The sequence below is a fragment of the Theropithecus gelada genome, chromosome 4 (assembly GCF_003255815.1).
Source record: "Theropithecus gelada isolate Dixy chromosome 4, Tgel_1.0, whole genome shotgun sequence".
Lineage (NCBI taxonomy): Eukaryota > Metazoa > Chordata > Mammalia > Primates > Cercopithecidae > Theropithecus > Theropithecus gelada.
In genome coordinates this window covers 16,728,323-16,829,765 of record NC_037671.1, presented here as the reverse complement: position 1 = coordinate 16,829,765, position 101,443 = coordinate 16,728,323, and the positions used below count along the sequence as shown (strand labels likewise).

General features: G+C 44.0%; 2 protein-coding genes across 3 annotated transcripts in view; both read left to right on the top strand.

Moving 5' to 3' along the window:
* Window positions 1–1,537: 1,537 nt before the first annotated feature.
* MCUR1 (mitochondrial calcium uniporter regulator 1) lies at window positions 1,538–53,873 on the top strand. 2 transcript variants are annotated; one of them, XM_025384327.1, is made up of 9 exons: window positions 1,538–2,107; window positions 9,044–9,163; window positions 13,384–13,487; window positions 14,329–14,430; window positions 15,324–15,365; window positions 16,789–16,860; window positions 21,402–21,455; window positions 23,639–23,753; window positions 24,782–24,858. In XM_025384327.1, the coding sequence occupies exons 1-9, from the start codon at window positions 1,681–1,683 to the stop codon at window positions 24,835–24,837; spliced, it is 1,092 nt and encodes a 363-aa protein (XP_025240112.1). In that variant the 5' UTR covers window positions 1,538–1,680; the 3' UTR covers window positions 24,838–24,858. The 2 variants fall into 2 exon arrangements, with proteins under 2 accessions (XP_025240112.1, XP_025240113.1); XM_025384328.1 differs by lacking the exons at window positions 21,402–21,455; window positions 23,639–23,753; window positions 24,782–24,858 and adding an exon at window positions 53,677–53,873.
* A 47,130-nt stretch (window positions 53,874–101,003) lies between these two features.
* RANBP9 (RAN binding protein 9) overlaps window positions 101,004–101,443 on the top strand; it is a 95,309-nt gene continuing 94,869 nt past the window's right edge. The window contains exon 1 of the mRNA XM_025382402.1: window positions 101,004–101,438. Within this exon, the coding sequence (XP_025238187.1) occupies window positions 101,173–101,438 (266 nt within the window). The 5' untranslated portion in view covers window positions 101,004–101,172. The remainder of the gene's footprint in view (window positions 101,439–101,443) is intronic.

The window sequence follows — 101,443 nt, the reverse complement described above, 5'->3', positions numbered from 1 at the left end:
CCCCCCTTCGCCCCCCCCCCCCCCCCCGGGGGGAAAAAAAAAAGACTCCATCTAAAAAAAAAAAAAAAAAAAAAAAAAAAAGGAAAATAGTTGCCATGGGGTGGTGGTGGATTGTCTGGAAAACTGGCACAAAATAACTTTCTGGAGCAATGAAAATGTTCTAGATCTTGACTGGGTGGTGTATACAACTGCTAAATGTCATCACGTTCAACATATAGGTCTGTGGAATTTATTGTATGCAAATTATACCTCAATTTTTAAAAATTACAAAGGACTAACATTAAAGTTTGGGCCACAGTTTAATTGTTCCTCTAATGTTGTGCACTACTTTTTCCCATTTTTTCCCAATCACAAATTATGATACAATGACTATCTTTTGTGCATATGTGAAATTACCAATATTAAACATTTTGACCCTTAAAAATGACAAGTTTGTATGGTCAAACCTAGTAGATTTTTAATATTTTGGATTATTCCCATTATCCCCATTTTTAGTTAGGTGACTTGAGAAAAGTTTACAAATTTTGTTGATACTCATTGCTAAACTGCTTTTTCTACCCGTTTTATAAATGTATACTCCTTTTACAAAAGTGTCTCTCAGGTTGGTGCAAAAGTAGTTGCAAGTATACTTGCAATGGCAAAAGCGGCAACTACTTTTGCACCAACCTATGACTTGAATCCTGTTTTTTAGTTCTTCAAATTTTGATAGACATTTATCTTTCACATCCACATGCACATTCCTCTCTGCCCAGCACTTTATACATCTCTCATGGCTCATAACACATTCTTCTTCCATCACGTATGTGTACACATATGGCTGTATAGGAAAACAGCTTCTGGAGGATAAGAACAATTTGTTTTGGGGTTTTTTTTTTATTTTTAATAAAATCTCCTAGCTTGATGCCTTATGCATTTCATTTATTCATTCAACTAACATCTTCCAAGTTCACGTAAGGGACCAGTTATCTGTGAATGGTGTAACAGGCCTTCAAAAAGTCCACGAAACTAAACATTATCAGTTTCAAATATACCTGACAGGTCTCATTTTAACAATCATGCCCCACGTTTTAAGTTCCCAGACTGCGACCTTCCCATGTTTTTGGTGCTCTAATCCGGAAACAAAAACTCTGAAAATTTAGTTTTGAATGTATTATGTGAGGGCCTTTTCCTGGGCCCTGCTAATAATTCCTTAAAATGTTCCCCAGAACCACATGTTGGGGAATTTAGGATAATCAGTGAAATCTAGGGCAGCCTGTTGGTCTGGGACTTTTCACAGGACTCTGAAGGGCGCCGGAGTAATTAATTCCTTTATAAGGACAGCAGTGCAGTGAATATGCAAATCGTCGCAGCAACAAGCTCCTTCCAGTTCCGGAGTGCCCGCAGGCTCCTCCCGGTCGCTGCCGTCGCCTAGCGAATGGGGCGGGGGCTCGCACGGTCCCTGCAGCGCCCCGAGACTAGCCACACCAGCTCGGCCCCGCGTCCCAGAGAGCCACCGCAAGCTCCCGCCGCCCCGCCCCGGGCGCGCGTCCCGAGCCCCACCCGCGCGCCCGGCAGGAAAGGGCGGGCCTGCGCTGCCGCCCAAGCTCGCTCCAGCCGTCCGACTCTGGGCTGGGACCGCGCGTGACCGGCGCCGCGAGCGAGAGGCAGGAGCGCGCGCCCGGGCCAGTGAAGGGCTCGGGGATGGACTGCGGCTCGGTCGGCGGCCAGAGGACCCAGCGCCTGCCCGGCCATCGGCGGCTTCTGTTCTTGCCCGCGGGCCTCAGCGGAAGACCGGGAGGCAGCGAAACCTCAGCACGCCGCTGCCTCTCTGCGCTCTGCGACGGTCTGGGGGCGCTGCGCCCTCGCGCCCCGGCGACCCGCGGCTGCGTGTCACGTGCTTCGCCGCTACTCCTCCTCCTGCTAGTGCCCTCCCCGCGCTTGGCCGCCGCAGCCCCGCGCCGGCAGCTCGGGGACTGGGAGCGCTCGCGCCTCGGGTATGCCGCACCCCCGGCCGGGCGCAGCGGCGCATGGAGGTGCCCACCGGGCCTCGGTCCGGGCGTCGCCGCTGCCGCCGGCGCCCTTCCCCAGTGCAAAGGCCCGGCGCCTGCACTTGTTTCCTGCAGGAGAGGTGAGGCCCAGGTGGGAAAGGAGAGGGGGCTAGTCTCGCGGGGCTGGGTGGGGCGGGGACCTCAGCTACAGCCTTCCCGAGGAAAGGCCGGGCAGGCCGGAGGCGGGTCAGCCAAGGGCACCGGCATCTGCCCGGACCGTGGGGCGAAGGTCCGCGCCCGCCTTGCTCGGCCGCGGTGGCGGGGCTTAGCCCAGAAGAGACGAATTCCTGGGAATCCCGGGCGCTAAAGTTGGAGGGAGGTGCGTGCTGGGGCGGGGAGGTGGTGCCCGCCCACTCCTAGGGTCTGCTTCTGGGCACCGCCTTCCAGGCGTTCTGTTTGGCAGGGCGCAGCCTGTTGGCCGCTCAAGGGGAAGGGGTGGGTATGTTTGGGGAGCAAATCTCTGAGAAATGAAGGGATGGCTTTACAGTTTGATTTCAAATTCTGATGGAATCATTAATTCGTGGAGTCCTAGCGTCTACCCTGTCCCTGGCGCTTTTCCAGATGTGTGGGATATGTCAGTCCACAAAATGTTTTCCCTGTGGAGCTTAATTCTGGCGGAGGAGACGCAGTAAATGTGTATGGATATACGTACTCATAATTAATGTATATGTAATTTATACATAATTTTATATATTCATAATTTGATAAATGGTACAGGAAAATTATAGGATAAGGCTTGGGAAGTGGAATGGGTCTCCAGTCGTGAATTTAAATAGGGTGATCAGAAACGATTTCATTGAGAAGGTAGCATTTAATTAAATAGAGTCGTGTATCCCTTCAGGACAGTCGCCTACTGAGAAATGAGTCATTAGGCGACTTCTTCCTTGTGTGAATATTGTAGGGTGTGCTTACACAAACCTGGATGCTACAGCCTACTACACAGCTAGACTAGCAGGTAGAGCCTAGTGCTCCTAGGCTATAAACCTGAACAGCATGTTACTGTACTGAATACTAGAGGCAGTCTGAACACAATCGTATTTGCGCATCTAAATATAGAAAAGGTACAGTAAAAATATGTATTATAGTCTCATAGACCACTGTCGTGTGTGCCCCTCTGTCCTGGGCTGAAAGGTAGTTGTGGGGCGCATGACTATTTAAAAAGGAGGTGAGAGAGATCACTGCCCTGGAGATGAGGGAAGTAAACAAGATCAACTTATTAGATAGCATATTGTTGAATAAAGAAAAAAATCATTTCGAATAATCAACAGACTTGGCAAAATTATCACTTTGGGCAGTCTATACATGTTCATTAGTAGCCATCACTAACCACACATTTTTCCTATTCAACAGATAGGCCCAGCAAATGTTGACTATATCTAAAATTTAAGAATATCATTGGCTGGGGTAAAAACTGATTAGTAGAGCAATAAAGTGAAGGAAACTGTATATACAGAGTGGGCAATGAGTAGTGAACTCGGTGCCACTGTCCTTCAGGAATTAGGAGTCGGAGATGAGTTTGGTCTTAGGTTGTGCCCTTTGTTGTGCTTTTTCTGACAAGCTAGTAATTTCCAATTTGTTTTTCTCTCAATACAAGAGTATGGGGCAAAAAGAGAGTGTTCTTTCTCATGGATTTGCTGACCAATCCGTAAGGTGGTACTGTTGTTTTAGTGTCAGCGATCTCATTCTTCAGTCATCGTAAAACATAAGTATGGACGCATAGAAACAGAAGCAGAGCAGGGACACAGCTAAGGAGGGGTGTATGCTCATTAACCAGCTAATGAGCGTTTCCCAACCACTTGTTTGCTTGGTACCTGAGGTTCTCAATTGGGCTACTTAAGTTGTATTTGGTTTCCACATCCTGTCCAAGGCTAACTTTGGGCCTCTATTGTAATTGTGGGTTTTTAATATCCTCTTGATATGCTGAAAGTCCCTAGAAAGGGGAATTGCATGTTACTCGTTAACACGGCTCAGTTGACTTGCTTCCTTATGATCAGTGAGGACTCTAGGAGTAGGCAGCGCCCTCAGGTACTGCCCTTTGACAGAAGGCAAGAGGGCATATCCTTCCCTCAGCAGGGGTTGGAGTGCCCACTGGCAAGTGGCCAGCCCTTCTGTCGACTTTTCAGAGGCAGGATTTCTTGGAAATAAGCTTGCTGTTTCTGGTTCCAATCTTTCTGAAAAAGAACAACAATAAAAAACGGTAGTATCTAAATTGGCGTTACAAAGTAGTCATGTGATTGTTTTGTTTATGTGGGAGTGGGGATGAAGAGGTTATGTTCTAAATACATGAATGGTTATTTTCTTACTAGAAACAAGGAATTTGGGTCTAGAGTAACCCTGTCACTCTTCACAAGCCATTCCAGACTCAGGTGTTTTCAAGCTTCCTGACACATGGGACAGTCCAATAGAGTTCTAGGGCAGGTGAGGTGGTCCTTAAGAGGTCCCCTAGATAAGTGCTTTCATTCATTCACTCCCACTTTCTCAAGCTAGGTCTCTTCTGTGTTGGGCAGACATCCTGGGTCTCTTCTCATGGAGGCCAGTTTCTGTCTCAGGACTGGAAATAAACTAAAAAAGAGATACCAGATTTAAGTGAGCTCATTTGTGTGAAAAGGGAAGAACTGAGGAGAAAGGAATTCATTTCAAATTTTCCCTCTAGACAGTTTCATAATCCAGATTGTAGAAGTCATTATAGTTCAATTACTATATATATATATACACACACACACACATATATATATTCCTAGCCTGCTGTATGCTAGACCCTTTGCCAGATGCTAAAGATAAAAAATGAGCAAGACTGGCTGCTCCTGGGCAGCTTGGGCAAATAGATAATGCAGATGAGGAAATAAGGTATTAAGTGCTATGATGAGCTATCTGTACTGAACTGAGAACACAGGTATGGGAGCAATAAAGGTTGCTCCCTTAGCTGGGTGGAGGAAGCAGAGAGAACCATAAAATGTAAAAAAGAAAATGCCACATCTGAAACATAATGTATACTCAGTAAATTGGCAATTTAATGAAGAAAAGTAAAAAGAATGCTTAAAGTTTAACAGTTGGGAAAGGGGAGCAAGCCGTGCTTAAGCATGGAATTGCAGGAAATAGAATAGCTTAGGTTGCTAGAAAGAAAGCTGAAAGGATAAGTGTGGTCATAAATAGCAAGGGCTTTGTATGCCAGGTCAAGGACCTCGTGTCATAGCACAGTGGTTCTTCGAATCTAAGGGCCCAGTTTTACCAACAAACACATACAAACACACATAAGTCATTGCACTTTATATTTTGTCAGTCTGCAAATGGTTCTTGATACAGATATGGATTATTGCATTTCTTGCTCTCATCTTGATGCTTACAATGACCACAGTTACTCTCCTCTTCCCAAGTTGTGAGTAGGCTGGGAACGACTTCCATAGGCTGCAGCGAAGTGTCAGATCTGTAGGGTTCAGTTCATATCACATTTTTGTTTACTCTCGATTTTATTGTAGGGTAATCAGGGGCGAAGGACTGACAGTGGAAGCTGATCAGCTGCAGCATCTTTCTGGTCATTCAGAGGCCTGCTGGGGAAACCTTTGACCTTTGAGTTGGCAGGTGACCCTTCTTGCTCCTACCAGCCTTCTACAACACCAGACCTCAGACTGGTGCCAGTTAATGGCAAAATTTGAAAAGTAGTGACAAATATGTAGCAAGATTTTCATATACTAAGTTGATTAAATGGAAGTTCTAGAGATTGTTCATCTTTTTTTTTTCTTTTGGTGTCATAATTTCATTTTTAGTATAATATTTAATAGTAGTAAGCAGCTATATTTAAATGTTCTTTCATGACAATTAAAAATTGGCAACTCAAATATTGTTTTGTTTTGATTTTTATTTTTTATTTTTTATTTTTTTTTGAGATGGAGTTTTGCTCTGTCACCCAGACTGGAGTGCAGTGGTGCAATCTCGGCTCACTATAACCTCCGCCTTTCGGGTTCAAGCAATTCTCTTGCCTCAGCCTCCCGAGTAGCTGGGATTACAGGTGCCCGCCACCACACATGGCTAATTTTTGTATTTTTAGTAGAGATGGGGTTTCACCATCTTGGCCAGGCTGATCTTGAACTCCTGACCTCATGATCCACCTGCCTCAGCCTCCCAAAGTGCTGGGATTAAAATTAAAAAATTTTTAATATTTTTGTTTTAGATACAGGATCTTCGTTTGTCACCCAGGCTGCAGTATAGTGGTGCGATCATAGCTCACTGCAGCCTCAAACTCCTGAGCTCAAGCCATCCTCCTGCCTCAGCCTCCCAAGTAGCTAGGAGTAGCTGAGACTACAGGCACACACCACCACACTCTGCTGATTTTTTTTTTTTTTCTGGAGACGAGGTCTTGCAGTGTTGCCCAGGTTGGTCTCGAACACCTGGCCTCAAGTGATCTTCCGACCTTGGCCTCTGAAAGTATTAGATTTACAACCATGAACTAGTTCACTTGGCCCAATTAAAAAAAAATGATTTTAGGAATTCATAAAATCTAAAAGCCAAGAAACTAAACCATATACTATACCACCTCCGTCAGATGAGTACCTTCAAATAAGAAATTTACAAAATGGATTGGAGCTAGGCTAAATGCACAAAAATTTATAGAAAAGGTAATGTAAAAATTGTTGGAAAATAGCTCTCTAAAGATAGGCTTTTGCAAAGACATTACAAGAAAAGAATGCTATTGACTGATATCTCTTATGATTAAAAATGAGAAAATCCTTAACAAAATACTAGCAATCCAAATCCAGCAACATATAAAAAGTGCAATGTACTTAAAGTCTAATGTACATTAAAGTATAATTTTCCTAAATAAATGGAAAGACATCCATTTTCATTGATCTGAATACTTAATATAAAGGTGGCAGTACTTTTCAAACTGATCTACAAATTTAACACATCCCTATCAAAATCCCAAGTGGTTTTCTTATAGAAATTGACACACAGATCCTAAAATTCATATGGAAATACAAGAAAACAAGAATAACCAAACAACCTTGACAAACAACAAAGTTTAAAACCCACACCTTGGGAGGCTGAGGTCAAGTCTCTAGTGAGCTATGATTGCACCACTGCACTCCAGCCTGGGCAATAGAGCGAGACCCTGCCTTAAAAAAAATCAAGAGCAACAACAACAACAAACACTTTCTGATGTCAAAGTTAAAACAGACTTACAAGTAATCAAGAAATGGTGGCACTGGCATAAGGACAAACATATAGATCAATGCATTAGAGTGGAGAGCCCAGACACAAGGCCTCATGCTTATAGCTCACTGATTTTCAACAAGAGTGACAAGGCGTTTCAGCGGAGGGAATGGTGCTGGGACAACTAGATATCCACATGGAGAAGAATGAAGCTGAACCCACTACCACACACCATTTAAAACACTAATCCAAAATGAATAAAAGACCTAAATGTAAGAGCTAAAACTGTAAAACTCTTAGAAGACATGGGTGTAAATCTTCATGTACTTGGATTTCCTAGTGGTTTCTTACATATATTATCAAAAGCACAAGCAACAAAAGGAAAAACAGATGGGTTGGACTTCATCAAAAGTAAACTTCTGTGCTTCAAAAGACAGTATCAAAAAGTGAAAAGACAACCCACAGAATGGGAGAAAATGTTTTCAAATCATAATCAGATAAGGAGCTTGTATCTAGAATATGTAAAGAACTCTCACAGCTCAGTAATACGAAGACAACCCTATTAAAAATGGGCAAAGGACTTTGCCTTAGTCTGTTCTGTGCTGCTGTAAGGGAATAACACAGACTGGTAATTTATAAAAAAAAAAAAAAAACAAAAAAAACAGATACATTTCTTGCAGTTCTGGAGGCTAGGAAGTTGAAGACTGAGGGGCCCACATCTGGCCAGGCCCTTCTTGCTGCTTCATAACGTGGCGGAAGGCAGAACAGCACACCTATCAGGGAAGGGTGGGAAACTCATTCTTTTATCAGAAACCTACCCCTGAGATAGCAGCATTAATCCATTCATGAACAGAGCCCTCCCGATAGCCTAATCACCTCTTAAAGGACCCACCTCTCAACACTGGTGTATTGGGGATTAAGTTTTCAACACATAAACTTTGGGGAACACGTTCAAACCATAGCTGACTTGAATACACATTTCTCCAAAGAAGATATCCAAATGGCCAGCAAGCCCATAAAAAGATGCTCAACATCATTAGTCATCAGGGAAATGCTAATTAAAACCACAGTGAGATACCACTTGACGCCCAATAGGATAACTATAATTTTTTAAAAACCCAGATAATAGCAAGGATTAGTGAGGATGGGGAGAAGTTGGGACCCATGTGTGCTGCTAGAGGGGGTGTAAAATGGTACAGCTGCTTTGGAAAACAGTCTGGCGGCTGCTGAAACAAACATAGAGTTATCATATGATCCAGCAATTCTACTCCTAAGTATACATTCAAGATCATTGAAAACATAACGTCCATGTAATTCATAATAGCTAAGAAGTAGAAACAACCCAAGCATCCTTCAACTGATAAATGGATAAACAAAATTTAATATAGCTATACAGTGGAGGAGTATTCAACTATACAAAGAAATGAAAGTACTGACGTGCTACAACATGGATGACCCTTGAAAACATGCTAAGAAGCCAGTCACAAAAGACTATATATATTATATGATTCAGTTTCTGTGACATCTCCAGAGTAGATAAACAGAAGAGACAGCAAATAGACCAGTGCTTGTCCTGGGTATGGTTGGGGGCAGTGGAGAAAGGCTGGGGGAATTGGAAGGTGACAGCTAAGGGGTACAGTTTGTCTTGAGAGTAAAAAAAATATTCTAAATTTGATTGTGGGATGCTTGCACAACTCTGTGCCAAAACCTATTGAATTGTATGCTTGAAATTGGGTGAATGGTATATCTCAGTGAAGCTGTTATAAAATACCAGGTAGGCTTTGGGGTATACCTTATTTTCTCAGGATGCTGAGTTGCTTCTGTTTTGCGTTCAGTCTGTTTTGAGCTTACTGTCCTTTCTGCCCTAGAGCTAAGCCTGTCTGCTGGACACCTGCAGCTGGAGCGCAGAAGGAGAGATTTCACCTCTTCTGGCAATAGGAGGCTCTACTTTGACACTCATGCCTTAGTGTGCTTACTGGAAGACAATGGTAATCCTCTCTCATTTGTCATTTAGTGCCTTAGAAAAACACTTTAAATTATGACTTCTCTTATGGTTTCATTTAGTTTCTCATACTTCTCTTTGACTTTTATTTTTTATTTGTATTTAATTTAATTAATTTATTTATTTAGAGACAGGGTCTGGCTCCGTGACCCAGGCTGGATTGCAGTGGCGCAGTCTTGGCCCACTGTAACCTACCTCCCCGGCTCAAGTCATCCTCCCACCTCAGCCTCCCGAGTTGCTGGGACTACAGGCACATACCACCACCCACCACGTCTGGCTGATTTTTATATCTCTTTGACTTTCAAGCCTATGGGTAATCTTTTAATTAATCTCCATTTTTTAAGTCCTCATTTTTTGCTTGAGGACATTTTTGTTTCATCAATACACTGGAGACTTTTCTCACACATTGTCTCTTTGTCAAAGTGAAGTGTATTTCTGTAACATCACCATGGAAGTACAGTGTTATAGGTAAAAATTTAGACACAAGTCAGCAAAGCTGAGGAATGATTCCTATGACAACAGTGTCTGAAGCACAGAAGTGATAGTTTTATTACTGTGCATCTTGTGTGCTTTTTAAAATCCTGTGAAATGGAAATGTTGTCAAGTAGCAGTTCTTGATAATTTCAACTTACTGTTCTTTTTTCTTTTTTCTCCTTTTTTTTTGAGACGGAGTCTTGCCATGTCACCTAGGCTGGAGTGCAATGGCACAGTCTCGGCTCACTGCAACCTCTGTCTCCTGGGTTCAAGCGATTCTCCTGCCTCAGTCTCCTGAGTAGCTGGGATTACAGGCAAGTGCCTCCATGCCCAGCTGATTTTTGTATTTTTAGTAGAGTTGGGGTTTCACCATGTCGGCCAGGCTGGTCTCGAACTCCTGACCTTGTGAGCCACCCGCCTCAGCCTCCCAAAGTGCTGGGATTACAGGCGTGAGCCACCGCGCCTGGTCCTCTTTTTTCTTTTTAATAATCAGGCTAACATTCTCCCTTATTGCTGTTAAGGTAAAAGATTGCTCTGGTATATATGGCGTTCATTGAAAATGCACTTTAGACTTAGAATGTAGGGAAGATTCTCGTACTAAATCATATTTAGACAAATACACTGATTATAATTCTCTATATGGTGACACATTCTCAAAAATCAGAATTTCAAAATAGTGTAAATTATGCTTGTGAAATAAATTTCCCTGTGTTTTTACTTCATTGTATAGTTATTTGTCCAGTTATACATGTTTGTGTCAGAAAAGCTATTCTCTGTAGAGGTGCTTTACATGCCTAAGACAAAGGGATGGAATGAATTATTCTGTGCTTTGTGGGAGAGAGCGGCTCTGGGCTCGAGCCTAACTCTGCAGACTTCTAGTTGCATAGCTTAGGAAGCCTTTCTCCTCTTCTTTGTTTCTATTTGCCCATCTGTAGTATGAGTGTAATAAGAATTCCAAAGATCTTTTTGAATATTAAACAAGATAATATGCATGACTGAACTTTGGAAAAACTGTCATATGCTGTGTAATAATTTTAACTTTTCCTGTCAAACAGTAGGCTTTTTTTCACCAAAACTTCTTTCAGTTCAGAATTTAAAAGAGAAAAGTAGAAGTGAGAGGGGAGCATGTAAAGTTACTCTGATAAGGCCAGGCGAGGTGGCTCATGCCTGTAATCTCAGCACTTTAGGAGGCTGAGGCGGGAGGATCGCTTGAGCCCATGAGTTCAAGGCCAGTCTGTGTAACATAGTGAGAGCCTGTCTGTACCAAAACAAAACAAACAAACAAACAAAATTGATAAGCAGAAGTCTTCCTAATTTTCTTGATTTTAAACCTTAACCCATGATTATTTGCATCTTTCAAGACTGTGGTGTGAGGACCGCACTGCAGTACGTGGTGTGGAGGGGCTATTCAATCCAACATGGATGAGTGGGGCGGGTGTCTGAGATGACTGGCTGAGTAGGAGGCCAGGAAGGACTTTTTAAGGCATATTCTACCCTTTCTTTATCCAGACCTGTGTCTTCAGATTAACAGAATTTCTCATATGCCTGTGATCTCACTGACCCTGGTTCTGTCCTATTCCCTCGTGTCTACAAAAAATTAATTTCTGCCTCATAACTCAGTAGGTTTTCAGATTTCCACTTTTTCTTATCCCTTTCTCCTCCCACAAGTGGTTAGAGTTTGTTTTACAATCAACATAAGTTCTCTTTCTACCTTTATTTTTCTTTTCCTTTTTCTTTTTTTTTGAGACAGAGTCTCACTCTTTCGCCCAGGCTGGACATGCAGTGGTGCAGTCCTGCCTACTGCAACCCCCGCCTCCTGGTTTCAAGCGATCCTCCCACCTCGTCCTCCTGAGTTACTGGGATTACGAGCTTACACCACCACACCTGCATAATTTTTCTGTATTTTTAGTAGAGACAGGGTTTCACCATGTAGGCCAGGCTGGTCTCAAACTGCTGACCTCAAGTGATCCACCCTCCTTGGCCTTCCAAAGTGCTGGGATTACAGGCATGAACCACTGTGTCCAGCCGCCAAAACTAATTATGTTTAAACATGAACTCTTTTTTTTTAAATTAAAAACATTTTTAAATTTTACTTACATTAAAATGGAGATGGGATCTCACTATGTTGCCCATCCTGGTTTTTTAAACTCCTGGGCTCAAAGGTCCTCCTGCCTTGGCCTCCCAAAGTGTTAGGATTACAGGCGTGAGCCACCACACCCAGCCAGTGAACTCTTCTTAATAAAGCTTTAAAATCTACAAAAGTTTAGGTTGAGTTTTTAAAAACTAGGAAGACAGACTAGAAAAAAGAAAACAGATTCAGAGCTAAACAATGTTAACATTTTGGTGGGTAACCTTTTATTTTTTTTTTCCTAGACATGTGCACAACGCACATGTTGAAAAATTAAAGGATTTTGATGAAAGTGATGGCAATAGGTCTTTGGAGGTTTTTTCCTTCTCCTTTAAATCTGTGTCTTTGGTTTTTTTGTTCATTATAGTCCGATGCTTCATCTCATCCAAACAAATTCCATTAATTAAGTACTACTTTATTCTAATACACAATTAATTACAGGAATCAATAGATTCTTCTGAAATTCTTATAGCTAAAGCATTTAATAGAACTGTTTCCCAGGCACTCAGTTTTAAGCATTTAATTAGAATTTATGTGAAATATGAGTTACTATCCAACATTTTTAAAAACAGTACCAAGTACTGGCCAGGCGTGGTGGCTCACACCTGTAATCCCAGCACTTTGGGAGGCCAAGGCGGGCGGATCACCTGAGGTCGGGAGTTCGAGAACAGCCTGACCAACATGGAGAAACCTCATCTCTAATGAAAATACAAAATTAGCTGGGCATGGTGGCACATGCCTCTAATTCCAGCTACTCCGGAGGCTGAGGCAGGAGAATGTCTTGAACCTGGCAGGTGGAGGTTGCTGTGAGCTGAGATCATGCCTTTGCACTCCAGCCTGGGCAACAAGAGCAAAACTCTGTCTCAAAAAAAACAAAAACAAAAACAAAAAAAACAAGTACTGCATTGAATCCTCTATCATTCAATTCAGTATCATATATTGACTACCAAAGAACATATTTTTTCCACTTTGGGTCCCCCAGACTAGTTACTGAAGAGAATTGTGCAGGAAAAATGAAAGAACGGATTTTGTCTTTTAACATTAAGTTAGCCAACAGCTAGATGACTATATAGTCAATGATTTGACTGCCTTATGCTAGACATAAAACCGCTGAGCTTTCCTATTTAAGGAAATTATTTTTTAATAAAGTACACATTACAAAATTAAAGAAATATTGTCCACCATAGAACATCTACATAATGCAGAGAAACATGAAGAAGAAAACAAAAATTACTATGAATCTTTGTTAAATTATAAAACAAGAATTGCATCTGTAATTCTGAGTCTTGCCTTTTTTCACTTGACATTGACTTGCCGGCATTGTCTATGTCATTAAATAGTTTCTGAAAACATGACTTTTGATAGCTAGGAAGGACTTACAAATCAGTCAGCAAAGCCACCGGTACCTGGGGAAGCCAGCTTATGTTTCGTGCTTGCTCTGAGTGACCAGCACGTGGTAGTTGGTGGCCCGGCCCTCCTCCCTGCCTCCTACCACACTGTGCTGTACCCCTGCTCCTGGATTCGGACATTCACATGAATGTGTGCATTTGCTGTGGGCTTTTGTAACTCTGAGCATGATTTTTTTTGCCTGTGTACTTGCTTAGGGTTTGCTACTCAACAAGCAGAAATCATTGTGTCTGCACTGGTCAAGATCCTGGAAGCCAACATGGACGTCGTCTACAAAGATATGGTCACCAAGATGCAGCAGGTTAGCCTTGTCGGGTGGCTTAGCACGTTAGGACTGTGAGGATGGGGTATTGTTTGTAGTAATGTTTGAATGTAATTTTTTAGATAATACCCAGTTGAAAAGTATATAGTAACTTTTACCATGATGAAGAGGCAACAGATTACAGTGGCATAAAAAATACTTACTCAGAGCTATTTAGTCAACGGTTGTAGAATTGTTATGCTTGAAAGCTCACTGTTCAAAATTATTCCAGTGAAATATACTTTAATAAATGGAGACACGGCCTGAATTACAGTATTGTAGCATCATGTTCTCAAGTCTTCAGATCACCACCCTTTTAGCTGTGATTCACTTGGTAACGATAACCAGATATGTGGTTTTTGTCTTTTTTTGTGTGTTTTGTGTTTTCTTTTTGAGACAGGGTCTCACTCTTTCACCCAGGCTGGAGGGCAGTGGTGCAGTCTCAGCTCACTGCAGCCTTGACCTCCTCGGTTCAAACAATCCTCCCAAGTAGCTGGGACTACAGGTGTGCACTGCTACAACTGGCTAATTTTTGTACTTTTTGTAGAGATGGGTTTCACCATGTTGCTTAGGCTGGTCTCAAACTCCTTGGCTCAAGCAATCCTCCTGCCTTGGCGTCCCAAAGTATTGGGATTACAGGTGTGAGCCACCTTGCCTGGCTGGATATGTGGGGGTTTTTTTCCTTTTCCTTTTCCCGTTTTGGAATAAAGGATGACCTTACTGAACCTCTTCTTGTGTCCACATTCTCCTGGTTTCTCAATGAGAAGATAGCACATGGAGATGATAGGAAGTGGACTTTTTAGGGTAGACTAGATTATGTGTTTTGTTTTTCTTTTCCTAGGAAATCACTTTTCAGCAAATAATGTCTCAGATTGCGAATGTGAAAAAGGATATGATTATTTTGGAGAAGAGTGAATTTTCAGCCCTCAGAGCAGAAAATGAGGTAAAACAGCCACTCACACTTAGAAAGTTGATTATATTAAGACATTGAGATAAAATATATACACATAAAAGACCTCACATAAGTGTACATCTCAGTGAATTTTCAAACAGTGTGTATTTCCAGTCAGATCGAGCAGGAAAACTTGACCAGTGTCCCAGAAGTCCTTCTCATGCCTCTCAGTTGCCCCTGCCGCAAAGGAAACTCTGTCCTGGCTGATAACACCACTGACTAGTTTCGCCTGTTCTAGAACCATTTGATGGTATCATGCTGTGTGTCCTGTAGCAAGAGATCATTTTTTTCATTGTCTGTAGTCTTACGTGAATATGCCCCATCATTCTATTGTAATGTAAATTAGAATTATTTCCAGTTTTTGGTTATTTTGAATAATTGCTGCTGCAGAATATCTCTTGCATTCCTTTAAATACAGCATATGGGATCAGCATGTAAATAAGTGCTCTCGCTGCATCTTTTATTTTCAGTCATTTTTAAAGTCCCATAGGGAAGGCCATTTATTGCCTGTTGACCCTAGCCTTGTAAGAAACCTTCTAGCAAAAAGTAAAGTGGTAAAGTTTCAGATTCTCTAGGTTGTCCTTGAAATCAGTTAATTGAGGGTAGAATTGGTTAAAAGATAAACTGAAGGAGATACTAAATAAAGCAGGGTCACTGAAGGCAAATGTGTGTGCCAAACACAACTGAGTTAACTTTACGTAGTCTTCAATATGAATTCAAACTTATTTCAGGATACATGTGTTGTAATGCCATTCTGCAATCAATACGGTGTTCTGAATGGAGGAAAAACTTGAAGAACTTGTGCATAAATACATATTGTAATATTTGTTGATTACTGCATTTTATGTTCTTTCTAAAGACTTATTTTTTTAATGTGTTTTTAGAAAATAAAACTCGAACTACATCAGTTAAAACAACAAGTAATGGTAAGATTCACTTTCCTGTTTGTTGGCTTGTTTGTAATTATTTAAACTTATTAATAAGTATAATATTAGAAATGGATATTTTTGAAACTTAGTTCTATGTGAAATGTTTGTGTAATATGCCTCAAAAGTACACATTGGAAGATTTAGCTAAGAATACAGCCAATGAATGAATTATTGTTGTGTGTAACCATATTCATTAAGAAAATTGTGGCTGGGCACGGTGGCTAATGCCTGTAATCCCAGCACTTTGGGAGGCCGAGGCGAGTGGATCACCTGAGGTCTTGGCCAACATAGTGAAACCCTGTCTCTACTAAAAATACAAAAATTAGCTGGGCATGGTGGCGGGCGCCTGTAATCCCAGCTACTTGGGAGACTGAGGCAGGAGAATCACTTGAACCTGGGAAGTGGAGGTTGCAGTGAGCCAAGATTGCGCCATTGCACTCCAGCCTTGGCAACAAGAACGAAACTCTGTCTCAAAAAAAAAAAAAAAAAGAAAAGAAAAAAAAATTGCGTTCTAGGAGGAATTAAGTCATTTTTAAGTCAAAGTTTTTCTAAAGTAGCTACATGGAAGGAACCCTTAAATTCTCTTAGACTGTCTTTAGAGAAACACACGTGATTTTTAAATGCTTACTGTGCCAGCTATTTGATGTTTTTTTAAATAGCAAAAACATAGATGTTAAAGAAAAAAAAGACTTTGATGTGTATCAGAGAAAAGGCTCTGTGTAAACCAGATTTTAATATTTGGCTGCTTTGAGTCCATCTTTGCTTTCCAAAGTTGTTTAAGATCAGCTTTATTCATAAGTTCCATTCAGAGATTGTATGAGGAGTCTTGAGGTTAAAAGCAGCAACAGGCTGGGCGCGAAGGCTCACGCCAGTAATCCAGCACTTTTGGAGGCCTAGGTGGGTGGACCACAAGGTCAGGAGTTCGACACCAGCCTGACCAACATGGTGAAACCCCATCTCTACTAAAAATATAAAAATTAGCAGGGCGTGGTGGCATGCGCCTGTAATCCCAGCTACTTGGGAGGCTGATGCAGGAGAATTGCTTGAACCCAGGAGGCAGAAGTTACAGTGAGCGGAGATCACGCCATTGCACTCCAGCCTGGATGACAGAGCAAGACTCCATCTCAAAAAAAAAAAAAAAAGGCATCAACAACCCACTCTAGACTGGCATAAGCATAGAAGGGGGTTATTTGTGTCTAACTGGGAAGTCCTGGGATGGGCTTCAGATGTGGCTTGGCCAGAGTTCCCTGATGCCAGGAGACCTAGGTCCATTTCTCTGGAAGCCCCTGGCTCTGTCCTTCCCTGGGCTGCCTCCCCTAGGATAGGGACAGTGGGGGCAGTGGTCCCGCCATCACGTCCTCAGAGAGTTTGGGTTTCTTACTTTGGATTTCTCCTTCTTTGTTGTTTGCCTTCCTTTTAGGATGAAATGATCAAAGTCCGAACAGATACCAAATTAGACTTCAACCTAGAAAAGAGCAGAGTAAAAGAATTGGTACGTTCCTTTACTAAAAATACATTATGAATTAATTTATTTTTGGAGTGGAATGCTTGGTTAAGCCTAAGTTTATATACATGTCATAGGTACTGTTAAATATCTGTTTATCAGTGTTAGGCTGTATTTTCTCCATTACATTCATTTTGGATTTAGATGTAAATTTGATGCTTTCAAAAGTAACATTAAAATTAAAATCCTAGTCAAATTAGTCAATTTGAATCTTTGTTTCAGAAATTATGCATATGTGTTACATAGACATTCATAAAGAAATTAAATGCAATCTTGATCTATTTAATACTGACCTAAATCTTCATAGGTCTTGATCTTGGAAAAGTTAAGTTGATTATCTCAGGCTTGAATAATAGTAAATTATTAATATTAAGTAATATTAAATTATACACTGGAATTCAAGATTAAAACATTTCTGGCTGGGCGCGGTGGCTCACGCCTGTAATCCCAGCACTTTGGGAGGCCAAGATGGGCAGATTACCTGAGGTCAGGAGTTCGAGACCAGCCTGCCTGCCCAACATGGTGAAACCCTGTCTCTACTAAAAATACAAAAAATTAGCCGGGCATAGTGGCGGGCACCTGTAATCCCAGCTACTCAGGAGGCTGAGGCAGGAGAACCTCTTGAACCCAGGAAGCAGAGGTTGCAGTGAGCTGAGATCATGCCACTGCTCTCTAGCCTGGGCGACAAGAGCAAAACTCAGTCTCAAAAAAAAAAAAAAAATTCTATGTTGTATTTTAAATGCAGTGAGAAGTTCGTGAGGGTATTTTGTTTTGTTTTGTTTTGTTTTTGGTGTTTTTGAGACGGAGTCTTACTCTGTTGCTGAGGCTGGAGTACAGTGGCACCATGTCAGCCCACTGAAGCCTCTGTCTCCTGGATTCAAGCAATTCTCCTGCCTCAGCCTCCCGAGTAGCTGGGATTACAGGCACCACCACCCCGCCCGGCTAGTTTTTATATTTTTAGTAGAGACAGGGTTTCACCATGTTGGCCAGGCTGGTCTCAAACTCCTAACCTCAAGTGATCTGCCCACCTTGTCCTCCCAAAGTGCTGGGATTACTGGAGTGAGCCACCGAGCCCGGCCTAAGTGTGTTTTAATAAAGATATGTGTCAGGTTGCCTCTAGTGATTTTTAACCCTGTCTGAATCTTCAGCTGGCTTTTTGCTCGGACTTTATTTGAATTTGGTAATATCGGGTGCCTTTTTTATTCACTGCATAATGAGAAATAGGACAGAGAGCATCTTGCAGCAACACAAAACTGAATACACATGCAGAAACTGAGTACTCACAACTGTTTGTTGTCTTCACATTTTTGACAATTTGCTTTTAATTAAAATGTGCTGTCATAATAAATGAAGCTAATACTGCAACTCAAAAAAGTAACCTACTTGTATTTTGGAACTGCCACTGGATTTCAAGAGTTAATCCGAGCTTCGTTATACAAAACAATTATTAAGGCGGCTGTGTTACCTGTCTTTCTAGTCTTACAACAACATCTCCACCCATAAAGATTAAATCACCTAGTATTACTAAAATAGTTAATGGCTATAGCATGTCACTGCTGTCCAGAAGAGGAGAAACTCTTTTGGTTATCTTTGTCTTTATGGGTTGTGTACTCAAGAAAAACCAGATTCACTTGATGTAGGAAAATGACTGCATGTAGCTAACCAACCTGGGAAAAACGACATAAAGGACATCAGGAAATACAGGGCATGAATGTAGATGAAAGCCAGTGAATTTTTAAAAAATTTTATGTGGAGTCATTTTAATAACATAACTAGGCTGATACATATGTACATTTTTCAATCATGTAACATTTAGATTTTACTCATTTTAAGTCCATGACATCATCCAGCAAACAAAAATTTTCCAGAAAATTTTTTCACAATTATAGTTTTTGTCTTTTAACCAAAATGAAAAAATTTCTGCCGGGCATGGTGGCTCACACCTGTAATCCCAGCACTTTGGGAGGCCGAGGTGGGTGGATCACCTGAGGTCAGGAATTTGAGGCCAGCCTGGCCAACGTGGTGAAACCCTATCTTTACCAAAAATACAAAAATTAGCCCGGCTTGATGGCAGTTGCCTGTAGTCTCAGCTACTCAGGAGACTGAGGCAGAACAGTCATTCGAACCCAGGAGGCAGAGATTGCGGTGAGCTGAGATCACACCACCGCACTCCAGCCTGGGTGACAGAGCAAGACCCTGTCTCAAAAAAAATTTCATTCTTCAAATACTCATATTTTTAAATTATTAGATATATAGAGTAGATCCATTCAGTGTTCTTATAAAATAAGAAAAGTAAAGCTTACAATATTTTGCAGATTTGATAATACAGCACTCAAAATACTTAACCTGATTTTATGTTACTTGAATTTACTAGTTAACTATGCTGATAAATATAATTTACATGTAATTATTTTATCTGGAATGACGATATTGACCTTAATCTCCAGGAAGCAACCAATGCACAGAGTGTCAATTAAATCCTATCCATCATGACAGTAACTTTTTCTACATGACACAAAAGTGTCTTCATGGTATATTTGAACAGTAACGGTGACTATGAATTGTTCTTACAGTCTTTTTTTAGTGTTTCATTATTATTATTTTAATTTCAATAGGTTTTGAGGGAATAGGTGGTGTTTGGTTACATGAAGAAGTTATTTAGAGGTGATTTCTGAGATTTTGGTGGCCCCATCACCCTAGCAGTGTACACTGTACCCAGTGTGTAGTCTTTTGCCCCTCACCCACCTCCCACCCTTTCCCCCCAGTCCTCAAAGTCCGCTGTATCATCCTTTTGCCTTTGCATCCTCATAGCTTAGTTCCCATCAAGCCAGTGAATTTATGTGATTTAGTACCCTAACTGGGAGGTTGTTCTTGGTAATTATAAACTTAGATTACTCTGAAGCACAAGGTAGTAGTAAATTATAAAGTGAGTGTGTTTGTTACATGCATTGGTGAAGGTGAGTTTTTTGGCTCTCATTCTTTTGGTAAAGTTATAATGTTAAATATTACATTGAAAATTAACTATGATGTTTACAGCCAGTTCCAAAAGCAGTATGGCATATAAAGTTTTTGGGCATGGGGACATATAGCTACATAGATGTTATTTTTAAAACCATGGCAGCATCAAGATTTAGGCTTTTCTTTTGTGGGTGAGTCGATGTTGAGTTAATGAAGACAGGTTTAGTGATGCACAAAATCTTGTTCCACGCCGCCCTCTAGTGGTGATCTGATGCATAGGGCTCTCCTGGTCTGAAACCCTGAGGTTTAAAGAGCCTTGTTCTTGGTTTTACAACCTACTCCTTGCCTTAGGGTTTGGGGGTTTTGTGTTTGGTTTTGTTTTTCTCTCTCTCTCTCTTATTTTTTTTTTACTTCTAAGTTCCCAGTAGTCCCAGGAGAACATTTTACAGCTAGAAAGTTTCTATATATTTCAAAGCATTAACTTTTTCTCTGTATAACAAGGTTAATGTAGGTCTTAAAAGTCTTCATTTAAATTACTCATTGTCATTTGCTCAATTAAATCCTGTTGCCCACTACTAAGGAGATAAGTCTGATTTCAATCTTATTGTGTCCAAAACTGCAGTAAATCTTTTCACTGACATTAATAACCAAAGGTGAGATACTTTAACTCTGGGTAGAATTAGTTCCTTTAGTAACACTGGATTATGACTATGCCCAAGTGGGTTTTTTTTATTATTAAAACCAACATGTGCAGGAGGCTAAGGCAGAATTGCTTGAACCCGGGAGGCAGAGGTTGCAGGGAGCCAAGATCAAGCCGCTGCACTGCAGCCTGGGCAATAGAGTGAGACTCCATCTCAAAACAAAAAAACAAACAAAAAAACCCCAACATGTGGTGAGTTAATGTATTAATGTATTTACATTGTGTTTTATAATCACAGCACAATGTCTTTGTCATAGAATAATAATCCTTGCCGCTGTTTTTTCCCCAGCTTCATACTTTTCCTGTCTTTTGTTGAGACTCAAGTAGTGACTTGTTTTGCTACTAGTTATGATGGGATAGCTCCTAAATTGAGTTGAGTCTCCATTTTCAATCCTCTTAAAACCAAAAACCATATGACTCAGCATCCGTGGAAACTGGTCCCCAGAGACTGCTGCTACAACAGTGGGAGGGACCAAAAGCCGTCACAGGAAAGATGCAGGGAGAAGTGATAGGTGACTAAGGAAATCCAGATATTGGAGGAATGAGTAAGTATACATAAGAAACTTTAGCCAGCATGGTAGATCATGCCTATAATCCCAGCACCTTAGGAGGCCGAGGTGGGCAGATTACTCAAGCGTGGAAGTTTGAGACCAGCCTGGGCAATATGGCAAAACCCCATCTCTATGAAAAAAAAAAAAAAAGAAACTTCAAATAACAGATATAAAGAGGCAGGTAGGCTACTTCATCCCAGAGTTGACTTTCTGGTGTTACATATTCTAGGAGTTACTGAGACCAGAATATTTAAGGCACCAGAGAAGGAGAAGAGAGAGGAGTAGATCAGAATCTGACCCATGTTACGTGTTTATTTCAGTATTCATTGAACGAAAAGAAGCTGCTGGAATTGCGAACAGAAATAGTGGCATTGGTAAGAAATGAGGCTTTGATTTTTCTTTATCATTGTATTCATCTTTGCTTCATCCCATGCATGGTTGTTTGTAATGATAATAGGAACTTATATGCAGGTTTACTGTCATGGGAATTTTTTACATTGTGCTAAAATACACACAACATAAAAATTATGATCTTAGGCCAGACGCGGTGGCTCACGCCTGTAATCCCAGCACTTTGGGAGGCCGAGGCGGGCGGATCACGAGGTCAGGAGATCGAGACCATCCTGGCTAACACGGTGAAACCCCGTCTCCACTAAAAATGCAAAAAATTAGCCGGGCGAGGCGGCGGGCGCCTGTAGTCCCAGCTACTCGGGAGGCTGAGGCAGGAGAATGGCGTGAACCCCGGAGGCGGAGCTTGCAGTGAGCCGAGATCGCGCCACTGCACTCCAGCCTGGGCGACTAAGCGAGACTCTGTCTCAAAAAAAAAAAAAATTATGATCTTAACCATTTTTAAGTGTACAGTTCAGTGGTATTAAGTACATTCACATTTTGGGGCAACCATCGCCACTGTCTATCACAGAACTCTTTATTTTGCAAAATTGAAACTCTGCACCCTTTATACATTCCCTTTTCCAACCCCTGGCAACCTCCTTTCTACTGTCTATGAATTTGACTATTCTACATACCTCATATAAATAGAACCATAGTGTTTGTCTTTTTGTGGCTGGCTTATTTCACTTAACACAATGTCCTGAAGGTTCATCCATGTTGTTGCAATGACAGGACTTTCTTCCTTTTTAATGCTGATTAGTATTCCATTATATGTATATACCACATTTTCTTTATTCATCTGTCAAGGGCACTTGTGTTGCTTCCACCTGTTGACTTTTGTGAATAGTGCTGCAGTGGGCATGGGTGCACAGATGTCTGTTGGGACCCCTGCTTTCAGTTCTTTTGGGTATATATGCAGAAGTGGAATGCCACAGGATTTTTTTGCACTTCACAAAATATTTGGTTATCTTAATGGAAGATAGTTATCCTATGAAAGATTTAACTTTCTTAATGAAAGTTTCCTTTTCTTTTCTTCTTTTTTTTTTTGAGATGGGGTCTCGCTCTGTCACCCAGGCTGGAGTGCAGTGGTGCAGTCTCAGCTCCACTGCACCCTCCTTCACCTCAGCCTCTAGAGTAGCTGGGACCACAGGTGCGCACCACCACACCCTGCTTGAAAGTTTGTTTTTCTGAACGAAAGTTTTACTAAGAAAGTTTAAATCTCACTAATTGAAGAATAGTGAGGAATGGAGAAGTCTTATTCTATTTTTAATTTATAGCATATGTTACTCCTTTTCCATGCTGTACGGAACCTGGGGCCTCTGAAATACCCAAGAGGCTTTCATGAGAGAATTCCAGAATCCTGGGATATTTCTCTGGAATAATTTTCTACTCATCCAGGCATTTATTTCTTTCTTTCTCTGCCTGAATTGGTAGATTCCGTTGCTCTAGGAATTTTAGTGAAGTATTCCCACGGTTTTTATGCATTAATGCGGTTATACAACCCCCTATAAGGTCAGCCAAACCCACTGCCTTTGAGGGTTGATTATGTATCCAGTTTAACTGTATTGTATTTGGGGAAGGACACAAATTGGCCCTGGGTAGCCAAGCCTCATAGCAATGAAACACTTGATATTTGAACATGGAAGAAGAAAGTTTTTTAAAAATATGACTAGAAATAGCTCAAGACAAGCACTGCCGCTTTTACATTATCTAAGACTCCATTTCTTGAAAACATTTTTGAGTTTACTGTATATCTTTGACTAAGGAGGATTTAGAAGGATGAGCCGTAGCTGTTGCCTTTGAGAACAGACTGGCCTCATAATGCCACATCATTTATATAGCAACCTAGAGCTTACAAATGCTTTTTCACATAGATTATCGCATTTGATTCTCTAAACAGTCCAGGTAAAGGCAGGGCCACTGGTTTGGTTGTTTCATTTTGTTCTGTTTTCATTTTTTCAAATAAAAGAAAACTAAGGCCTAGAGAGGTTAAGGGTCCTGACGAATGCAGCGTAGCATTAGGATCTTCGCACTGAGACTAAAGCCCAGGCCTCTGTAGTCTTACCCAGGTTTCCCTGTGACTACGCCCCATTGGGAATGAGCTATAGGATGGTGAACAGAGGGGACATGCTGTGGTCTAACGCTGTGACTCTCTTCATTTTAAAAGCATGCCCAGCAAGATCGGGCCCTTACCCAGACAGATAGGAAGATCGAAACTGAGGTTGCTGGCCTCAAAACCATGCTTGAGTCACACAAGCTTGATAATATTAAATATTTAGCAGGTAAGCTATTTTATATCTATTTAAATCAACCGGAAAAGAAAATAAATTTATAAAATAAGTCATTGACAGATACTGCGTTTCATTGATTCCAACACTTTCTGAAATATTTTAACATCTCTGAAATTGGAAACCATCTTACAGTTTCCAGTAGTTGAAGTATCGTACTTTAATTGGCACTTTTTCTTTCTTAGTAGTAAATAAAGTAATTGTGTACTTTATGATTGATAGAATTGGAAATTTGATAAGATACTGTAATCGAAGTATAGTTATTAGGGATTTTAATGAGATTCAAGACAGGAAATATTTTATGGATAAAATGGAAGGTGTTTCAGTTGTAATCTTTCTGCTTCAATTGGCGACACTCCTTTTAAGGAGTTACTTTACTTTTGAGATTTTTGATCCAAAAGAGAGAATGAACATTCATGTACCACCCCGGCACCCAAATTAACCATTATTTCAAGTCAGATTTAGCATCTTGAATTAATGAAGTATTTTAAGGTCACAGCAGTATTTAACAGTGAAGTGTTGTTCTTTATATTAAATTGTGTGTCCCTGTCTATATAGTGCATATACGTAGACCTTGTGACCACAGAATTTTTGTGATTCGAAACGTTTATTGAAAAATTTTCTTAGCCTAGGCAACACAGTGAGACCTAGTCTCTACAAAACAATTTAGCCAGGCATGGTGTCATCCGCCTGTAGCTTCAGCTTCTTGGGAGGCTGAGGCAGGAGGATTGCTTGAGCCCAGGAGTTTGAGGCGCAGTGAGCTGTAATCACACCATTTCATGGTACACACCACCTGGGTGCCAGATGAGACCGCGTCTCTAAAACAAGAAAATAAAATAAGGGGTATGGGATTTGTTTTTCAGTAGGCAGGTGTTTCACGGAATATGGCACATCAGTGAGCAATCTAAGTTTCTAGGTTTTCTTAGTAAATAAGTGAGTAAGTGTGTATTTTCTTTAAAAAAGATGTTCCCTCAAGTAACTTAATAGAACTAATAGTACTCTCAATCGTTTTTTTCTTACAGGGTCTATATTTACATGCCTAACAGTAGCTCTGGGATTTTATCGCCTGTGGATCTAATAAAGTGTCTATTTAAAGAGATTTCTACTGTTTTGCCTTAAGAATACCAGACTGTTGGCCAGGCACGATGGCTTACGCCTGTAATCCCAGCACTTTGGGAGGCCGAGGCGAGTGGATCACCTGAGGTCAGGAGTTCAAGACCAGCCTGGCCAACATGGTGAAACCCGTCTCTACTAAAAATACAAAAATTAGCTGGGTGTGGTGGCACGCCCCTGTAATCCCAGCTACTTGGGAGGCTAAGGCAGGAGAATCACTTGAGCCCGGGAGGTGGAGGCTACAGTGAATTATGGACACTTAACCAAGATAAAGAAGTCAGGTATTCCATAGCCATTCCTTATCTCCTTTCCGCCTAGTTGACTTTCTGACTGATGGCGCACAGCGCGTGGAAGACTCCACTCAGCCAGACCAGGGAGCTTGGTCATGCCTGTGGTTCACACCAACAGCAAACATTGGTGTAATTCTCTACAACTTAAATCTTTGGCATATAGAGGATTTGAGGGTCTCCATGTTCAGGGTACAGTGGCTTTAATAAGTGCTGGAAAATCACTGAAGCTAAACCAAGAGCACCAGATCCTCTTTATCTAAATACCCAGTCTCTAACATGAGGTAGTCCCTGTACCAGAGTATTGTTTCAGCTGTAGGTGGTTGTTATGTTAATAAGACAGCTGTACCTCTACCTTCTTTTCTTTTGATTTCCATTGTCTTGGTAAGTTATTGTTAGGGTTATTTTTAATGTGCCTTCCAGCCAGAAAAATCAGCTGTCTAATGAAGCATTGCAATTGTAATGGGGACTCTTTTACCTCTTATAATGCAAGATTTTCCCTCCTCCCTCCCTCTTCTCCACCTCTTTCCTTCATGGTCTGCGAACTGTAATAATACTGCACTGGTGTTATTACCTCCCTAGAACACCTGCTGATTCTTAGCATGGAACTCTGCTTCAGTTTGCAGGACAACGTCTGCTTCCTTCTGGTCTTCATTTACTTTTTATACAAGGGATGCCCTCAGCTCTCCATGTGTAAGATACCTAGATGATGGATACATATTTCATAAATGAAATTTACGTCATTAATGAATATCCCCCTTCCCACAACCAGCTCAGGCTTTCAAAATTTGAGAATGGTCATGCCACCCAGCATCCTAATCTAGATTGACTAATTCTGGTGTTAAAAACATTCTCATACCTACCTTACCTTTATATTGAAAACAAATTCTAGATACAACTGGGGTTATTCTGGAAAAGCACATTCTCTTCTCTTTTTTTTTTTTGAGACGGAGTCTCGCACTGTCGCAGGGCTGGAGTGCATCGGTGTGATCTCTGCTCACTGCAACCTCCGCTTCCCGGGTTCAAGTGATTCTCCTGCCTCAGCCTCCTGAGTAGCTGGGATTACAGGTGCCCACCACCATGCCTGGCTAATTTTTGTATTTTTTTTTTTTTTTTTTTTCGTGGTTTCACCATGTTGGCCAGGCTGGTCTCTAACTCCTGACCCCGTGATTCGCCCGCCTTGGCCTCCCAAAGTGCTAGGATCACAGGCATGAGCCACTGCCCCGGCCCATTCTCATCTTATTCAAATTACTGGCACATGGGCAACAATAAGCATTTTGGAGACAATGACATTGATAGAACATTTTCTGCCTTTTTCTGCATACACACATATGCACACAGGTATAGTGGAGGAGCCACAGGCAGATTTTTTGATCAGTTTGGTGAATACATTACTCGTTGTCACTGTTCCAATCACATTGGTAAAAACGTAGTTACCTTTTGTCCTTTGGATATCATGTCTAAACTTTGGAAAATATAAATGATTGCCCTTTTAGAGAATGTTTGTGTAGTCCAAAGATTCTGAGCTCCATATGATATGAAAATCAAGTACTTTTGCAAGAGCAATAGCAGTTTCAAAGTGAAATATTATAATTTAGTCTTTTCCGAGTAGATCAAAAATTCTTAACTGATCAATAAAATACGTTATAAATATATTGTCCCCCTTTCAGAGAAGAGTCCCCAGAAGAGACTGCACACTTAGCAATTGCCCTCGTTATCAAAGGCCTAGGTGACTGGCATAAAGGGCCATATGCAATTATGTATCAAGGTAAACATTACCTACCCTTGTGTAGGTTAAAAACTGAAGTGTCCTTGTATCCTGATAAAATATTTTTTAAAATAACATGGTGGGATGACAGTTTTGCGTCTGCTAAAAGTTTTCTCACATGTCATTCTTCCTCATGATAGTGGGCTGCATCATTCTGGCACCTAATTTGGGTGTTCGATTTTCCTGTAGAGTTCTCTGCAGTACAGCATAGCCTCTTTTTGGCCTTGGAAACAGTGAACTCTTTTTTTGATGGTGTGGATTGCATGCATATCTGGAGTGAGGAGGGTTCAGGACTGTTTTCGCTTTATTTGGTCAAATGTATTCTATTTGAAAACCATTTGAGCCCAAAATACAAGTGTGCCCTTCCCACTTCTGGCCCAAGCATCTGTGAGCCGACAAGACGTAATATTAAAACTTCCTGAGCCTGGGCGCGGTGGCTCATGCTTATAATCCCAGCACTTTGCGAGGCCAAGGGAGGCAGATCACCTGAGGACAGGAGTTGGAGACCAGCCTGGCCAACATGATGAAACCCTCTCTCTACTAAAAATATAAAAATTAGCCAGGCGTGGTGGCACACACCTGTAATCCCAGCTTCTTGGGAGGCTGAGGCAGGAGAATCGCATGAACCCAGGAGGCAGAGGTTGCAGTGAGCCAAGATTGCACCACTGCAACGCTCACTGCAACAAGACTCGCACGCAGATGAGATCTGCCTGGGCGACAGAGTAAGACTCTGTCTCAAAATAAAGAAATAAATAAGTAAATAGAACCTGCTGAGCTACCCTGGCTTATAAGGATTCAGATTACTTTAGGAAATTAGGCATTAGCACTAGGAAGAGGGAAGATGGCTGGCAAAACTTCTAGCTAGCAACCTATGTCTAGCACAGCGGGAACTAATCATAGCGAGATCCGGAACACATATCCTTCTAGATGCAGGTGGAGGGAACGACGTCCAATGCCTGAAGCAGCACCTCATGTGGACAGAATGTCTGTATTTCCCTCTCCTGCACGAATCACTCGTCATTCTTAGAGGGCTCCTCTGCGTTCCCCCTTTTCCTCTCTCCCCTCCCCTGCCTTTTATCTTTTCTAAAGAGTCTGAACTCCGATTTCCATGCTCTCCTGCTGCATTAATAAGCAAAACCTGCTTGTGTGTACGATTCTTTACTGGAAACACAACTTTTTGTTTCTGTATTGGTTTTACTGTCATCCAGTTTTCTAGCTTAGTATCTAGCAAAACGAAATCTGAATGTACTCGCTTTTTCCGTTAAGTATGCCAAGCAGCTCAGTTGAAAGGCTTGACTCAAACCAGAAGTCTTGCTGGAATTCGTCTCTGAACACTTGAGAAACAGAAAGCCTGAGCCACAGCAAACATGCCTCTGTGTGCCGGGATAGCCTTTGTCTCCACTTCCATGTGGCTTTTCCCTTTGTAGCTATGCTTAGTGACATAATCTTCCCTCTTCTTTTCTAGCCTCCTCCTTTCAGGCCTGTCTGTTAATTAACCATGTCAGTATTGGCAAGCAATTATCTTCCCCCACCCTAACATGTGATCTTCTAAGAATTTTGCAAAATTCTAAACAACTATAGAGATGTTATAATAGAATTCATGTCTAGAAAACGTTAAGTTCATCAAATTGGTTGTGGCTTTTTTGGCACTAAGGCAAAAACATGTTAACCAGAAATAATTTATTCTTCATGTATGTAAAGTATTTGAGAATGTTTAGCCTTTTATTAGAATTTTATTTGGAAAATATTTATCTTTCTACACATTTTACACTTACATTCCTTCGGTTATAACCCAGTTTCTTAACTGTTTTGTTACTTAAGCAGATATTCAATTATGTTTTATTATCTAATAAAGTGTAAGATTCTTACTATCTAAAATATTTAATTCTGTGTGACTCATACACTTTCCTGATCATTCAACTTGAATATGAAAAGCTAGAATAAGTGTATTGCAACTGTTAATTCCAGCCAATTGTATAATGATAACACTGATGAATTTGTAAGTAAATCTAATACTTGAAAACTTGGGTATACATAGAAAATAAATTTTAATATAATGTACAAAATAAATTTTCATCATTCAAAATAATTTCTTTAGCATGTTCATGTTATGAGTAGTTTTATACAAGCTACTTGTTTGAGGGGAAATGATGAGGTTTAAACACAGCTTTTTAGAAATAGACAATTTTTTCTTTTTTTTTTTGAGATGAGATACTACTCCATTGCCTAGGCTGGATGGAGTGCAGTGGTGCAGTCACTGCTCATGGCAGCCTCGACCTCCCAGGCTCAAGCAATCCTCCCACCTCAGCCTGGGACCCGAGCAGCTGGGACCACGGGCATGCGCCACCACACCCAGCCAATTTTCTTCTATTCTTTGTAGAGATGGTGTCTCACTATGTTGCCCAGGCTGGTCTCAAACTTCTAAGCTGAAGCTATCCTCCTGCCTCAGCCTCCCAAGTGCTGCTACTACAGGCATGAGCCACCGCATCTGGCTGAGAAATACACAATTTTTAAAAATACCTGGCCGGGCACGGTTGGCCTTGTCTGTAATCCCAGTAGTATGGGAGGCCAAGGCGGGTGGGTCACTTGAGCCCTGGAGTTCAAGACCAGCCTGGCCAACCTGGTGAAACCCTGTCTCTACAGAAAATAGAAAAATTAGCTGGATGTGGTGGCACACACCTGTAGTCCCAGCTACTCAGGAGGCTGAGGTGGGAGGATGGCTTGAGCCCAGGTGGTAGAGGCTGCAGTGAGCTGTGGTTGTGCACTCCAGCCTGGGTGACAGAGCCAGACCCTGTCTCAAAATAAAATAAAAATAGCTATAAGGATTCATGGATATCCTAATCAGGCTAGCTTGATCAAAACAAAAAGGAATATCTTTTTTTTTTTTTTTTTTTTTTTTGAGACAGAGTCTCGCTCTGTTGCCCAGGCTGGAATACAGTGGCGCGATCTCGGCTCACTGTAAGCTCCACTTCCTGGGTTCACGCTATTCTCCTGCCTCAGCCTCCCAAGTAGCTGGGACTACAGGCGCATGCTGCCTCGCCTGGCTATTTTTTTGTATTTTTAGTAGAGACAGGGTTTCACTGTGTTAGCCAGGATGGTCTTGATCTCCTGACCTCGTGATCTGCCTGTCTCGGCCTCCCAAAGTGCTGGAATTACAGGCGTGAGCCACCGCGCCTGGCCAAGAATATCCTTTTTTGGCTTATGTTGGGTCAGGAACGACCAAAAAAATGCCATTGTGAGATCTCTCCTCTGCACCTCTTACTTCGCTTTTTCTCTGGAGGGCATAATCCTCCCAGACCTACTTCTTCAAGCACAGAGAGCCTGTGTGTCTGCAGGAAACACCCAGTACATCCCCTTACAGTTTAATGAGTAGCGAGCTCCACCCCGAAAAAGCTTGGGAAGGAAGTATCTAAAGCAAGCAGCTGGGGTCACAGGAAGCAGAAGGGTCCTCAGAGGGATGCATACTTTACCTTTCCCTGAGGACCTGTTGAGCAAATTCCCCACCTCCAAAAAATTGAGCTCTTCTTGGGTCAGCCTGTGCGGGTTGATCTTCAGTGTAATGAATACCTGCTCAGGAGGAAAGGAAAGGAACACCTGGGAAAAGAGGGTAAATGAAACACAGGTCTGGGCACGGTGGCTCACATCTGTAATCCCAGCTCTTTGGGAGGCCAAGGCAGGAGATCACTTGAGGCCAGGAGTTCGAGACTAGCCTGGACCACAAAGCAAAACCCTGCATCTAAAGTGAGTGAATGAATGGTAGCCTGGAAATTAATTTCAGGTACATCTCATTTTCTCCAACCAGAAATCTTGTACCAAAGTTAGAGTCAAACTAGACTTGACGGGGAACTGCAAAGTTTGACGAAGGCAACCAGCAGATCAGGTAGGCAAAGGCGGTAAATGATTTGCAAACTCAACCTTCAAGTTCAAAAATGGTGGGCAATGTGTTCGATTTTAGTCATCCTTCCACATCTCCCCTAGATCCCCATTTCACATCAATGTTAGGGAAACAAACTGAAAACCTTTTCTTTGCCTTGAGTTTTTTATTGCTTTTTCTTTCTTTTTTTTGAGATGGAATTTTTTGCTCTTATTGCCCAGGCTGGAGTAAGGTGTTGCGATCCCAGCTCACTGTAACCTCTGCCTCCCGGCTTCAAGCAATTCTCCTGCCTCAGTCTCCCAAGTAGCTGGGATTACAGGCGCCTGCCACCACACCCGGCTAATTTTTGTATTTTTAGTAGAGACGGGGTTTCACCATTTTGGCCAGACTGGTCATGAACTCCTGACCTCAAGTCATCCACCCACCTCCGCCGCCTAAAGTGCTGGGATTATAGGCAGGAGCCACCACTCAGAGCCATGATTTCTTTTTCTTTTCTTTTGAAACAGAGTCTCGCTCTGTCACCCAGGCTGGAGTAGAATGGCTTGACTGCAACCTCCGCCTCCTGCATTTAAGTGATTCTCCCGCCTCTGCCCCCTGAGTAGCTGGGATTACAAGTGCCCGCCACCACGACCAACTAATTTTTTTGTATTTTTAGTAAAGACAGGGGTTTCACCATGTTGGCCAGGCTGGTCTCAAACTCCTGACCTCAGGTGATCTCACCTCCAGGCCTCCCAAAGTGCTGGGATTACAGGCATGAGCCACCATGCCTGGCTGATTTCTTTAAGAAAATTGTCTTAAAGGCATTTTCTAGAAACAGCTTTCTCTCTGGCATTCCACAGCAGAACTTCACCAGTTGTTCTGCTGCCCATCTTGTCTCCACCTTAATTCGGCAGCTTCTGTAGGAGGTTCTTGCCAAGGACCCAAAGCGGGTGCCCTTCAGGACACTGAAGAGCGGCTGGGGTGGCCACTGCCAGCCACCAAGGTGTAAGCATCAGCATCCTTAAGTAAAGATCAGTGAAATTTTGGTCTTTGTTTACATATCACAAATATGCAGATAAGTATTTTTAAGCAACACCTTCTCCAAGGAGTAGTTGAAACATGTAGGTGTTTTATAAGGTCCCAACTTGCCCTTTCAGTTTAAAGTAATTTATTTTTTTTTTTTTTTTCACATACTCGATGTTTCGGTAAACTCTGATTAGTTTCCATGATCTGAAGGTTCAGGTCAGCTTCATGTTAAAGCCAGGAAGCGGCACTCCCAGTTTCAGCTTAGTGTGGCATTTCTGCAGTTAACGTCTTACAACAAAGGTTTTAAAAATACTTCCTACTCCGCCACCTCAGGCTCAACAGGCTCATTCATTCCCCCAGGGGAAAAGACACAGTTGCTTCATAGCATCTTGTCCCCTGTGGCAGGAAAGTTTCCTAACACAGAAGTATTTTGTTACTATTTGTCGTTTACATTTGTATAGTATTTTAGGGAGTGCATAAACCTCACAGCCTTCTGAGGGGCGCGTAATAGGCAGTGTCACTCTCTAACCTCAGTAATCTGTGTGAGGTGCAGTGGCTTACGCCTGTAATCCCAGCACTTTGGGAGGTCGAGGTGGGCAGATCACATGGTCAGGAGTTCAAGACCAGCCTGGCCAACACAGTGAAACCCTGTCTCTACCAAAAAAATATAAAAAATAAGCCAGGCATGGTGGTGGGTGTCTGTAATCCCAGCTACTCAGGAGGCTGAGGCAGGAGAATTGCTTGAACCCGGGAGGTGGAGGTTGCAGTGAGCCGATTATGCCATTGTACTCCAGCCTGGGCAATAGTGTGAGACTCTGTCTCAAAAAAAAAAAAAAAAAAAAAAAAATTGAATACACTATAGACTTCGTGAGGAAAAGATGGAGGCCTGGAGAATCAACACAGTGACCCCATGAAAACACTTACATATATTTTGTTGACATTTGTATCCCATGATGCTCTCAACTGCAGTTAGTATAAAATGAGCAGTGGCTTACACCTAAGGACTTCTGTTTCTTAAGTCTAAAATGGGTGATCCTCAGGGTTGGATTGGCAGCTCAACAGTGCCTACAAGGATTGGAGCTCCTTTCATCTTTCCATTCTTACCTTCCTACATATGTCATCTTTGAGCTTCAGGCTGGGGGTTTATCTGATCTCAAGGGGGCTGCCACCTCTCCAGGCATCACATCCTCACATGATAGCACCCAGAGGAGGGTGCTATCAAGAAGGGAGGGAGGTGTGAAAGGGCCCTTCTCATGTGTCTCTCTCTCCTTTAAATCAGGGAGAAAGATATTTTCCAGAATCTTCCTTGCCACAGAAACCCCCACGTGTCTCATAGACCAGGATTGGGTCACACAGACTGGTTGCAAAATAGAATTTTAGCTTTTTCCACTTCTCTCGTAGGAGGTGGACAAGGGAGAAGAAAGTTGGAAGTGGTTTTTGGATTGGCATTCATCAGCATTGGTTAGTGTTCACGAAAATAAAACACAGGCTGCACACTAAAGAGAACCATACAGCGAGTGTTAAGTTGCCATCGCTTAGTAGCTGGAAATACTGCAGAATGTCCCCTCCTTTGATTTCCAGTGTCATGTGGTAATTTCAGTTCATTGTGTTTCACATAATTTTACCAGCTCTCTACCGAATCTTAAATTACTTTTTTTTTTAAATGTTATGACTAGTTTCTAGGATCCCACTATAATTCTGGATTAACTCAGATGCTTGAGGGGAAAAAAAAAAAGTTAACCAAAAAATCCATGGCTGGCGCAGTGGCTCACGACTGTAATCCCAGCACTTTGGGAGGCCAAGGTGCGTGGATCACCTGAGGTCAGGAGTTCGACACCAGCCTGTTCAACATGGAGAAACTCCGTCTCTACTAAAAATACAAAAATTAGCCAGGCGTGGTAGTGTGCACCTGTAATCCCAGCTACTTGGTGGGGGCTGAGGCAAAAGAATCACTTGAAGCCAGGGGGCGGAGGTTACAGTGAGCCGAGATCGTGCCACTGCATTCCAGGCTGGGCGAAAGAGCAAGACTCTATCTCAAAAATAAAAAAAATAAAAATCCACGTAGGCTGGGCGCGGTGGCTCACGCCTATAGCACTTTGGGAGGGCCAAGGTGCTCAGGAGTTTTGCTCAGGAGTTTGAGACCAGCCTGGGCAACATGGTGAAACACTGTCTCTACACAATAAACAAAAATTAGCCAGGTATGGTGGCATACACCTATAGTCCCAGCTACTCAGGAGGCTGAGGTGGGAGGATCACTTGAGCCTGGGAGGTCAAGGCTGCAATGAGCCATGATTGTGCCACTGCACTCCAACCTGGATGACAGAGTGAAACCCTCTCTCAAAAAAAAAAAAAAAAAAGAATCCATGTACACATTTGGGCATTTCTCAAAACTCACTGATTTATATGAAGGGACTTCAAAAAGTTTTGTGGAAAAATGGAATTAGAAGATAAAAATTAAAAGTATAAACTTTATTTCTCAATATAAGCTTCATCAAGGTCAACAGTCTTGTAAGCAATGATACCAGCCATGTAGTCCATCCTTAAGGAACTGAGGGTCCTGGGAACTTAACCATATCAATGCAGTCTTTTTTATACTATTAACTGAAGAAAATTGGGTGCCCTTTACAGGTTTTTTTGTTTGTTTGTTTGTTTGTTTGTTTATTTGTTTTTGAGACAGGGATTTGCCCCTTTGCCCAGGCTAGAGTGCAGTGGCACAATCTCAGCTCACTGCAGCCTCTGCCTTCCAGGCTCAAGCCATCCTCCCACCTCAGCCTCCGAGGTGGCTGAGACTACAGGCGTGCCACCACACCCGGCTAATTTTTGTATTTTTGGTACAGATGGGATTTTGTCATGTTGCCCAGGCTGGTCTCAAATTCCTGAGCTCAAGCAATCCTCCTGCCTTGGCCTCCCAAAAGCAATTACAGGAGTGAGCCACTGTGCCCAGCTTATTTTCTTTTTTAAAAAAATTAATTAATATTTTCATTTAAAATAAATTGAGACAGGGTCTTGCTTTCTTGGCCAGGTTAGTCTTGAACTCCTGGCCTCAAGTAATCCTCCCGCCTCAGCCTCCTAAAGTTTTAGGATTTACAGGAGTGAGCTACTGTGTCCAGCCTCTGTTTTGTTTTTTTTGTTTTTTTGGATTTTTTGAGACATGGTCTAGCTCTGTCACCCAGGCTGGAGTGCAGTGTTGAGATTTTGGCTCACTGCAGCCTCGACCTTCTTAGCTCAAGCGATCCTCCCATATCAGCCTCCTGAGTAGCTGGGACTACAGGTATGCACCACCATGCCTGGCTAATTTTTTAATTTTTTTTTTTTCTTTTTGAGGCAGAGTGTCACTCTGTTGCCCAGGCTGGAGTGCAGTAGTACGATCTTGGCTCACTGCAACCTCTGCCTCCTGGGTTCAAGCAGTTCTTCTGCCTTAGCCTCCCAAGTAGCTGGGATTACAGGCACGCACCACCACACCTGGCTAATTTTGTATTTTCAGTAGAGACAAGGTTTCACCATATTGGCCAGGCTGGTCTCAAACTCCTGACCTTGTGATCCACACACCTCAGCCTCCCAAAGTGCTAGGATTACAGGCGTGAGCCACCACACCAGGCATGCCCAGCCTGTTTTCAAACTGATGTAATATCCTTCTTCCTGCCTCAAACTAGGTTCTGTTCAGACATGTTATAACAAGTTAGTGTGTGTTTATGTTGGTGCAAAAACATTTTAAAATCCATACATAAATTTTTTCACAATATGCATTTTGCATGACCTTTTTGAAGTCCCCTTTTCTAGTATTGGCTTTTCCATATTGTTTTAAATAAAAGTAGCATAACCTAGGTACAACTCCTAAGACAGAGCAGGAATCCTTAGAAGCCTACCAACCCCCCCCATAAAATAAAAACGTTTAAAGTATTCAGTTACTTAAAAAAAATTCCAAGCTGGGCGTGGTGGCTCATGCCTGTAATCTCGCACTTTGGGAGGCCGAGGCAAGTGGATCACCTGAGGTCAGGAGTTTGAGACCAGCCTGACCAAGATGGTGAAACCCCGTCTCTACCAGAAATACAAAAATTATCCGGTCGTGGTGGCATGCGCCTGTAGTCCCCGCTACTTGGGAGGCTGAGGCAGAATTGCTTGAACTCGGGTGGCGGAGGTTGCAGTGAGGAAAGATCGAGCCACTGCACTCCAACCTGGGTGACAGAGCAACATGCCTTCTCAAAAAAAAAAAAAAAAAAATTTCCAGGCACCCAACTAGCTCTAAAAATGAACTATAAGCAAGAAATTACTTAAAGAAACAATAGCCAAGAAAGTTAAAGTCGTGAGATATTTGGTTCCCTATAAAAACTAATGATAACGGCCTGGTGCAGGGGCGCATGCCTATAATCCCACCACTTTGGGAGGCCAAAGTGGGTGGATCACCTGAGGTCAGGAGTTTGAGACCAGCCTGACCAATATGGTAAAACCCCGTCTCTACTAAAAATACAAAAATTAGCCAAGCATGGTGGCAGATGCCTGTAAACCCAGCTACTCGGGAGGCTGAGGCAGGAGAATCGCTTGAACCCGGAAGGCAGAGGTTGCAGTGAGCTGAGATCGCACCACTGCACTCTAGCCTGGGTGACAGAGCGAGACTGTCTCAAAACAAAAACAAAAACAAAACAACAAAGAAAAAACTAAAGATAACATCTGAGCATATGTCCCTCAGTTGTTTTTCAGAAACCCAGATCCCCACTGAATGGATCCACTGGCACATAAACCTCAAATAAGGGGAAACTGGGGGCTAAACTCTAACCACTGTTTGTTCTAAATTTCTTCTTCCTGAGCAGCCTACAAAAAGTCACACCCTCGAGCCAGAGCTGCCATTCTTTTTTACTGACCCCAAATATTTAAACAAAGCTCTTTTTTAACCAATTACAAATAAAAAATCTTTAAATCCACCTACGACCTATGGGTCCCCACATCGAGATGTCCTCCTTTATATGAGAAGCCAGCCTGTATCCTCCATATATTAATTTATGACTGCCTATAACCTCTGCCTTCCCGCCTTTAAAAACCCTTATGTGTAAGTCTTGGGTCTTAAGCATGAGCTGCCTGATTCTCCTTGCTTGACACCCTACAGATAAACACCCCCAGATCACCTGAGGTCAGGAGTTTGAGACCAGCCTGGCCAACATGGTGAAACCCTGTCTCTACTAGAAATACAAAAAATTAGCCCGGCGTGGTGGTGCGCGCCTGGAATCCCAGCTACTTGGGTGACTGAGGCAGGAGAATCGCTTGGACCTGGGAGGCGGAGGTTGCAGTGAGCAGAGATCGCGCCATTGCACTCCAGCCTGGGAGACAGCAAAAATCTGTCATAAATAAATAAATAAACACCCCCCGCTTTCTCCCACTACAAGCCTCGATAGAGATATTTGATCTTATTACACCGGGCAAGTAGACCCTAATTCAGCTCAATAACACCCCCTTCCCTTTAAAGGGGGCAGGGGTAGAATTCCAACACCTAAGCTGCTTTTGCTTCAGTTGCCTTAGGGTGGGTGCATGGCAGAAGTATATGCTCCTGCACACCACCCCTCTCCTCTTTCCAGCTTCCTGTTTCCATCTTTTCTGTCACCTACAAGAATAATTCAGATCATATATACTTGGTCTGAAATTTGCATGATTATGGGAAAAGAGTACTAAAATCCATCTATATTTGGTAGAATTCGTGGTTGGTAAGGGATGACTGTGGCTTATTCGTGGTTGGTAAGGGCCCTCCGCCTTATTCATAGGGTGGTAGACCTAGAAGTCATTGTGTCCTCTACTGAAGTTGTGGAATGCTGCAGATTACTTATTTATCCAATTCCTTCATCCAACCTAGGAACAGAAAATACAGCTATGATACAAGTATGCAATTAAACCACGAAGTTGGATACTTATGAAAATAAAAAAGCAGTTGAACTACTCCTGCCCCTTTTAAAGGGAAGGGAGTGTTACCGAGCCGAACTGGGGTCTACTTGCCCAGTGTAGCAAGGTCAAATATCTATATCCAGGCTTGCAGTGGGAGAAAGGGGGGCGTTTATTTGTAGGGTGCCAAGCAAGGAGAATCAGGCAGCTTATGCTTCAGATCTGAGGCTTATAGGTAACGGTTTTTAAGGCAGGGAGGCCGGGGTTATAGGCAGTCATAAATTAATTTTTTGAGCTTTCCCTATTAATATTTATGTGAATGAGCCTGGACAACATGGTGAAACCCCATCTCTAAAAAATACAAAAATTAGCTGGGTGTGATGACGCATGCAGGAGGCTCAGGCAGGAGGATCACTCAAGCCCGGGAGGTCAAGGCTACAGTGAGCTCTGATCATGCCACTGCACTCCAGCCTGGGTGACAGAACAGGACCCTGTCTCAAAACAAACAAAAAAACAGAAGGAAAGAAAAAAGTGTATGTGGGCTGGGCGCAGTGACTCACGCCTATAATCCCGGCACTTTGGGAGGCTGAGGCGGGTGGATCACATGAGGTCAAGAGTTCGAGACTAGCGTGGCCAACATGGTGAAACCCCGTCTCTACTAAAAGTACAAAAATTAGCTGGGCATGATCGTGGATGCCTGTAATCCCAGCTACTTGGAAGGCTAGGGCAGGAGATCGCTTGAACCCGGGAGGTGGAGGTTGCAGTGAGCCAAGGTTGTACCATTGCATTCCAGCCTGGGCAACAAAAACGAAACTCCATCTCAAAAAAAAAAAGAAAAAAAGGAAAAGAAAAAATGTATGTGAATGCCTTTGCTTGGTTGTAAGCACCAGCAAGTGCTAGTAGGCAAGCAGTAGCAAATTTCCAAAGCTTAGAACTCCATTCGAAAACATACAAGATGGAGAAAAATGTACCTATTACCATTTTCCTGAGACTTAACAAAACCATGATTATTTTGTTTTAGCAGCACAATATCTTGTTATGGTTGCTAAAAACCAGTTTTTGCAGGCAGATATTTACCACTATGAATACAATGAGTCAGGAGCCCTGGCCGTAGCTCCCTGCCTTGCCACTTGTTGCACTCTTGGGAAAACCATTTGACCTTGCCAAGCCTGTGTTTTAGTCAGTCCAGGCTGCTATTACAGAATACCATAGACTGGGTGGCTTCAACAACAAACATGTCTCACAATTCTGGAGGCTGGGAAGTCTGAAATCATGGTACTGGATGGCAGGTCTGTTGTCTGGTGAGAGCCCACTTCCTGGTTCACAAATGGCTCTCTTCTTGCTGTGTCCTCACGCAGAGTGGAGAGACGGAGGAAACAAGCTCTCTAGAGTCTCTTCTTTTTTTGTTTTTGAGACGGAGTCTCACTCTGTCGCCCAGGCTATAGTGCAGTGGTGCAATCTCGGCTCACTTATAGCTCTGCCTCCCGGGTTCACGCCATTCTCCTGTCTCAGCCTCCCGAGTAGCTGGGACTACAGGCACCTGCCACCACACCGGGCTAATTTTTTGTATTTTTAGTAGAGACAGGGTTTCACCATGTTAGCCAGGATGGTCTCGATCTCCTGACCTTGTGATCCTCCTGCCTCAGCCTCCCAAAAGTGCCTGGATTACAGGCATGAGCCACCGCGCCCGGCCTAGAGTCTCTTCTTATAAAGGCACTAATCCCATCATAAGGACTCCATGCCTGTGACCATCACACTGGGGAATAGGGTTTCAACACAGGAATTTGGAGGAACACAAATTCAGTCCAGAGCACCTTCGTCCTTACATTTCGAAAACAACAACAACAACAATAATTACAATAGGAATGCTTATAAAGCATTTATTTACTGCATTCCAGTCATAGTTTGTTTTTTGTTTGTTTTTTGTTTTGGTGGGGGATGGGGTCTCCCTCTGTCACCCAGGCTGGAGTGGAGAGATCTCAGGTCACTGCAGCCTCCACCTCTCCCAGGCTCAAGCAATCCTCCCACCTCAGCCTCCCCAGTAGCTGGGACTATAGGCATGTACCACCACACCCAGCGAATTTTTTCTGGTTTTTGGTGGACAAGGAATTTCGCCATGTTGCCGGGGCTGGTCTGAAACTCCTTAGCTCAAGCTATCTGCCTGCCTCCGCCTCTCAAAGTACTGGGATTACAAGCATGAGTCACCACACCCGGCCTCCAGATGTAGTTTTTGTTTGTGTTTGTTTTTCTGAGACAGAGTCTTGCTCTGTCACCCAGACTGGAATGCAGTGGCCGATCTCAGTTCACTGCAATCTCTGCCTCCCGGGTTCAGGCAATTCTTCTACCTCAGCCTCCTGAGTAGCTGGAATTACAGGTGCCTGCCACGATGCCCAGCTAATTTTATTTTATTTTATTTTTTTATTTTTAGTACAGACAGGGTTTCACCGTGTTGGCCAGGCTGGTCTCAAACTACTGATGTTGTGATCCACCTGCCTCTTACCTCCCAAAGTGCTGGGATTACAGGCATGAGCCACTGCACCTGGCCCAGGCATAGTTTTAAAGTCATCACAATCTCATTTAATTGTCATCACATTCCTATGAAGTACCACAGCGATCTCTATTTTGCAGATGAGGATACTGAGGCATAGAAAGTTTAAGTAGACTGGATGAGGTGGCTCACACCTATAATCCCAACATTTTGGGAGGCTGAGGTGGGAGGATCCCTTGATCCCAGAAGTTTGAGACCAGCCTGGGCAACATAGGGAAACTCCATGTCTATTTATTAAAAAAAAAAAAAAAAAAAAAAAAAAAAAGTGGGCTGGGCATGGTGGCTCATGCCTGTAATCCAGTACTTTGGGAGGCTGAGGCAGGTGGATCATCTGAAGTCAGGAGTTCAAGACCAGTCTGGCTAACATGGCAAAACCCTGTCTCTACTAAAAATACAAAAATTAGCCAGGCATAGTGGTATGCACCTTTAATCCCAGCTACTCAGGAGGCTGAGGCAGGAGAATCACCTGAATCCGGGAGGTGGAGGTTGCAATGAGCTGAAATTGTGCCACTGCACTCCAGCCTGGGAGACAGAGTGAGACTTTGGCTCAAAAAAAAAAAAAAAAAAAAAAAAAGTAATAAAGTTGAGGTAACTTGCCCGAGAACACATAGCTAATACATGGTGACTTCAGAGTCGAACCTAAGCATTCTGATTCCAGGGAATAGATACCTTACCAGGGTGATCACATGTGGTAAGGATCAAATGAGGTCAAATACATGAAAATATTTTCTAAACAATAAAACCCTGGCTGGGCGCAGTGACTCGCACCTGTAATCTTGGCACTTTGGGAGGCTGAGGTGGGTGGATCACAGGTCAGGAGTTCAAGACCAACCTGGACAAGATGGTGAAACCCTGTCTCTACTAAAAATTCAAAAAAAATTAGTCGGGCATGGTGGCAGGCCCCTGTAATCTCGCTACTCGGGAGGCTGAGGCAGGAGAACAACCTGAACCTGGGAGGTGGAGGTTGCCATGAGACAAGATCATGCCACTGCACTCCAGCCTAGGCAATGGAGTGAGACTCCATCTCAAAATAAATAAGTAAATAAATAAATAATAAAACCCCATACCTACATATAAAATGTGTAGTCTGCATGCAATAACTGGAATCATTGGCTAGTAATTACTAATAATATTACTTGCCTAACCACCAAACAAGCAAACTTCTGTTAGTACCCTCCCTGGCAACCACCCCAGGGTACTAAGACGAGTTTACTGAGAAAGATGCAGTACTCTAGTAAGAGAACATTCTTCTTTGAGTATCTAGGGCACAGACTGTAGTAGATATTAGAAGAATGTAGATAACCCATGGACATATCTGTGAGCTCTCGAGTGTTACACCACATCAGTCTTTCATACAGATCCCAGAGTGACTGTGAATGTTTACATTTTTATTGGGGAATCGTCATATAAAGGGGCTGAGCCCACTGTTTGGGTATTAGATTCACCCAAAGTTTAGACCTTAAATACTTCTTACTGTTTGATTCAGTACCCTTTTTTCTGAGACCGGGTCTCACTCTTGTCACTCAGGCCAGAGTGCAGTGGTGCAATCTCGGCTCACTGCAACCTCTGCCTCCCATGCTCAAGCCATCCTCCTACCACAGCCCTTCATGTAGCTGGGACTACAGGCATGCACTACCATGTCTGACTAATTTTTGTATTTTTTGTAGATACAGTTTTGCCACATTGCCCAGGCTGGTCTTGAACTCCTGAACTCAAGAAATCCACCCGCCTTGGCCTCCCAAAGTGCTAGGATTACAGGCATGAGCCACCATGCCCAGCCTTCAGTACCCTTCTTTTGTGACATGATCATTAACTGGGATATTTCATTATTTTTATTTTCTTTTTTTGAGATGGAGTTTCGCTCTTTCGCCCAGGCTAGAGTGCAGTGGCACGATCTCTGCTCACTGTAACCTCTGCCTTCCAGTTTCAAGCGATTCTCCTGCCTTAGCCTCCCAAGTAGCTGGGACTACAAGTGACCGCCACCATGCCTGGCTAATTTTTGTATTTTTAGTAGAGACGGGGTTTCACCATGTTGGCCAGGCTGGTCTCGGCCTCCTGAAGTGCTGGGATTACAGGCGAGCCACTTTGCCCGGCCTGGGATATTTCATTCTTTTTTTTTTTTTTTTTTTTTTTTTTTTGAGACGGAGTCTCGCTCTGTAGCCCAGGCTGGAGTGCAGTGGCCGGATCTCAGCTCACTGCAAGCTCCGCCTCCCGGGTTCATGCCATTCTCCGGCCTCAGCCTCCCGAGTAGCTGGGACTACAGGCGCCCGCCATCTCGCCCGGCTATTTTTTGTATTTCTTAGTAGAGACGGGGTTTCACTGTGTTCGCCAGGATGGTCTCGATCTCCTGACCTCGTGATCCGCCCATCTCGGCCTCCCAAAGTGCTGGGATTACAGGCTTGAGCCACCGCGCCCGGCCGATATTTCATTCTTAATCATCCAAGTTGACCATCTGCAACACTTCATGAAGAAGTAAAACGAATTTCAGCAGCTTTTTAAAACTTCCCCAGAAAGTTGGGCTACCCAAATCCTGACCACGCCCTTGTGAGCATTCACATCTCATCCAGCATCTGTGCTTTATTTGCATAAAACCCTTCTTGCTTGCTCTTAGCTATCAATGGAGTCCAGAAGAGTGTCTCCCACTCTTCTCAAGCAAAGCAGGACTTCAGATCCCAAAAAAGCACAGGAATAATGGGGACATTTGCAGGGCACACCATCTTTTCACCTCAACTTCTTGTGAGTTAAAAATGTAATGTATATTTGCCTATGCTGGTGGTGGTGTGTTTCCTTTTTTTTTTTTTTTTTTTGATTTTTGAAACAAGAGTCTTGCTCTGTTGCCTGGGCTGGAGTACAGTGGCGGTCTTGGCTCACTGCAACCTCCACCTCCTGGGTTCAAGCGATTCTCCTGCCCCAGCCTCCAGACTAGCTGGGATTACAGGCATGCACCATCACACCTGGCTAATTTTTGTATTTTTAGTAGTCAGGGGTTTCGCCATGTTGGCCAGGCTCGTCTTGAACTCCTGAGCTCAAGTGATCCACCCGCCTTGGCCTCCCAAAGTGCTGAGATTATAGGCTTGAGCCACCTCACCTGGCCGATGGTGTGTTTCTGTGTGTATGAGACAGTGCCACCAGAATAGGCCAATCCATAGAGATAAAAAGTAGATTTATGGCTGCCTGAAACTGAAGGACTTCGGGCGAAATAGGGACTGTTAATCAGGTAGGATTTGTTTTTGAGGTGATAAAACTGTTCTAAAATCAATCATAGTGATAGTTGCACAGCTCAGTAAATATACTAAAAACCATGACATTGCACATTTTGAATGGGTAAATGGTATGTTGAAATGTCTCAATAAAGCTGACATTAAAAAAATACTTCAGAAAGCGCACCATTCTTTTAAAAAAGAAAAAGAGCAAGTAGTAACACTAAAAGGAACGTCCGAAATCATCTATCCATCTACACCTTCAATATACAGATGAAAAACCCAAGCCAGAGAATGTTGTGCTTCACTGCAGCGCTCACAGACGGTGGCTGGAATGCCCAGCCTGGGGTCCAAATGACACCTTGGTGGATCCCCTTCCATGACTCCTGACTGCTCTCCGTTAGAAGATGCTTTGGTGGTTGTTAAAACCCAAATCACTTTTTATTAGGATTTAGTAGGCTGGGCGCAATGGCTTATGCCTGTAATCCCAGCATTTTGGGAAGCAGAAGCAGGTGGATCACCTGAAGTCAGAAGTTCGAGACCAGTCTGGCCAACGTGGTCAAACCCCGTCTCTACTAAAAACAAACAATTGGTTGATGTGTGGGGGAGGGCACCTGTAATCCCAGCTACTCCGGAGGCTGAGGCAGGAGAAATAATTGAACGTGGCAGGCGGAAGTTGCAGTGAGCAGATTTTGCCATTGTACTCCACCCTTAGCAAGAGCAAAACTTATTCTCAAAAAAAAAAAAAAAAAAAATTAGTGATAACGAAATTCAACAATCTAGTCATCATCCCTACATGTAAAATGTTTAACGAGGGGCAAAGTCTACTTCTGATCAGCACGATGAGAGAAACTGAGATCATACGTTTATAGCCTGGGCAACATAACCACACCCCATCTCTTACATTTTTTTTTTTTTTTAATCAGCCAGGCATGTGGTCCCAGCTACTCAAGAAGCTGACGCAGAATCACTTGAACCTGGGTGTTGGGTGCTGCAATGAGCAGAGATTGCGCCACGACACTCCTGCTTGGGCAGCAAAGCGAGCCACTGTCTTAAAAATAAAAATAATAAAATGCAATCATCCATGTATGAGCTTATCCCCAGCTGTACTGCGGTTCCGAACGCAGGGCAAGGCCTGCTCACTGACTCCTGCGGGTGGCTGGGGTTGGCGGCCGCGCGTGGCGAGCAGGAGCTCCCTGTCCACGGGAAGGCTTCTTCCAGGGAACAACTCTGCATGAGGGCCAGAAGGGGGCGCCCCCAACAGCTTCGTCGCCCCAGTCAGGAGGTTTGGCGCTTGGCCACCCGGGGACCGCAAGACATCCGCGCCAGAGAAAAACCCTGGCAACCTCCTCTCCTCCCCCAAACTCTAGATAGACCCAGACCTGCAAGACAAGTGTGCTCAGAACCCCGCGATTAAAGGGGCCTGCTCGCCTCTCCGCGGACTTGCTGTCGCAGGCCTGGCCCACAAGCCGGTGCGCCGGGTCGTTAAGGGAGCCGTGGGGTGGCCGCAGGCCTTGAGACTACGGCGCCTGGAGATTCTGGTCTAGGCCCTACAAAATCTCCACGACTCTCAGATACCTCATCAGTAAAAACTAAGTGTCCGTAACTGGAGTCTTGCTGACTTCAAAAATGAAGCCGCGAACCCTCACAAAAAGTGTTGTCAGTTCTTAAAGATGGTGTATCCGGAATTTGTTATTTCAGATGTTCAGAAGGATTTGGAGCTTCATTCCTTCTGGTGGCAGCTTCGTGGTATCGCTGTCAGGAGTGAAACTGCAGACCTTCGTGGTGTTACAGCTCTATAAAGGCAGAACGTCTGGAGTTGTTCGTTTTTCTCGGTGGCTTCGTGGTTTCATTGGCTTCAGAAGTGAACCTACAGACCTTCACAGTAAGTTTTAACAGCTTATAAACATAGAGTAACCCCAAAAAATGAGCAACAAGTAAGAGCGATTGCAAAAAGCAAAAGCACAAACCTTCCGCCTTCCGAAACAACACCCGAAAAGACTACTGTAGGCTACCTCCGGCAGCCTGCTTTTATTCCCTTATTTGGCCCCACCCACATCCTGCTGATTGGTCCATTTTACAGAGGGCTGATTGGACCGTTTTGACAGGGTGCTGATTAGTGCATTTACAATCCTCTAGCAAGACTTCAAAATTTCTCCAAGTCCCCACCTGATTAGCTAGATACAGAGTGCTGATGGGTGCACATACAATCCTCTGGCTAGATATTAAAGTTTTCCAAGTCCCCATTCGCCTCAGAAGCCCAGCTGGTTTCACCTAGTGGATCCTGCGCTTGGGCTGCAGGCGGGACTACCCGCCGGTCGCGAGCCGGGCCTGTACTCCTCAGACTTTGGACTGTCGATGGAACCAAGCACCACCGAGCAGGGGGCGGCGCCCATCGGGGAGGCCGCGCGGCAGTCCACCCCAGTGGGGGAGCTCCGATATGGCGGGCTGCAGGTCCCGAGCCTTGCCCCGCGGGGAGACAGCTAAACTCGTCGAGAATTTGAGTGCAGCGCCGGCGGGCCGGCACTGCTGGGGGACCCGGTGCAACCTCCGCAGCTGCTGGCCCAGATTCTAAGTCCCTCACTTCCCTGGGCCACCGGCGCCAGTCGGCCGCTCTGAGTGCGGGGCCCGCCGAGCCCGCCGGAACTCGCGCTGGCTTGGACGCGCGCCGGGCGCAGCCCCGGTTCCCACCAGCGCTTCTCTCTCCACACCTCCCCGCAAAGCAGAGGGAGCCGGCTCCGGCCTCAGGCAGCCCAGAGAGGGGCTCCCACGGTGCGGTGGCGGGCTGAAGGGCTCCTCAACCACCGCCAAAGTGGACGCCGAGGCCAAGGAGGCGCTGAGAGTGAGGGCTGCTAGCACATTGTCACCTCTCATAAGGATGGCGAGCCCAGCGATTCCGCCGTCCTCTGAGCCCCGCAACTCTGATCCCAAGGTGCGTGGAGCCTGGAGCTCGGGGCACGCAGGCTCTGGGACCAGCATCCAGGAGCCCTCATACCAAAGCGCACAAGGACGGGGCCTTTCCGTGAGCAAATTCGCATCTCCCCGCAGCCATTGCAAGCCGCCGAGGCCAGGCGGGGGACTAGCGCCGGTAACCCAAACCCTGGAGGCCGAGGCGGGACGAATATAACTCATTCTCATTCACTCTCAACATTGCCCTGAATTTCCATCTTTCTTTTTTTTTTTTTTCCTTTTATCTTTTTTGAGACAGGTCTCCTGTAGTTCCGGCTGGAGTGCAATGGGGCCATCAAGGCTCACGGCACCCTCAACTTCCTGGACTCAAGCAGTCCTCCTGCTTTGGCCTCCCAAAGTGCTGAGATTACAGGCATGAGTCACTGCGCTCGGCCAATCTTCATTTTTTATCAAAACTGACTTCCTCTGAGGTGTCTGGACCCACCCATTCTTCTCCATGCTTACCCCTTCTAACATGCTGTGTCCTGGCAAGGAGTGTGCCCTCCAGAGCCAGGCTGCCTTGGTTTGAACTCTGTATGACGGTGGGCAGATGACTTAACCTCTCAGTGCCTCAGTCTCCTCCTCAGTGACATAGGGTTAATAGCAGTACCTATCTCATGTGATCCTTAGGAGGATGAAATTAGTTTACAGAGGCCGGGCGATGTGGCTCACGCCTGTAATCCTAGCACATTGGGAGGCCGAGGCGGGCAGATCACCCGAGGTCAGGAGTTTGAGACCAGCCTGGCCAACATAGAAAACACGTCTCTACTAAGAATACAAAAATTAGTCAGACATGGTGGCAGGCACCTGTAGTCCTAGCTACTCAGGAGGCTGAGGCACCAGAATCACTTTAATCTGGGAGATGGAGGTTGCAGTGAGCCGAGATCGGGCCACTGCACTCCAGCCTGGGCAACAGAGCAAGACACTGTCTCAAAAAAAAAAAGAAAAAAGAAAGAAAAGAAATTAGTTCATATAATTAAACCTCATCAGAAGGACTGTCCTCTTACTGGTGTCCCTTCCTAGTACTAAAATAGTGCTCCACACACAGGAATCTGCAATAAATGCTTACTGTCTGCTTCCCTTAGCAATCAATTTCAAGTTAGCACAAAGCCCTTTGTCATATTTTTTAACAAGAATGATCTGCTCTTATTTTAAACTCTTGATCCTCACTGGAGAGAAAGTTGTCCCCTTCCTGTTTGCCTTGTTTCTCCAAAGCCTTTTGTCATGTTTCCCGAGTGTCCTTTAGCTGTGGCCACCCTCAGACCATGGGACTTTCCCGGTTCTAGGCTTCAGATTACAGTTTAAAATTAGCCACATGACTCTCAGAGGGGGGGCACCAGACGAGGCAGGAACGTGGTAGAAGGGATAAAGCAGACCTGCGTTGGAGGCAGCGGTGTAGCAGAACAGAGACACGAGCCCCCGCAAACATTGGCATCCATGGAGGGAGCACACAGCCTTGGGATCCCCAAGGCTATAACAATCCTGACTTTATGCCATGTTACATGTTTTCGGGCAAGGTCTGCTGCTGCTACAATTCAAGCTGCATTGACAACTAGAATCTTCCGGATTGTTTCTTTTGTGATTATAAAGTGTCTTTGGAGTAGAGTGGTGTGGGTGGATGCAGTTTATAGAACTACTTGGACCAATCAGCCTCCTCCTCAAAGGAACACTGGTTTTCCACTTTTCCAGTGTTGGTCTTGCAAAACAACATATTATGTCAATCTGTTTTGGGGAAAAGGAAAAGAGAAAGGACGTCATTTGATTTAAGGACATAAATACCAGAGCCTGGGGCCGGCCCAGAAAAGACTTCAGCAGGAGTGATTTGTCTTGTATGCATCCTCCCTCCTTTCTCCCAACCTTTTTCTCCTTCCGTGGTATCCCTTATTCTGTCTGATGCCCACTGCCCACCTGTATTCTTAGTACCCTAACCCACCAAAACCCTCTAGTTTGCAGAAAGGAACAAATCTCTCCACTGATGGCTTCATTATAAAAGTGCGATTTAACAACAGAGACCTGGGTTCAAATCCTAGTGTGAGCTGGGCGCAGTGGCTCATGCCTGTAATCCCAGCACTTTGGGAGGCTGAGGTGGGAGGATCACTTGAGGTCAGGAGTTCCAGACTAGCCTGGCCAACATGGTGAAACCCTGTCTCTACTAAAAATACAAAAAATTAGCCGGGTGTGGTGGTGTGCACCTGTAGTCCCAGCTGCTCAGGTGGCTGAAGCGGAAGAATCACTTTAACCCAGGAGGTGGAGGTTGCAGTGAGTCGAGATCATGCCACTGCACTGCAGCCTGGGCGACAGCGCGAGACTCTGTCTCAAAAAAAGAAAAAAAAAGAATCCTAGCGCATCTGTTTCCTAGTTGTCTGAACTAACCTCTTCTGTGTAAAAGTAGGGATTATAATGCTTACTGTCTCTGGTAGTGTGCTTTCAGCGGCAACTAATGGAAAAGCCAACTCAAATGAGTTTAACCAAAAAGGAAATGTATTGACCTATGTAACTGGAAGTTCAAAGATGGGACAGGCTGATTGAACCCTGGTGTCAGGGACCTAGGTTCTCATTCTGCATCTCTGCTTTCCATCCTCAGTGTCAGCTGCCTTTTAAGTCTGGCTCCTTTCATAGTCAATATGGCTGCCACAAAGACACAGGGCCACTCCCTCAACCACAAACAAATAACTGACATCAAGGGAATGCTATGTGCTGATTGGCTTGAGCCTGGATTCCTAAGTCAATCACGAGTAAGAAATAAAAATGAAATTCCAAGCCCCTAACTGACTGAACAGACCCCTTCTTGGCCAAGGGAACCTTGCAAGTTGAATTCACAGCCATGAGGGGATGGGAGATTGGACATGCCTCATTATACCCCTCTCATAAAAGCTATTAGGTTTTCTTCCCTCAGGGCTAAACAGAAACCAGCCCTTTCAAAAGACTACTAGTTTATCTTCCCAGGTACAGAACAAAGACACCTTCACCCCTCCTCAGACATCATTTTCCTCTATTCCCTTTTTCTTCAAATGTTCACCGTATCTTAGGAAAAATGAGCACCAACTAAAGTCTCACAAGTATGTAATCATTTATCTCATGCCCCGCCCCCCTTTCTTCAGGAAAATGTATAAATGCTAAACCTCCTGAGACCCTCTTTGGAAAAAACAGCCACAGATGCTTCTGTGACTCACCTTTTTCCTGGGCACTCCCCTTTAAGCTGGCTTGCTAAATCGTGATGATTCGAGACTTATGCCACCATCACTCATTTTGGTTGTCACTAGCAAGGAGGGATAGGATTACCGTGACTGGTACAGACACCTGTGGTTCCCAAACATGAGCATGCATCAGAATAACCTGAAGGACATACCAGACCCCACAGATGACTGGGCCTCAGCCAATTTTTTTTTTTTTTTTGAGGCAGAGTCTTGCTCTTCACCTAGGCTGCAGTGCAGTGGCATGATCTTGGCTCACTGCAACCTCCACCTCCCAGGTTCAAGCCATTCTCCTGCCTCAGCCTCCGGAGTAGCTGGGATTACAGGTGCATGCCACCATGCCTGGCTATTTTTTCTTTTTGTATTTTTTTTAGTAGAGATGGGGTTTCACCGTGTTAGCCAGGATGATCTCGATCTCCTGATCTTGTGATCTGCCAGCCTCGACCTCCCAAAGTGCTGGGATTACAGGCGTGAGCCACCGTGCCCAGCCGGCCGGAGTTTTGAATTCAGTAGGTCCAGAGAAGTGCCTGAGAATTTGCCTAATAAGTTCTCAGGTGACAATGATGCCACCACACTTTGAGAGCTACTAGCACAAACTAATCAGGGGAACCTGTAAACTGGGGTCAGTTCCTCAAATGGCACAGTGAGGAAGCTGTAAAATTGATGTTGGAGAGTTAATTGTGAGCTTCAAAACCTTGTAGCAGGCCAGGCATGGTGGCTTACGCCTGTAATCCCAGCACACTGGGAGGCCAAGGCAGGCAGATCACTTGAGGTCAGGAGTTCAAGACCAGTCTGGCCAACATGGTGAAACCCTGGCTCTACTAAAAATACAAAAAAAAAAAAAAAAATTAGCCAGGTATGGCAGTGCACACCTGTAATCCCAGCTACTCGGGAGGCCAAGGCAGGATAATCGCTTAAACTAGGGAGGCAGAGGTTGCAGTGAGCCGAGATCATGCCACTATGCTCTAGCCTGGGAAACACAGCAAGACTCCGTCTCAAAAACAAAACAAAAAAAAAAAAAAAACAAACCCAAAAAACAAAAAAACAGGCCGGACAAGGTGGCTCACACCTGTAATCCCAGCACTTTGGGAGGCCAAGGCTGGCAGATCATGAGGTCAGGAATTCCAGACCAGCCTTTCCAACATGGTGAAACCCCGTCTCGACTAAAAATACAAAAATTAGCTGGACATGGTGGCGTGCACCTGTATTGAGGCAGGAGAATTGCTTGAACCCAGGAGGCAGACGTTGCAGTAAGCAGAGATTGTGCCACTGTACTCCACATGGGTGACAGAGCAAGACTATGTCTTGGAAAACAAAACAACAACAAAAACCTTGTAGGGTAAATATGGGATTGTTTCAGTTGCATATTGCTGTGTAACAAAATATCCCCCAACTTAGTGACTTAAAATAGCAATTTGTTACTATTCTGATGATTCTGTGTGTTGGCTGGGCCCAGTTGGGCTGTTTTCACTTGGGGTCTCATGTGCAGCTATATTCAGAAGTTGCGTTGGCCCCAAACCATCCACAAGCTACAAGGAGCTGGATGTCCAAGGTGGCTTCTACATTCACACATCTGGCTGGAATAGCTGAGGGCTGGCCAGGCATCTCTTTCTCCACTCAGCTACTCCACATGGCTAGCTTGGGCTTCCTTACAACATGGTGGTTTCAGAATAACTGGATTTTGTATATGGCAGTTGACTTTCTCAGAATGAGCATCCTAAGGGGCCAAGGCAGAAGCTGTAAGGCCTGATTTAGTCTTAGAAAGGCCACACGGCACCACTTCTGCCCTATTCTGTTGGTTACAAAAGAGTCACAGAGCCCACCCGGATTGAAGGGAAAGCCCTCACAGAAGGGCATGAATATGCAGAGGCAAGGGCTATGGGGAGCCATCTTGGAGACTAGCTTCCACGGGGCTTAAAGGAGATCATTCATGTGGAGTCCTGAGTAAGAATGAAAGTTACGCATTTACCACAAGTGCGTGCTCAGGAAATTAGCATTATTATTATTGCTGTTCTTTTCAGGGGAGTTTACCTATTACACTTTATCTGTTATTGAGGAATTTAAGGTTTTCTCAACCAGAAAAGGATTTTTCGGCACTAGCCAGAAGGTGAGGCAGTATTTTCTTAAGAGTGATCTTGGCCAGGCGCGCGTGGCTCAAGCCTGTAATCCCAGCACTTTGGGAGGCCGAGGCAGGTCGATCACGAGGTCGGGAGATCGAGACTATCCTGGCTAACATGGTGAAACCCCGTCTCTACTAAAAATACAAAAAACTAGCCGGGCGTGGTGGCGGGCGCCTGTAGTCCCAGCTACTTGGGAGGCTGAGGCGGGAGAATGGCGTGAACCCAGGAGGCGGAGCTTGCAGTGAGCCGAGATCAGGCCACTGCACTCCAGCCTGGGAGAGACAGCGAGACTCCGTCTCAAAAAAAAAGAGTGATCTTGTCAGTGTCCTCAAAACTGTATAAACAACTATTTCTTTGGCCTGGAGTAAGACCTGTACTTTCAAGTATATCAGCCTATGCAGTGGAAATGTTTCTTTTCTATTGGTTTCCATGTGGCTCCTATATTAGAATTTGGCTTTTGATGAGACATTTTTATTCAGACTCTTGTAGATGAAATAATTTTACTAATAATTATGGCAGTGCTTTTAATACTGCTATATTATTACTTAGTACTTAGATAAGCACATCAGTACTTAGATAAAAGATAGTTCTCAAATGTCCTGTTGCATATTTCAGTTCTAGAAAATCTCTAGAACAACAATTTATTAGGACACTATCACTCCCATTCAGCCATCTCTATTCTGAGAACAAATATACCTTGCAAATTTGAATAATATCATGTATCACTTAGTTTCAGAATGGCCTCATAGATAGAACGCTTTTTCTTAATTTATTTCTGCCAAATGTGTGTGTGTGTGTGTCTTAGCTTTATTCCTACTGGTGGTTTTTATTTTCCTTTCCCTTAGAGTGTGAGAGAGAGTTGGTTTTTTAGTTAACCTCGTGATCAAGAAAAACTTGAGGGGCTTTCCATTTCTGCATATTGTTGGGGGTGGGGGAGGAGCAGGTGTAAGCTATAAGAAAAATCTGCTGGTCCAGAGGGAAAAAAACAAGGAGCGCCTGAGGAACCAGGGTGTTCTGTCTGTTCGCTAACGTACCCATGCAGCCCTGCCAAGCTCTGATCTGTTTAGACTTGAGCTTCAAGGGGAAGATTGCACAAAGGCAAGTTCCTGGGATTTGTTCTGCAGTCTGAGTAGGCTGGGGTGTTCTCACTGAGCTATTTCTGTATAAAAAGCTGTCTGGAACCATCTGAGAAGCCACTAACCACTGCGGTTTACTGGAATATGCCTTCTATTCACTCTCTGTTGCATCATTTCCCCTCCATTTTATGCTCAAAAGAACGACTGTGTGTGTCCATGTATACGTCCGTGTGCGTGTGAGTTCCAGAGTTGCGTTGCCATGGAGTTATTTGGAAAAGGCATCTTGTGAACCACTTGAACTGAACATACAAAAATGCATCTCAAAAAATCAAAGCTCCTCTTATATGCAGACTCTTTCTGGAAGGATACACAAAAAAATTCATAACAGTAGTTGCCTCGGGGGATGGGAACCGCAGGGGGGCAATGCTGTGAGGGGGGTATACTCTTCACTGTGCACTGTTTAATTTTTTTTATCATGATCATGTAATAGATTTTTAAAAAATGAAAACTGGGCCGGGCGTGGTGGCTCACGCCTGTAATCCCAGCACTTTGGGGGGTGAGGCAGGCGGATCACCTGAGGTCAGGAGTTCAAGACCAGCCTGAGCAACATGGTGAAACCCCGTCTCTATTAAAAATACAAAAGTTAGCCAGGCCTGGTGTCGGGCGCCTGTAATCCCAGCTACTTGGGAGGCTGAGACAGGAGAATCGCTTGAATCCAGGAGGCGGAGGTTGCAGTAAGCTGAGATCACGCCCATTGCACTCCAGCCTGGGAACAAGAGTGAAGCTCTGTCTCAAAAAAACAGAAAGAAAACTGATGCTTCAATACTAAGGAAAACTGATGCTTAAATACTAAGGCTCCTCTTGGGAAGTATTCCCTGACTCAGATATCCCTCTTGACTCCTGCACCCAGCTCCCCAGGAGGAAATTGGGAATCTCTGAACAATCCATGGGCTGAATACAAAGGAATCTGCCTGGCTTCTTGGATGCACACTTCATACCCTCAAGGACAGCCCTATCTATTGGAATGCACAAAGTATGTGGAAAAGAGATACCATGTGTTGTCGGATTCAATTTTGCTCCTAACATAGTGTGGATTAAAGAGTAATCAATAATGACTTTAAGCACATTCTTTCTGGCAGTATCACAGAGAAAATGCAGCTGGTAGTGAATGTACCAGCCTGCTGACTGCAGGGAGCTAAACATGTACATCACATCTCCAGATGCCTGACACTACCTGCCAAGCCAACATGAAACACTCACCCAGCTTGGACCAGGAAGTTTCCTACTTGGTCACGTAGGAAAAGACTAAACACATTCATAACATGTCTATACATGTTTTGATTCTCCAAGAGATGATGGCTCAGGCTTCAGAAAGAGTGGTGACCTTATTGTAAGTTTCTGTATTCTCTTTGCTGAGCTGATGGCCCACTTCCAGACCAAGAGCACAAATTACAAATGAACGCCCCCAACAGCAGTTCCTTTTCCATCTTTACTAGACAGGGAATCCACTAAAATAAAGACTGTCAATGCAGCATCTCTCATTGACACTCTATTCATTGTGGGCTAACTGGATTGTACTGGACAGAGTTCTATTCATTGGAAATCATTAGCCAACTCCAGAGGGAGGAAAACGGAATAAAAAGGAAAAACATTGCCCATCACAAAAATAACTCAAGAATTGTGCAATCTGCCAACATTGGTCATCTGTGTTGAACTTGCTTTCAGCACTCTGCTAAGTGTACTGTACCACACCCTACCTCTGAAGCGATTACTCCCTTCCTTTTGAATAGCAAAGTAATGGGAACTGGAAAAGCTTCTGTGAATTTGGCAAGGTTTAGTATAAATGTTTCCATTAAATCTGGGCAAGGCGTGGATGGGGGAGGGAAACCCATCCACTGATCATGCTTTTATACTACCTCTTGGTTGAAGGTTACCTTTCAGAGGTCAAGCCAAGCTTTTCCCATCCTTAAGATCATGCCTAGACCTAGTATACTTGGCTGACAATATGATTTTGCTGTATGGCTTATTATATTGTTCACATATGTTTGGAATTATCTTGGAACTTCATGTCATACTGAAAGGTTTCCCACAGCAAATTCTTTTGCACATAGAGCTACCTAGTCTCAGAGTTTCTTCCTAAGGACATCGCACTTTTCCATTTAACACAACAGGGCAGGTGCTTCAGAGGATTTCAGTTCAGTCAGGAGAAATTTACTGACTGTTTTCATACGTGTTCATGTCTTGTTGCACAGCCACTCTGCGAGGCTGATATCATTGTCTTAGCTTTACCAGGGAGTAAACCATTGCTCAGGGAAGCGAGTGACCTGCCAAGGCTGCCCCACTGGTACATGACAGAGCTGGGACTCACACCCAGGTTGTTGGGGCTCTTATGGGAGCTTCCTCTGCTGTAGCAATGACCTCTTTGATGCTGAAGGTCAAGGTGTGGCTCACAGTTTGGACAGGATTTTAGGGAGCCTGGCCAGACCCTGGAGGCACATTGATAAGAATGGGGACTTGGAGTAGGAGTTTCGGTAATCCACCACACAAGTGCACCTGGAACCTGAGAGGTGGGGTTCCTCCAGCCTAAGGGCAGGTACGTAGGGACTAAGCCACAGGGCAGGATTTAAAACTCTAGAAAGACTGAGGAAGAAACAGGCGGGCCTTTAGTTGTGGAGGATATAAAGGAAGCCATGGCGGCATTGACACAGAATCAAAGGTATCAAAGGGGTCAAGATGAAAAGCCTCAAGACAAAACTTTCATCACAGGGGCTATGGTGGTGAGCCAATTACTGGAATCAGGTCACAGCAAGACCAGCACCAGCCTGACTTGGTACTAAGCCTCTACTATGTGGCAGGCACTATTCTAGTTATTATGGAAATAGCCATGAACAAAGTAAATCAAGTCTCTGCCTTTGTAAAACTGGAGTATAGTGAGAGAAGATGAATAAACAAGGAAATATGTATCTAATGAGGTTAAATACTATAGAAAAAAAAGCTGCCTAATGGAGTTCGTTGTGCTGGTGACGGTGGTGGTGTTTGCTATTTTACATAAGGTAGTCAGGGAAGGTCACGGGCCATGGGACATTTGAACAGAGACTTGAAGGGAGAGGGTGAACTTCCCGAATACCTGGGAGAAGAGTTTTGCAGGCAGAAGGAACAGTCACTGCAGAAGCTTTGAGATCACGGGCACTTGGGGTGTTTGGTATAGCAAAGAGATCAGGTTCACAGGTCAGGGAAAGCATTGTTTGAGATGATGGCTGGCACACATATGATGCTTACTAGGAAATGCTCTTGGGATCAAACCATGGAAGGGAAAGAGGGGAAGAAAGCAAGACTGGGCAGAGGGAGATGAACTGTGATGCAGTCCCAACCAAAGCCCCAGACAACCCCTTGGGGATGTTGAAGATAGGATGGCCCTTCAGAGCTGCTCTGAGCTGGGGAGAGGGGACAGGCCCTTGTACCTCCAAACCATTCAGCCACTGGATGCTGGCTACATTGAGAAGGGAGTGAGATGGGGTATGAGGGGGACAGTGCTCCCCAGCCAAGGCCACCTCAGCATCCAACGTGTGGCAGCCAGGAGCACACCTCAGCTCCTGAAGGACGCTCTAGGCAGCACCTGCTGGTGGGATTGGAGCTTGAGCCAGGGGGGCAGGGACAGAAGATGAGCTCAGGGAGGTGTCCAGGAGCCAGACTGGGGGAGCCACTGTGGGCCATGGTAAAGACATGGGCTTCTCTTCCTCCTGAGGTGGGGAGCCATCGAAGGGTTTGAGAGAGGAATGCTAAAGTCTGGCTTCTGGGTTAACCTGATCACGCTGGCAGCTGTGTGGAATAGACTGCAGATGGGCGAGCCGGAAGCAGGCAGGCTCACTAGGGGGTGCCTGTAGTCCTCCAGGAAAAAGGAGACCACTGTGGTGCTGGTGGCGGGTATGAACACTTGTTGGATTCTGGATATATTTTGAAGACAGAGCTGACAGGATTTGCTGATGAATTGGATGTGGAGTGTGAGAAAGAGGAAAAAACGAGGACAACACCAGTGTCTCTCTGGAGTAACTAAAAGGCTGGTGTCACCATTTACTGGCATGAGGAAGCTTGTGTATAGGTTTCCTATTGCCGCCATAACCAACTACCACAACCTTAGTGGCTAAAAACACCACTAGTATGTTCTCTTACAGTCCTGGAGGTCAGAAGTCTATAGTCAAGGGTTGAGTCTGGGCGTGGTGGCTTGGCTTGTGCCTGTAATCCCAGCACTTCAGGAGGCCGAGGCGGGTGGATCACCTGAGGTCAGGAGTTCTAGACGAGCCTGGCCAACATGGTGAAACCCTGTCTCTACAAAAAACAAACAAACAAAAAAAATTAGCTGGGCGTGGTGGAGCAGGCCTATAATTGAACCCAGGAGGTGGAGGCTGCAGTGAGCTGAGATCATGCCAGTGCACTCCAGCCTGGGCAACAGAGCGAGACTCTGTCTCAAAAAAAATAAAAAATAAATAATAATAAAGTCAAGGGGTTGGCAGGGCTGTGTTCCTTCTGGAAGCTTCAAGGGAGAATCCATTTCCTTGTCTTTTCCAGCATCTAAAGGCTGCCTGCATCTCTTGGCTCATGGCCTCTTCTCCATCTTCAGAGTACCTCATTCCAGCCTCTGGTTCTACTGTCACATCTCCTTTCTTTTTGACGCTGATCCTCCTCCCTCTCTCTTATAAGGACCTTTGTGATGACATTGGTCCCTCCCACATAATCCAGCAGCATCTCTTCATTCTCAAGATCTTTAAATTTAATCACATCTCTAAAGTCCCTTTTGCCCCATATGGTAGCATGCACAGGTTCTAGGGATTCGGATTTGGACATCTTTGGGGAGCCATTATTCACGCTTTTGGAAAGTGCCTGTTTTGCAAGGTAGAATCTGACTTTGACTGTGGACATGTTAAATTCGAGATGCCTTGTTAAATGTTCAGTTGGAGACGTCAAGTCAGCAGTTGGATATGATATGAGTTTGGCATTCAGAAGAGCAGTCCCAGCTGAAATATGAATTTTGTAGTTTTCACAATATACAGAAGTGTTCTCTTATCTGTAGGGGATACTTTCCAAGACCCTCAGTGGGTCTGTGGGCCTGAAACCTCAGATATTACCAAGCCCTATATACTCTGTTTTTTCCCATACACACACAGTCATGATATAGTTTAATTTACAAATTAGGCACAGTAAGAGATTAACAGTAACTAGTAATAAACTAGAACAATTAAAACAGTATACTGTAATAAAAGTTTGTGAATGTAGTCTCTTTCATCCTCCCTCCCTCTCTCTCTCCCAAAATATCTTTTTTTTTTGAGACCTAGTCTTGCTCTGTCACCCAGGCTGGAATGCAGTGGCACCATTTCGGCTCGCTGCAACCTGGACCTCTCAGGTTCAAGCGATTCTCCTGCCTCAGCCTCCTGAGTAGCTGGGACTACAGGCGCATGCCACCATGCCTGGCTAGTTTTTTCTTTTTCTTTTTTTCCTCTTTCAAGACAGTCTCGCTCTGTCACCCAGGCTGGAGTGCAATGTGCGACCTCCGCTCACTGCAACATCCGCCTCCTGGTTTCAGGCGATTCTCCTGCCTCAGCCACTCGAGTAGCTGGGATTACACGCGCCCGCCACCACACCTGTCTAATTTTTGTAGTTTTAGTAGACATGGGGTTTCACCATCTTGGCCAGGCTGGTCTCAAACTCCTGACTTGGTGATACATCTACCTCGGCCTCCCAAAGTTCTGGCATTATAGGTGTGAGCCACCGCGCCCAGCCTAATTTTTGTATTTTTAGTAGACATGGGGTTTCGCCATGTTGGCGAGGCTGGTCTCGAACTCCTGACTTTAACTGATCCACCCACCTCGGCCTCCCAACGTGCTGGGATTACAGGCATGAGCCACTGCACCTGGCCCCAAAATATCTTGTTTGGGACCACAGATGACCATGGGTAACTGGAACCAAGAAAAGTAAAACTGTGGAGAAGAGGGGACTGCTATATTTAAAGCCACATGGCTAAACGATGCCACCTAAGGAGTTGCTATACAATGAGAAGTCTGAAAATTGGGCCCTGGAATATTCCAATGGTTGGGGATTAGGGCGAGAAGGAACCAGGAAAGAGTGTGAGGGAGCAAGGAGAAGATGAGAAAATGCCTGTTCAGAGGCCAAGGATGGGGAACAGCAGAGACAGTAACAAGCTCCTGAGGAACAGGAGGACTGAGCAGTGCCCACTGGATTTGGCTGGTGACCTTGACAAAGGCACTAGATCTCCTGTTTGAGAAGAGGAAGAGGGGTGATAGCCTGATTAAAATGGGCTCAAGTCCAGGTGCTGTGGCTGATGCAATTCCAGCACGTTGGGAGGCCGAGACAGGTGAATCATTTGAGGCCAGGAGTTTGAGACCAGCCTGGCCAATGTGGTGAAACCCCGTCTCTACTAAAACTACAAAAATTAGCTGGGCGTGATGGCACATGCTTGTAGTCCCAGCTACTTAGGAAGCTGAGGCAGGAGAATCGCTTGAACCTGCGAGGCAGAGGTTGCAGTGAGTTGAGATTGCACCACTTCACTCCAGCCTGGCAACAGAGTGAGACTCTGTCTCAAAAAGAAAAAAAAAGAAAGAAAAAAAGTTAGCCGGGTATGGCTGTGCACACCTGTAATCCCAGCTACTCGGGAGGCTGAGGCAGGAGAATCCCTTGAACTCAGAAGGCGGAGCTTGCAGTGAACCAAGATAGTGCCACTGCACTCCAGCCTGGGCAACAGAGCAAGACTCTGTCTCAAAAAAAAAAAAAAAAAGGGCTCAAGATACATTGGGAGGGGAAGGATTGGAGACAATCAGTGGAGACTACTTTCTGAAGAGTTTTGTTGGGAAAAGGAGTGAAGAGATGGGGCAGCAGCTAACATAGATTTGGGACCAAGAGAAGACCAGTGAGCCCAGAGTATTCCAAGGGCAGCTCTGATTCCAGAATCTGGCCAAATGGAATCTATGGGTGGGCACAAAGGGGTCCACCTGAAGATTAGAAATTAGAGGGTTCCAAGGGGAGAGGCCTAGCAAGTCCTGGTGTGGTGGGTAGAGGAGGGCAAAAGAGCAATACAGATGTGCTTCTCCTTATCCAATGAATATCTCCCTACAGATGCTGAAAGGCTGAACACGAACTGAGTTTTTTGAAAATTTGATCTGATTTTAACTACACTGGGAAAATTATTTAAAGGAAACTACTAGTGATTTTTAAGGTGAAAAAAATACTCTCCAAATAGAATTATGCTGTAAGAATTTCCATGTATCAGTTTTTCCAAAACCTGAGTACACTTATAAGTACATACTTTAGTTCTCTATTCCATCTAGTACAAAACTAAATATATAAGATTTTCTTCAAATCATTGTAAACTTTTTTTTAATGGAGACATCAAATATGACTGAGAGATTATAAAATGGCATGGTTTTAATTTTAAAAAGCTAAAACACGGAGCAGGAAAGTTATTTTTCAGATGCCACTAAGTGCCCAGCCAAGCCTGGCAATGAATCAAGAGAACAGGAATTCAGGGCCAGAAGGCCTGTCACCCTCAGGACCCAAGGGAGATACACGTCAGGCGCCATAAAAAATTGTTTCAAGGCTCTGGCGAGGGCTTTAAGAAATTAAAGAATCAAAATCTAACATAAACAAGATCTCCAACACACAAATAGCACCATGGGGCAGGGAAGAGAGGACGCGCACACACCAAAATGCCTGCAGAGGATGGTGCGTAACAGCTTTGGCTTACACTGAGGACAAGGTATCCTCTTCCTGAGCTTGGAGATTCAAGGCTGCACGGTGTCATCTTGAAAATGACATCTTCAGGAAAAGCAAGCCAGCCTAGGGCCTTTGCACATACTGTTTCCTCTGAGCCACCCCAACTAAATTTCACTCAACCTTCAGGTCTCACCTGAAATTTTGAGAGCTGACAATGTGCTAACAGCCCTCACTCTCAGCGCCGCCTCGGCCTCGGCATCCACTCCGGTGGCGCTTTAGGGGCCCTTCAGCCCGCCACAGCACCCTGGGAGCCCCTCTCTGGGCTGGCTGAGGCCGGAGCTGCCTCCCTCTGCTTGCGGGGAGGTATGGAGGGAGAAGCGCTGCCTCCCTCTGCTTGCGGGGAGGTATGGAGAGAGAGGCGCGGACGGAAACTAGGGCTGCCCGCGGAGCTAGTGGGCCTGTGCGAGTTCCGGCGGGCGCGGGCGCGCGCTCAGCGGGGCCTCGCACACCGAGCGACGGGCCGGCGCTGCCGGCTAGGGCAGTGAGGGGATTTGCTCCAGGGCCAACAGCTGTGGAGGTTGCGCCGGATCCCCCAGCAGTGCCTGCCCGCCGGCGCTGCGCTCAAATTGTCGCGGAGTCTTAGCTGCCTCCCCGCGGGGCAGGGCTTGAGACCTGCAGCCCACCATGTCTGAGTTCCCTGCCTGCGGTGGGCTCCCGCACGGCTGGAGCCTCCCTGACGGGCGCTATCCCCCATCTACAGTACAAGAACTGAGAATTGCAAGCACGGCTTGGGACTAACGGGCAGCTCTGCCCGCTGCCCCAGACCAAGAGCCACTAGATAAAGCCAGCTGGGTTCCTGAACCGGATGGGGACTTGGAGAACATTTATATCTAGCCAGAGGATTGTATGTGCACCAATCATCACTCTGTATCTAGCTAATCTGGTGGGGACTTGGAGAACTTTTATGTCTAGCTAGAGAATCGTAAATACACCAATCAGCACTCTGTGTCTAGCTCAAGGTTTGTAAATACACCAATCAGTACTCTGTGTCTAGCTCAAGGTTTCTGAATACACCAATTGGTACTCTGTATCTAGCTAACTCTCTGTCTAGCTAACCTAGTGGGGACTTCAAGAACTTTTCCGTCTAGCACTGTGTCTAGCTCAAGGATTGCAAACGCACCAATCAGCACTCTGTGTCTAGCTCAGGGTTTGTAAATACACCAATCAGTACTCTGTGTCTAGCTCAAGGTTTGTGAATACACCAATTGGTACTCTGTATCTAGCTAACTCTGTCTCTAGCTAACCTAGTGGGGAAGTGGAGAACTTTTCTGTCTAGCAGTCTGTGTCTAGCTCAAGGATTGTAAACACACCAATCAGCACTCTGTCAGAACGGACCAATCAGCTCTCTGTAATATAGACTAATCAGCTCTCTGTAAAATGGACCAATCAGCAGGATGTGGGTGGGGTCAGATAAGGGAATAAAAACAGGCTGCCCGAGCCAGCCAGAAGTTTGTTAAGGTACAGTTTATTATATTTTGGGAGATTAATTCTTATGGTCTTTGCAATAAATGTGACTCTTGCCCACTCTAAACGTGTGGGGTGTTTAGGAGATGTAATATTCACTGTGAAGGGTTGTAGTTTTGGTCTCAAAACCACGAATGGGGAAGAACGAACAACTTCTGAACGCACCGCTTTTAAAAGCAGTATCAGTCACCGGGAAGGTCTGCAGTTTCTACTTTTGATAGCGAGACTACGTATCCACCAGAAGGAAAGATTTTCGAACGTATATGAATGTCTGAAGGAACAAACTCCAGACATGACATGTTTAAGAAGTGTGACACTCACCGTGATTGTCTGTGACTTCATTCTGGAAGTAGGTGAGATTGAGAACCCACCAATGCTGGACACAGTTTCTCTTGGTGGAATGTGTTTTCTGAGTTTTTTTCTGAAACCCCAGGCTGCCTCATTCTATCTTAACTCAATTGTGGGGGTCTATTAGAAACTCACAAATATTCTGAAATACCCTTAGAATAAATATTTCTAAAACAAAGTAAGTATCCTGTCGCCGAGGCCATTATAAATATTTCGTGAGCTAGGCCAAAGGTGTGGATACTAAAGCCCATTGGTAATAGAAAGTTCATAGGGCCCTTCCAGCTCCTCTGTGACTAAGGGCTAGTGTTTTCTGCCTGCATAGAGGACGCAGAGCCTGCTCCCGTCTCCTCGGTACTGCTCGCCATCACTGGAGACGCCTTTCCTGAGCGCTGTATGAAAGCAAATCCACCCAGGACCTGTGGTCTCTATTTTCTTAACTTTGCTTATTTTTTTCCAGTCTTTTGAGACATTTTTACTTGTTTATTGGGCCGACTCTCTTTTCCGTAAAGGAAATAGTTTGTCTTGTTCACTACTATATCCCCAGAATCTGGAAGAAGCAGCACTTTGAGTTTTATAAAGGTCACACCTAAAACTCCCCATTGCTTCATGGTGACGTTCCTGGGTAGGATTTTAGCTGCCATATTTAGATGAGGTTTTGAGCAAAGCAACAACGAAGATGCAAGAAGACTTCACGAGGTCCCACATCATTTACGGTTTCAAATATTCAACTGGGGAGGGGAAGAACAAGAAAAAGAAAACAGGAGGTGAGGGTGTCCCATCTGAGGCTGCACTGTCAGTGCTATTTGTATACCCCACCATAATGAAGACAATATGCAGTCCATGTACCTTCATAAGAATGACCTATTCTAGCCGGGCACAGTGGCTCACGCCTGTAATCCCAGCACTTTGGGAGGCCGAGGCGGGCAGATCCTGAGGTCAGGAGATCAAGACCATCCTGGCTAACATGGTGGAATCCCTGAATCTCTTAACAATACCAAAAATTAGCCAGGTGTGGTGGCACGTGCCTGTAATCCCAGCTACTTGGGAGGGTGAGGCAGGTGAATCGCTTGAACCTGGGAGGCGGAGGTTGCAGTGAGCCGAGATTGTGCCACTGCACTCTAACCTGGGTGACAGAGTGAGCCTCTGTCTCAAAAAAAAAAAAAAAAAAGTGTTAATGGTAGAGCTTTAGGTAGGCAAGTGTAAACTGTAGGGTAGATATTTTTGTAGGAGTTTACTGTTTATCTTATTTTACTTTATTTTTGAAACAGTCTTGCTCTGTCACCCAGGTTGGAGTACAGTGGCACCATCTCAGCTCACTGCAATCTCTGTCTACTGAGTTCAAGCGATTCTCCTGCCTCAGCTTCCCAAGTAGCTGGGATTAGAGGCATGTGCCATCAGGCCTGGCTAATTTGTTCTGTATTTTTAGTAGAGATGGTTTTCACCATGTTGGCCAGGCTGGCCTTGAACTCCTGACCTCAAGTGATCCACCCACCTCGGCCTCCCGAAGGGCTGGGATTACAGGCATGAGCTACGGTCACACTTGACTGTTTAAAATTTGGCGCGTGGACCAGCAGCATTGAGATCCCCTGTGGGGCTTAATGGAAATGCAGAATCTCAGGCCTGCACCCCAGACCTACTAAATCAGAATGTGTATTTTGACAAGATCCCCAGGTGAATTGGAGAAGTACTGGTCTAGGGAAGCACAAGATATTGGAATTGGCCACCCAATCTACGTGGAAAATGTGCTATTAGAAATTGGAGAGAGCGGTCCGGGTGCGGTGGCTCACGCCTGTAACCCCAGCACTTTGGGAGGCCAAGGGGGGTGCGGATCACTTGAAGTCAGGAGTTCAAGACCAGCCTGGCCAACATGGTGAAACCCTGTCTCTACTGAAAATACAAAAATCAGCCAGCTGTGGTGGCACGTGCCTGTGATCCCAGCTACTCGGGAGGCTGAGGCAGGAGTATCGCGTGAACCCTGGAGGCCAAGGTTGCAGTGAGCTGAGATTGTACCACTGGGCAACAGAGTGAGACTCCATCTAAAAAAAAAAAAAAAATTAGAGAGGGCAGATAGATGCAGGTAAAATTCCTACAGGTGAACCCCCATTTTCCTGCTCATTTCTGTTGCCCCCCGAACTTGTGAACACTGTCAAGCCCCTCCCTGCACCTTTACACGCTCCTGGTCTAACAATGCCACACAGAAACACACCTACACATACCATCAGCAGTGACTATTGTGAATCTACTTACCTATTTTTACATCTGTGTGGTTAATTTGTAATAAACATGGATTCAAATAAATCTGTTGCTGATTGACTCCAATTTCATAATGAAGGAAATGAGTTCAGTTGGTCTGTCATTCTAGAGAAATTCCCGTTTTAGTTCATTAGGACTGTCCTCTCTGAGTTGGTCTAATCAAACTCTGCTAAGTGGTTAACATTATATGAAGAAAATACACTATTTTAACATCTTTATTTTACTCATATATATAGTGACATAAACTGGTCAATCTTCCCTGCCCATATATCCATGGGAAAAGGGGAAAAAATATTAGAAACAGGCACCATCGTTCTAAAACAACAAAAAGAGAAACTATTTTTGTTTAAAATTTTTGTTTAGAATAGGCCAAGGTAGTAAATTATGCCTGGGAAATATATACACCAATCTTCTCTGGAAAACAGATTTTAAATTCAGGCTTCAACAAATTAGATTTCCAAGGAATATGAGCTCACAATAAAATTATCTCAGAACATACAAGAAATAAGCCATGCATGAAAGTCAGCAAACCCTGAATGATACTTTTTAATGAAAAAGTATTGACAATACATTCAGTGCAATCTCTATCAAAATTTAAGCACTTTTTTTTTTTTAGGTGGAGTTTTTGCACTTGTTGCGCAGGCTGGAGTGCAATGGCATGATCTCGGCTTGGCTCATGGCAACCTCTGCTTCCCAGGTTCAAGCGATTCTTCTGCCTCAGGCTCCTGAGTAGCTGGGATTACAGGCATGCACCACCACACCCAGTTATTTTGTATTATTAGTAGAGACGGGGTTTCTCCATGTCGGTTAAACTGGTCTTGAACTCCCAACCGCAGGTGATTTGCCCGCCTCGCCCTCCCAAAGTGCTGGGATTACATGAGTGAGCTACCGCGCCTGGTCAAGTACTTTTTTAAAAAGAAGAATGAAGGTGGAGGAATTACACTAACTGATTTCAATACTAACTATAAAGTTATAGTAATTAAGATAGTATAATATTAGTGTAAGAACAGACAAATAGATTAATGGAACAGAAAGTTCAGAAATAGATCCTCACATACATAGTCAAGTGACTTTAGACAGAAGTGCCAAGGTAACTCATTGAGCAGAGGGTATCTTTTGAACAACTGTGCTGGAAAAACTGGATATCCATATGAAAAAACATGAGTCTTAACTTTTACTTCACACCATATGCAAAAATTAACTTGAAATAATCAAAGACCTACTTCTACGGGCTAAAATTATAACACTGCTATAAGAAAAAATAGGAAAAAATCTTCACAAGTTTGGGTTAGGCAGATTCCTTAGATGGGACACAAAAGCATGGAAAGAAGAAATTGAGAAATTGAACTCCATCAAATGTTTAACTTCTAATCTTCATATACGTCAGAAAGGACGGACAAAGGACTTCTATCCAGAATATATAAACAACTCTTATAAATAATAAGACAAAATTCCAATTTTTTTATGGGTAAAAGATATAAACAAATATTTTAAAAAGATATATAATTGTCCAATAAGTACATGAAAAATGCTTAACATTTTCATTTATCAGAGAAATGCAAATTAAAACTACAATAAAATACCACTCCACAGCCACCAGAATGGCTAAAACTTTTTAAACTGACAATTCCAAGTACTGGCCAGGTAGTACTGGCCGATAGATGTACAAAACAACCAATTTGGAAAATAGTTCGGCAGTTCCTTGTAAGGTTGCACTAACCTTACGATCCAGAAATTTCACTCCTAGTTGTTTACCGAAGAGAAATGAAAACATGTCCACAAGAAGACTTGTGCATAAATGCTTACAGCAGCTTTATTTATAATAGTGAAAACAGAACCAAATAACCAAAATATCTATTAGCAAGTGAATATACAATGATGGTGTATGTATATATGTTGACAAAATGGAACAACTAGTCAGCAATAAGAAGGAATAAGCTACTGATATACACAACCTGAATAAATGCAAAACATTGAATATATTTTTATTTATTTTATTTATTTTTGTTTTTGAGACAGAGTCTCACTCTGTTGCCCAGGCTGAGGTGAAGTGGCACAATCTCCACTCACTGCAACCTCCTCCTCCAAGGCTCAAGCAATTCTCCTGCCTCAGTCTCCCAGGTAGCTGGGATGACAGGCGTGCACCACCACACCCAGTTAATTTTTGTATTTTTAGTAGAGATGGGGTTTCACCACATTGGCCAGGCTGGTCTCGAACTCCTGACTTCAGGTGATCCGCCTGCCTCAGCCTCCCAAAGTGCTGAGATTACAGGCGTGAGCCACCATGCCCAGCCCTGAATATATTTTTATTTCAAAAACATTATGTGAGATCAAAGAAGCAAACACCAAAGAGTAATGTATGATCCCATTTATATGAAACTTCAGAAAAGGGGAAAATCATCTATGACAACAGAAAGCAGATTCGTGGTTACCTGGGATGGGAGGTAAAGGTGGAAAAGTGATAGCAGAGAATTATTTTGCCAAGACAGAAATGTTGTAAATATTATGATGGTGATTACGTAAGAGTCTACACTTGTCAAAATCCAACAAACCGCATTCTTAAAATGGGTCATTTGATTGTATGTAAATTATACTACAATGATGAGTTTTACAAAACTGAAAGAAGGTATTGAAAACAGAAGGTTGAAAAAAAAATGCAATGTCTAGAAATGAAATATATAATTATTTAAAATATTTATGGAGGATATACTAGATGCGAGCAAGATGTTAGATGGTCCTGGAGTGTTAAAGAAGATTAAATGGGCCGGGCGCAGTGGCTGACGCCTGTAATCCCAGCACTTTGGGAGGCGGAGGCGAGCAGATCACGAGGTCAGGAGATCAAGACCATTCTGGCTAACACGGTGAAACTCTGTCTCTACTAAAAAATTCAAAAAATTAGCCGGGCGTGGCGGCGGGCGCCTGTAGTCCCAGCTACTCCTCAGCCTAAGGAGGCTGAGGCGTGAGAATGGCGTGAACCCGGGAGGCGGAGCTTGGAGTGAGCCAAGATGGCGACACTGCATTCCAGCCTGGGCGACAGAGCGAGACTCTGTCTAAAAAAAAAAAGATAAAATGGCAGCAATAGAGTGAAAAAGAGTTGGAATTGAAAGCCAGAACTGTGGCTCCTGCACAGTGGCCGTGTGACCTAGTCAGGTCACTTCTCCATGGGCCTCAGCTGCCTCACCAATAACATGAGGAGGATGGGCTGGCTTGCACCCAGTGCTGATACTTTCTATTTTAAGTCCATTAGGTATTTGCTTCTTTATAGACTGAGAGATTAGAAATGGAAAGATACATAGCTTAAGTCAGACAGATCTACGTTGTGCTTTAAAGCAATGAACATATTTGGCAGGGCGTGGTGGCTCAGGCCTGTAATCCCAGCACTTTGGGAGGCAGAAGCAGGTGGTTCCCCTGAGGTTAGGAGCTCATGACCAGTCTGGCCAACATGGCAAAACCCCGTTTCTACTAAATATACAAAAAATTAGCCAGGCGTGGTGACGCTCGCCTGTAGTCCCAGCTACTCGGGAGGCTGAGGCGGGAGAATCCCTTGAGCCTGGAAGGCAGAGGTTGCAGTGAGCTGAGAGTCGACTGGGCAACAGAGCAAGACTCTGTCTCAAAAAAAAAAAAAAGAAATGAACATTTTTGCAAAGGTGTGCTTTAAAGAAATGAACATATTCGCATTTGCAATTGTAACTGTCTTCAAGAAATCATGCCAGTTTTTTTCAATTAACTTTTACTAAGCCCTCATTTTTTATAGGTGTCTCCCCGACCTCCCCACCTCCACCCTCCCTCCCTTTCTTTGTTTTTATTTCTTGTGACTCAAAAGACTGTATTAACACACCCCCCAAGCTGCTCAGAGGTCACAGTGACCTACTTCCTAAATGTCAATTCCAATACACTCTTAAATTTCCATCTTACCTGAATTCTGGGCCACACTCAACACTGTTAACCCCTCCAATCTCAGAGAATTTGTAACTCTTCAATTCTGAGATGCTGTTCTAGCTGAGTCTCCTCCCTCCTCCCAGATGACTCCATCTCAGCCTCTTCCTTTTCTTTTCAACCCAAAAGTTCTTTGCAAGGAGCCAGATAGTAAATATTTTAGGTTTTGTGGGTCATGTGATCCCCTAAAATAGCAGATTCTTCTTTGTTTTTTGTTTATTGTTGTTGTTTTAAACCCTTTGGAATGTAAAAGCCATTCTTAGCTGGCCAGTGGGAGCCCTCCCTTTACACTCTGCCAGTCCTTCCTGGCCCATTCCACCAACTGCTGCCCTCAAACACCCACCTGTAATCCAGGCGCTAACAGCAATGTCCTTTAATTTCCATCTCTCCATGACGGGGTGTTAAGGGTGTCCCATTTTCTGCATTCCAGGAAAAATTCTGGTTGTACTAAGAGAAAGGGCCAAGTACATGAATAGATGATTCATAAAATAATGAATGTCAATGGCTTTTAAGCATATTGAAAGATTCTCTACCTCATACACAATAAATGAAAGATAAGGTAAAACCACCAGATGTGGTTTTTCCATCTTGCAGAATAACAAAAATGAGAGTCTGATAACATAAGGTGTAGATGAAGAATTGCAAAAATAAGCATGGTCCTCTTTGGTGTGCAGTTTAGCAACATCTACTAAAACATAAGATACGGCTGTCGTGGGGGCTCACGCCTGTAATCCCAGCACTTTGGGAGGCCGAAGCAGGTGAATCACGAGGTCAGGAGATTGAAACCATCTTAACCAACATGGTGAAACCCTGTCTCTACTAAAATACAAAAAATTAGCCGGGCGTGGTGGTGTGTGCCTGTAATCCCAGCTACTTGGGAGGTTGAGTCAGGGGAATCACTTGAATCCAGGAGGCGGAGGTTGCAGTGAGCTGAGATCGCACCACTGCACTCCAGCCTGGTGACAGAGCAAGACTCTGTCTCAAAAAGCAAACAAACAAACACCATAAGATACACATATCTTCTCACCTAGCAGGTCCATTTCTAGATAGTTATACGGAAAAAGGGAGGATGGAGAATTATCTGCATATAAAATAGTGTCGAGTGGCTAAAGTAGGGCAAAAACTAGAGTGCTGTGTGTCATGGGTGAGAGAGAAACCTACTTTTTCACTGTGTGTATTTTTGTATTGTTAGAATGTTTTTCTTATCATATTGTATTTTTACTTGCTCCCCCCACCCCCTTTTTTTTTTTTTTGAGATGGAATTTCACTCTTGTTACCCAGGCTGGAGTGCAATGGTGCGATCTCCACTCACTGCAACCTCTGCCTCCCGGGTTCAAGCAATTCTCCTGCCTCAGCCTCCCAAGTAGCTGGGATTATAGGTGCCCAGCACCATGCCCAGCTAATTTTTTGTATTTTTAGTAGAGATGGGGTTTCACCATGTTGGCCAGGCTGGTCTTGAACTCCTGACGTCAGGTGATCCACCTGCCTTGGCCTCCCAAAGTGCTGGGAGTACAGGTGTGAGCCACCACACCTGGCTGAAATTGTTAACATAAATGAATGGATAGGTAGTTAGCTAAGTAGACAGAAGGATGGATGGATGGATGGATAGATAGATAGATAGATACATACATACATACATACATACATACATAGAATCTTATAAACAAAAAGAGAGGAATAGTTGAAGTAGAAGGGATCTTAAAAGTTGTCCAATCCAAGACCAATATTTGCTGATGAGGAAATTGAGCTCTAGACAGTTCTGTGGTATTCCCAAGATCTTGCTGTTACTAGCAGAAGTGAAACTTGATTCCAGGCCTCCTAACTCCCAGTCCAGCACTTGTCTCTCTACGTCCTACCACCTCTCTTAGATGACCCCCTTGATGCAGGTAGTTCATCTAAATCATTTGAACTCGATGAAGCAATATGGCTTTTTAGAAAAAAAATTATCTTCTTTTATTTTGAGACAGAGTCTTGCTCTGTCAGCCAGCCTAGACTGCAGTGCCATAACTTCAGCTCACTGCAGCCTTGACCTCTCAGGCTCAAGCGATCCTCTTGCCTCAGCCTCCCGAATAGCTGGGACTACAGGCAGGTGCCACCATGCCCTGCTAATTTTTTTTTTTTTTTGAGACAAAGTCTTACTCTGTTGCCCAGATTGGAGTGCAGTGGTGCGATCTCAACTCACTGCAACGTCTGCCTCCTGTGTTCAAGCAATTCTCCTGCCTCAGCCTCCCAAGTAGCTGGGATTACAGGTGTGCACCACCACGTCTGGCTAATTTTGTATTTTTAGTAGAGATGGGGTTTCAACATGTTAGCCAGGCTGGTCTCGAACTTCCTACCTCAAGTGATCTACCCACCTTGGCCTCCCAAAGTCCTGGGATTACAGGTGTGAGCCACTGCACCCAGCCAATAAGACTTTTTTTATTGTTTATCAGCCCTCTGTATTGCCACTACACAAATTTCATATTCATCTCTTTTGCCTTTTCCTTTTGAGTTTTTCTTCTTCTGGCTCTTTGTGTGCATTTAGGATATTAAACCATAGTTAAAATATATGATGTAAATATTTTATTATAGACTGTCATATGTCTTTTAATGATTAACCATGTCTTTTGTTGAATTTTTTTTTTTTTTTTTTAATGTAGTCTGTCTATGTTTTTCTTATGGCTTCTGGGTTGTGTCTTTTTTAGAAAAGTTTTTGTTTAGGATTTCTTTTTTTTTCTTTAGACCTCCTCTGTGATCTGTTTTTTTTTTTTTTTTTTTTTCAGGATTTCTGATGTGCATTTGGCTTTTCTATTAGAGCAGGGTCACTTCTGGGTTTGGTGCTTACCATGAGATTTTTGTTCAGAGTAGCCTGGGACTCCTAGATGTTACTAAAGACTGAAAAGGCTTATAGGGCCCAGCCTAGGTCTTGAACTGTGTCTGCAGTGCTGCATCCTAGGCGCATCCAGCTGAGAACAGGTCTCCAGAGCTGAGGAAGGGAGCATCTTTGGCCTTTGGTTAGTTTAGCATTTACAGAGTGCAGTACTCGGCAGTGGGGTTTAGGAATGAGTAGGCGAAGGAGACAGATACATAAACAGATCGTTTCAGTTTTCCTACTATGACTGATTAACAGTCTAATCTCATAAAGCATTTAAATAGGCTGGGCCCAGTGGCTCACACCTGTAGTCCCAGCACGTTGGGAGGCTGAGGCAGGCGGATCACCTGACGTCAGGAGTTCGAGACCAGCCTGGCCAACATGGCAAAATCCTGTCTCTACTAAAAATACAAAAATTAGCCGGTGTGGTGGCAGGCGCCTGTAATCTCAACTACTCGGGAGGCTGAGGCAGGAGAATCTCTTGAACCCGGGAGGCAGAATATGCAGTAAGCCAAGATCGTACCATTGCACTTAAGCCGAGATCATACCATTGCACTCCAGCCTGGGCAACAAGAGCGAAACTCCATCTCCAAAAAAAAAAAAAAAATTTTTTTTTAAATAAAGGTAGAGATACTGACTCAATTACAGAACTCCAGTTTTTAAAAATTGCTCCAAAAAATTATGATCTATGATTCCATAACAGCCAAAGAATTACCTACTGAGACAAATAAAAATAGCATGGTGTGTAGAAAGCAGAGACTTGGGCAGGAGTCAGTTCCTTGGATTCTAACCTGGGTTGTGCCGGGTACAAGCCATGTGACCCAAAGTACTCCCTAGACCTCTGGCCTTGGTTCTTTCCTAGTTGGCTTTCAGGATCTTGGGATGGGGGAGTTTGGTAAGGAGAGGGCATGGGAGAGAAGAGATGCATAAGGATTGTTCTGTTGTTTCATTTTGATTTTTAAATGTCACACTGAAGGCCCCCTGGCTCATGCCTGTAATTCCAGCATTTTGGGAGGCCAAGAGGGGGCAGATCATTTGAGGTCAGGAGTTCAAGACCAACCTGGCCAACATGGCAAAACTCCAACTCTACTAAAACATACAAAAATTACCTGGGCGTGGTGGTGCAAGCCTGTAGTCTCAACTACTCAGGAGACTGAGGCAGGAGAATCGCTTGAACCCTGTAGAAGGACATTGTAGTGAGGTGAGATCCTACCACTGTACTCTAGCCTGGGTGACAGAGTGAGACTGCATCTCAACCACAACAACAACAACAATAAAAAATCACCCTGAAAAATCCTGACTTTTTGAGTAAACCTTAAACCCTTATTTAGTTTACAAAGTGCTTTGTGATCTGATCCCTTATCTCACCTCTCTTGATTCTGTTTTTAGACAGGTCCTGTGTTCTCTCTTCCCTGTGAGAACTTTGCATGTGTTACTCTGGCCTCCTTCCCTGGCCTTCCCCCCATCACTTCTTTACCCACTGTTATAGGCAGAATTATGTCCCTAAAAAAACCTTTATGTTGAAGTCCTAACCCTCAGGACCTCAGAATGTGACCTTATTTGGAACTAGGGTCATTGCAGGTATAATTAGTTAGGATGAGGTCATACAGAAGCAGGGCGACCTCTAATCCAACATGATCACTGTCTTTATGAAAAGGGGAAATTTGGACACAGATTGAGATGTAGAGAGAGAATGCCACGTGAAGACTGAAATTTTGTTGCTGCAAGCCAAAGAGTGCCAAGGATTGCTGGCAAACCACCAGACGCTAGGGGAGAGGCGTAGAACAGATTCATACTTGCACCCACAGAAGAAACCAACCCTGCCAACACCTTAGTCTTGGACTTCCAGCCTCCAGAACTGTGAGACAATATATTTATGTGGTTTAAACCACCCAGTCTGTGGTAACTTGTTAAGGCAGCTCTAACAAACTAACTTACTCACCTAACTCCCCTTCACAACTTCCCTCAGGCATTACCAAGAGGCCTTTCTTGGCTCTCCAAGTCTGGATTGTTCATCCTTCTTTCTTTCTTTCTTTTTTTTTTTTTTTGAGATGGAATCTCACACTGTCTCCCAGACTGGAGTGCAGTGGCACAATCTCAGCTCAGTACAACCTCTGCCTCCCGCATTCAAGTGATTCTCCTGCCTCAGCCTCCAGAGTAGCTGGGACATATATATATATGTAGTATTTTAATATCCTTATAAAAGTATATATATATTTTTAGTAGAGACGGGGTATCACCATGTTGGCCAGGATGGTCTCAATATTTTGACCTTGTGATCCACCTGACTCCGCCTCCCAAAGTGCTGGGATTACAGGCGTGAGCCACCGTGCCTGGCTGATTGTTCATCTTTCCCAGGGGCTCACACAGAAACCAAGCTCTTCTAAGACTTCAGGTGGGCCTATGATACTGCCTGTGGACACCCCACCCCACATCATATTAGACATATTAAAATGTGTCCAAATGCAAAATAAATATAATTTCATGGTGTCAATAGTTTTGAAAGAATTTGCTTTATAACATTGCTTTGGGAATGGACTATGAGTAATTATTTTAAATTTATAATTGTTTATATCAGCAATAATTCTACATATCTGGCAATTGTAAAAATCTTTGGGGTTTTTTGGTTTTGGTTTTTGATTTTGTGTTTTTTTGAGACAAGGTCTTGCTCTGTTGCTCAGGTTGGAGTGTAGTGGTGCGATCACGGCTCACTGAAGCCTCAACCTCCCGGGTTCAAGCAATTCTCCCACCTCAGACTCCTGAGTACCTGGAACATGGTGCATGCCACCATGCCTGGCTAATTTTTTATTATTCTTTTGTAGAGACAAGTCTCCCTTTGTTGCCCAGGCTGGTCTTGAACTCCTGGGCTCAAGTGATTGTCCTGCCTCAACCTCCCTAAGACTGAGATTACAGGTGTAAGCCATCATGGCCTGTAGAAATCTTTTTTTTTTTTTTTTTTTTTTTTGAGATGGAGTTTCACTCATGTCGCCCAGGCTGGAGTGCGATGGCATGATCTTGGCTAACTGTAACCTCTGCCTCCGGGTTCAAGTGATTCTCCTGACTCAGCCTCCTGAGTAGCTGGAATTACAGACATCTGCCACCATGCCTGGCTAATTTTTATATTTTCAATAGAGACAGGGTTTCACCATGTTGGCCAGGCTGGTCTTAAACTTCTGACCTCATGTGATCCACCCCCCTCAGCCTCTCAAAGTGCTGGGATTGCAGGCATGAGCCACCATGCCCAGCAGAAATCTTTTAATAATCTAGTTTACAAATTGTTTTCAGATGTAATAACTTTTATAAATACTAAATGCGGCTGGGCTCAGTGGCTCACGCCTGTAATCCCAGCACTTAGGAGGCCAAGGCTGGTGGATCACCTGAGGTCGGGAGTTCAAGACCAGACTGGCCAACATGGTAAAACCCCGTCTCTATTAAAAATACAAAAATTAGCCAGGCATGGTGGCAGGCACCTGTAATTTCAGCTACTTGGGAGGCTGAGGCAGGAGAATTGCTGGAACCCAGAAGACAGAGGTTGCAGTGAGCCAAGATCATGCCACTTTACTCCAGGCTTGGCGACAGAAGGAGACTCCATCTCAAAAAAAAAAAAAAAATACTAAATGAATTTGGATGCAGTTGACATAGTGTTGCATTTTTACATAATGTAGACATTCAATTAAAGGTTTATTTGATGTTTTCATATTTTTATATTTTGGATATGATATTTATATATCATTTATACATCTATCATTCTCTCCATTAAGGATTTAGTATATATATAAAATATACATATACGTGTGTGTATATACTTTTTTTATATATATATATATTTTAGGACTCAAATGTTTTTATAGTTCCTGATAAAGCTTGCAAGCCTTAAGCTCCTGCCAGTGGTGCCTAATGAATCAAACACACCCAAACATTCTGAGCTTATCTGTGTTGCAGGACATAGCACTTTCTATGTTACTGTCATTACCTTGGGTTTCTTATACAAATCTATAAATTTCTGGAGGACCAGTCAGTCTCTACCTTATTTCTGTGTATATCTTACCCAGTGCAGTGTTTGCCATGCAGCTGGTGGGTGGTCCAGGAGTCTCATTTAACGAACAAATGAGCCCTTTTTTTTTTTTTTTACAAATTCAACTTTAAAAAACTACTAAGTGTGGCAATAATTAATGCTTATACTTTAAAATGAAGAGCTAAACATGAAACAGATAAAACTGCAGGGCAGGCCGGGCACAGTGGCTCATGCTTGTAATCCCAGCACCTTGGGAGGCCGAGGCAGCAGGTGGATCACCTGAGGTCGGGAGTTTGAGACCAGCCTGACCAACATGGAGAAACCCCATCTCTACCAAAAATACAAAATTAGCCAGGGGTGGTGACACATGCCTGTAATCCCAGCTACTTGGGAGGCTGAGGCAGAAGAATTGCTTGAACTTGGGAGGTGGAGGTTGCGGTGAGTCGAGATCGTGCCATTGCACTCCAACCTGGGCAACATGAATGAAACTCCGTCTAAAAAAAAAAAAAAAAAAAAGCAAAAAACTGCAGGACAAGCTGGGCACGGTGGCTCACGCCTATAATCCTAGCACTTTGGGAGGTCGAGGCAGGTGGATCACCTGAGGTAGGGAGTTTGAGACCAGCCTGGTCAACATGGCAAAACGCTGTCTCTACTAAAAATACAAAAATTAGCCGGATGTGGTGGTGGGCACCTGTAATCCCAGCTTCAGAGGAGGCTGAGGCAGGAGAATCACTTGAACCCAGGAAGCAGAGGTTGCAGTAAGCCAAGACCATGCCACTGCACTCCAGCCTGGGTGACAGAGCAAGACTCTGTCTCAAAAAAAAAAAAAAAAAAAAAAAAAAAAATGCAGGGCGTATATATTTTTTTACATTTGAGGACATTTATATTATATCATTATAAGGACAAAACCACATTTTACCTTAGAAGGACAAAACCATTGTCATTTTGGTATTCCTAAGGGATAGGAGCAGATGCTAATTGTTGGTAAGTAATCTGAGTGGGCTTCCGTCTCTTTGGGTCTTCCCCTTAGGCCTTGGCTCAAGAAAGTGAGTCTTGGATTAGGCCAAGCTAAGGGTTTAGAATAAATGCTAAAGAGCAAAGGCCAAGGAGGAGAGACATGTGGACATCATAGTGGTAAGAGCAGGGTCTGAAAAAAGTAGGGATGTTGGGAAATGGAGGGTGAAGCAGAAGACAGTTGCCTATGCAGTCATAATGATGCTCACGAGATGATAAATGAGCAACAGCATGTGTTAGAGTTTACTAGTGCTAAAAGCAGTGGGGATGGGCTTTGCGTGCATTGCTTCTTTTTACCCTCGTGAAAGTTCTGTGATGTATTATCATTCTCCCCATTATATGGATAAAGAAATTGGGTTTAAGGAGATAAAGCTGAAGTTAAGGTGAAGCCTTCCAGCTGATGATGGCAGAGCTGGGATTTGGAGTCTGTGTGGCTCCAGAGCCCACACTCTTAACTACCGCTTTCTTTTCTTTTTTTTTTTTTTTTTGAGATGGAGTCTCTCTGCTGCCCAGACTGGAGTGCAGTGGCGCGATCTTGGCTCGCTGCAAGCTCTGCCTCCTGGGTTCACGCCATTCTCCTGCATCAGCCTCCCGAATAGCTGGGACTACAGGCATTCACCACCACGCTTGGCTAATTTTTTTTTTATTTTTAGTAGAGAGGGGATTTCACCATGTTGGCCAGGCTGGTCTCAAACTCCTGACTTTGGGTGATCTGTCTGCCTTGGCATCCCAAAGTGCTGGGATTACAGGCATGAGCCACCGTGCCTGGTCTCCCCGGCAATTTGTTCTTGTGTGTCTATTACTAGATTATGGGGCCCTTGAAGGCAGAAACATTCATTTTGTCCTTATATTTTATAGGTTGCTTTTCTGACTGTTTAAATGGAAGAATATGAATATAATATGGTAATTCCTAATCATATTAATTGATTTTGATTGAGGAAAATGCATGATACCCTCTAAATTCATTTCTCTTGATGTTTATTACAATGTTTATGTGAAAGCAAAAACTCCTTGAATCAACACCTATTCTGTTAAAATTATTAAAAACTTAAACAGTGCTTGTTCTGTTCCAGGCACAATTTCACTTGGGCAGTATGTATTAACTCATTTAATCCTCTCAGGAACCCTCCAAGCAGAGGAGCAGCCCACAACCATGCAGTTTATAAGTGGTGCCCCCTAGAGTTGTGCAGTTCTCAACCTGTACAACCACATGTGGTGACCCTGCTTGTGCCCCTTAATATGCTCATTTTACAGATGGAGAAACTGAGGCATGGAGGTATTAAGTAAAACATTCTTACTTCAGAGTTTAATCAGCCTCATGATCACTACATAATTATTATTTAAACCTTGGTAAAATAAAACCTCATTAATCCAGCTCAGTTGCAAGAATGGGTGTGGAAGGGTAGTAGATTTCACTATTTAAAGTGTATGAATTATAGAGTTATTTCTTAGAAAATTTGTTCTAGTAGGTTAAACTACATTTAACCAATTAGTTAAGTACTTCCGGACTGTCTATGGAGAAACACTGTCATGTTCCTTTAATAAATGTTGACATCTCACTTACAATCACTAATAATGAAGGTACTAAAATCCTTCAAATTAAAAAAGGATCTGGCTTTAGTTAAGCAGTTAAATGTGCCCCCTTACAAGTCTATTAGCTAGCATAACAATTTATTTACTGAACAATTTCTTAAATTAGTCAAAGCCTTCGCCATGTTCAAAATGAATGCATTGCAATCCAGAATTGAGTTCAACTTGGCCGGGTGCAGTGGCTCACGTCTGTCATCCCAGCACTTTGGGAGGCTGAGGCGGGCGGATCACGAGGTCAGGAGATCGAGACCATCCTGGCTAACACGGTGAAACCTCGTCTCTACTAAAAATACAAAAAATTAGCCGGGTGTGGTGGCGGGCGCCTGTAGTACCAACTAGTTGGGAGGCTGAGGCAGGAGAATGGCGTGAACCCAGAAGGTGGAGCTTGCAGTGAGCGGAGATCGTGCCACTGCACTCCAGCGTGGGCGACAGAGTGAGACTCCCTCTCAAAAACAAAAACAAACAAAAAAAGAATTGAGTTCAACTTAATAAGTTATATTATATTGTAAAGGACTACATTAGGAAAGCTGTAGGCAGGAGCTCCAAGAGAAAAACTTTTCTAAACGCTGACAGAATAACTCGTAAGCCAATGATGACACAGGATGTGAACCTGGTTCATGGCCAATTTAATACAGATTTTTGGGTCTAGTTTCTAGAATACATTTCTCAGTTAAAAAACTTAAAAGGCCACAGAATTCCAAGTAAATTATTTTATGCATGTATTAATACTTATTATAAAACTGGCATTGTGTTGCAGGGTGCTTTAGGCTTCAGTCTTCCCAGACTTTAATGTGAACAAGAATCATCTGGGGATAGTTACCTTGCAGATTCTTACTCAGTAGATCTGGGGCAGAGCCAGAGAATCCACATCTCTAAAATGCTCCCAGGGAAGCTGATGCTGAAGGGTTTGGAACTCAGATTTTTGGGGCCAGATAGTTGGATCTGCATCAAAATTGTAGCTCGGTGGGGTGCGGTGGCCCACGCCTATATTCCCAGTACTTTGGGAGGCTGAGGCGGAAGGATCATGAGGTCAGGAGTTCGAGACCAGCCTGGCCAATGTGGTGAAACCCTGTCTCTAATAAAAATACGAAAACAGCCGGGCGTGGTGGCAGGTGCCTGTAATCTCAGCTACTCAGCCGAGCTCACCTCACTGCACTCCAGCCTGGGCGACAGAGTGAGACTTCATCTCAAAAAAAGAACAACAACAACAAAAAAAAACTGTAGCTCTACTGCAGTTTAGATCTGTGACCTGGGGCAAGGTACTTAACTTCTCTGTGCTTAGTTTCCTCATCTGCAAAATGGAGTCATGGTAACAATATGTACATCATAGGTGTGTTGTGAAGATTAAATTAGTTAATGAATGTAAAGAAATTCAAGCAGAAAAAAAAGAAAACTGGTGTTATACTATACATACGATTGCAACTTGCTTTTTTCATTTAGCTGTATATCCTGGGCATCTTTCCATGTCAGTAGAATAAAATTTACCCCATTCCCTCTAACAGCTACATAGAATTCCACAAGTGGATGTATCTTAATTTGCCTCATTCCAATGACTTTTTTTCTCTTTTTAAAAATTGTGGTAAAACATACATGACATAAAATTTTATTATTTTATTTTATTTGAGATAGGGTCTCACTCTGTCCATCAGGCTGGAGTGTAGTGGTGTGAACATGGGTCACTGCAGCCTTGACCTCCTGGGCTCAAGCCATCCTCCTGCCTCAGCCTCCTGTGTAGTTGGGACCACAGGTGCACGCCACCACACCTGGCTAGTTCTTTAAATTTTTTTGTAGAGACAGGTTCTCACTATATTGCCCAGACTGTCATTGAACTCCTGGGCTCAAGTAATCCTCTTGCCTCAGCCTCCCAAAATGCTGGAATTACAGGCATGAACCACCATGACCAGCCCCAAATTTGCCATTTTAAACATTTTTAAGTGTACAGTTCAGTGGCATTAAGTACATTGGCATGGTTATAAAACCATCATCACTATCTCTAGAACTTTTTCACCATCCCAGACACAAACTCTGTACGCTGTAAACAATGCCTTCTCATTCTCCCAGCCTTTGGGACACTTTATTCAATTTTGTGTCCCTATAAATTTTCCTAGTCTAAGTTCCTCGTATAAGTGGAATCATGCAGTATTTGTCCTTTTGTGCCTCTGATGGATTTTTGAAGGACGTGTTTTCTCAATCTACCTTCCTGTAGAATCCATGCTCTGAATTTTGAAGTCTCTGAGGAGCTGGCTGTTATCCCTCTCCTTGGCCTGGACAGGAATTAGGTCTGAGGTGGTGGCCTTCTATGACATGCAAGCTCTGTAGGCTTCTGACTGTGTAATCAACAAAAGCAATGATCACTTTCATTCCCTGTGCGCCTGCTGCAGGGCAGCACTGTACCGCACACTGCCCTGTGAACTTGGAAAAATGGCCCCCATTTTACAGATACAGACACTGAAAATCAGAGAGGCAAAATGACCTTTTTGCTTTTACTAGTTAGGGACAGAGGTGGGTTCTAGTTAGGTCTGACTCCAAAGCCCCTGCTGTTTCACTACCTAGTAGTCTGGCAAAGGAAAATGCAATCATTTCCAGTATTTTTTTAAAAACAACATTCTGATTAGTACAGGTAGAACTTAAACTAAGCACCCTGAAAATGGAAAATGCAGATCCATAGCCAAAATAACTGAGGTGTTTGCTAAACAAAAGAATTCATCACAGAACCTCTCTTGAGCACAAAAGCTTCTCATTTGTTACTTAGTTTCTCAGTGGGGGCATTTTCAACTGCTTGTGTGTTTGAGAGTAGATTTACACTGCCTGCTATTGTCCAGTCTCGTTTTAACAGAGTCTCATCCTCATCACAAGAGTATGTTGATTCAGGATGGTAGTTAAGCAAACAAAGGACTTCAGCAAACAGTTCTTTATGGAGCTAGCCCTATCCCCCTGCCAAAAAAAAGCTCTATCCTGAAGCAGCCATTCCCCTCAGTGCTCCACGAGTAACAAGAATGCTGAGGCAACCTCTGAGTGATCCCTGACATACGGAACAAAAGTAAAAATGCTAGTTTGATTTCTAAAGATACTTCCTGGGCAACTAAATGAGCACGCATTTGTGTGTGTGTGTGTACACGTGTATCCAGTTACTTATGGAACTAGACTCAAATATTCCACTTGATGGGAAAATCCTTAAACATGGCTATTACTATTACATCTAAAAATTCCCTTCCTCTTTCCTGCAGGGTGTCTTTTGTCTCTTGTTTTTGCCAAAAAGAAAGAGCGCGGTCTATGTTTTGCATCACCCTCTTCACGTGCTCAAGTTCAGGATCATCTTCACTGGCTCACATGCTGTTTTGGCAGCACACATGCATTCTTTCCTGCGGCCGCCCCTTAAAGGAGCCACATTCAGCCAAGAGGAACTGCGACTGTCCTCCCAGCGGCTGCCGACTGGATGTACTGTGTGTTGTGATTGTGTGATGTTATGCTCTAGGTCTGTTTTAACTAGCTGGATATTAGATTGGGGTGATTAGGGAAGGCTTGATAACATCACCTGAATGCAACTTGCAAGCTGAAGCCACTCTTATTATTCATTGTGAACACCAACAAGACAAAAAAACCCAAAATGGTAATATCCCCAATGACTTCAGAAAGAGATATTGGTCAAAAGGTCAAGATTTTCCAGATCTGATGCTTTTTTAACATTTTTTTTGAGACGTAGTCTTCCTCTGTCACCCAGGCTGGAGTGCAGTGGCGCCATCTCAGCTCACCGCAACCTCTGCCTCCCGGGTTCGAGCGATTCTTCTGCCCCACACTCCCGAGTACCTGGGATTACAGGCATGCGCCACCACACTCAGCTAATTTTTGTATTTTTAGTAGAGGTGGGGCTTTCCATGGTGGTCAGATTGGTCTCGAACTCCTGACCTCAGATGATCTGCCCGCCTCGGCCTCCCAAAGTGCTGGGATTTTAGGCATGAGTCACCGTGCCTGGCCAATATTTAACATTTCTGTGACAATGATTGGTATCCAACCCCTACATAGTTACTAGGGATTTTGTAATTAGACAAACTTCTAAGTTGTTATTTAAATAAGTCTGAAATTCAAATCACATGTAGCTCCATACACTGGATACCTTTGAAGGATTTGTGAGAAACAATCCCCTCAAACACCCTGGCTGTGATACAGTAAGGGATTGAGGCTACTGAGCACACTAGGAAATCGGTCGTACTATTTTCTTATTGCAGTGAAGGTTGCTGCCCTTTTAAAGTTTGATGCTGTATCAGAACATAATCTTAACCTTTGATCCCTGTTTCAATGCTTTGTGGGAATAACTGTGCATTCACATTCAGCAAGATCCTCAAAATTACGGGGCTAGTATGATGCACAGGGTTCAGAAAAACAGGGATATAAATAAAGCCATCCCTCTAGTTTTATGTGCATGTCACTGATTATCTATTCGGGCTCACTGAAATATGTTGCACATGTATTCTGGGGTCCATGTGTTCTGGAGAAATCGTGGTTACTGTAAATGTTAAATTATAATTCAGCATGTATTTATTGAACGTCTCAGTGCTGTGCTTGCTCTCAAGTGAAGAGAGTGAGCTAAGCAAAGAAACAGATGAAATAGCTAGTGGCCACCGTTCTGAAACGGTTTCCATCTTCCCCTCTTCCTGTCAATATCATATCACTCTGCAACAAGGGTAGTTTTCATCACTCAACAAGCACGTGAAACACACAATGGAGTGTATTTGTAAGGAACTTACTGTCTAGCTTAGGAGAAAAAAATGTATATGTGAAAAAGCTAGAGGCTGGGTGTGGTGGCTCATGCCTGTAATCGCAGCACTTTGGGAGGCCAAGGCAGGCAGATCATTTGAGTTCAGGCATTAGAGACCAGCCTGGCCAACATTGTGAAACCCCGTCTCTACTAAAAATACAAAAATTAGCCAGGTGCGGTGGTGCGCGCCTGAAATCCCAGCTATTCGGGAGGCTGAGGCAGGAGAATCACTTCAACCCGGGAGGTGGAGGTTGCAGTGAGCCGAGATTGCGCCACTGTACTCTATCCTGAGTGACAAGAATAAGACTCTGTCTCAAAAAAAAAAAAAAAAAAAAAGCTAGAGACCAGTGCAAGTTCATATAGAATCAAGTACTAGAATGTGAGTGGCAAAGACTGAGAATGGGTTGGAATTTCAAAAGAGGGGAAAATAGCTGGGCTCAGGTTAGTGAGGGATTTCTGTGGAAGGAACCTTGAGAGCTGGCCCTTGAATGGAATGAGGAACTGAACTAATGCAAAGGAAAAAGAGTGGGCATCTCAGACTGGAAAGTAGCTGAGCTAGAGCAGAGCATGGAGGTGAAATGAAAACACTGTGCATGACTGTTTACATTTGTCCCTCCTTTATATTTTTCCCTGCTGCCTCACACAGGAGAGTTCCTTCAACTCCAGCTAATAAGCTGCAAATTTATAGAATAGCCACTCGTACTTTACACCATCTGTTCAGGGAATGTTTTGTACCTCCTCTCTCATCTTTTGGGGGAGGGCGGGAGAACTGTATTTAATAAGGAAAAATGGAAACATTAAAGGGAAATGTGTTTCTTCCTTTCTTATCCCTACCCTTTCTTCCTGAATGATTGAGTCCTGAAGTAATAGATGGGGCAGAATGAGGTGGGCATTCACAGAGAGAGGAGAGGCAGGGCTGCGGTGTGTCAGAGCCACACCAGGTAGAGGGGTCTCCATGCAAGCGGGGAGTCTGCCCGGGGAGTCAGAGCCTACACGATGAGGGGCATCCACTCACGGGTGTGCTTGATGTGTGTATCCGAGCATCCTTACCTGGGGGCAGCCTGACATGGGGCATCAGAGCCTGAGCGGAGAAAGAAAAGCATCCATAAGGGAGAAGAGACAACTGTGGAGTTTGGAGATTGATGCAATAAGAAATGTATTAAGGTTTCTGTTCGTGACCAGCCTGATCAATATAGTGAAACCCATCTCTACTAAAAATACAAAAGTTAGTTGGGTGTGGTGGCAGGTGCCTTCAGTCCCAGCTACTCGGGAGGCTGAGAAAGGAGAATTGCTTGAACCCAGGAGGCAGAGGTTGCAGTGAGCCAAGATCGCATCATTGCACTCCAGCCTGGGCCACAGAGTGAGACTATCTCAAAAAAAAAAAAAAAAAAAAAAAGTTTCTCTCTTTATATATATAAAGGTTTCTCACTTTCAGAAAGGGAAGTTAAAATTATGGAAAGGAAGAAAACTAAGATGAATATTGTGGTTTTGGATTAGAATTGGGTGCATTAGTATGAATCAGAGTTTTCAAGATAGATAGATGAATAGATAGACTTATAAACATAAATGAACATCCATATATATGTATTGTGGTGGGTATACTCTAAGATGGCCCCCAATTATTCACTTTGGGAGGCCTGAGTCTCCTCTTGCATCTACCATGTGTTAAAGATGCTCCTGAGATGGCCCAGAATGATCTGCACCCCCTGTATTCACCCCCAGTATTCATGCCTTCCCCTTGAGTGTGGGCAGAGCCTATGACTCACTTCTAGCCAAGAGAATATAGCAAATAGAATGGAATGTCATTTCTGTGAGTATGTTACATAAGATTATGATGTCCATCTTGCTTGGAGACTCTCTTTTGCTTTTTTTTTTTTTTTCCTTCTCTTTTGAGATGGAGTCTCACTCTGTTGCCCAGTCTGGAGTGCAGTGGTGCGATCTCAACTAACTGCAACCACCCCTCCCGAGTTCAAGTGATTCTCCTGCCCCAGCCTCCTGAGTAGCTGGGATTACAGGCACGCACCACCAAGTCTGGCTAATATTCGTATTTTTAGTAGAGATGGGGTTTCACCATGTTGGCCAGGCTGGTCTCGAAGTCCTGACCTCAGGTGATCCGCTCACCTCAGCCTCCCAAAGTGCTGGGATTACAGGCATGAGTCACTGTGCCTGGCCTCTGCTTTTTTTTTTTTTTTTTTTTTTTTGAGACAAAGTCTTGCTCTGTAGCCCAGCCTGGAGTGCAATGGCGCCATCATAGTTCACTGCAACCTCTGCCTTCTGGGCTCAAGTGATCCTCCTGCCTTAGCCTCCCAATTAGCTGGGACTACAGGCATGTGCCACCATGCCCAGCTAATTTTTTTGTATTTTTCGTAGAGATAGGATTTTGCCATGTTGCCCAGGCTGGTCTCAAACTCTTGGGCTCAAGTCATCCTCCTGCCTCGGCTTCCCAAAGTGCTGGGATTACAGGTGTGAGCCAGCTCATCTGGCCTTCTTGCTGACTTTGATGAAGCAAGTTGCTAGGTGATGAATCGCCCTATGGAGAGGCCCATGTGGCAAGGAACTGAGGGTAGCCTTCAGCCAATAGCCAGTAAGAGCCTGAGGCCCTCAGTTTAGCACACCCAGAAAGACCTGAATCTTGCCACCACATGGCAAGAGAGTGCGTCTTGAAAGTGCGTCTTTCAAGACGCTTGAAAGTGCGTCTTTCCTCACATGAACCCTGAGATAAGCCCATAGTCTCAGCTGACGTTTTGTGAGACTTTAAAGCAGAGGATTCCACTAAGCCATGCCAGGACTCCTGAGACACAAAAACTGTGAGGTAATGAATGCGTGTTGTTTTAAGATGCTAAATTTGTGGTGATTTGTTATACAGCAATCAATGCCTAACGTACATATGTATGTATATTACTTAGCTTTCGCTGAAAAGGCCTAGAAGAACAACACTCCGATAGCAATAAGCACACTGAGCACCTAGATTTTGGCCTCAAACACCATTTGCAATTAAAAGGAATTATGGCTCCTTGGAGAAATGGCTGATTCCAGGGCTGCAGCATGGAAAGTACAAGATGAGTCTGGAACATCTTGCTGTGACTGAAAGTCAGGAAGTGCTCAGAAAGTGTTGGGGACATGTCAAAAGGCATGGAGGCCAGGTAGAGGGGCTCCTACTAGCCTACTGATGGACAATCTGAGTATCAAAATAAATAATAGCAATGATGAATTCTAACCCTATTGAATAAAATTGGAAATCACATCCATAGAGGTAAAAATAAATAAATGAAAGTTTGATGAGGAATGGAATATTTGGATTATTTCAAAGCATCTCTCCACAAAATATTTATTAATTGCAAAGAGGAAAAGAATAAGTTTATAGTTGAGAAGACTGACAGATAGCACCTTTATTAAATGATAAAAGTTAGCATCATCAGAAATGCAACACATTACTATTATGTGGCACCCGATACACTGAGAAGAACACAGAGGCATTTCTATGATATTCCTGCCCAAGATTCATAACCTGAATCTACTCATGAGGAAATAGACAAGCCCAAATTAAGGGACACTGAAAAATAACTGGCCTGTAATATTCAAAAGTGTCTGAGTCAGGAAAGTCAAGGAGATACTGAGGAACTGTTTCATGGCTAGAGACATATGACAAGTAACTGCAATGCATGGTTTTGAACTGGATCATTAGGCTGTAAACAATGTTATTGGGGCAATTGGTAAAATTTGAATGGGGTGTGAAGATTAGATAGTACTAACGCATCAGTGTTTCTTTCCTGATTCTGATGGTTGTATTTCGGTTATGTAGAATATCTTGTTTGTAGAAATTCCACAAAGGTGATGTCAGCAATTTGCTCTCAAATGGCTCAGTAGAAAGAGTTCTTTGAATTGTATCTCTGAGTTCCCTGTAATTTTGTGATTGTTTCAAAAATTAAAAAAAAAAAAAATTTCAAAGGAAGAAATGCTGGTCTCCCTCAGAACTTGTTGGAAATGTAGCTTCTTGAGCCCCACCCCAGATCAATTCCTCAGGTGATTCTGATGCACTGAGAACCACTGTACTAGCCCATTTATTCAAATTTTAACATCGAAAAACCATTTCTTAGCTGAGTGTGACTCTCACTGCTGGACACAAATAAGATTGATCTTTTCAAATTTCTACTCCTGTTTCCATTGATAATTCATTACAAAGTTGAAAAGTTTGATACTAATAAAGTAGAATAATACATTTTAGAACTGTTTTGAAAAAAGAGGGAAGGAACTGGTATTTATTGAGAGCATGCCATATGCCAAGCTTCATGCTAGTTTCTTTCTTGTAGGAAAGTAAATCCATGGATTTTCAGGATAGCCTCCAGAAATTTAAATCAGAATCCTCCAGCTGAAACCCATTCACCATTCCTTCAACAAAAATCTATTGACGGCCTACTATGTGCCAGGAGTGAGCAAAGCATTGAAAGTTGTATGCAGTAAATTCATGTACATGGTACATGTACATGTACATGCTTATGACAAAAACCTTCATAGCGCACGTAATCTTTTTTAAAATAAGAGCTTTATTGAGATATAATTCACATACCACATAATTTATCCATTTAATATGTACAATTCAGCGGTTTTTAGTATATTCACAAAGTTGTGTAACCATCACCATCATACCTTTTAGAACATTTCACTACCCCCAAAATAAATTTTCTACCCACTAGCAGTCACTCCTCACTCTCTCCTTCCCCCAACTCCTGGCAACCACTAATCTACTTTCTGTGTCTATGGATTTGCTTCTCCTGAACATTTCATATAAAATGAAACATAAAAAATATGTGGTCTTTTGTGATTGGCACCCTTCAATTAGCATAATATTATCAAGGCTCATCCGTGTTGTAGCATTTATCAGAACCAGAACTCCATTCCTTTATACTGCTGAATAATGTTCCACTATATGAAGAGACAACATTTTATTTTTAAATGTTTAATTTAATTTAATTAAAAAATTCTTGAGACAGGGTCTCCCTCTGTCACCAAGACTGGAGAGCAGTGGCAGGATCACAGCCCACTGCAGCCTTGACCTCACAGGCTCCAGAGATCCTTCCACCGCAGCCTTCCGAGTAGCTGGGACTACAGGTGTGCACCATCATAACTGGTTAACTTTTCTATTTTTTCTAGAGACAGAGTTTCTTCCCAGGCTGGTCTCAAACCCTTGGACTCAAGAGATCCGGCCTCCCAAAGTGCTGAGATTACAGGTGTGAGCCACTGTGCCTGGGCAACATTTTATTTATCCATTCATCCATTGATGGATATTTGGATTATTTCCACTTTTTTACTATTATGAATAATGCTGCTATGAACATTTGTGTGCAAGTTTTTATGTGAACATATGTTTTCCTTTCTGTTGGGTATATACCTAGGAGCAGAATTGCTGGGTCATATGGGAAATCTAAGTTTAAGCTTGGAGGAACTGCCATACTGTTTTCACACCTGCAGTGTCTGAGTGTATCAGGGCTTTGATTTCTCCACATCCTTGTCAACACTTGGTATAGTATATGTAATCTTTGCATCATAAGTAAACTGCGAACACTTAATTCTTAGAATGAAGCCCGTCCGATGGGTTATAAAGACTTGAAATCAAGCATTAGGAAAGTAGCTTGCTTGTGTCATCAAGAAGTATTTAAGGAGTGCCTCCTAGACATAGGGCACTACAATAGGAAATGGGTTCTTTGAAGGTGTTTTTTGTGGTTGTATTAAGTAAATTGGGCACCTATGACTCAGATTTCCCTGGCAAGCCAGGAAGTATCTCAAAATCTCCAGGTCTGGTTCTACAGGCAGGGTAGCATGACTGAAAAATCTGGTATTTCAGATCACCCACGGTAGGCAGGGACAAGTAATGATAGCTTTTGGCAAACATAGGACAGATCCGGGACACCAGTAATTGGCCTGAGTTTCCGGCTTTGAGTTCAGACCTAGCCTTTAGGCCACTAACTGGTGAACCATTGGCCAGATCTGACCCACAGAGGTGTTTCATTTGGCCTGTGAAGTGTTTGGACCATTTTGATTTGAAATTCCTTTATGCTCTCCACTCTGTTATTATTTTATACCTGACCTGGTTCACTCTTTTACATTATCTGCCTGGCTCATGGAGGTATTTGAATTTGCAAGTCCTGCTCGGGATGATGCCTTAGTCATATGTTTAAGGCCTGGGCAATTATCAAATAGAATATCATTGCCCTAATAAAAAAGCAGAGTTACATCCCTACGTCAACAAGAAGCAGTTGCTAAACCCATAATTGTGCAACATGCTACATAGAGAACAATAAATAGTTGTGACCTGTACCTATGAGGACCTTATAAACTAAGGTAAACCATGCTGACACAGATAGACTTTCACATGGTCAACAGAGAATAGAAAAAGGCATATGGACCATGAAAATAAACATGATGAAGGTCAGTACTGAGCATGGTGGCAACAGCCAAACTTACGGGCTTGTGTTCCTATTTACACACGTATTCTAAAAATGGTTTCTTTATGAGAGACCCTCTTCCCAGATTAAACCCATTAAAATGTGAATGTATTTGATGAACACATTTGCAGGACTTGTGACATTCCAACATTGCTCAGTAATGCCAACATTCAGAGAGTTCTCTTAAGGCAGATGTAGTCATTGAAATGATTAGGTGTGTGATTAGAAATGTGACCTGAAGGCCAAGCACGGTGGCTCACGCCTGTAATCCCAGCACTTTGGGAGGTCGAGGCAGGTGGATCACCTGAGGTCAGAAGTTTGAGACCAGCCTAGCCATGGCAAACCCCATCTCCACTAAAAATACAAAAATTAGGCTGGTGTGGTGGCAGGAGCCTGTAATCCCAGCTACTCAGGAGGCTGAGGCATTAAAATCATCTGTATCTGGGAGGCAAAGGTTGCAGTGAGCTGAGATGGCACCACTGCACTCCAGCCTGGGTGACACAGCGAGATTCCATCTAAAAAAAAAAAATAATAATAATAAAATAAAAAAAGCATCCTTGGATGCTCTCGGTGCCCTGAGCACTTCCTGTCACCTGCTGGTGCACCCATCTCAGGCCACTGGGAATGTTGCCAGTGACTCATAGCCATACCCTCACCTCCTTACCCAGAGATCCCTGGGATGTTATACCACCCCAGGGAAGAACGTGGTCTGCAACTAATGAGTGGTTAATATAGGCTTTAAAAGCCCTGGACTCTTGCCTTAAGGTGGGATGATTGTGTGGTGCACACACACTCCAGAGCTTCCTGTGGGGTTAGGCTGGAGCCAGACCTCACTGAGCCTACATCTTCGCCTGGCTTCTTCCCCTGTGCTAGTCTACTTCCCTTATTCCCCTACACATTTCACTTGAGAGCACGCTCTCTAAAGATCACATGTACCAGAAACCCCATCTCAGCCTCCGTTTCTAGGAAACCTGATCTGGGACACCTAACCTATCCTACAAAATTGTCCATTATGGGGTCAAATTTTTAAATGGTTATTAAAGCATAATACACATGACATTAGGCATGTAATAGTTAGATAGTAACAGCCCTGAGCTGTAGCAGTCATGGTGACCCTCTAATAGTCCCTTAAAGGCAGTTTTATGGCATTAATGCCTCTGCCCAGTGGAAGAGCCATTTCAGTTCATACTTCAATCATAAAATTACTTTTCCGTCAAACCAGAGTGCTTATATAACCCCTTCCTTTACTGAAATGTGACCAGAACCCAGACAGAGAGAGAGAGAGAGCGCTATAAAATTATGAAGACAAGCAGTGAGCCTAGATGCCTTATTGACGTACATAATTTATATAACCAAGCTCCATATCTTACAGAAAAATACTTTCAAATAGAAAGTGCTTTGATTTTGACGGGAGAACTGTGATTGTTATATCACTCTGGCTTCTACAATGCACAGTATACCTCATTCTCTTCACAACTCTGTGCAACGTTTTCCCCAAAACCTAAAAAGTTTGAAGTGTGTGTATGTGTGGATTCATTTCCAAGGGCTGCTGTAACAAACGGCCACAAATTTGGTGGCTTACAACAATGGAAGTTTATGCTCTGACACACTGGAGGCCAGAAGTCTGCAGTCAAGGTGTCATAGGGCTATATTTCCTCCAGCTCCACAGGGGAGGGTCCATTCTTTGCCTCTTCCAGGTTCTGGTGGCTGGTGGCATTCCTTGACTTGTGGCAGCATCTCTCTCGGCTCCATTTTCACACGGTCTTCCCTTCTCTGCGTGTCTTTTCTGTCTGTCTCAAATCTTCCTCTGCCTCTCTCTTATAAGGACACTTGTCATTGGATTTAGGACCTGCAAGGATAATCCAGGATGATCTTATTCAAGATCCTTAACTTAATGACATTTGCAAGGACCCTCTTACCAAATAAAGTCACAGTCACAGATTCTAGGGATTTGAGGTGGACAGCTTTTTAGGGTGCTATTTTCCGATCTACTACAGTGTTTATAAATATCGGTGTGCACAACCACAGGAAGATCAAGATGGGTGTATACATTTGAAGAACCTGATCAGAGCAGTACTTGTACATTTAGACTCACATTGAACATCTGCAGTCTCACTCTGTTGCCCAGGCTTGACTGCAGTGGAGCGATCTGGGCTCACTGCAACCTCTGCTTCCCGGGTTCAAGCGATTCTCCTGCCTCGGCCTACCAAGTAGCTGGGATTACAGGCACCTGGCACCATGCCCAGCTAATTTTTTGTATTTTTAGTAGAGATGGGTTTTCACCATGTTGGCCAGGTTACAAACTCCTGACCTCAAGTGATCTGCCCACCTCAGCCTCCCCAAGTGCTGGGATTACAGGCATGAGCCACAGCGCCCAGCCAGTCTTGACTCTTTAGAAGCAATGCAGAAGGCCATTTTGCCATAATTTTACCAAGCGCTAATAGCATCCCACGTGTGTTAAGGTTAGTGCACTGCATAGAAACATGTAGCCTAGCCAGCCACTCAACATCCACATGTCAGTGTGGCTTTGTTGTTCTGCAATCATGTAGACTATTCAAATTATCCTCATTGAATTTTATGGGATGATATAATATTGTTTCATGAGACTTAGAGTTTAAGGATTCAGAAAGATCTGGGCCTCTTAAGAATGTCAAAGATCTATTATCTATGAGAAGTTTTCATATGGACAATGGCATAAGGCACATATGGGGGACTGTTGGTGATATTAGAGCCAGACTGGTAATTCCACAGACAGTGCTACCTCTCTCTAAATAATAGATGCCTGTTTCAAAGTTAAATATTTGCAAAATAGACTAATTGGAGCTGAAGCAGAAAAATAGGAAAAAAGTCTTTTGAAGCCATTTTATTCTTTATGCTTCCTTTTTTTAAAAATATTTTTGAGACTGAGTCTCACCCTGTCACCCAGGCTGGAGTGCAATGGCGGGATCTCAGCTCATTGGAACCTCTGCCTCCCGGTTTCAAATGATTCTCCTGCCTCAGCCTCTCGAGTAGCTGGGATTACAGGCACCCACCACCATGCTTAGCTATTTTTTGTATTTTTAGTAGATATGAGGTTTCACCATGTTGGCCAGGCCAGTCTCGAACTCCTGACCTCATGATCCGCCTGCCTCAGCTTCCCAAAGAGCTGGGATTACAGGAGTGAGCCATTGTGCCCAGTCTATGCTGCTTTTTAAGAGACAGATGTTCTGACATCTTTGAAATACTGCAATTTTGGAAAGTCTCACATATTGCTGAGCATATTTTTCCTGGCATATCTTTGGAGGCACTTAAGGAAAACAAATTAAAATGTTTTTTAAAAATTAATTACCAGGCATAAGATAATATATGGCCATGGTGAAAGAAATAGTGACTTATGAAATAAATTGCTTTACTAAACAACTTTCTTTTTATGTTTACTTAGATTGCAAATTAGGCCTTGTACTTTCTTTGAGGACTATGATGATAAGAAAATATTTGTATCAATTATCTCCAAGCTGTAACGTAGATATAAAGAAACTTAGATTGAAGAATTCATTTTACTGGTAAGAATGGGTTACATTCTTGCAATAGGCTGGACAATTACTTTTCCTAGAATATTAGAAAAAAACCTGACCAGGCCTGGTGGCTCATGCCCGCACTTTGGGAGGCCGAGGTGGGCGGATCACCTGAAGTGAGGAATTATAGACCAGCCTGGCCAACATGGTGAAAACCCATCTCTACTAAAAATACAAAAATTAGATGGGTGTGTGGCTGGCGCCTGTAGTCCCAGCTACTCTGGAGGCTAAGGCAGGAGAATCCCTTGAAGCCAGGAGGCGGAGGCTGTAGTGAGCTGAGATCATGCCACTGAACTCCAGCCTGGGTGACAAGAAAAAAACCTATGGCACTTTTTGTCTCTCTTATAACACTTTTCATATTCTACCTTGAAAAACTGGTTGTGTGAGTAAATTTCCTACAAAACTATAAACCAGTTGAGGGTAAAGAAGTTAGTGTCCTTTAAAAAATGTTTTCCCCTATGCTTCCTAGCACTGTGTACACGCAATAGGCACATAGTAGGCACTCAGTAGATAATGAATGGAATGTAGCCTGCATCATGGGGAACTAGGAGGCTAACCCACAGTGGGTTATTCTCCTCAATGTCTGGCACCTTGGGGAGCTATTTATCATTTTCTTAAAGAATGATCATTTTCTTCTTTTTTATTTTTTCTATGCTTTCTATTTTTATCTTTCGTCTTCCTTTCTTCCTGTTTCTTCCCTCCAAACTATGCCTTTGGCTGCTGCATGATATTTCAGCCACTCCACCCATAGGCATTTCCTAGGCCTGCAGATGGCATTCCCTGGAGTTCAGAGACATTCTGGGGCTTCCCATCCCATGATTCCATCAAGAACTTGATCACTATAGCACCAAGGGAGGAAATGAATTCCTGCTATCTGTTCCCTATAGTTACTCTATTTTTACTTTTTTTTTTTTTGGATGGAGTTTTGCTCTGTAGCCCAGGCTGCAGTGCAGTGGCACAATCTGGGCTCACTGCAACCCCCGCCTTCCAGGTTTAAGCAGTTCTCCTGCTTCAGCCTCCTGAGTACCTGGAATTACAGGTGCGTGCCACCACGCCCAGCTAATTTTTATATTTTTAGTAGAGACAGGGTTTCACCGTGTTGGTCAGACTGGTCTCGAACTCCTGACCTTGTGATCTGCCCGCCTCAGCCTCCCAAAATGCTGGGATTACAGGCATGAGCCACTGCGCCCAGCCTCTACTTTTACTATTTATTTATTTATTTATAGTAGAGATGAGGTCTCCCTGTGTTGCCCAGGCTGGTCTCAAACTCCTGGCCTCAAATGATCCTCCCACCTCAGCCTCCCAAAGTACCAGGATTACAGGTGTGAGCCACCATGCCCTGCCATTACTGCATTTTGAATGCACTTTTAATGTCAACCATCAAGAAATGAGAAAGAGGATCAGGCTGGTGGCTCATGCCTGTAATCTCAGCACTTTGGAAAGCCAAGGCAGGAGGATCACTTGAGGCCAGGAGTTTGACAGCAGCCTGGGCAACATAGGGAGACCCTGTCTCTACAAAAAAAATTACAAAAAAAGTCAGCCAGGTGTGGTGGTGCATGCCTGTAGTTGCAGCTACTTGGGAGGCTGAGGTGGGAGGATCACTTGAGCCCAGGAGGCCAAGGCTGCAGTGAGCCATGATTGTGGCACTACATTCCAGCCTGGGTGACAAAGTGAGACTCTGTCTCAAGAAAACAAGAGGAGACATAGAAATCAGTATGGATGGAAGGATGTGAGTTCTGGTAAATGAGGAAGGACTACTGTGGACTAGAACAAGCAGAAGGAAAAATTAGGAGGAAAATCAGAAGGAGTTTGAGAGGCTATTAATTTGTCAAAAAGTCATTAACATAGGTTATTTCAGCCCAAATTGTAATTTTTGTACAAATTCTTCCAGAACAGATGATAAAAACAGTTTCCTCTAAATTTAACTTTTGGTTTTTCACATAGATTTTACTTAATGAACACTGAATTGTAACCACTTTTATTCACACATGAATATGAAATAGTGTATTTATGTTATTCCATGTGGTCCTGCAGAACCTTTTCACCCTGAACCCCAGGGATGCAGTCTCTTGGTTTGTGGTAAAACAGCCAGCACCCGCTTCGTGTTCTCTTCAAGACAGCACGCAAATTCTGATGCAGAGTCCTCCCTCACTAGACCTTTTTCTATCTGCCCATGGACTCTGGAACACTTGTTTCTAAAGAGCATCAACTGAGGCTGGGTGTGGTGGCTCCTGCCCATAATCCCAGCACTTTGGGAGACCAAGGCAGGAGGATCCCTTGAGTCCAGGATTTCGAGACCAGCCTGGGCAACATTGTGAGACCCCTGTCTTACAAATTAAAAAAAAAAAAAGTAGCTGAGCACTGTAGCATGTGCCTGTAGTCCTAGCTACTTCAGCAGCTGACGTGGGATGATCCCTTGAGCCCAGGCTTTGGAGACTGCAGTGAGCTACAATCGGGCCACTCCAGCCTGTGGGACTGGTTCTCCCAGTCCTTACTATTCAGGGGCTAATCCGTGGATCAGGAGCTGCAGAAGCCCCTGGAAGCTTGTTAGAAATGCAGAGTCTCAGGTCCCATTTGGCAAATCTCCACCTTCAAGTCTGAAAAGCACTGCTCTTTAATTCATGTGTGCAGTCGGCCCTCCCGTGTCTGAAGGTTTGCAACCTTGGATTCAACTGAAGACCAAAGATGTAGTTAGACCTATGATTGTTCTGTCTGTCCTGAACAGACTTTTTGTCCTTGCCATGATTCCCTAAACAATACAGTATCACAACTACACAGGATCACATTATATTCAATATTGTAAGTAATTTAGAGGTGATTTCAGTATACAGGAGGATGTGGGTAAGTTACATGCAAATTCATTTTATTATCCAAATTCTTATATAACATCATGTTATATAAGAGACTTGAGCATCTGTGGGTTTTGTTATCTACAGTTCTTGGAACCAATGCCCCGTGGATACCCTAGGGACTACTGTATTAATCTTGCCACTCTGTATTGGTCTGTTCTCACGCTGCTAATAAAAACATACCTGAGACTGGGTAATTTATAAAAGAAAGAGGTTTATTTGACTCACAGTTCAGTATGGCTGAGGAGACCTCAGGAAACTGACAATCATGGTGGAAGGGGACGCAAGCAAGTCCTTCTTCACATGGCGGCAGCAAAGAAAGGTGCAGAACAAAGGGCAAGGGAAGACCCTTATAAAACCATCAGATCTGGTGAGAACTCACTCACTATCATGAGAACAGCATGAAGGTAGCTGCCCCCATGATTCAGTTACCTCCCACTGGGTCCTTCCCATGACACGTGGGGATCATGGGAACTATAATTCAAGAGGAGATGTGGGTGGGGACACAGTGAAATCTTATCACCCTCCAACTAGACTCTGTTCACTGAAGGAGTAGATTCCATACTGCTGTTTTTCTTTGTAATCCGTCTTGCCTCTTTTCCTTACTCCCTGCCCAGAGGAGAAGACAGGACCCACGGTTCCAACATAACAGGTGTTTAATAGATGCTGACTGAGAACTTTCCCAAATTTGGACCCTTTACTGCTATAGTTTCCTAACATTGTTCAGCCATTTGCCATCCATTTCAATTTGCCACACTCTAGCTGCAGAAATATCCTGACTCCACTCGTGTGGCAGCAGGCTGCCCAGGACACTGGAGTGCAGCAGCATTGTGGGTAATAAAATGAATTTGTTGACTCCTAGGATTTCATTGCTAGTGACTCGGTCTTGCTTTTTAGTGTTGAGAATGGTTTATAAGGAATGTTGATATAGTAGTCTAAAACAGGGATCACAAACTGAAGCCTGTAGGCCAAATCCAGGCTGCTCCCTGTGTTTATAACAAAGTTTTACTGGATCACAGCCATGCCCATTTGTTTATGTATCATCTATGGTTACTTTCAGCTACAATGGCAAAATTGAGTAGTTGTGACAGGTAACTATGTTCGGCAGAGCCTACAATATTCACTACCTAACCTGTTACAGAAAAAGTTTGCTGATCCCTGGTCTAAAATCCATGTTTGATGTGAATGTGGAAAGTGCAGTTCCCCAGGGTCACTGGAAGTTATAATGACCCTGTATGAGTCAGCTTCCAAAGATGGCCTTCAATGATCCTCACCCTCTCGTATTCGTGGCCTTGTGTAATATGGGATGAAACTAATGACTCACTTCTAACAAACATAGGGCAAAAGTGATGGGATGTCACTTCCATGGTTGGGTTATAAAACACTGTAACTTTTGTCTTGCCACGATTGCCTTCTTGGCTTGCATGCTTTCATTAAGCAAGCTGCCATATTGAAGGGGCCCATGTGGCAAGGCATCATGGGCCACTTCTGGCCAATAGCCAACAAGAAACTGAACCCCTTAGTCCAGTAGCCCTCAAGGAACTGCATCAATGAGTGCAATAACCACATCAGTGAGTGCAAAAGTGGATTCTTCCCCAGTCAAGTCTTGAGATGACTGCAGCCCCAACTGACACCTTGAATGCCCATGAGAGACCCTGAAGCAGAGGATCCAGTAAAGTTGTGCCAGATTCCTGACCCAAAGGAAATGTCTGATGATAAACGTTATTTTAAGTCACTAAGTTTGGGGATTATTTATTCTGCAGCAATAGATAACTAATCCAGACCCTAAAATCATACTATGGATCTTGGCACACATTGCCATAACATTTTCCAGTACCCAGAAGGATATTGTCATGGGCATTGACTGAAACAGGCTGGCCAGCATCTTACCTCTTTCCTGGTATCTTTCCTAGTATGGAAAATCCTCTACCGTGGGCACCAGTGGCCCTTTTCCACTAGGGCAATGTGTCCTAAACATTTTCATGTTATGCCATGCACAGAAAATGAGATGTGAATGCACAAGACTGCTCACTGTTGGAAGGGACCAGTTCTGGAGGCTGTAGCTACTCAAGGCCCACCCTGAGCTGAAGTTATCAATAACGTAGCATCTCTGTAACCCAGTCACTGGATAAGCTGGGAATCTCTGCTTGCTGGTGTACTCTGGCATGGGCACACAATCTAGGCTTGGTGACTCTGAAACTTGAGTGAGTGGTGTAAAGGCTGGAGGTCAGAGAGATGAGAGTCTAGGTGGTGAAAGTGACATCTGGCAGTGATTTCTATGATCAGTGCTGGGGTCCAGGCCAGTCTATTTATGCAGCCTCTCCTCCTTTGGCCTTTGTTTTCAGGCCTGCTTGTCCAGCCTTCTGGTCAATTCTGAGAACCATCTAATATCTTTCCAGTAAGTTTCTTTTTTGCTTAAGAGAGCCAGAATTGGTTCCTATTGTTCGATACTGAGAAACCCAGCAGATACAGATACTGAGTAACATTAGAGCAATACATGGTAAAGACTGAAAACATAGGTTCAAGAAGGGCATGGATATGTTCATGGCTAATGGATTTTTACCATTTACATCTCTATGTACAATTCTATTATTTTCATAATAAAATTTACTTTTATTATGCATTATAATAAAAGTACATTACTTTTAATAATGCATTATAATTGTCCATTATGGAAACATTTTACAATTTGTCCTTCATGTCTTTTTGGTAATGATTTTGGCAGTGCTGTAATTATTGTATTGCCTCTTTTCATTTAGCACATCATAATCATTTTTCTATGTCTTCAATAACATATTTTTAAGAGGCCATAAAATATTTGTTTCAGAGAGTAGGTCTGAAATTGGGCCCGAGATCCACTAAGAGGAAGGGGTGCCTTTTTCTAATTAGTTGGCCTCTTTTTACACTTCCACTGCCCAGAAGGGATACCTTAAAAAAAAAAAAAAATTGGCACGAATGTGCTATATGTGCTCCTGTAGCATAACTCCACTGAATAGGGTATGTGATAATTTCTTCAAGTCCCTTCAGGTTGGGCATTTGATTTACTTCTATATTTAATCTGCCATTAATACTTCTTGTTGAACATTTTTTGGCCTTAAGTATTTTCATATTTAGATTGTGTTGTTTGGCTTTTTTTTTTGTTTTTGATAGATAAGTCAAAAGGTATGAATTCCTTTATGTCTCCTTATAAATATAACCAAGTATATAGCTTTCTAAAAGGACATTATCAATGTTCTCTATCTCCTTCTGAATGAGAAAGTACCCATTTCACAGCATCCTCCCCCACAACTGAAATCATTAATTTCTTGATGGAGAACAACCAGTCCCCCTTATAAAATGCTTCCAACAAAATGTTAGACAATTCTATTCCTTGAGCTGTTCCTAAGATACGGAAAGTTCTAGATAGTTCCTAAGTGTACTGACAGAAAAAAAGTACATCTTCATAAGTGTTTCAAGTAAGTTTAATGAGGCCTGGAGCCCATTTATTCTACCATGGCTATCGTACATTCAAATAGAACTTGGCTTACATTGAACTCATTGTGACTGTAATATAAATGAAAGTGTTAGAACACTGTAAATACAGTGACATCATGTGATTTAAAGTGCAGTGGTTTTAAAAAAGTCATCAAACAGGTTAAAATTAATGGATATTTCTATTAAAGTACAACAGAGGCCAGGTGTGGTGGCTCACACCTATAATCCCAGCACTTTGGGAGGCCGAGGTCGGTATATCACTTGAGGTCAGGAGTTCGAGACCACCCTGACCAACATGGTGAAACCCCGTCTCCACTAAAAGTACAAAAATTAGCCAGGTGTGAGCACAGGCCTGTAGGCCCAGCTACTTGGGAGGCTGAGGCGGGAGGATCGCTTGAACCCGGGAGGCGGAGGTTGTAGTGAGCTGAGACCACACCACTGCACTCCAGCCTGGGCAACAGAGCGAGACTCTCTCAAAAACAATAATAATAATAATAAAAAAGTACAACAGAACATCTAGTTGTCTGGGTAACTGAGGGAGAAATTAGGCCGAATGACTGTTATTTGTTCTGGCCAGATAATGTTGGCCTTAAATTAAATCACCTTTGGCCTACCTTCTTCAAAACGAAATAATTTTCTCTTCGGCAAAACATTTATTTGACCAAACGATTACCATCATATCTTTGGAAGCAAACAAAATATGAGAATTTACATCATATAATTTACACATGCAAAGCCCGATTTTGCCAGCTAGGGAGGGATACGCTAAACAAAGGGAAGTGGTGAAAACAAAGTAGTAATGTTATGATGGGTCAGAGAGCAACACTTGGCAAGTTGTGCCAAATTAGTCGACGAAGCACTCTATTGGGAATTGCAAAGTAGGAAGTCCTATTTTTGACTCTGCTGACCTCAGTAAATATTTCCTTGTTTTAAAAATGGGCATAATTTTCTGTTACCTAAGAACAGTTATGAAAATTAACGAGTCTATAAAATGTTCTGACGTCTCTAGAAGCCCTTCCTAAACACACACTATAATTGTGTATTCATACAGTGCCTGCTCCTGGTATTTGAAGATATGCCGGTTTTTATTAATGACACCTTCTACCACTAAGTTCACTGTGAGTCCTCGTAAAATTAATTAATGAAATAGCCACTATTTTAACTGGGAGACTGCCTTCAGAAGTGGTTTCCCCTGCCCATATGGTCAATGTTACGAAATTAAACACTGTGAAGTACCAAAGGCAGTGCGTTCCTCTTTGGAGGGAGGCGGCAAACGGGAACCGGACTGAGAAGAGAGCTAGCAGCGGTGCGCGGGGAGCCTGAGCCGCTCCGCACGCCCCGAGCCGACGGGTCCTAGAGCGACCCGGGGCCCGAGCTCGCGGCGGCCCCAGCGGGGCTCGATTACTCTCGCCTGGGCGAGAAGCGGCGTCTGGGCTCGGAGGAGCCCTACGGTGGGGAGGTGGGGCGACGACAACAAAAAGAAGTCAAGTGGGAGGGGATTCGCCGGCGAGGGGGGAGACGGCGGCCGCCTAGCGGGAGGAGGCGGACATCTCCGAAGGGACCTGCGGCGCCGGGAGCCCAGCGATCCTGCCCACGAGCGACTGGCGGGTCCGGGAGGGCGCCTCGCGGCGTGCAGCCGGGAGCCCCGCGGCCCGCCCCTCGCGCCGCTCGCGCCTCTCTCGCGCCTCCGTCCCGCCCCCTCGCCTAGCACCGCCCGCGCGCAGCGTCTCGCGCCGGCCGGGCCCGCCCGCCGGGAAACAGCCGCGAGAGCAGCGGCCGCGGCGGCCGCCAGCGCGCCTTCCCCTCCCGCGCTCCCGCGTCGCCCCCGCCCTCGGCACCTCGTCCCCGGGCCGCGCGCCCGCGCTCCGGCCAACGTTCTCTCCCGGCCTCCCGGGCCCGCCGCCCACTCCCGCGTCTCCGAGCCCCTCAACAGCCGCGGTCTCCCTGGGCGCGCGGCCCGCCGCCTGCTTCCGGGGCGGGCGGACTGGGCGCCTGGTGCCGGCGGCCGCAGCGACAGCGCCCCCGGGAAGCAGAGGAGGAAGGAGAGAAGAGGTGGAGGTGGCCGCAGGCTGAGTCGCGGCCGGGATGTCCGGGCAGCCGCCGCCGCCGCCGCCGCCGCCGCAGCAACAGCAACAACAGCAGCAGCAGTTGTCGCCGCCACCGCCGGCGGCCTTGGCTCCAGTGTCCGGAGTCGTCCTGCCGGCGCCCCCGGCCGTCAGCGCCGGCTCCTCTCCAGCCGGCTCGCCCGGCGGCGGCGCGGGCGGCGACGGCTTAGGGGCCGCGGCGGCCGCTCTGCTCCTCCACCCACCGCCGCCGCCGCCCCCGGCCACCGCGGCCCCGCCGCCCCCGCCGCCGC

What these genes read in the sequence shown, in the direction of transcription:
- MCUR1 (XM_025384327.1), top strand. Translation starts at nt 1,681, where the DNA reads ATGGACTGCGGCTCGGTCGGCGGCCAGAGGACCCAGCGCCTGCCCGGC. An exon ending in TGGTCACCAAGATGCAGCAG is followed by an intron (nt 13,488 to 14,328) that starts GTTAGCCTTGTC and finishes TTCTTTTCCTAG; the next exon opens with GAAATCACTTTTCAGCAAAT. An exon ending in AGAGCAGAGTAAAAGAATTG is followed by an intron (nt 16,861 to 21,401) that starts GTACGTTCCTTT and finishes TGTTTATTTCAG; the next exon opens with TATTCATTGAACGAAAAGAA.